Here is a 143,819-nt window from a genome sequence, read left to right as displayed (position 1 = left end):
CCATCTCATCTATTCACTTGAAACTCACCTCCACCAATTTTCCTTCATGGAGATTACAGATCTTGTCTCTATTGCGTGCCTATAATCTGGTTGGATACATAGATGGCAAACATACTTGTCCTGCATCCCCCGTATCTACTTCCTCTCCAGAAGAAATCAAAGCTTACCATACCTGGAGCAGTCAAGATCAATTTATTTTATTGGCCCTTGTAGGTTCCATTGATGGCAGCATACTGCCTCTCATCGGCGATGTTAAGTCGAGTGCAGCTGTGTGGCAGAAAGCCCACCAACTCTATGCCAATACTTCGCGATCTCGCGTTCTTCAACTGAAATCTCAGTTGTCTCGCTGTCAAAAGGGTGAAAAATCCATCACTGACTATATGCAGGATGTGAAACGGCTAGCTGATGAACTGGCCTTGATTGATAAACCTATCTCTTCTGATGATTTAACCTTATATATTTTGGATGGACTCACCGAAGATTACTTTGGAATGGTGGGTTCTATCCGTACGCGAGAAACTCCTTTCTCCTTTGAAGAACTTCAAGATGTGCTTGTTGCACAAGAAGGCTACATGGTTCGCCTCCAACAAACTCAATCTCAGAACTTGGCTACTGCCAATTTTCATCAAAGGATCAATAATTCCAATTCAGGCCGTAACAATCGTAACTGGCAGGGTAATCGTGGTAATCAGCCTTGGCGTGGTTCTCGTCCACCAACTCACAGGGGTGGCCGTGGCCGTGGCCAGCACCGACTTACATGTCAACTTTGTGATATCCCAGGTCACTCTGCAAATCAGTGCAGAAAATTCAAAATTTATGCTCACCAACCATCAGCTTCCAACTATAATGCTCCTGCTGCAAATTATGCACAGTCCTCTATACCACCTCATGTTGTTCAACATCCACAATCATGGCTACTGGACTCTGGAGCCAGCCATCATATGACATCAACTTCTCAAAATCTATCCACTCACTCTGAATATGATGGAACTGATGAGGTTCAAATCGGGGATGGTACAGGTTTGCATATCTCACATATAGGCACCACAAAATTCCACACACACACACGACCTTTACATATTAAACATGTGTTATGTGTTCCTTCCATTCATAAGAATCTTATTTCTGTCCATGAATTAACTAAGCATACCAACATCTCTATTGAATTTTTTCCCTTCCATTGTTTACTTAAGGATCGCAGTACGGGACAGGTTATGGCGTCCGGTAGCTGTCGCAATGGACTCTATCATTTTAACCCTCAAGCTGGTACATGTTTTGCTGCTTCCGTTACTTCCGCGCCTCAAAGAACCTCAACTGATCACATAGGATGGCATCACCGATTAGGCCATCCCTCATCTAAAATGCTTTCTCTTGTTTTGAAAAGCAATAGTTTACCTATTATTGTGTCTCCCACTACTGCACCTAATTTATGTCGTTCTTGTTCAATAAATAAAATGCACAAGTTGCCTTTTGGAACTTCATCTATTATTAGTAATGCTCCATTACATGTGATTTATAGTGATGTATGGGGACCATCTCCCATAAAATCAATTGATGGATATTCTTACTATGTTATTTTCGTGGATCATTTCACTAGTTATACTTGGCTTTTTCCTTTGAATGCTAAATCTGAAGTTTTTTCTGTCTTTGTTCAGTTTAAAAGTCTTGTTGAGAAGCAGTTTCAATGCTCAATTCGCTCTCTATATACAGACAATGGGGGAGAGTATGTTAAAATGAAGAGTTATCTTCTCCAAATGGGCATCAGCTGGTTCCAAACTCCTCCATATACCCCTCAACACACGGCTCTGGCTGAAAGAAAGCATAGGCACCTTGCTGAAACAGCAAGGACATTATTACATACAGCTCATCTACCTTTCAGTTTCTGGTCCTATGCATTCCAGACAGCAGTCTACTTGATAAATCGACTACCTTTAGTCAACACCTCTCCAGCCACACCTTTTCAACTTCTTTTTCACACCACTCCAAATTATCATAAACTCCGTGTATTTGGTTGTTGTTGTTTTCCATGGTTAAGACCATATACCCAACACAAACTTGAACCTCGATCGAAACCTTGCATTCTTGTAGGTTACTCCACTTCTCAGAGTTCCTATAAATGTCTTGACCCCACTACTAACCGAGTCTATTTATCCAGACATGTATTATTTCATGAAAACGTGTTTCCTTACTCCACTATAGTCTCTCCATCATCCACCTTTTCTTGTGTCCCTACATCTAACACCCACCCTGCCCCTCAACTCATAGTCTTAGCTCCTACACCTCCTCTTTCTTGCCAGACTCCTAGCGTCCCACTCCCTGAGCCTATCATTCTTGGTTCCGTAACTACCCCACAATCTACACCTACTACTTCCACACCAACTCCTTCAGTATCTCTCCCTAACCCTAGCATTTCCACTACTGCGAATACCACCAACTCTACATCACATCAACAACCAGCCCTGCCCCCTATTGTTTCTGCCACTCCTCCCATCGCTTCTGACTCTGGCCCTCATCCCCTACGTATGACCACCAGATCCATGAACAAAATATTCAAGCCCAAAAATTTGAATCTTACCACCCTCCATCCTATGCCTGATTCCATTGAACCCAGGACTGTTCGTCAAGCGCTTAAGCAACCACATTGGTTATCTGCCATGCAACACGAATACCAAGCTCTTCTTCAACATAATACCTGGTCATTAGGGACTTGCTTGAACGTGCCGATATGACTGGAGCCAAGGCCGTCAACACTCCCTTACCTGTGCCCTTCCGGACAAAATCCACAGATGGAAAACCCTTATCTGATCCCACACTCTATCGACATCTTGTTGGCAGTCTACAATATCTAAATCTCACAAGGCCAGATATCTCATTCTCCGTCAATAGATTAGCTCAATATATGAGTCGACCCACTGATCTTCACTGGACTCTCCTCAAAAGACTTCTACGCTACATCAAAGGAACTTTCAACCTGGGCATCACCATCAAACCGACCTCCCCTCTTGCCTTACATGCCTACTCTGATTCCGATTGGGGCGGACATCCTGATGATCACTCTTCCACCACAGCCTACCTCGTTTTCCTCGGATCCTCTCTCATCTCATGGAAATCTCAAAAACAGAGAGCGATCGCGCGCTCCTCCACCGAAGCTGAGTACCGCTCCTTAGCTTCTACTGCTTGTGAAGTTATATGGCTTACACATCTTCTTAAGGAATTGCACTGTCCTATTCCAACTGTTCCCACACTTTACTGTGATAACCAAGGGGCAACCAGTCTTAGTCTGAATCCCGTTCTCCATTCCAGGATGAAGCATATCGCCGTCGATTTATCTTTTGTCCGCTCCCTCGTCAACAACGGCACCTTAAAAGTTCAGAAAATATCTACCATTGATCAACTGGCTGACCTATTGACAAAATCTCTACTTCGAACCCGGTTTACAAGTCTACGGTCCAAGATTGGTGTGTTAAGAGAACCCACCATCTTGAAGGAGGGTAATAAGGAGAAAGCCCAGCCCAATCTCAATCAAATTCAAGTCCATTAGTATGAGGCCCATTCAAGTCTATAATTAGTTTTATACTTTCATGTTTTTCAAATGAGTTCCGTGTCTCAACGGATCTCTGTAAAAAGGCTTATGATCTGTCAGTAGTTGTCAGAGAGTAGCCGTTACTCTGCTGTCATCCTTGTATAAATATTTGCATTTCTATCTGTGTAAAGAAAGGAAAATAACATCAACAAAATCTTTTACGTCATGCCCTGGATGGTCTTCAATATCAGACGGTTCTGCTGGTTTGGCCTCCTCCTCGCAGCAAACCCGACCCTTTTTCCGTTACAGCACAGGGTACAAACAGGGACAGCGCGGAGCGAGCGTGGGATGAATTAGGGTCGGTCGGATTCTAGGGCCACCCCTTTTTCCGTTACAGCATAGGGTACAAACAGGGACAGCGCGGAGCGAGCGTGAGATGAATTCGGGTCGGTCGGATTCTAGGGCCACCCGGACAAGCCCGCACCGCATTTCTTGAACAAATTAATGAGTAGGGATTGAAAGTTCAAGAAGAAGAGTGCGTTTCGAGGAGAGGCGATCGTATTGAACGCAGAACCATACGTGGCCCTTCCGTGTCCCGAAGATGGTGCAGATGACCATGGTCTTGGAGGTGCCGTTACGGTGGCAACGGTGAAGGTTTCAGAATCGGGATCCTCGTTCAGGTTCTGGGTTCTTGGGAGGCGTGTTCATTCTCTTCGGAGAGGTCATCGCGGAGGGAGGTGCTGAGGCGTTTCTTGGTAGTGGACCAGGCGATTGTAGCGGTGGCAGCAGTGGAGGAGAAGATGCAAGGGAGAATGAATCGACGGAGTGCGTCGATCTTGGTCATGATTGATAATTAACGGCGATTGAGAAAGATTGAGGAGGATGCGGAGACAGATTTGTGCTATTCGGCCGGGAAGGGAGAATGACAGTGTGTACTCGGTACTGTGTGTTTATTATGTGAAGAGGGGCGGGAATTAAAGTGATATGGCCGTTATGCCTTGCCATTTTTGACAGAGCAATGCTTTCCAGGTACACATGGAGCAAACCACTAACTGCCACGTGGCATAATGAAAATGGGCTTCTCATACAAATAGGTCGCACACGCCCAAGGGAATCTTCAGACCTAGGCTCAAGCAAGCCCAATTGCAAGGAATGAGCCTAACTCATTATTGGAAAACCGATTTATCAATGTGAGAATTATCCACCCTTATAAGTGAGACTTGAAGTCCATGATTTGCCGATGTGGGACATGGTCCCTGCATCAGCAGCTTCTGGGCCCCAACTCTTCAATTTTGTAAGTTTTTTGGACTTCATTGTGGATCTATCATCCATCCAAAAATGGTAAAGATGTCTGAATCTCATTTATCCTAGATGTTTAATTGGACGTATAGAATCCAAGTGAATTCATGAACTCTACATGAAATCATGTGCTTATGCACTTGGATTCGTGAACTCCATATGAAATCATGCGTACAACTCAACGATGAGATTACTAGGATAGTAACCGCTAAGTCCTTATCTGTTGGACAAAGTCCCACATCAGTTGGGTACATCAACAATATTCAGTTTATAAGGGGCAAGTCTTCCTCCCCTTAATAGGCCTTTTAGGGGGAAGGCCAAGGGCCCAACTTGATGACATGGTATTGAAGCCAGGGCCCAGACTGGTGTGCACTCGTCCTCGATAAGAAGTCCACTCGTTGGGCCTTGGGCAAAGATACCTGGTCCATTAGTGCGGGGCGGTGTTGGACAAAGTCCCACATCGGTTGGGTACAACAACAATATTCAATTTATAAGGGGCAAGCCTTCCTCCCCTTAATAGGCCCACTTACTTGGGCTTAAGGAGAAATAAAGTAGTGCGGGCCCGATGTCTCCACGGGAACCGGACAACCCAAAGCGGAAAATATTGTTGGTGTGTATAGGGGTGTGGATTTACAACATGGTATCGAAGCAATTCGATCCAGTTGGACATGACCTCTACTCCACTTGTTGGGTCTGGCATAACCCAACCCACAAGTGCGGGGAGTGTAAAAGTCCCACATCGAAAGATGTGGGCACTCATGCCTTATTTATAAGGCCAAGCCCACCTCTTACCACCAACAAGGCATTTTCCTAGACTCATGTGAGTTGGGCCTAAGGAGAAATAAAGCCTTACGGGCCCAATGTATCCACGGGAACTGCACAACCCAAAGCGTGTTGGCCTGTTGTCTCCACGGGAACCGGACAACCCAAAGCGGACAATATTGTTGGTGTGTATGGGGGGGGTGTGGATTTACAACATGGTATCGAAGCTGTAACAGCCCGACCCACTAAAGCCCAATCTCCCCACCAACCACTGAACTTGGCCCATACCAAGCCCAGCCTGGCAGTTCCCAACCTCTCCTGGCCCATACCAGAAAAGATTGGACAATAGTTTAAGGTCTGCAGCGTGTTATATTCTGCACCCAAGACTCGTCCCTGGCCGATGTGGTATTTCATCCAGAATAGTAACCCCCACACCTCGCCTCATATGACGCAGAGCAGGGCATTACAGTCCACCCCCCTTAGGAGCCCACGTCCCCGTGGGTCACGCCAGACACGGGCACCGCGCCCCGGTTAGACGTGAGGGACGAAACCCACATACCCACCAGGTCAGCTCCGATACCAACTGTAACAGCCCGACCCACTAAAGCCCAATCTCCCCACCAACCACTGAACTTGGCCCATACCAAGCCCAGCCTGGCAGTTCCCAACCTCTCCTGGCCCATACCAGAAAAGATTGGACAATAGTTTAAGGTCTGCAGCGTGTTATATTCTGCACCCAAGACTCGTCCCTGGCCGATGTGGTATTTCATCCAGAATAGTAACCCCCACACCTCGCCTCATATGACGCAGAGCAGGGCATTACAGAAGCAATTCGATCCAGTTGGACATGACCTCTACTCCACTTGTTGGGTCTGGCATAACCCAACCCACAAGTGCGGGGAGTGTAAAAGTCCCACATCGAAAGATGTGGGCACTCATGCCTTATTTATAAGGCCAAGCCCACCTCTTACCACCAACAAGGCATTTTCCTAGACTCATGTGAGTTGGGCCTAAGGAGAAATAAAGTCTTACGGGCCCGATGTCTCCACGGGAACTGCACAACCCAAAGCGTGTTGGCCTGTTGTCTCCACGGGAACCGGACAACCCAAAGCGGACAATATTGTTGGTGTGTATGGGGGGGTGTGGATTTACAACATGGTATCGAAGCAATTAGATCCAGTTAGATATGACCTCGACTCCACTTGTTAGGTCTGGCATAACCCAGCCCACAAGTGCGGGGGAGTGTAAAAGTCCCACATCGAAAGATGTGGACACTCATGCCTTATTTATAAGGACAAGCCCACCTCTTACCACCAACAAAGCCTTTTCCTAGGCTTATATGAGTTGGGTCTAGCCCAATTGCTTGGGCCTAAGGAGAAATAAAGCTGTGCGGACCCGATGTATCCAGGGAAACCGTACAACCCAAAGCGGACAATATTGTTGGTGTGTATGGGGTTGTGGATTTACAATATTATCACTACTGGGATTTATATGTACAAACAATTGTTATATGTATACGTTGATTGCCGAAAGAGGTCTCGTGTAATGTACACCGGAGTTCTCTCTTCATACCAGCAGCTGTAGGACTACTGTTTACGTCCACATAACAGAGAAGTAGCAAAGCAGAAGCAAGAGTGAAGAAACGCCCCTATAGTCAGAATAATAGTGGAAATATCATAATGCTTGCGCCATCTCAATCCCTTCCTCATCGTCTTTTGATCGATTTATGACCAAGAAACGAGATGCAAATACATTGAAGTAGACGAATGTGAGAGCTTGTATGCCAGCAATAATGTAAAAGTAGTTCTCAAGCCTATCCTGATTGAGGTCCTGACCACCCACCCACAATGCGTTGCCATTCTTTCCGGTCACTCTGTGAATGACATTGACAAGAGCCGAGTTCAGGTAGCTGGCAATGGACAAGCTGAGGAAGAATATCGCCCCGGAAAATGTCCTCATGCTCTCTGGCAATTGTTTCGTGAAGAATTCAAGCAATGCAACTGCAGCAAAGGCTTCGATCAAGCCCGATAAGGCGTACTGAGGCAGGAGATACGCAACACTTAGCGGTGACTCGAAGGATTTGTTTGCCAATGCTGTTTCTCGACGCTTCTTCTCAACGATTGCACCTACGATCATGCAAAGAATCCCCATTACAATGCCGGTGTTAATCCTCTGTCTCATTGTGAATCTTCTATCCTTTTTGGAGAATTTCTTCGTGTAAGGGATGAAAAGCCTCTCGTATATGAAGATCCAGATTGCAAGTGTGATCATTGATGATAAACCCATCCAACCTGGAGGAACCTTGAAATGGGAACCGATGGATTTGTTCATCTGAATCGCTTGGAGAACCCCGAATGTGCCCATCTGATCCATGCCTATCAAAAACCCAATTCCTGCTAACCAAACTGGCAACAATCCTATCACCAGCTTCAGTTTTTCCACTTGTTGCACACTACATAGCCTCCAATTATTCTTTGGCTTGCCATGGTCGTCCAATTCGCTCGGGTCTGTAATCACAGCTGCCTTTTCGAGGCACCGGAACTTGTGGGTGTGAGCTAGTTTTTGTAAATGTTGATCTGATTCTGGCACAGGAGGATCATACAACGAATACCCAGAAGCAGAATCAAGTGTCAAATTTCGCTTCCTGAAGGCAGCTACGATCGCTTTAGCTAAATCAACAAAATCACTCCCTTGGGGTTTGATCATTATATAAGTATGGCGACCGATCAAGAAAAGAGTGATGGAAATAACAAAGCAGAATGTTGGAATGGCGTAACCTACGACCCAGCTGACGCTTGTTTGAACGTAGACTACTACAGATAGAGCGATGACGAGAGCCACTGTGAATGAGAAGTACCACCAATTGAAAAAGCTGGCCATTTGAGCTATTCCCTTCTCTGTTCTGGTGTCAAACTGGTCAGCTCCAAAGGCAATGTTGCAAGGCCTTATACCTCCTGCTCCAATTGCTAGCAATGTAAGAGCCACGTAGAGGACGCCTAGTTGCCAATGTACAGGGTGTGGACATTGGAATTTATCGACGCAGGCCGATGGCCTCAGTTGAGGTATAGCTGCAGTTAAGGTCATGGTTCCCATTCCCTGTCAAAACAGAAACAAGTTTACAACATCCAATTCAATGATAATTAATACCAACACAAAACTGAATAATAATCCAAGGCACAAATCATTTAATTTTACCAGAAAAGATGCAATAGACCCAAAAAGAAGAGTGTGAAATCTTCCCAAATAACCATCTGATATGATAGCACCAGCTAACGATGTCAAGTTAGAGGAACCGACCCATAGACTATATACATTAACCAGTCGTACACCATCCATGTTGTATTTGGTTTTCAGATACACTGTCATATTGGCTATCAAACTCATCGAGGCCAACTTTTCGAAGGATTCGTTCCCTTCAGAAGAAGAAAAGGAAAATTAAAAACACAAGTAAACCCATTGCAGCTGATAAAAACATAATCAGAATTTGATAATCAATTCAGTATGATTATGAGGTGCAGTGCATGATGCAAATGGTTGAGGACTTCTGTCAAACACCTGGTGTCTGGTGATTTAGACACCAGGAATGCATTACCAAGGATGTATTTGATGGCTCTCCATCCTCCAATTTTCTTTTTCAGAGGGATAGTGGCAGGAAGAGTCGAAGAAGAAGAAGAAGAATGAACCATATCCACCATTGTTGTCTCTGTCTCAATGTTTTGCATTCTCTTTCCCCTCTTCTCCAGACCCTGTAAGATTGATATATATAAAAACAAACCTGTTTTGATTTGGTCATTCTTTCGTAGCTTCTATTTTTTTGGGCAGATTTTTGGGAGGTGGTTGAGGGTGGCCTGGTAACCCCTCCAACTCACCATATCTAATGATCCGGTGATGTTGCAACTGTTACACATATTTTGATTCATTTATTTTATTTAATTTTGTCACAAATAAATCAAATATTATGATCAAAATTCAAAAACGAAATAAAAGAAGGCATTGGCAAGATATCTACCACTAGATATGGTTAGTCATTAACAAATAACAACATCCATCATCACAAGAGAAACTTTCTACGAAATTCATCCATGAATTTTTTTTTCAATTAATTAATGTTAAAGGCATGAAAAAGAGAACTCTTGGAATGCAACTTTCTACCAACACCACTTCCAACGATGCAAGTAAAGCAGAGCTTTTGGATACTGGGAACCTTGTTCTCAAAGACCCAAATGGTAAAATTCTATGCCAAAGAGCTTTGATTTCGCCACAGGTACTCTCTGAAATTTTACCATTTGGGTCTTTGAGAACAAGTTCCCAGTATCCAAAAGCCTCGCCCATATTAAGGAACCATCAACATCTGTCAACACCATGGCACCATCTGAGAAGAGAACCTCTCGGACCCTTGCCATTTACAGGCCTGTCTCTGTTGTCAACCCCAACAACGGTCCTGTCAGTGGAGTCGGGGAACCAGACTGAGAACCAATAAGCATTTCCCCCAGCCTATGGAAGCCACAAGTGAAAGCTTTATCAGGTGATGTGAGGAGATCTGATTCATCCTCGACTGACACAGAGAAATTATGGGTATGAAACAGCAAAGAAAGAGACAAGAATGAAATGTCCAAATGTGAGAGTGAGATGTCTAAATCCTCTCCAGCACGTTCAGTTGTCGAAAATAAAGCGTTGAGAGATAATGGGCTTGGAGAGAGGAGTTTTGGAGTGTTTAGAGCATGTCCAACCCGAATCCTCATTTTTGGTCCACAGCTTCCTCTATTTTAATAAAAAAAAATTATTTTAGGGTACTCCTATTTTAATATCACTCCAATCACATTCTCTATTTCATCATCATCTCAAATATTCTAATATTTTTCAACATAACTACTTTCAATTATTTTTAACTACCGTCAACTTTAAACTACTTTTACAAATGTAACACATTTTTGACTAATATTAATATTGTCTTCATTTATACATTAATTTAAAAATGCGATTAATATATATATTTCTAAATAAATATTTTCTAATTAATTTAAACATTTTATACATCCTAAAGATTGACAAATCGATCCAAACACAGCAAATAAGACAAATCCATTGAAATGCTTAAAAGAACATCTAAAGTTCACTAACATCTATATGCCCACAATCTCACCTCCACTTCCAACTTCCTCAATTCCCTTTCCATACCGACCACAGTTCTTCTATACCCAACCTTTTTTTTTCCATTTATTTTGCCGTTTTTGTACGTCTCTCCATCCATCGATATCTCTATAGTTTTTTTTGCCTTCTCAGCCGAAATCGATAAGATTTAGATTGGGTGAAGCCTAGCTTCTCTCTTTCTTACCTCTACCAAAACAATAGATTTAGATCTGATTAAAAGTGTATATCTCACCTGGAATCATTAGAATGCAAGGAGAGTGAAATAGTTCACGCGATTGAGAAGGGAAATAGGAGAGAGAAATGAATAAAATTTTTTTGGGGGATGCAAAAAGCCTCTCCAGGTTTGAGGGAGAGAGAAAGCTCAATACCATTTTGAGGGATCTAGTGAGGTATCGATTGGAGCAATGGTTTTTCAAATTTTATCCCTCAAAATGACTTTTTCCCTACTTTGCTATACGCGTTGGACATGCTCTAAGCATATTATCCCTCACATGCTTATTAATTAAAGTGATAAAGTTCAAGGTTATATCTATCAAGAACAAAGTGGTAACTTAGCTCAAGGATCAACCAAACTTTGTCTTGTTGAATGGGTTTCACTACTCGTGTAAATCAACAAGTCTCAACTAATTGAAGAGTGATTATCATTGGTTACTACTCCAACAACCGATGCTTCAACAGAAGAAGATCTTTCCATTATTTTCATGTATAGCTACTCAATTTTAATTAAATTGTGTTTGTATAAATAAATGTATGACCTACTTGAGTGAGTTACGTTAGAATAATACAAACCCATTTTACCAGCTTATGTCCTAAGTTACAAGTTACAATTATTTGGTTTCTTCTTGGTATCGAAACTTTCTCCTCTTCATCCTCATTCATAAATCCAACGTCCCAACTAGTCAATTTTATCAAAAAAAAAAAAAAAATCAGTCACAAACAAATGGCCTTACCCAATCTTAACATCATTAACTTCATCACCCAACATTTAGATTCTTCATATTATCCAGTTTGGAGGGAACAAACTTTGGCTTTAGTAGAACGCCAAGCTCTTATTGAACATCTCACAACCGATGGTCCACCACCAACCATCTCCGTCACAAGCAAACGGTCAATGCAGATGGAAAAGAAACTGAGCCTGTTACCATGTTGGAAACCAATCCAAAGTTTGCAACTTGGAAAAAGGCAGATCGCATTCTTAGAGCATGGCTCATTGCGACTCTCACCAAAGAGCTCTTGACCTGGTACTAGGACTAGAAATTGCTCGCTCTGTTTGGATCTCTCTAAAGAATAATTATGCTCAGGATTCTCAGAAGAGAGAATTCTCACTGCGACATCAATTGTCATTCCTTCGTAAAGATGACAACACACCAACAACAGAACATGTCCGACTCTTTAAATCAATATGTGATAGTCTCGCAGCAATTGGGAAGCCAATCCCAGACAATGACAAAGTTTTTACCTCTTTACCAGTCTTGGACCTAGCTATAGACAATTTGCCACCACCATGATGAGGCCACCAAGACCGATATATTCAAAACTTGTCTCTCAACTTCAATGCCATAACCAATGGAATTCTTAGTTCCGGAGAACAATGTAAGTTCTTCTGACCCTTTTAATGGATCTAATAAATCCTTTGCTTTTGTTGGACAGAGACATCAAGGTAATTCCTATGGAGGTCGATCTGGTAACAACACTGGGAACATAAATAAGACCACGCACTTCACAAGTAATGGACGTGGATTTCAAGCCCAAGGGGGTCAGTCCAACCGTTCCCAGTTTGGATCCAACAATGGGAACCGCAAGTCTACCCCTCCTGGATGTAGATGTATGACTCCTACATAAAGAGAACTGTATCTCAATGAAGTTTGTTCCTATTGCAAAGGAACCGGTAACATTGCCAAAATTTGATGGTGGCTGCAATTGGCTCAGCAACGTCGCACTGAGGACCTCCCACAAGCACTTGCAGCATTAACTTTAGACAATACAGTTGCTGACATTGAATGGACCACTGACACTCGTGCATCAAATCACATGACAGGTAATTGTGATTTACTCACAAACATGCACAATTACTATGGTTTTGATTCAGTTTTCGTAGGAGATGGCACACCTTTATTCATCAAGGGAATAGGAAATGCTAGAATTAATGGAAAAAATGTCACATTGAACGTACCAGATGTCTTACATGTGCCAGCTCTTAAAAAAAAAAACTTGCTTCAGTAAGCCAATTAACTAACCAATATCCTTTGAATTTTGAACTTTTTGATGTTGGTTTTCATGTTAAGGAACGGGAAACGGGACAACAAATAATCACGGGCATGCGTAAGGGTGACTTGTATGTTCTTCCAAATCCACCAGAGGCCTATTTTTCACATCGATTTAAATCAGGGACAACTGATGTTTGGCACCAAAGATTAGGTGACCCCCAAGTGGGTACTTTGTTTATGCTTAAAAATAAAGGTTTCATCAATGTTTTAGGGTCGAATAAATCACTTTTATTGTGATGTATGGGGTCCTGCTCCTATCTTGTATTTGGGTAATTTTCGATACTATGCTTGTCTAGTTGATGATTATTCAAGATATACTTGGTTCATTCCCCTAAAATTGAAAGCTGATTTTTTTGATGCATATATATATATATTGCTTTTGAAAAATATATTGATCGACAATTCAACAAAAAAATAAAGGTTTTTCATTCGGATGGTGGTGGTGAATTTGTTAATAATAAATTGGGATCACATTTCATAGCTCAGGGTATTATTCATTGTCTCTCTTGTCCCTATACATCTAAACAATCAGGGATGCTGGAACGACGACATCGCATAATCAGGGAGCTTGGTATGACAATGCTTTTCCATAGTAGTCTACCATTAAATCTTTGGGTAGAAGCATTTAGTACTGCTACTTATTTGATAAATAGACTTCAATCCTCGGGAATAAATTTTGATACCATTCTTCAAGCTGCAAGGTATATGTAGGGGTCAACTTCAACCTTAGCAAATTATATGGGTTCTGTTCAACCCAATCCATATACAAATACAAACGAGCCCCGAAACCCAAAAACATAAAAGCCCAACAGAGGCTAGGGCCCAGAAGCCCAACAATAATCAGACCATAACTCACAGTCCAAAAAGGACTTGGTCTTAAAAATGCAGTACGAAGCCGATGCAAATAAGGCCGAACCAATAACTAAGGGACGAAGCCGAAGATAAGGCAGTTCCTCGTTAAATGGTAACAGCCGAAACTGCTGCTAACTACTGCAAACTACTACGAACTATTCCAAACTGCCGTAAACTCCTCCAAACTGCTATGAACTTCTCCAACTGCCACAACTGCTGGTAACAGCTCAAGAAAAGCATAAAAGGAGTTCATTAGGAGAATGGAGGGGGAGGCCGATTTTCTGACTTACTTTGTAATCACGAGTGAGAAATAAAATACTACCATATCATTCTGCACTGTGGACCTAGGCTAAAAGCCGAACCACGTAAAATCTCTCTGTTTTGTCTCATATTTTCCCACTTATCTTCTCCATAATTCGATTGTCGATAATTTACATCAACAATTTGGCGCGCCAGGAAGGGGAGATAGTCTTATCACAATGGCAAATGCAGAAGTTTCACGAGATGATGCTGTAAGCGAGAAGATGAAAGCTTGGATTCAACGCTTCGACGAACATGAAAGAAGGGTCCAACAGTTGGAGCAAGAAAACTTGACTGTTCGAAGAAAAAATCAAAAGCTACTTGATCTTATGAATCAACCTTCAAGTCCACACGTAACCAGAACCATCCCTGCAAGTACTGTCCCAAGTACTTATGTTCAACTCAATGATGGACAAACAACGCAAATTCCCAACACAAGCATTCCCTTGCCAGGATTTGTGCATCAGACAGAACCATCATTGGCATCAATATCAACTTAGTTTCTGAGGCCAACGGCACAATCCATGACACCACTGTTTCCTATACCAACGTCATCTTCGGCTATCCCAACAATTGGTGCTTGGTCAATCATAACTACAACATTGCCAGAAATTGCAACGCAGCGAAGTGTTGACAAAAGACTGGAAGAAATGGAGTCAGCCTTCTTCAGGATACCAAGCACGCCACCACCTATAAAGAAAAATCATACTTTCCTCAAATCTCCATTTGTTCATGCCATTGCCATGGAAGAGCTCCCAAAGAAATTCATCATACCACATATTAAACCTTATGATGGTACCACTGATCCAGAAGATCATGTGGATCAGTATAGTCAACGATTGACTCTGGTATCATACCCATTCAACAAGCATGAAGCATGCATGTGCCGAGGATTTAGTTCAACCTTGGTGGGACCTCCTTTGAAGTGGTATCTTAATCTTCCAGAAGGGCAAATTGCTTCATTCGCACAATTGGCCGATGCATTTGTCGAACAATTTGCAAGCAGTAGGAAAATAATTCCAACATCAGATGATCTATATCGACTGTGACAGAAGCAAGGAGAATCTCTACGGTCATTCTTGACAAGATTCAATAAAGAAAAACTGGAGATTCCATGATGCTTAGATGAAATTGCAATCAATGCATTTCGCATGGCTCTTCTTCCTGGAAGCAAATTTTACGGAAAGCTTACCCGTTATCCATGTAAGTCATTTCAAGAAGTTCAGGCAAGAGCAAGTGTTCAAATTAAATGGGAAGAAGATGAGGGAAGACTTCCAGAGCGACTAATAGAGCAGCCGAAGAAATCTGAGCAAAAGCAAATAGGTTAAGAGGCTCCGCGATATCCTCACAAATATCCTAAACTGATCGATTTCAAGAAGAAACCTCGATCTCCTGAATACAATTTGGTAATTCCACCAAATGAAGTCTTATCAGTGCTGAAGAAAATAGGAGATGCTGTTCAATGGCCCGACAAATTACGTATACCGCTAGATCAACGGGATACTTCCAAATGGTGTAAGTTTCACAACGATTACGGGCATACAACAGATGACTGTTTTACCCTAAAAAAAGAAGTAATCCAATTGCTAAGTTATCTTCGGGATTTACTATCCGAAAGAGGAAAAGCGGTGATTTCCAGAGCTGAAAGACGAGAAGAGGAACAGAAGCCACCTCTTCTAGAGAAGACAATTAACGTAATATTCAGTGGATCGGAGATTGGCGAAATTACACACTCATCGGCAAAGAAACATGTCAAGCAGACAGAAAATTTTGAGGTATGGAATGATAAGCCGATGGTACAATTCACGAGACAAGTTATCAGCTTCACAGACGATGAGATGACGAAGCTACTCAATCCGCATGATGATGCCCTGGTAATAACTTTGCAAATTGCCAATTGCGAAGTTAAAAGAATCATGATTGACGATGGCAGCTCAGTAAATTTACTGTTCATGTCCACACTCCAAGCAATGAGACTTTCAGAAGCCGATATAATCAGAGGTCCTATACCACTCATTGGCTTTAGCGGAGAACAGCAATTCACCATCAGCTCTATTCCATTGCAAGTATATGCAAAAGGAATAAATCTCTAGGTTCGATTTAATGTATTAGATTGTCAATCTCCAAATAATGCGATACTTGGACGACCTTGGATTCATGCAATAAGGGCTGTGCCATCAACTTATCATCAAGTGATACAATTCCCAACAAGAGATGGAATCCAAGAAATATATGGGGATCAATTCAGGCAAGGAGTTGCTATGAACAAGCATTGAAAGGAAAAACCAAAGCTTTATAGCAATTACAACAAAGGCCGATTCTGAGCAATCAAGAAGAACCGGCTAATAAGGAGATAGAAGAAATCATCATTCATCTTGATTATCCAGATCAGAAGATTCAGATTGGAGCCAACTTGGATCATCAACTTCGAAAAAATTTGATCCGATTCCTGTAAAATCATAAACATACTTTCGCTTGGACGCATACAGATATGATTGGAATTGATCCGAATATCATCACTCATCAGTTGCAGGTCGATGATAATTTCCTTCCAGTGAGGCAGAAGAGACGAAGGTTCGCTCCAGAAAGAAATAAAGTCATCAATGAGGATGTTCGAAAGCTGCTAGATATTGGATTCGTTCGAGAAGTTCAATACCCATAATGGCTTGCAAATGTGGTTGTGGTAAAAAAGAAGAATGGAAAGTGGAGAGTCTGTATCGACTTCACAGATCTGAATAAAGCTTGTCCAAAAGATTCTTTTCCACTTCCTCATATCGATATACTTGTGGATGCAACAACAGGGCATGAACTACTCAGCTTTATGGATGCATTCTCCGGATATAATCAAATCTTGATGCACCCAGAAGATCAAGAGAAAACTACATTCATAACCGAACGTGGTACGTATTGTTATAAAGTAATGCCATTTGGATTGAAAAACGCAGGAGCGATATATCAACGGCTGGTCAATCGCATGTTCGCAAGTCTACTTGGAAAAACGGTGGAGGTATACATCGATGATATGTTAGTAAAGACTCTGAAGGCCGAAGATCATGTTGAACACCTCAAACAAGCATTTGAAATTCTTGATGCTCATCAGTTGAAGTTAAACCCTCTCAAGTGCGTTTTCGGGGTCAAAGTAGGAAAATTCTTGGGATTCATTGTTACACAAAGAGGTATTGAAGCAGATCCTGATCAAATCCAAGCGATACTTAATATTCCTTCTCCCACAAAAATACGAGACGTACAACGACTGGCGGGAAAGATTGCAGCACTAAACAGATTCATCTCCAAATCATCTGTTCACGGCTTTGAGGAAATCAGCTAGCTTCGAATGGACAGATGAATGCGAGACGACATTAAAGAAATTGAAAGGATATTTGACCAATCCTCCAATTCTTGCGAAGCCAAAAATCGGTGAGATACTCTATCTTTATTGAGCAATTTCTGAATTTGCAATTAGTGCAGTACTGCTAAGAGAAGAGAACAACCGGCAGCATCCAATATATTATGTTAGTCGAAGTTTGCTAGAAGCTGAAACAAGGTATCCTTTAATGGAAAAGCTTGTTTTAGCACTTATCACTGCAGCAAAGAAGCTTCGTCCTTATTTTCAAAGTCATCCTATCACGGTGGTAACGAGCTTCCCGATCAAAACGATACTCCATAAACCAGAATTGTCTGGACGATTAACAAAGTGGGCAATTGAGTTGACCGAACATGATATCGTGTATCAACCTCGAACAGCAATCAAAGCTCAAATTCTGGCAGACTTCATTGCTGAATTCAGTCCGGGAATGATGGATAATGCTCACAAAGAATTGAGTCAAAACAAAGAAGATAATGAAGCTATTTGGCAATTATTTGTTGATGGTTCGAGTAATGCAAAGGGAAGTGGCTTAGGTATCATTTTAATCTCACCTCAAGGAGATCAATTCCCTCAAGCTGTACATTGCGGATTTCACGCCACAAACAATGAAGCAGAATATGAAGCTTTGATTGAGGGACTGAAACTAGCAAAAGAAGCAAAAGTTCGACGTATCCACGTAACTTCGGATTCTCAATTGATTGTGAACCAGTTGAATGGAGAATATCAAGCAAAAGATGAGAGAATGAACGATTATCTGGAGTTAGTACAACAGTTGCAACTTGAATTCAAAGAATTCCAAATTAATCAAGTTCCAAGAGAAGAAAATCAGCAAGCGGATGCATTGGTGAACTTAGGATCATCAATCTCGGTGCAAGCGACTCAAAATATCCCACTGATCTATTTAGAGTCACCTGCAATAAACAAAAATTCCATGATAGAGCAGTCATTTGCTATCACTGAAGACGATGATGTCTGGAGAACACCATTCATACAATATCTGCAGGATAATGTGTCACCACAAGATAAGAATGAGGCTAGAGCACTACAACGAAAAAGCATCACGTTACACAATAGTTAATGGCATTCTTTACAAAAGATCATACCAAGGAGTTTTGCTACGGTCTTTATCTCAAGAAGAAGCACAGTATGCCTTAGCAGAATTACATGAAGGTGTCTGCGGAAACCATTCAGGTGGTCGAAGCTTAGCCAGTAAAATAATGCGAATTGGTTATTATTGGCCTATGCTCCGCGGTGATGCAGCGGAATATGTGGCTAGATGTGATAAATGTCAAAGATTTTCACAAATTCCACATCAACCACCAACGGAGCTGGTCCCAATTTCATCGGCATGGCCTTTCATGAGATGGGGAATGGATATCGTCGGAAAGCTTCCTCCAGCATCGGGACAAAGAGTGTTCTCATTGATTTTAACATATTACTTCACAAAATGGGTGGAAGCTGAAGCTTATAAACAAGTCCGGGACAAAGAAGTTAAAAGCTTCATCTGAAGAAACATTATTTACAGATTTGGAGTTCCTTATGAAATCATTTGTGATAATGGACCCCAGTTCATAAGCCATAAACTTCAAGATTTCTGTAATACGTGGAAGATAAAGCTTTGCTTCGCATCACCAAGGCGTCCACAATCAAATGGCTAAGCGGAAGCTACAAACAATACGATAGTCAACACTTTGAAGAAGAGACTAGAAAACGTAAAGGGAGCCTGGGCAGACGAACTCCCATGAGTTCTGTGGTCATATCGAACAACAGTGAGAACTTCAACAGGTGAAACTCCAATTTCTTTAACTTATGGAACTAAAGCAGTGCTACAAGTTGAAGTTGGCCTTCCAACAGCACGATTTGAATGGAAGAAAGATGAGGAGAATAACATCGTCCTCACCGAAGAATTAGATATGCTCGAGGAATGACGAAACAACTCATCTGTTAGAACAGCAGTCTACAAGCATCGAATCGTAAAATATTACAAGAAGATAGTTAACTCAAGAGCCTTCCATATTGGTGACTGGGTTTTACGAAAAGTTTTCCAAAATACACAGCAATTGAATTCCGAAAAATTGGGGGCCACATGGGAAGGATGTTGGGTCTAAATTAACCTTACTAGCAAGTGTACTAGTCGGAGACTACAGCACAATGATAAGCAAGAGTCGAATCCACAGGGACGGAGTTATGTCTAATCCAAATGTATACTTGTATGTATGTATGGACAATGCAAACAAAAGTAAAGTTCAACTCAAGATTGTTTGGTTTGGTAATTAAACTAAAGACAAGAAAATAGTAAAGTGTCTTTGGTATTTTCCTGGAATAAGGATGCAAATTATGCTAATGCAAACTATCACTAATGCGACTAATAAGAATGAGATGAGTTAATGAATATGAAATGAACACCAAGGCTTCGGAATCCCCCTTGGGAAATGACTTGCAATGAGACAAATTCACACACATATTTGCTAATTCGGGCATAACGAATCCGTACCTAAGTCGGTTTTAGCGCACTTAAGCCAAATCTCCCTAAAATCGATTACTAGTAATCTTATTGGTCTAGGTCGGATATTCCTAAATACATTCTAGCCATCTTATTGGTCTAAACATGCAAAGGAATTCATGAAGTTCCATGGAGATTAGGATTCATATAAATTGTCACCTAATTAAAGGGAGACACATTCATAATCAAGAGTTTCAAGAAGCACAATCTACTTGACATATTACCGTCTAAGTAAATCCTTCAAACAATTTCATCCAAAAACCTAAAGTGTTGGCCAAACACAACAAGCATGAAGAAATTGCAATCAAACATAGAAACACAAGATTTATACCCAAATCAACTCATATATATATAAATCAAGTCATACACAAAGTCATCAAACCCAAGGCTTCATCCTAGCCTTGGTAAAAGTGGTTTAGTTACACATAGAGAGAGAAAAACACATAGAGAGAAAAGAGTGGCATGAATAAACCCCAAATGTTGAGATAATCCAAGTTGGGTTGAAGAATTCCTCTTCCAAGCTCCAAGAATCCCTTTTCCCCTCGGTTTTTGCTCTCCAGAAAGTCCGTTCGAAGTCCAAAAGTTCTCTGCGGCTAGGGCAAATCACGAATTAAAACTTGCCCAAAAGTTGTTTTGTGCGCCTAGGAGTGTTGAATTCACGCCTAGACATACGCCTAGGCTCAATCCTAGGCGTGGTACATACTTTAAGTTATCTTCACATCAATGCTCGCTGGACTGGGCGGAAAAAAATGATTCTGGGCGTGCACAAATAGTGCGCCTAGGCGCGCCACGCCTAGGCGCACGCCTAGGCACACTTCTTCACCAAAATCTCCAGATCTGTCCTAGGAATCTTCAAATGACCATAACTTCTCCATATGATCTCCGATTTACATGATTTTAGAGGCTACGGAAAGCTTGAGATGTCTAGTTTCCAATTCCTTTTACTTCGCTCGATTCCAATAACGTGACAGAAAGTTATGACTATTTTAACACACGAAGATCGGTGGACATCCAAACCGCAATCAACCTATCAAAATACAAATCAACACATAAATACACTTATTATTTATCAAAAAGAAGCTTAAGAGGGGGAGATTTCTACCAAAAACAATAGGTATTATCATACCTATCAAAGGACTATACAGAGTCACATATGTCATCGGCAATGGTGCTTATAGATTGCAAACCAGAGAAGGAAAGACACTTAACAACAGCAGGAATGCAAAACATCTCAGGTTATATTTTTTCTAACAAAAAAAATAAATTTATTTACAATAATAATATATGTTTATTATAGGGATCTGGATGATGAACCACTGAAATGTATATATTTTCTCAATCGAGTTGAATATATACATATATATGCTCAGCATATATAAGTGTCTGACAGACCGCATCACATCACCCCCATCGTCCTGTACTTGATTATTGCAGGATCTATTAGCATATTGAATAAGATATCAAAGTTTGGACGAAGGTCAAAGCGACGAAGACTGATGTCCTCCAATTTCCCAAAAGGTCATGTATACTTAACCCTTAATTTATTTTAAGATCATTACTTGCATCATAATTAAAATCTTAAACATATAGTTAAAGTTATGAACTTCAATTGATAAGAAACATAAAGAAGTTACGATTGTGTTTAGGGTTACAAAGATAAAGGGAAGATACAAGATAAAAAATAATAACAAATATAAGCCTAAATATCGTCTTCGGCTTCAGAGGTGGAAGTTTACGTTGGATCAATGACTTTGAATTCTTCATATTCTTTGATCATTCGATCAACTTCTTCCTCATTCAAAGTCCCGGCTTTATATTGCATCATCACCTCCCCCAAGGCCTTGATTCTTTCCTTTCCAACAGCGAGAGCACATTCTCCCTTGTAAAAATCAGCATCTTCCTTTGATTCTGTCAATTCATCTGATAGCTGATTTGCTTTCTCAATAGAGGCACGTAATTCAATTTCGCAATCTTTCAATTTAGAGTCAACTTCTTGTAGATCCTTCAATTTGATTTCGTTTTCTTCAAATTTGACTTTGAAAGATGAAAGTTGCTCTTTCGTAGCTTTCTGCTGCTGTATTATGTTGGACAATTGTCTGCCCTGATCTGTGAAATCAGTCTTCAAAGCAATATGCCTTCTGTCCAATTTATCGAACTTATCTTCAACTTTCTTTAAAGCTTCAGTAGCAGCATTCTTCGTTTTTCCAATTGCGCTTCAGCCTCCATCCTTAACTTTTTCTCTTGCTCTTCGGCCTCCGAAAATGTTTTAATATCGGCCTGTAGTAATCCGCTGGAAAGACGAAGACTCTTTACTTCCTCACTTAACTTTTCGTCTTCTTTATCAATGTAAAGCTAAACTGACAAAGCCTGAAAGAAGAAGACGAAGGTTACTTTTAATTTAATATAGAAATACAAATAAATTGAGTTTTGAAAATACCTGAAAAGCATGAGAGATGCTATAAAGGGAAGCATCTTCAAGAGTCAATTTAGGAGGGGTGAAACTGAGGGGATAAGCCAGTTTATGTAAGTTAGGAAATAATTCAGCAGGCCTCAAATAAAGAGGGATATTAGGGATTGACATCTCGAAGCTCCTTGCCAGAAGATTAGATGTCAACACCCGATAATCTCAACTCTTTCTCAAGCAAAGCTCTCAGAGGTGAAACTGGGTTAACAGGATTTTTTCCTTCTCTTCTCACGGTCTCCTCTATCACCTCGTCATCAGGAACTTGAATGATGTCGTCAGCCTCCTTACTTAATCCTGCACTTTCGTCTACCAAAGAAGGAGACGATAGCATGGGTTTCTTCCTCCTTATAAGTGTAGAGTCATCATCAACATTGCTCTCAGGAACCTCAGGAGGCTCAATTACTTCAGTAATTGTTCCTAGCTCGCTGTGAAGTCTCAAGCTAGACTCATGTTTTCTCTTCGCCTTTTCTCCTTAGAGCTTCTTTGGACTTTCTTCTTTTCAGCAATCTCCTTAAGAGTCAAAGGAACGATTACTCTTGGAGCCATATGAGGTTCTGTGAAAAATCGAAAAGAAATTGTTAGAAACAAGAAACAAAATCAAAATCATAAATATTTTCTTAACTTACTTTCAAAAAGATACTTTGAAAAGACGAATTTCCAATCTCTCTCAGGACGAGGAATTGTCTTTAGAAATAATTGACAATTCCTTTGAGCTTCTTTAGTGACGGTTATCTTGGGAGATTTCCCTGCCATAAAAAGATAAATATTCATAAAAGAATAAGGTGAAGATAAAAGAAAATTTAAATGGATTATACCTTGAATTTTCCAAGAACTAGGGATAACCTCATCATCTCCCAGAAGAGTTTCCTTCCTTACCAAGAAATGATCTTCTGCCAGTTATGATCACTAGAAGTAGTCCTAGCAATCAAATTTTCCTTATCCTTCTTTGATAACATAAATCTACCTACATCCTTCTTATTTTCTTGCCAAGAATAGGCAGCAAGAAATTCATGAAGGCCAAAAGAAAGATTGAATCTCATACTTAAAGCTTCTAAAGATAGCAAAATACGCCAAGAATTAGGCATCAGTTGACAAGGGGCGACTCCAAAAAATCTTAACACAGACTTAACTAAAGGTCCCAAAGGAAACCTTAATCCACACCTTAATGTTATAGCATATACCACAGTCCACCCTGGAAATTCATAAGAGGCTGATTCGCTGGAACTAGGAATTCGCATCTCTATTTCCTATGGAATTCTGAATTCAACCCTAATATTATCTAAATCCTCTTCCGTTAATGCAGAAGCAGGATCCTTGTCTACCATAACCTCTTCCTCAAAAACTTTTTGAGTCTTACTTTTTGAACGGGTGGTTGGTAAAAAGCTAACCTTAAATGGACTAATCATCCTTTGACCCAATACTCCTTCAGATTCAGAGTAAGATGAAACCCTAAGACTAGTGGATTGATCTTCTAGTTCTTTTTAAGGTATATCACCTTCAGGAAACTTATCCTGAGAATCTATGATAGCCGGACTTTCACTCGAAATGATCGAGGGACAGAAATTAGATTCGGCCCTTTCATTTTCTCTCTCAAACCTATCGATAAATTCTTCAGAAGAACCAAGCCAAGCCATAATCGAAAACTCGAAAAAGAAGAAGTCGAGAAATGTATCGAAAGTCGAATAGTGTTCTGGAAGTTTTAAGATAGTGGGTGGTTACAATAAACCCATTAAAAAAACCCCAAGGACTAAATAGTAAATTCAAAATTCAAAAGTTAAAACTCCTCGGAAATCGTTCTTCTACGAACTAATCAGAGCCGTTTGATCAAAAGTAACTTCTCGATAAGTGGCGAAAAAGGCGGCGCAACATTATCATATCTCCTTAAAAGACTAGTTAGAATCGAAATACGATTCAACTTCTAAAGTTGCGTTTTTTTCCTATAAATATACTGAAGAAAAACCAAAGAAACATCACTTCCTAAACAAAAAACCCTTTATAGTCATGAGTTCCTCCAAGCTTCCCCTTGAGCCAGAATATCAAAAAATAATGTCCAAACCACCAACCAAGTCAGATGAAGGACCATCTGAAGTGGCAGAGGAATTTCAACAATTGAAGCTATACCCCGACGGGTATGATCCTTATCAACACGTCTCCGATCTGCAAGATTTGTTGATACGTTTGGATAAAGATCTCCATGAAGCAGAGAGGAGGATAATGGAGCTTACCCGAGCCTACAAATTGGCTGGGAGGTCACTTTATCGGCTTCGAGACATGTCAGAAAATGCTGCTATGGAAGATGATCCTGAAAAGCTGCGACAAGCTTTACAAAACATCAATCTTTTTATGAAGAATAATTTGGTTAGAATGCATCATGCCTTATGGCCAAGACCTTAAAAGCTTGAGCAGTTTATATAATAACTTTTTATAAATACCACTTCATGTTTATTCAATTTCTGTCGAAGATAAAGCTCTTAGATGAACCAAGAATCTCCTCGTTAGATTCCAAATATTCAATTTCTCTCAAAGATAAAACCTTTAGATGAAGCAAAAATCTCCCCATTAAAAGGCGAAGCTTTGTTAGAGGAAGACGAAGCTTTATTATAAGAAGACGAAGCTTTATCATAGGAAGACGAAGCTTTCCAGAGTTCCAAAAATAATTCAACTCCAATAAATTAGCATCAATTTTGATCAATTAACCCTCGAGCAAACCAAAAGATATTCCAACTCCTCGAGAAAAAAGGTGGATTAATGTCACAACTGTCCATCTCCCCATTATCTATCACAACTTTCAAAGAAAAAGTAACTTCCTTTCCATTCGTATAAATATGCGAAAATAGGAATTAGTAGAGATCAATATTTTCCTTGAGAAATCTTCAACAATGGATGCTCCTAACTTTCCACCTGCGAAGAAATCTAGAATCGACGAAGGTTCTACTTCTAAAGAGAACGAAGACGGAAATGATCCCAGATTCAATCTCTCTCCTATAAGAGAAGAAGTATACGAAGATGATCACCAGAAAACCATTGAATCTCTACAAGAAGCTTTGGTGGAAACCAAAAGGAGACTTAAGAAAGCAACCGACAAAGTTCAAGACTACAAAAGACAACTTATGGTTTCAAAGTATGCCATACAAGGTGTTCGATATATGTCATGGGGTAGACAAGCAAGTACTTATGATCCAGATAAATTGCACGAAGCAATCATTGAAATCACAGTACAGCTTGGATCTGTGGTAGATGGGATAGACAGTGTTCTTTACACCCTAGATTAAAATTCCTGTCTATTTTCCTTTTTTAATTTTATTTCCATGAAATTCCACTTCATTCACTATTAATATAAATGGCGGGATATTTGAATAGTTTATTTCGAAATTCAATTCCAAAATACGAAGAGACGCCATAATCTTTAAAAAACGGTGCAACCGTTTAGCTTCCCCACATTCTTTAGCAATAACTGCTTCTTGGAACGTAAGTCTTTCGTCCTTAAATACACGATAAGACGGAAGGAGAAGACATTCCTTCTTCCTTCCAAAAATCTCTTGGCACTTAGCAAAATGTGTTCTTCTGATTCAACTCCTGCAAAAAGAGCATTGGAAGAAAAAGAGAATCCCATTCCTTCAAAACGAGCAAGGAACGAAGATCCATCATCTTCAAAAAGGGCAGCGACCAAAAGAGAAGGTTCCACATCTCGAAACAACGACGAACTAGATGACGATTCAGTCGTTGAAATATTTGCAGTATCTGAAGAATTATACGAGGAAAATCCTCAAAACTCCATTGAAGGTTTAAAAGGACTTCTCGAGGAGGCCGAAAGAAATCTTCAGAACGAGTATGAACGAAACCAATCTTATATGGACGTACTTCGAGCTGCGAGAGACGCATTGAACAGGGTTCGTGACAATGCTTGGGGCCATTCTTGGAATCAAAACGTTTATCGATTACAAGAATCTCTTTTAGACCTTGCAGCCCATGTTGGGAATGCAATAAATATCATAAATGATGTTATTCGCACTTCGGCTCGTTACGAGCCGCACTATTGCATGTTTATTTCCATATATGAAGCATTTATGTTTTATCTTAACAAAGATATTTTCGTTGTTACTCTCATTGCTCTAAAATTACAATTGTACGTAGAAGAATTTCAACAGTCAAAGATGCAAAAACTGCAAACAGAGATGATGAGACGAAGAGCTCTGAAGAAGACGCAACCCCAAACAACATATTTTTAAGTTTAATCAAACTTAAAAATAGGGGGCAAAGTGTAGGGGTCAACTTCAACCTCAGCAAATTATATGGGTCCTGTTCAACCCAATCCATATACAAATACAAACGGGCCCCGAAGCCCAAAAAACAGAAAAGCCCAACAGAGGCTAGGGCCCAGAAGCCCAACAACATAAAAGCCCAACAGAGTTAGGGTCCAGAAGCCCAACAACAATCAGACCATAACTCACAATCCAAAAAGGACTTGGTCTTAAAAAGGCAGTACGAAGCCGATGCAAATAAGGCCGAACCAATAACTAAGGGACGAAGCCGAAGATAAGGCAGTTCCTCGTTAAATGGTAACAACCGAAACTGCTGCAAACTACTGTAAACTGCTGCAAACTACTGCGAACTACTCCAAACTGCCGTAAACTCCTCCAAACTGCTATGAACTTCTCCAACTGCTGGTAACTGCTCAAGAAAAGCATAAAAGAAGTTCATTAGGAGAATGGAGGGGGAGGCCGATTTTCTGACTTACTTTGTAATCACGAGTGAGAAATAAAATACTACCATATCATTCTGCACCGTGGACTTAGGCTAAAAGCCGAACCACGTAAAATCTCTTTGTTTTGTCTCATATTTTCCCACTTATCTTCTCCACAATTCGATTGTTGATAATTTACATCAACAGTATACACCCTGATTATAGCTTTTTGTGGGTCTTTGGCTCCAAATGTTTCCCATTTACATGGGATAAAAGACAAAATAAATTTGATCCTAAAAGTATCCTTTGTGTCAACATAAAGGGTGCAAATGCTATCATCCTCCAAGTAGGAAGATACGCATCTCTCGGCATGTTATATTCGACGAACTGAGCTTCCCCTATAAAGAACGACATCTAACTGGACCAGCTCCATCTCCTGATCAGGTAAACTCAATTTTAGATTGTTGGCTTACTAATTTTGATGACATGACACATGAAGCCGTGGTCCACAAGAACAGCAGCTCACTGGACCCACGGGACTACCCACTGGCTTTCATTCTCCTCACGCTACCGCACCAATCATGGCAGCACCAACCATGGGAAGCAGCTTCTCACGCCATCAACCACCTCCAGCTGAGCATGACTTGGCTCTGGACAGTAGGAGTGCAGCTGCGTCTGACATGTCACTGGACAGCAGCATTTCCCGTGGCCATCAGGATGCTGCTGCCAACTCTTCCATTCCAACACCAACTGCCATTGCAGCGGTCAATACCCCTCTTTCATCACCGGCTGCTGTCTCTCTTCCATCCTCAAAGTCTTATTTAACTCCGCTGGAGCCGTACGTGGGGGACACATTTGATTTTTCCCATGCAGACACAACACATGTGACCATATCTGAGAACTCAGCTGAACTAGGGATGCCTTTTTTGTCTTACTCTTTACCTGAACCCGTGAATATTGACTTGAATTCTACTAATCCTTCTTCCATGCAGGTCACCACCACACCAGCATCTACATCGGTATTACCAATGGATCAACCTCTCCATTCGATGGTGACCCGTGCAAAAGATGGCATATTCAAACTAAATCTCAAATATGCACTACATGTCACGACTCGGGATATCCCTAAGGAACCACATTCAGTTCGTTCAACTCGGAGCCATGAGGGTTGGAAAGCAGCCACGTTGGAAGAACTCAAGGCTCTGCATACTAATACCACCTGGACATTGGTACCGCATATATGCATGTTATTGGCTCTAAATGGGTGTATAAGGTAAAGTTTAAATCTATGGCTCTCTGGATCGGCTAAAAGCTCGTTTAGTGGTCAAAGGGTATCATCAACTTGACAGAATTGACTACATTGAAACATTCTCACCAGCTATTAAACCGGGCACAATTCGCATGGTAATAACAGTTCGTTCAACTCGGAGCCATGGCGGAGTGAGTAGTACCTTTCGTTTCATAGGACATTAGGATGTGGTCCTAAAACTCAATAGTGTGGGAAATTTACCACCTAGCGAACATAAGGTTAGTGGAAAGGGTGCCGCTATTCGCATACGAGTTTCGACTCACGACACACACATTTTTTAATACAATTATATTAAATTAAATTTTCTAACCCTAGAATGATCATCATATCCCTCTTTCTCCAATTTCAACCTCTTTGCAGCCTTCAGGCCCTTCACTATCTTGAAGGAAAATTTTGAATCCGTATATGAACCTGATGAAATCAAGCGTAAATAAGTTTTAGAACTGAGAGTGAAGCTTCTAGTGTGATGATTATGACAACCATGGTTGTTTAAGATCTGGAATCAAAGGAAGAAGAAGATAAAGTCAATCTTTTATTTTTTTTCTTTATTCTACCTATACCAAAAAAATTTAATTAAATAATAAAGAGAGAAAGAGGAACAGATGGAAAGAGAGGAAAAAAATTTAATTGGTAGTAATTTTAGGATTTTTATAGTTATATAATTAGTATGTATGAAAAGATTTTTTAGGAAATTCAATATGTGTATTAAAAGATAATTAGGATGTATTAAGTAATGGTGTGGATTGAGTCGAAACTCGTGTGCGAATAACAACTCCCTAGTGGGAATCAAGTTCGAGTTTCCCGTACGTGGCCACAATAATATGACTTTTAGGTTCCGTTTGAATGAGCGGATAAGACTCCGTATAGTATAAAATTATCATTTAATGAACTTATCGGGTGTTTGGATGATTTTTAAAATACTCAGGATAATATTACCTTATACAAAAGTGTTTCTTATACGATGCCGGCCGTATAATATTAAAACATCTCCAACTCGTTTTTATTTTATACGGAACGCTTAGTATAAGAAATAACATGTCAAATGATAAAAAAGACCTTCACTCTCATTTTAATTGGGGGGTAATCCAGACATATTACCACAAATCTTATACTATACAAGCCTAATATCAAATGATTTTCAAAACCGGATATGATTAAATTATACATCAACTTATACGAGCATTAAATTATACATTGAACAAGAAAATAATATTATCCTGTAAAGAGTTCCAAAAAGAGTCTTGAGTGCAAATTGTTTGGGCCAAAATCTACACATGTTATAAATCAACAAAGCCCATAGACTATACAATCAAACCCAACAGACCCACAACATAAGCTATTATCTCAACAAGGACCACAAGTCAAGTAGTCAGCAAAGGCCCAGGGCCTCTGCCACCCATCTATGGGCTCATGGCCCATGGAGCTCCTTCACCAACCCACTGTCTAACAAAGGTCCAATGCCTGCAAGACTCCACCACATTAAAGGAATGCAACTTTTAGAGGTATCTTACTTTTTCTCCCTAAACCCTCTCAATTCTCACTATAAATCTCTCAATCGCATATCTGACTTGATCATTAAAATTTTCTCATCGACACTATACTCATGTCAAACTTCAAAATATGCTCTTAGTGTGATCTTTGCGGGATTAATTTTTAGCCTTGTACGACACGACTTGATTATCGAAATAACAACAAACAATCAAGTTGAACTCCACAAGTGGAACCGATTGTAAACATTAGCTCGCAACTACAGTATGCCTATCGAAGGAAGACAAATATGAAATAATGAACAACATTTTCTATTTCACAGGATTGAGAATAAATAATTCAATGCTAGCAAACGTCCCGATGCCCCATCACTCCAAAGAATAACTGTACAAACAAATAATTTTATACAAAAATCGTTTTCTAACGAGGGCATTGTTGATCCTCACACTTTGAGAATAGCCAACCTTTGAGACTTTGAATGACCATGCCTATTATTAAGGATATCGATGTACGATCTGAGCCTATACCGATCTGAATTTGTGAGAGAGAACGGAGGGTTCAGAATTAGGGATGGCGCTTCCACCAGAAGGAATGATAACAGCCGCACTGCCTTTGAATACGACAAAGCTGCAGTTTCCATGTTGCCCATGAGTTCATCAACCTGCCAATGAAGAGTATATAATGGCCCGTAAGTATCACTAGACACGTTTAATTCAATTAACATTTCCAACATTAATCTCATTTGACAATTCCCACAACAATTAATTATATACTACAAAGCAGATTTAAGGAGAATACTCACCCCTCCGTTTCTGCCGAGAGCAAGGGCAGATTGAAATATCATCTCCATCGCATCAGGCATCTCTGTATTTCCTGCAATTGTGATGGCAAAATTCAACTTTAGAGTCTTATATAACATACAAGAAGATTAGGAGTTGTACTCATTGTCTCATTTCTTATTTCAGTTTATGGAAAATAGAAGTCTTCCAATGGTAGGGATCTAGGAGACATCATAAGTCCTAACAGGTTTGAGGCTTCATATCTACTAGGTAAGATCATATTTGAGTCTTTGACTGAACGAAGCACTTCAGTGGCAAATATGCCATATACCAATAACAAACTATAGGCTTTCAACTTCCTTCTTTTTAACCGTATTGCTTTGATTCAAGTTTAACTTTCACAACATGTGGAAAAAAAGAAGAAGAAAACAAAACAAAAGAAAACAACTAGACTCAATTTATCTCCGTAAATGTGCATTTTATCAAAGCAGTAAAAGGTCACATACAAGCAAGAAACAAGCAGCAAGTAAAGGAATCATCTATTATCAGGGCAAAGAATAAGGAACTGATTAGAAAAGAGAATTGCTCCAGATTAGCAGAAAAGATAAAATATCAGAAAGCCCTACCAGGCTCAATGGCCATCGCGAGTTTCTCAGCATGCTCAACTTCCTTTAGGAATTCCCTTTCAATCTGGGAAGAAATATTCTCTGGCCTTTGAGAATTGAAAACACCAAGACAATCTTCAGCATCAGGAGAACCATGCTTCTTGCTGCTGTTCCTCCTCAATCTTGTACTTCCTTGACTTGGACTTCCTTCCATAGCTGAGGCAGCCTGCGTATGGCAAATATGGAGAGCTTGCTTCCAAATCGCAAGTATCACAAGCTGGATTGAGATTGCTTCTAGTTGCCTACATGACTCTACCTAGACAAACACAGGCTATTAATTTAAATGGAAATAAGTACTAGTTTGATAAACTTCTCATGGAAAAGTAGTTTTTTCTTCTTTCTTTTTTTATTTTTGACCAAACCCCGCTGGTGCAATAAACTGGTAGTTTCAATTGTGCAACATGGGATAAATTTTCCTTGATGATCTACATCGAACTAGAAGTCTAGAACTATTACCAGAACCTACATTCGATTCAACATTTGTCCTATTGATACTCCAAACAAATCCAACACAAGTCCAGCTACTTCAGAAGATAATAAGTTATTTCCAAATGGTATGCGTCATTAGTGAACAGAGTAGTGTACATTGAGAAATTGCATTATCAAAATATAGAGAACACCAAGATTTGGGTTAAGACTTTGCCTGATCAGTTTTGTTGAACCAACAAACTACAAAATTGCGATTCTATGACTGCGTGAGAAAATAATGAGAGAGAGAAAAAAAAAGGTGGGGAGAGACCATTTATAGTAAATAGTAAGGTAGTGATGCTCTTTCAGCCCCCTAAGACTTTTGTGGACAACGCTTTACTGAAAAATAGAACGATTGTGAAAGACTAACCTTTTCATGAACTAATTCTGTGATGGCAAAAGCGAACTGCCGCAATGACTTAACCCTTGTCATGCTGTGAGTTGATGGTTGCACCAAAGTATATCCTATGTCCATGGATCCTTGAGAAGTCCCAGCAGCAGAGCTCTGACTTTCTAAACTTCCAACACAATATGTGTTATTGTTCATGGCACCAATGATTGGCATGGGCACACTAGGTGAAGTATTTCTGTTAAAAGATGTCATGGGAGGACCATCTAATGCAGATTTCATATGGCTTGGCCTGGAAGCAGTTGCCAAAGTAGAAGACAAATCCATAGGGGATCCAGAAACAAGAACATAATCTTGATCAATCGACTCTAGTGAATCCACTACTGTAGAAGCTATGCGAGTAAGACAGTGAAAAAAAATTGGTAAGCAATGTTTTCTACCATGATAACACCACTGAAAAAAGTAGTTGTCGCAAGCTTGGATTCTTGTTACCTCTTGACCTTGCTGGCCTTTGGTCCATCACTTTTGGATGTTCGTTTAAGTTCTCATCTGAAAATAAGTCAAGTCTACAACGAGGCTTCCCCAATTTATTTATGGCACTGCCATATCTGGAAGTAAAGTCCACGTTATTCAAGACATTAGATGTTGCTTCCCTTCTGTCAGCTTGTATATCAGGAGAGAAACTGCAAGTAGATTTCATCGAGGATCTCCTCTTGAAATAGGAAGGACTCCCCTCAGGACCACTAGAGTCATCATCTAGAAAGAAAGGCAAGCAGTCTTCCTGAGAACTTTCCTCTGTGTTCCGCAATGGACTGCTTTCAGAAGAAGGAATATCGTCCATTGATCTCGAAGACCACCTACTCCAGCACCAAAAATTACCATTCAAAATATTTATATACACATCAAGATCACATAGACTGAATTACTGCCTCATCTACCTAGACATGTTATCTGGCTGCCTTGAAGAAAGGAACTGATGACTGAAAAATTCCTCAAATGTTAATCGTTCCACTGTAGACCAGCACAAAAAGAATATCAGAGAAAGACAGGAGACCTCAATATGAATCACTAAATTCTCAAGAAATGCTAATTCCAGAAACAGAAAGATAAAATGCATATTAATTAGTTTTATGCTTAACAAGTTCTGGTTCTACTAGTAGAAAAAATAAAATGCATGTACCTTTTTTGCACATCTTTGGAAAAGTTATCAAATCAAAGAACGCACTTATAACCCGATCGTTATTTCACACAAAAGGTGATTAAAGCCATCCACATGTACCACATATTTCCACAAGTGATGGTACACATATGAAACCATTCTTTATCTCCCAACAAAAATAAATATGCAGCAATTCACCTAGCAATCATAGGAATTAACAATTTCAATCTACACTACAAATAATACCTGGATTACGGCGCAGCAATTTCTGGCACAAGTCTTTGCACTCACTGCTTAAATCCTTATCAACTGGAGGGAAATGTAATTCAGTTGATTTTACAATATTTTGAAGTAACTGCACAACATATGAAAGTTACAAGTTAAGCACTGTCTATGATCTACTTCCAAACTATGAGCGTTGATTGCCTGAAGTACCAGGTTCCGGACAAATAATAAACCACTAAAAATTATGACAGAAGCAAAGATAGTTAAACCTGTATTTGATTATTTCCTGTAAATGGGGTTTTCCCAGTTACAAGCTGGAATAAAATGGCACCAACGCTCCAGAGATCTGCCTGCGTATTCAATTCAAGTTTAATTTGACAAAATACACGTAAAATATTCGCCAGTGCTTCACACGTGAATCAAGAGAACATCACCTTTGCATCATACTTCTGAAGTTGCATTATTTCTGGAGCCATATAAAGAGGCGAGCCACACAATGTTTCCGCCAAGCGATTACGTTGCAAGGATCTGTAACCGAGAAATTCTAAACTTCTAACTTTGGCATACAAGTGAAAATTTCTAGAGAAATCCACCATTTATGATACCATAAAATGTACAGAAAACCCTGAAAAGATATTAGATGGGTGGAGTTACTGGTATAAATAAAAAGGGAAAGTTGGCTTGATTAGAGATCCACAATCCTGAAAATGGATTTAAGGGGGGGGGGGGGGGGGGGGGGTTCACAAAGAAAAGGGAGCATAATCAGGAGAAAGAAGGCTAACAATTGGGAATACCATCGGCAAAAAACTATAAAAGTGAGAGTAGTTTTTTTCGTACTGCAGTCAGACTGCACTTTAGTTATCACATACACTCGTTCACACATATCAAAAGTTAGTTTGAATCTTAAAAACCACTTCATTGTCATATTATCGCATTGAAAATTAGATTGCTAACATTCTAAAAAATTTATTAGTGATCCGCTGAGTAAAAGTATGCAATGATGAATAATTCTAACTAATTGGTCTAATGTGAGCTATTGAAGACAGAAAGGGATTACTAGCACATTTAATCCAAGTGGGAAAGATGATAATTTACCTTGCAAAACCAAAATCTGCAATTTTCAAAACGGCACTTTCTTCGTTTGTTGATAGGAGCAGGTTCTGTAAACAATAGATAATGTATGAAACAAAGAAATCCTCTCCAAAAGAACACACCAATACATATGAAGAAAACATTGTTTGTCATCACTAACAATCTCCTCAATATACGAAAATACTTCTCCACAGATATGGCATTCGATTAGCCTTTTAATGTTAACCATACACTCAACCAAAAAAAGTCATCGGATGAACAAATTTGAATAAATGTTCAGCTGTAAACGTGTGACCACATTCATACATCATCATCATCATCTCAACCTTAGTTCCCCATTATTTGAGATCGGCTACATGAATGCACTATAGAAACCAAGTTGTGTGTCAGCTACCCAAATTCTCTTTCTACACTGTCCAGTAATACAATATAGTCATTTTTTCCCCGGCAATGTCTTTTCCAGTCCCTTTCTTTATCTTCTTCACACCTCCTACTTGAATGTTTTCTACTTTTTGCTCAAAACTATCACATATCAATTTTCTACATGCCCACACCATCTTTAGATTATTTTACCTCATATTAGTACTGTGCCCATATATGGCATGGATAATTTTGAGAAGATTTCATTCTAGCTACTGCGACATAGATAAACATAATTTTGAATTGGACTTCAAAACCAAACCTGTGGCTTAAGATCTCGGTGTATAATATTATTTTCACGGATAATTTGCAAACCAGCAGCTGTAAGATAAAAAACAGAAATTTAACATGTCTAATTCATCAGTCTTGTAGGAATAGACCAAAATAAGAGAGGAAACAACCAAAAGTACTTTGAGACATGCCTAGTTGTTGCATGAAGTTCTTCGCAATTGCTTCTGGAACTCGGCCATGGCGTTGTATATACATCGAAAGGTCACCCCCTCTGCAATACTCCAATACAAGATGCAGCTTTCCAGGAATCTAAATGACATGGAACACAGCACAACACACAAAGATTACTAGTACAAACTACAAAAGAGAAGCACGTATTCATGACATCTCTTTGGAACATACAGGAGAAGAATGCTACACCTGATGCAATGGAATATAATATGATACATATGTTTTAAATTTCATATATCAGGGAACGAATGCTTTAAGAGTGATTCTTACCATTGATAACAGATTACATCATCCATCATCATTATGAATACTGAAAACCCCACATCAGCCAACAATAACGAAAAATCTAACAAAAGACTTCTGATCTCACTACATTCACTAGGACAAATAATAACACGGGTAACTGCAAATTCTTGCAACTGTACTTCAAAGTTGTGGAAGCTATGAATATGCTTCCAAGAGTTATCTTTTCCCATTTTGGAAAGTATAAGCTTGACTGCCCCTAGTTGGATAAAAGGTAGAGTTCTTAAGAATTGAAACATCAACACCCAAACACCTCAAACTTCCAATCAAATTGTTACAAATTATTTAGAACCAAAGAAAGCCTTCTAGTATCGGTTCTATATAGTTCATGAATCTATCCGTGGCTCTGGCATAGAAGCAAAGATAAGAAGACTACATCGCTGTAAAGCATCAGTCAACGTGCTCGAGTCCTTGAAGACTACATGTGTCATTATGACGCAACCTTATGTAGTAATTTATATGCTATTTTCCACTAAACATCGTCATAAGACGAGATTTCCAACAGAACTTCGCTAGAGATAGATACAAAACGTACAGTTCCGTTTCCAAAACTTCTTTGTTTTCTCGGCAACCAAACATCACTCCAACCAAATTAAATAAACAGAAACGCTAAAATTTACACGAACCTCAATAATATCGTGCAGGCGAATGATATTGGGATGGTTAATCCTCTTCAATATAAAGATCTCCGACATAAGACTCTCCTGCAATTTCTTGTTCAATCGACTCGTGGCGATCTCCTTAATCGCAACTTCGGCTCCATGGACCCGGTGCCTAGCGAGCCACACCACCGAGAATGAACCCGACCCGATTTGCCGGCCTACCAGGTAGTCTCCAACGACCCTGTCCCTCCCTCCGGTTGCTTGAGCCATTCAAAAACCCTAGGTTCCCGACTCGGAAACAGCTCCAACGATCGGATATAAGACTATTATCTTACACACAGTAGGATGGATCTCTTTTGGAAGATTCGACCTAGTAACAGTATGAATCGTATAGGATGAATCGTGATAAATGATCTGTGTGAGAGAAAGGACAGAGAGGTTGGATTAATGGAGGTTAAATTAAAGAATAAAAGAGATTAAGGGTGCGTTTGGTGTAAGAATTTGAGGGATAATTTATTACCTGTGTAAATGTTACAAGGGTAATAATAATTATGGAGAATAAGTGTTACCCTTATTTGGTAAAGAAGGGTAAAATTTACCAAGTATTCATTACTCTTGTTTGTTACGACTATACATTACTGGTGTAATAGCATTATCCTTGTTTGTTATTATTGTAGTGAACCAAACTAGAAAAAAGTGAGATTATGTTTTTTATTGTTACGACTATCATGTACCAAAATTTTAAAAATATAGATACATATGCATATATATACACACAGCCAGACATATATATATAATAACAATTGTTAACAATTTCAACAAAATAATCTGGTAACATTCAAATCCATGACAAAGACGTAACACAAGAGTAGAGGTCATCATTTGCCCCGTGGGCCTAGGTCCGAGCTCGGACTTGCCCGACCCCTTGGGCGGGCATGGGCTCCATTTTTTGGGTCAGCCCAACCCGAAGCCAGACACCTCAGGCCAATTTTGGCTCAGCCCGAGCCCGACCCAAGCTCGACATTATTTATTTTTATATATATCTAATATGTATATATTTATATTTATATTTATATTTATATTATATATATATAAAATATGTATGTATATATATAATACGCACACATACACAGACAGTGCATATGTATATATTTATATGTGTGTGTATATGTATATGTGTGTATATATATATATACATATATATGTATGTATATACACAGACAGTGCATATGTATATATTTATATGTGTGTGTATATGTATATGTGTGTATATATATATATACATATATATATGTATATATATACACAGATAGTGCATATGTATATGTATATGTATATATATATGTGTGTGTGTGTATGTATATGTGTATATATATATATGTATATGTATATATATGTATATATATACACAGACAGTGCATATGTGTGTATGTGTATATATATATGTGTGTGTGTATATATATGTGTATATACACAGACAGTGCATATGTATGTGTATATATATGTGTATATACACACAGACAGTGCATATGTAAGTGTGTGTATATATGTGTGTGTCAGTGTGTATATATATATATATGCATATATATATACATATATATAATATATAATATATATGTGTATATATAATTTATGGGCTTTTAAAATTTTTTAGTTAAAGGGGTAATAGGTTGAAGTAAAACTTCTCATTACTTTTTATTACCCATGTCCTCCACTAGTAAACTTTATGTGTAAAAAATAAGCTCAATTACTAAAATTTATTACAGGAGTAAAAGTTATACTGACATAATAAACACAAGTAAACTTAAAATTTAATTACCCTTGTAACTATTACACCCCAATACCCTCGTACCAAACGCACCATAAATTGTGATTTGGATTAATCATGGGATTAAAATATTGTTAAATTATGGAATTGGTGATGTAATCGAGAACTAGTTGCATTGTTGATTTGATTTACGTTTCAGTGTTTGAGTAGAGAGAGAAAGGGGCAAAGGGAAAGTTAACGTGTAAATGAGGTGCATGATGTCTTGTGGATGTGCACGGTTTGTAGCTTTGTAGTTGTACTTCTACCAGAGACGTCTTGTCATGACTCATGGTCCAAGGTGAACTTTGACTTTGTGGCTGCTAAAGAAGGAGGCGGCCCATCAGCCGGCTAAATGGGCTCCAATGGGCCATTTTGGCCAACTGAACTGCATGTATTTTTGAAAGGGACAACGCCGAGTTGGTATCTATTAATGTATTTTTAGATATTTAGGTCTAACAAAAAAAAATACATTAACATAAAAATACTCGGAATGATCATTTACTTTTATATCACAACCTCTTTCTTATCTTTATTTTCTTTTTTTCTTCTTGGTCTCTCTTTCTTTTTGGTCTCGCTTCTCTTTCTTCTTCTTTCCTTCTTTCTCTTTCTTCTTCTTCTCCTCTCTCTCTATCTATTTTTTCGCAATTTAAAGTTTAAAAAACTTTAGATCTATTGTTTATATTCTTCTTTACTTTTATTTTGGTGTAAATGTTGCGTACATGATTTTCGTTCAGGATTTCCTTGAATTTATAAGTGTTAGATCTAAAATAATTAATCTGTCAAGTTCTGCAAAATCATTCAGACATGTTAGTGTTATTGTTTCATAATAAACAAAACTCTTATCATATTTTTTATTGGGGCAAATGACCTTAAAAAAATACTAAATCTATAATATATGGTTCTGTATTACAACGTCAATACATTAACATAATAATGTAGGCCAACATTAATCTAATATTGATTTTTGCAACAGTAACATAAAAACAATAACATGAAAGAAAATGTCTCAAATTCAAATTCAGAAGATTACAGCGACGGTTCGCTACATCACCACCTCCGTTAGACTCCCCTCACTAAGACGAACAAAACACAGTTAGATTTTGTCCAAAATGGCCATTGAAAAGGGAGACCCAAAGTTGGTACGTTTTGCTCAAGTTATGTTACTGTTTCAAACAGTAACATACGATTTCAGATCTGTAATAATATTGAAACAGTAACATTTTTCTCAAATTTGTATGATCTCAGATCTCAAATTTTCAATGGCCGTTTTGAAAGAACCTGGTTGGGCATTGTAATTATCAATGAGGGGAGTCTAATGGTGGTGGTGACGTAGCAAACCGTCGTCGGAATCGTTTAGATTTGAGACATTTTCTTTTATGAAATATCAACATGAACATGTCTGAATGATTTGACAGATTATTTCCAGAATCAACACTCATAAGACTCAAGAAAATCATGTATCCAACATCTACACCTAATTGAAAACAAGAATAATAGAAACAACAGATATAAAGTCTTTTAAGCTTTAAATATTGAAGAAACAAATCTAGAGAGGAAAAGTAATCACTTGTGCATATATTTTTCAAATCCAACAGAAATGAATAAGAAATGATGAAGAAGAAGAAATAAAGAAAGAAAAAGACGAAAGAGATTGGAGGAAAAAGAAAGAGAAGAAAGAGATTTGTGGAAGACATGACATAGGTAGAGAGGTAAATTATTATTGCATTGGTACTTTATGTCCATGTCTCTTTTTATTAGACCTTAATGTCTAAAAATATATTAATGAGTACTGACTTGGCATTTTCCCCTGATTTTACATCCAACTAAGCTGTTTTGGTCCTACTTAAGTCTACCTTTTCCTATTCATTTTACTTTCATAGGGTCCGTTGGGGCACAATACTTGATAGCATCAGTATACCAAACAACAATTTTCAGTGCAAAAATTTCAAGATCATTTTTGAACAATTTTATAACATTTTTCAAATTGTTGTATATGAAACAATTATGGGACAATTTTCGCACACATACCTATTTTATCTTTGACTTTAGATTGGAGTGACAATAATACCTTTCATCCCTCTCCACTTTGCAGAACTCATCTCGCTTCCTCCTCCATGACCTCGACATCTCCTCCCAAATCTCCTCCACCTCCCAAACTCTGGTGCAGGCGAAAATAATCAGGGGTCATTCTTGGGTCATATCTCCACTTGCAATCTTGATTGTGGAGATCACGTATGTTCTTTCTCTAAGTGTAAGTCTCCCTAAGACGTATCCTCACTGTGAGGATTTTTGTTCTCTTACACAGTGTGGTGGTTTTCGGCACAACAATCAAGGACGCTTCACCGACCTTTGATGTCATCTCTAATGACTGGTTCACAAAAAAGAAGAAACAAGTGTTTATAGGTAGTGCGATCAAAATAATGTTTGATGGGTCATGTCCATATAAAAAACTTGAGTTGGCGGTATGGTTGGTTTATCACGCTAGTGTCACGCACCAGAGGTTCACGGTTTGAACCCGGGTCCCGGGCTCAGGCTTAGACAGACTGCTATTAATTTTATATTTATTTTATTTATTTCGTTAAGGTTTTTATCTATTGGCTTGGGAAATCGTCTTTCGACGGAATCGAAACGGGAAATTCCTCAAGCCAAGTCAAAATTCCATATCTTCATCTCGAACACGACCTCGATTCCCTCTTCAACTTCTCAACATCAATTTCGCAGTCGTTTGTGTAGAAATCAACTGCTAGGGTTTCGCAGAACCGCCAAGAATAACGACATATGGATTGGGGTAACGTGACCGCGGAGGATCTAATCGATGCGCTCCGTGAAGTTGACTGGTCATCGCCGCCCCGCCCTCTCCCTGAGTTCTTTTCCAGGTTCACGGTTCCTAGATCCTACGCCAAATGGAACAGCCGCCTCAAATGCAATCTATACTAGTACGTTCCTCTCTCTTCGTTTATACTTTGCAATTTGATCACGCTCTTTGTTTAATCTCATGTTCAGTTCTCTCAAGATCATCTCATTAGAAATGCAGTCTTCGCGATTGCGTAGTGTCGTTTCGATTACGCAATTTTCTTTCTGAATCGGTTATTGATTATCGTTTTCATGATCCGTTTAGTTGCTGAGGAAGTGAAAGGTAACTGAGGTTTACTCAATGAGGAGTATGCGAATAGATACGTAGTTTATTAATCCAATAAAGATTAAAAAAAAAGGTGGATTAAGAACAGGTGATCTTCAATGAGGATTATTTCAGTGGAGGGTGGCCTTTGGGCTTATATTTGTGTTCTTTGTCTTCTTTTTTGGTGAATAAATGTGCTGTGCTAATTACTTAATTTTCTTCTGCATTGAGAGGGGATGGTTGTGTTAAGGATTATTAGGTTTTGAATATTGAATTTCTTCCTGTCCATAGACTTCTCAGGGATCAGAAGTGCATATGGTCATCAGCCTACTAGTATTATACTATTATCTCGAATCTTTTCCCCCTAAATCAGTTTATATATGTTGAAAGTCTCATCATCTCCTCCACTTTAGTTTCTTAATTCTTATGTCTTTCTAGTAAGGGAGAGTAGGTGATTGTTCAATTTTTGCTTTCTTTATCTCAGCCATTCGAGAGAAGATTGAAGTAATTAATTACTCAAAAACCTTTAAATATACTGTTATTTCTTCATTCATAGCTGCTTATCTGATAATTTAAGTGTTTTTCCAGTTACAGGACAAACTACTTCATTATGATCATTCTCATCCTTGGTTAGTGAAAAGAGCTGATTTCATCTTTGACTCTTTGTTGTGTGTGTTTCCGTGTTTAACTTATACTGGCTCTACAGGTTTGGGTTTCCTTAGGAGGCCTCTTGCTATAGTGGCTGCTCTTTTAACAGCTCTTAGCATTGCATTTCTGAATGACAGGTAAGCATCTTAAACCTGGTTTTGCTCTTTGGTGGTGGCAGGAATTCCAGAAGTTACAGAAACGCCCCTTTTCCTAGCTGCAATGTACTTCATTTTGAGTATTGTTCTCCATGATCTCTTGCTACCATAGAAGAGGTCCTACCACATTTGAATCAGATCTGTTCTTTGAACTGACTGCCTAGTTTCCCAAACTTTTCCAAAAATAGAATCTCTTTATCAGTTTTGTAAAAGCATATATAGATTTTCATTTACGAAATCTGAAGTACTGAACAGATAAGTAGCTGGGAAATTTGTATTACGGATCAAGCTGGGATGTTCCTTTTGAGATAGCTGAGTTTGGTTTAAATTTGTATTGTGATTTATAAGATGCAAATTCAATCCTATAACATGCTGATGCTGCCAATTAATTTAGCTGGTGTTTGATGCCACGAAGGGCTCATTATGATTATTTTTCAAACTTTTGTCATAGTTGCTACCGTTTCTTCTCTAACCTATTGTTGCTGAGGCATTTTTCTACAGCTTTGCAGGTACTTTCAGTGAGAAGGTTACAAGAACTGTCAGGCAGTTTTCTCCACATTTAGCAGCAAAAATGAGGCCACCTCTTACGTGAGTTCATTTTGTATTTTTGTTACTCCCGTGCTTTCAAACATCAGCATTTGTTTCTTTATTATTGCTTTCCTCATTGACAGGCCTGTCATTCGTGGACGTCCATCAGCAAAAAGAGCAATTCATATATGTGGTCGTCCTCGTTGGGTGTTTGTCCTGATATTTTCTGCTGGTATTCAGACTTAAGCAGCTTTATGTTGGATATTTCAATTTGTGGTCAGAATTTGTATTAGATTTTCATTTTGATTGTTTTCCCTCTTGTTTTGCAGTGAGTTTTTTCCTTTGGTATGTTTCCTGTGGTCTCATTACTGTTTCTTGGGCACTTGCCGTTGGCCTACTTGGTAAGTTTTGTGCTTGTATGCTTTACTGAATTTTTCATAGCATTTCCTCTATTATTGATTTGATGAATTTATTCTCTCTTTCTCAGGCACTATTATCCATGCAAGCTTTAGAACGCCTAATCTGAAAGCACGTCTAAACACATTCCGGGAGGAATTTCGAGCAGTTTGGCGTAATTACAGTGAGCTGTAGGATTGGCCGACTCGGAGTTTGTAGGATGTCAGTAATTTGCTCTGTTCTTTTTTGTTTTTGGTTTTAAATTTACACCCTGCTTCCTTTACTTTCTGTTGATCATCATCGAATTCTTGTTTTGTCGATATGCAATTATGCATGTGGATTTTTCATCACCATTGTTGCATTTTTTGGTTTCTAGAAAGTAAACAGTAAACACAAGCTTTTATTGGCGTCATTGGGAATGTCTAGCGGTTCTCAGTATTTTCATTTTTTTTTTTAAATTTTGATATTTCTGTCAAGTTACGCAATATTATTCTCTTTTACAAGTAACCGAAATCATGGAGCTCGAGTCGAGTGGCACGCAACAGGGTTTTGATGGGTCATAGATTTGAGTCTTGCCTGAAGAAAACATGCTTGAGATGGCAACTTTTCTTTTTGCTATCACTTAGTATTATAAGGCAGTTGACTGTGATTCTTACTGTCTGATGGGCAATGAAGTATTGAGTGGCTTGGATGAATGATCTTCAAACATCCTGTTAAAATTATATCACTCCCAGCTGAGGGGAATATTTTTGTTTTTAGGAACTCCCTTAGCCAACTCATGAACAAAATAGGGTTGTTTGAGAGCTGGACTTGAGATTCTCCTACTATGGCTCTGCCCAAGCTTGTGGCTTGTATATGACTATGTTTTAGCTTACTGGAAAATTCTGCATAAACTCATCAGTTTTAGATGGTCCCTTAATTTCGTTTTCTTTCTGGCTTAGAAGTGGAGATTTCTTTTTTCTTACAATTGTGCAAGTGGTTTTTAATTGTGCAAGTGGTTTTTCTTACATATAAGGAATGCAAGTTTTTCACTGAACATAATGTTTTGTTTAGGTGCAATGCATTTGGTCAGTATGCCACTATGCCTCAGTTTGAAATGTCCAAGTGAATAGAATGCCTTCTTTTTTTTTTTCCCCTGATTGCACTGGTTCGGTAAGGATATTGCTTATGACATCTTTGTCATGATCTGATTACCATTATTATTTAGAAGGGGAAATTTCTTTTTCTTGCAATTGTGCTAGTGGTTTTTAATTAGTTTTCAACTATAGTTGATTTGAATGGGTCTAGCATCAGATGCACATATGGAATGCAAGTTTTTCACCGAACAAAAAATGTTTTGTTTAGGTGCAATGCATTTGCAGTGTGTTATAGCCTCAGTTTGAGATGTGCAAGTGAATGGATTATCGCCTTCTTTTTTTTCTTGATTGCACTGGTTCGGTAAGGATATTGCTTATGACATCTTTTGTCATAGTATGATTTACACTATTGTTTTTATTGCTGATGGTGTTATTGTGAGATCTCTTTCCTCTGCCTCTGATACTATGTTGTTGTAATCTTTGCTATATTTTGGGATCTTTTTTATTCTTTTTGTCTACTTGTTAGCTGGTACAATAATTATATAATCGTTTATTATTTCAAAATCTAAATCTGGTCCATTCTTGTCTATTTCTCTATTTAAAACAGTCATCTTAAGTTTTTGGGTGTTAGATGAGTAATTTAATTGATATAGTGTTTAAGTACATTCACTTGTTGATATCTTTTAAAATAATATTGGGTTGGTTAATGAAGTATTTTAATATCTTTCATGAGTTTGGAAGTTTATGTTAGAGAAATTATGGCATGTAGAAATTTTTATTTCTTTGCTGTCATACTATATATATTTCTCTGCCAAGTTTGATTGTGATAACATCAATTTTTTCCTGGGTTGTGTAGGGTTGTTTTCTTGATGGTGAAAAGCTCATTTAGGTGGTCGGTCTGAAGTTCGGTTCTGCTACCGCTTCTGTTGCTAGGAAATAATTCCATATGGCTGGACTTGAATTTTCAGGTGAAGGCTGGCCAATCTTTGCAGTTCATCTAGAGGGTGTAAATTTTCTGAGCCCCTTGTTCTGTAAAGAATTGTTTGATACTATAAACCCACATATTGGAGAACACTCGTCTTAATTTACCATGAGAACAGGAAGAGAAAAAGAACTGTAAGAGGATCTATTAAACAGTAAATTCAAACGTTTTTAAAGTTCTCTAGCCAGTTGACTAATCCTCTAGGGGCCTCTGTTTGTTTTGTTGCTCCTTGAATTAGTTTGTCTTGCATGATTTCTATGTAAGAATTTCTTGCTTGCTTGCGTTATTGTGAATGGTCTTTCCGAGTGTTTGGTATTAGGAATGGTAATCAGTCCGAGTGCGTGGCATCCTTTCCTGCTCCCTATCAATTTATATTTTGACTGTGGGATATCCCAGTTTGGAGCTGCAAGCAGGTTGAACTGAATTGCAGATTTTGTGACATGATTGTAATGCTGGAACAGTAAATATGTTTGTTTGTTGCTCGTTTATGATAGAGGAAGAAGAAATTTCTTTACAGCTGCTCCAAGTAAAGTTGAGACTTGAAAGAAAATGATATTGAGTAGCGCCTTGTGTATGTGGTTCAAACCACAATAGGGGATGCGCTCAGGGATGGTTAACCAGACATCCTTCTTGGAGGTGGAAGATCTTGCACTCATTAATGGAAAAGAATGAAATCGATGAAAGTTATTTTTTATGTTCTTCTGTGTGCCGAGTATTCCTCTTCTTTTAACACAAGGATTATGATCCCTCAAATACATCTGTGGTTAACCCTAGCTGAGTTTTCCTTCTTCCTTGAGTTGTCAAGGGAATGAAAAACAATAAGTTTATACGTGAAAGGTTTCATGTGGCCTTGAATGATGTCTATACGTGACTTTATATTGATAAAAAAGAGTGCAAAAGACTTCTTTGCCTTGCCTAATCGGCCACCTTCGCTGTTAAATTCACAGGCTGGTCCATGCTGTTTTGGTCTCCTGATGGATTCTTGATCAACAAGTAAATGAAGAACAAGAAGGATTGAGATAAATCTCAGTTTTTGTGTTTATATTCTTGGCTGCCTTACAATGAGAATGGTTGGCTCATATATAGCCATAAGCCTTTCTACTAAATGATAATGTAAACGTAATAATAATACTCCTTAAGTCAGGCCATGCAAATAGGCCTTGATTATTGAATTTAAATGCAGGTAAACTATAGCCATTAATTGTGAATATCCTCCATGAATGCTTCCGATCTCATCAGTCTTGATTTGCTTCCATAACTCCGGCAGTTAGTCCCCTTTCCATAGTTGTCGCATCTTGCATGGAATTCTCCATAACTACAGCATGACCCGTCTGTCCACGTGGCGTCTTGAACTGCTGCCTACGTGCACGATTGTAGGCATTCTTCAGTGTTCTTCCTTGGTCTTCATCATCTCCTTGAAGCTCATATGCACCGTTATATTCTAGAGTATCCTCTAAGTAATATTCTAGAGTATTCTCTAAGTAATAGTAATTAATAAGTAGTATCATTGATTAACCTATCTTGATGAGGAAAAGCAAAAAAACTAAGTGGTGCGGCCGTTCAAAGATGATGAGAAAATATTGGAGAAGGGAGAAGGGAGAAGTAGGAGCCGCAGCAGGAGGAAATCAAGATGGAGCATTACATGAAGTGGGTGCAAGCTTTGGCCACAGCATGGTTTCTCATGATGTTATTAGGTCTCATGTGTTGCTGTCTTACCGCCAATCCTCGCCGGAATGGAGATAGCGGTAGCTGCGCCTGTGATGGTGGAGGTTATGCTGGTGTTTGATGATATTTTCTGATATTAATTCATTCCATGAAAATCAAATAAGTTTTCTATTTTTATTAGAATTTTATGAAATTGATTAGTGGGATTAATTAGCATTTCTCTTCAGGTGACTATATTAATGAATTATTCTCCAATTACATTCTTTGAAATATATGTTATGACTTTGAAATGGGAAAGGCATGTGGTGGTTGAATCAGACGAACCATTCTCGTTTGGACCGGCCAAAGAATTCCTATTGATTTATTTGCACCCATAACTTAACTAAGTATATCCCCAGAAACTCAAACAAACCTTCATCTAATCATCTATAAACAACCCACTTTGACCATACTATTTGTCCCAAATCTTTTCCCTCCTCATTCTCTCCTTCTCTTCTTCCCTTTCCTAAACCCTAATCCCTCTCCGGTTCACGGCACCATCACCACCCAAATGGGTATTATTTGCTGCCTTGCTCAACTCTCCACATTCAAGGGCTATTAGCTGCCATACCTTGGAATAACCTTCTTCAATGTAATCATTTGTTGCTCATCAATATTTTTCGAAATTCCAGAGACATCGTAGAAACTCGAACACATTGCAAGAATATCTCTGCTGCTCCTTTCCAGTAAACATTGATTGTGCAGTCAAAGCAGACCAAGGGACAACATCCCTCTATGCATAATCAACAAAGAGTGCAATATAGAAGGGATTGAGAATTAGCGTTCAAGGGTGCAGATGGTGTTTTTGTGAAAAAACACAAGTAGGAGTGAACTCATAATTATTATGTTTTTAACTGAATTTTATTTAGATTGGGATGTATTTAATTAACCGAGGGGTACAAATGGTCCTCATAATTCCTATTACGATTGTTATGGGCTGTCGAAGGGCCTTGGGCTGTGTTGGGTTGGGCCAAGCGGGCTAACCCCATGTCATGCAATATAACTGACCCATCTAAGCCCGATTGCCCCAATGGGAACCGTTATAGGCCCAAATGTAGTCTCCTAAAGGAGTTTTCAAGTGGTTTTTTTAATTATGGCTTTAAGTTTTTAACGAGAACCTAAGACTCCTAAGACTTGATATCACTAAAATAACATTATTTTTGCTAATCATATTATATTTGATTTTATCTTTATGCTGTTCCTAAGAATCCTAAGACTTGATATCACTAAAATAACATTATTTTTACTAATCATATTATATTTGATTTTATCTTTATGCCGTTCGGTCAATTCAATCGTATAATTGTCATGATTCCGTGACAGTGTTTAAAACACTGATTTCTCATCTATTGAACTATTTCAAATAATGAAATAGATCTCATATATCTCCAGTATTTCAGCATATGATGACTAATTGTGTCTTATTTATAGGAATCATAATCTCGGACTAATAAAGTAAGTTCTCTTGTTGGTATGCCATTAGTTGACCACAATTTAATTAAATTCCAAATCTAGCTAGAGACAGAAAATGAAAAATATTCCCGGCCGGCATCGTAGGCCCAAATCAAATTAAAATAATTTATGAAGCCCAAATCAAATTAAATTAGTTAAATAGATAAAATGTAAGATAAAACCAAATAAAATCAAATTCAAAATAAAATAAAAATAAAATGAAAGAGATAATCTTTGATTAAGTGATTTCACTACAATACCCTTAAGGCCAAGGGTACATAAAGTAAATTCCACTTCTCCCTTTGCTTATAAATATCAAGCTCATTTGAAAGGAAAAGAAAAAAACAAGGAGAGATAAACTATCTAAAACTCTCTCAAATTTCCTTCAAGTTCAAGTTCTCTAAATCTGGAATTCTTAAAATTCTTTAAAGTCTCAAGTCCAAGTCAAGTCCCAGAAGTGAAAAGTTCAAGTTCTCTAAATCCGAAATTCTTAGAATTCCTTCAAATCTCAAGTCCAAGTCAAGTCTCGGAACTGAAAAGTCTATGTTCTTCAAGTCCCAAATTCGAGTCCAGCAATTAAATCCAACAGGAATTTATTACAAATTCGTAGAATTTGTTTGAAGTGTTCAACTAAAAATCAGAGGATTCCGTATTCGGGTGGAATACGTCAAGAGAAGAGATCAAGTCCAGTTTGATTTACATATTTGTAATTTGTACCAGGTTCTAAGTGTATTTAATTTACAATGAGAAATTTGTTGTGTACAAATTTCTGGCACGCTCGGTGGGAGACTCTTCTCCTCCCATCTTTCAGTGAAATTTATTAAATTCAGTCTAAGTCAAAACTGTGAAAGCCATGATTCCTTCAAAGGAGATTGATGTCACTGATGACGTCTCTCACGCAACTCGTACTCGAGTTAAAGTCGGAGAATCACAATTGATTTCTCATCTTAATAAATTCTCAAAAAATGATCAAAAGAAGTCTCATGTGAGTAAATCTAAATCCCATAAATCAAAAGAGACGGAATATGTATATTCCAGCTTATCGGGTGATGAATCGGAGTCCAAATCAAAGCTGAAACAAAAGAGGCAGAATATGTATATTCCAGCTCATCGGGTGATGAATTTGAGTCCAAATCTCATTCCGTGAAGTTGACATCACGGAAGTGGGGTGATTACACCTCTTCTTCAGAGCCTGAATCCGAATCCAAATCTCCCAAGTCAAAAGGAATGGAATATGTATATTCCAACTCCTCATATGAGGAATCCACATCACGTAAGTGAGATAATTACATCCCAACATCGGAATCAGAGATTCCTGTACCGATTATGATGACTGAGGCAACAAGTTTCGAAGATCAGGTGAAACAAATGAATGTCACCATTGATCAATTGACAAAGTCCTTAGAAGAGAATGTCAAATAAATTGTTGCACTCATAAACCGATTGGATTCCCTAAGACCAATCATGGAACCGAGCCATGAAACCTTTGTTTCACTAGAAGGTAAAGCTCCAGAAAGTTCAAATTCTCTTAAAGCTCAACAAAAGCAAGAAGAGCAAGATCGCGTGACAGCACAAAATGCTCTCTGCAATTCCACCAACTTATATGTTGCTTCACTCTCTGTTAATTAACTCCAAAACATGATTGCTGACACCATCCGAGCTTAGTATGGTGGAGCCCCACACTCATCTCTAGTGTACGCAAAACCATATAGCCGTCGGATTAATGAAATCCGCATGCCATGGGGTTATCAACCCCCTAAGTTCCAACAATTTAATGGGAAGGGCAACCCAAAGCAACATGTTGCTTATTTCATCGAAACTTGCAATAATGCTGGTACATTTGGAGATTCCATGGTGAAACAATTCGTGCGTTCCCTAAAAGGAGCTGCATTTGAATGGTATACTGACCTTCCAGCTGGCTTCATTGAAGGTTAGGATAAACTTGAGCGCGAGTTTCTAACTCGCTTTTATAGCACCCGACGGACAGTTAGCCTCCCGAAACTCGCAAGAATGAGGCAGAATAAAGAAGAAATTGTGGTCGAATATATTGAACGCTGGAGAAACCTTGTCCTAAATTGCAAGGAACGTATAAGCGAAAGTTCCTCCATCGATATGTGTGTTCAAGGAATGCATTGGGGGGTTACTATACAATCTTCAAGCTAATATGCAACCCGAGCCCATAACTTGGAAATCCAAATAGCAAGGCATGGAAGCTATTTGCCAAGTGACCCGCGTGAAAAAAGAGAATTAAAGAAAGAGGTGAAGAAGGATTCAAAGCCTTCACAGACTAAAGAATCCATGGCTGTTACTACCGACCCAGTTAAGATTTCTACACAGAAATCTAAATTCGAGTCCAAGACTTGTAAGGATCAAACTCAAATCAAGGAGCAACCAACCTTGAAACAAATGCAAGAGAAAGAATACCCATTTGCAGATTCTGAAGTGTCTGGAATTCTAGACCAATTACTTGAACAAAAGCTCATAGAGCTTCCCACTTCAAAGCGGTCGGAGGAAATTGGCCAAAATGATAATCCTAAGTACTGCAAGTATCATCAGATCTTTAGTCATCTGATTGAGAAATGTTTTGTCTTGAAGGACATAATCATGCGGTTGAATAGGGAAAACAAGATCGATCTTGATCTTACTGACAATGCTGAAGTTAATTGCGGAATAGCGGCTTTTGGGTCATTTGATCCCATTCCAATATCAATGGAAGCTCAAACGATGCCCTCGTCCCTAACTAACGAGGAATCATCAAATATAGAACTGGCTGATGAGCTTCCTGAAGGAGCTGTAAGAGTCCAGTTCATTGTAGATGGAGAAGCCACCGTTGTCTATGCATATCCCGAAATGCCAAGACCACAAGCTTCAAATAGGCCAACGTTATATGAAATTATGACGGATGATCTGGATGTGTGGGATTCGTCACCAGAAATGTATGATTTGTCCTCTGAAAGTGAAGACGAAGGTTGGATAGAGGTGAAAAGTAAAAAACAATGCCCATCACCAATTCGGTTTCTTCCAAGTCAAATACCTATTCCGAATAAGGAGTTTGGAAGAAGAGAAAATAAGAAATCTTGACCTAAGAATCAATTAAGAAGAAATCGAAGAAAGACACATGTTGATGTTGAGACCAAAATCACTCATTCAACTCCCCGAAAAGAAGTAACTCTTAAGGAATAATTTCCGAAAGAATAATTTCTAGATGAACATATGACATCATATGTGATCACTGCAATAGACTCTAAAGAGTCACATGAAGAAAGAGATGATTCGAAGAGGGAAGCCTCAGGCATTGAGAAGAAAGGAGTTGTTACTTCACTCCAAGAAATTTCCTCAGACATGAACATCTCAGAAGTCCTTGAACTCCCAATAGATACTTGTTTGGCGCTAGTTCAAACACTACTCTATCCGAAAGAATATAAAGGGAAAATATTTTTCCAAATTAGAAAAGTTAGTCCCGTTGATTGTATGACAACAATTACTTTTACAGATGATGACTTACAGCTTGGGACAATACTTCATAACAGACCACTTTATGTTAGCGGACTTATTCGAGAACACAAAATATCTCGAATCCTCATTGATTGTGGATCTGCTGTAAATATTATGCTGACTCATACAATGAGAAAGATTAAAATCTCAGTGAATGAGCTTTCTAAAAGCAAACTTACAATCCAAGGTCTCAATAAAAAAGGATAACATGTCATTGGCATAGTCCGATTAAAGATTGGGATGAATGACTTGATATCATCAGCTTTATTTCATGTAATTGACTCCAAGACATCCTATGAATTACTTCTGGGACGTGTCTGGTTACATGAGAATGGAGTAATTCCCTCAACATGGCACCAATGCTTCAAGTACATCGGTGGCAATGGGATGGAGTCATCCTCTCCAGCTTTTCTTTTCCTATGAGAAAGTGTAGATGCAATATTCTCAATAAGTTTAAAATCAGCACGTTCACTACTCTCCAAAACAGTAGTAGAAACGTTAAGCAATATGGGAGCCACTGTGGTGTCCCACTAGTTCTCATACTTCCGATCAATTTGATCGCACATGTTAGTACAGGGCCCGGAATATAAAATTCCGCCTTACTCCCTACTCTCGTTAGAGATAACCAACAATTGTAAAGGGTACTCGGATTCAATTCAAAAGAATGTATATTCGAAGACCCAGGATCGATTTGTTTAAATCCATGTTGTCTCGAAAATCGGTGTGGACTATACGCTTCCAATGTGTATGATGACCCCTAACGACATGGTAATAGCCAGGTCAAATACTCAACATAAATTCTTGAATCTCTTCTGACAGGCCTCCAACATCTGTTTGGTCACCAACTTGTTTCGGAGGATGATTCGCAACCCACTTAAAGTTTTTTGAGTCTATGTCTCCACGAAGAAGTTTCCTACAGTCTATCATGTTAGGCTCCCAAAACTGATAGACATTTAAAACTCCAGAATATCTCCTAAGTGTAGGGATGCCCAAAAGATGTGTCAATGATATCAAATATACCGTGAGGAAAATGCAATGCTACCCAGTCATAAAGAAAGTGTCCTGAAAATGATTGAGTAATTCTTCCAAGATCTTTTCTAGCAGAAGAAAAAGTCTGTGTAAGACCTTTATAAATACTCGCTAAAACAGGTGGAAACAAACTGTATCTTACACCTACAGCAATCCGGGAAGCAACTTTAAAAGTTGTAGGTCTTAAGTGGTCATCGCTTGATGGAAGAACAAATCGACAAAGCCAAATAGAGAGATATGAAGCTATCTCCGGCTCATCAATCTTTGTAGTAGATAATGCAAGATCTAACTCCAGTAAACATTTTAGATCTTTGATGTCTTCTAAAGACACACTTTGGTTCGAAATGACTATGAACCTCCACACTTTTGTTGTTGTTCCACTTTTTAGAAATTCATACTTTCCCAACTTTGATAATTTCTTATATTTTGAGTCTCTTCGAGGATTGGGTTTTTTGGAAACCCTATCAAGCCAAAAATTGATGCAGTCTGCATGCTTGATTCGATCAATATCCTTCTCTCCGGCTATATGCTGAAAAGCCTTAAAGAGAAAAAGACAAGAATCCGGAAGAGATTCTCCATCAGTGAGCTCCTTAAAACTCGGAATGACCTCTTCATAATAATCACCAAGTATAGACAATCCAGAAATATCTCGAATTTCCCAAAGAGAAATGCCAATTTCTCCATGCCTCGTCATAAAGGTATTGGTTTCAGGACACCATACTTCACATAAAGCCCGATATGCTGAAGGGGGACAATGATATTCCATCGTTACTGCTTTGATTGCTAATGATAAATCCTCCAAACCTAAGGAGTCTAGCAACCCGTCTGGACCACTCCCAAAATCCATTAAGATATGAAATCTCTTCTCTGTGGTTCAAAGATGTCCCCCATCTAATAAATTTGTTTCTAATATTCTCGGCAATCAAAGGTCGTGGGATAAAGTCATCCTCATTATGATGTGGTGCAATACACAAGTAAGGTAGGCCTGGACGACGGGCATCCGTAGATGCCAATTCCTTGGATATGCTAATCAAAGACATATTCAAACCTTGAAATTGATTAACGCTGGAGTTAGCAAAACGGCTAGTCATTGCACTGTTGACGTGAAATTTAAGATGACCCTGCATGCTTGTAGAAGAGTGAAGTCCAACAAAAGCCATCGGAAAACGAATTGTTTTCCCTTTAAGTTTGGGATTACTAGATTTTATAATTTATTGTGGATTAGAGTTTGAGTTACTCTCAAAATCCGTCTTCGGGGCTGAACGAGGTTTGTAGGAAGCCATATCTACATTAAAAAAAAATCAGCCGTTGAAGGAAATCTGAAAAAAAAAAATAATTATATGACGTCATCGCGCGATAAAATTTTGAACGTTCATATAAACTGATGATATGAAATTTAAATCTTAAGGAATAGACCATGATAGACTATCCTTAAGAAAGAATATATATATGTATATGTATATGTATATATGTATTCATAGGCATAGTGCAGCATCACATGCACAAAAGTCAAATTTCGTTGCTTTAAAACAAAACATATATATCATATATATATATGAGATGTAATAAAGTAATAGGAAAGCACGGGACTGGTGATGAAAAAAAGTGAAGTTGATATATAACAAAAGAAAGAATGTACCTTTTATGCGTGATGTGTGAAAGAAGGAGTATACCTGCTCTATGGTATACGTTGGCTTTATATAAGCCTCATTTCATTCGAATCTCCTTTATCAAGTAGGATTAGTTACAAGTTACCAAATACAAATCAAATTGTGATTAGATAAAACAAATTTTATTAGATAATTCAAGACTTAAATTATCTAGTATTTGATAACTTAAGTCTTGAGGGGGCATTTGACATTTGTAAACATAAAAAATTACAGTCCAATTAAATAAAAATAGTTGGCTTTAAATGGGCTCTAAATTAAAATAATTTATGAAGCCCAAATCAAATTAAGTTAGTTAAATTGATAAAATCTAAGATAAATTCAAATAAAATAAAAATAAAATCAAAGAGATAATCTTTGATTAAGTGATTTCTCTACAATACCCTTAATGTCAAGGGTTAAGGCCAAGGGTACATCAAGTAAATTTCACTTCTCCCTTTACCTATAAATACCAAGCTCATTTGAGAGAGGGGGAAAAAAACAGAAATTTGAACACAACAAATTTCTCAGTGTAAATTAAAATACACTTAGAACTTGGTACAAATTACAAATATGTAATCAAAGTGGACTTGATATCTTCTTTTGACGTATTCCACCCAAATATGGAATCCTCTAATTTTTAGTTGAACACTTCAAACAAATTCTACGAATTTGTTATAAACCCCAGTTGGATTTAATTGCTGGACTTGAATTTGAGACTTGAAGAACTTAGACTTTTCAGTTCCGAGACTTGACTTGGACTTGAAACTTGAAGGAATTCTAAGAATTCCGGATTTAGAGAACTTGAACTTTTCACTTCAGGGACTTGACTTAGACTTGAGACTTGAAAGAATTATAAGAATTCTGGATTTAGAGAACTTGAACTTGAAGGAAATTTGAGAGAGTCTTTAGATAGTTTCTCTCTCCTCTTTTTTTTTCTTCTCTTCCTTCCAAATGAGCTTGGTATTTATAGGCAAATGGAGAAGTGAAATTTACTTATGTACCCTTGGCCTTAACCCTTGACATTAAGGGTATTGTAATGAAATCACTTAATCAAAGATTATCTCTTTGATTTGATTTTATTTTTATTTTATTTGAATTTGATTTGATTTGAATTTATCCTAGATTTTATCCATTGAACTAATTTAATTTGATTTGAGCTTCATAAATTATTTTAATTTAGAGCCCATTTAAAGCCCACTATTTTTATTTAATTGGTCTGTAATTTTTTATGTCTACAAATGCCCCCTCAAGACTTAAGTTATCAAAGACTAGATAATTTAAGTCTTGAATTATCTAATCAAATTTATTTTATCTAATCACAATTTGACTTGTATTTGGTAACTTGTAACTGATCCTACTTGATATAGGAGATTAGAATGAAATTAGGCTTATAAAAAGTCAACGTATATCATAAAGCAGGTATACTCATTCTTTCACACATCACGCATAAAAGGTACAGTCTTTCTTTTGTTATATGTCAACTTCACTTCTTCTTTTTTCATCGCCAATACCGTGCTTCCCTATTGCTTAATTGCATCTCATATATATATGATATATATTTTGTTTTAAAGCAACGAAATTTGACTTTTGTACATATGATTCTGATTCTGCACCATGCCTATGAATACATACACACACACACACACACACACACACACATATATATATATTATTTCTTAAGGATAGTCTATCATAGTCTATTCCTTAAGATCTAAATTTCATATCATCAGTTTATATAAACGTCTAAAACTTTATCGAGCGATGACGTCATATAAAAATAAAAATAAAATCAAAGAGATTTGTACACAACAAATTTCTCAGTGTAAATTAAAATACACTTAGAACTTGATACAAATTACGAATTTGTAAATCAAAGTGGACTTGATCTTTCTTTTGACGTATTCCACCCGGATACGGAATCCTCTGATTTTTAGTTGAACACTTCAAACAAATTCTATGAATTTGTTATAAACCTCAGTTGAATTTAATTGTTGGATTTGAATTTGAGACTGGAAGAACTTAGACTTTTCAGTTCCGAGACTTGACTTGGACTTGAAATTTGAAGGAATTCTAAGAATTCCAAATTTAGAGAACTTGAACTTTTCACTTCCAGAACTTGACTTAGACTTGAGACTTGAAGGAATTTTAAGAATTTCGGATTTAGAGAACTTGAACTTGAAGGCAATTTGAGAAAGTCTCTAGATAATTTATCTCTCCTTTTTGTTTCCCCTTCTTTTCCTTTCATAGACAAAGGGAAAAGTGAAATTTACTTGATGTACCTTTGGCTTTAACCCTTGACATTAAGGATATTGTAGTAAAATCACTTAATCAAAGATTATCTCTTTGATTTTATTTTTATTTTATTTGAATTTGATTTTATTTGAATTTATCTTAGATTTTATCCGTTGAACTGATTTAATTTGATTTGGACTTCATAAATTATTTTAATTTAGAGCCCATTTAAAGCACACTATTTTTATTTAATTGGATTGCAATTTTTTATGTCTACAACTCTATAATAGCTCAGTTGACGAGCTGGGTCGCATTGTATTCTCGAACCCCGAATTCGAACCCCAACCATCCCCTTGTTCACAAAAAAAAAAGAAAACCTTGTTATCAGTCCCTTACAAACAAAGGAACCTTGTTATTAGTCAAACAAATGAAGTCAGGTGGGCATTAAAAAAAAAGTTCCCTATAAAATGGAATTTTAAGCTTGTGGACCACCAATTAAAGAATCTTCTCAACCATAAGATGACATCTATATTACATATTTTACAGATAGTGACTTCATTAACACTAAAAAATAACACTTCGTGCACAAGACTCCCACAATGGGTGAGAGTCCGGGACAAGCAAGATGTATGTAGACCTTAAGAGATGATTTTCAGGAATTGAACCTGTGACCTCTAGGTTACATTGCCTTAAAAAAAATATAAACTTCCAGATATTTTATGTTCTTTACAGTTTACTTACTGATATATGGTATGGTATAATTGTATATATAAGACTGTCCGTCCTCAACGTTTCTCACGCTTCACAGATGAAAGGTACTTCCATTGCATTATTAGCTCGTGGCTCTGTGTTTGCTGTGGTTCTAATAGTGATATATCTCTGCAAACTATGTGATGGAAACAGAGAAAAGATTGACATCGAAGGCAGGGACGCTAAGGATGAGAAGGCAGGCAATTCAGCCAGAACTGGTGAAAACAATGGCAAAGAAGATGACAGTAGCAGCAGCAGCTGGAGTGGTGGGTGAAATCCAGCTTTATCAGCCTTTCTGCATCTAATTAATAATATGCTGCATATGATACATATGTTTTGTTATCTTCGTTTATGCCGGTCTCCATGTGTACATATATATACAGGGACCTATTTATGTGAAGCAAAGTTATCTCCTTTCTTTTGTCAAAGTAAAGTAACTGCCTTCTACTTCTAGCTTGTGAAGAGTCATTGTTCGCTTTAATGGGCACTGTTGGTCTGTTACTATTTGAATCCACCTTCTTCAGGTCTAACAGATTCATCATCTTTATTCATATGACATCTAAACCAGTTCATACTAGCATCTTTGATTCCTTCAGGAGCCCTACCATTCTCCAATTCCTTCAATAACTCTCCATTAAATGCCAGGTACGATAATAAGGGGCTACTAAGAAAAACGTGTAGGATAACAAGGGGCCCTTGAACTAATCAAATTAAGAATTGTATATTTCAATTCTTCATAAGAAATATAGGGTTTATTTTTCCAGTCGGCTCCTAGAACTAATCAAATTAGCAAAGCAAGTTAAATGGCTGCTGGTAAGAACTTAACAAACCTTGAAAACTGATGAAGAGCTACATCAAAATTGCAAGAGGTGATCATATCGAACTGGATGCGTGCAAGTTGTTGGTTGACGAATCTTTCCATTTTGATGGACAAGTTGGATGACTATGTACCAAAGCTACGATCTCCTGCATCTCCAAGTCCAGGAATGATGAACCTGAAAATCATCAATTAACATTAGACTCATATCGGATGTCCAAAGGGCAAACTTATATGGTGTCGTTCTCGGTTATCAGAAAAAAAATAAATAAAAAATGAAAGAAGCATGTTAAGCACCTATTAGTCTATACATATTATAGACTGATAATAATGATTATGAAGCATTACCCTTCTTCATTTACGGTGGGATCAATGATTCCAGTGTACACATGAAGCCTGGAGATGAAAAAACCAGAAGATACTAAAACATTTAAGAAATATTCAAGTTCCAACAATTAACAATGACATTTGATTGACAAATATTATTACCCAGGAAACTTCTCACTGAGCTTCTGAAGGGCAGGAGGAGCAGCTACAGCCGATATCTGTCATACAGCAGTTATGTACTTATGTTCAGTCGTGCACAGATTAAAGAAATAACCGAAACCGACCAGAGCGTGCAAATCACAAAAGTAACCATATGCAAGGTGCCTACTTGAAGAGTGAACAACACTTCATGTTTAACAGGTTTGAGTGAAAAATGCTTACCACTTTAATTTGCTTGTTATCAACCCCACATTCCTTTATGAGGTTAAGTGCTGCCACTATTGTGCCACCTGCACTTAACGACCAAAAATAATATCAAACTTGCACAGACTCAGTACTACTGAGTCAAGTAGAGCTAGAACTACAAATGCCAACAAAGGAAGTAATTTAAAAACATCACCTTGTGGCTTCGCACTATTGCACATACACATGTGAATCGCACTAACTATCCTGAGGTTAACATTGTTGCACATACACGTAAAAACATAGAGTTGTGCAGTAATGCAATGAACATGCAAGCGAAAAGCGAGGCATAGAAAGCAAGATTGAGATTTTTCTTCAGATTGGGGAAGAGGGGTGGAGAGATATCTCATGCTGTGATGGACATCAAAAGTTCAGCGCATGACATTCTCTTAATCATTCACACAACAAAATTTGAATGCCAGAAAATTTCTGTCATCCAAAGTTTAAAGTTTATTGTTTGTTGTGGCCTTTAATAAGAGAAAGAAAAAGACCAGAAACAAATTCTAAAGGCTGAAATATATCCCCATCGGACAGAGTTAGACATGTATGTTAAGACAGCAAAGCATCTTTAGCTAGAAAGAGACAGACACCTCCATTTATGGCACTATTGTGGCCTCTTATTTATTTTCTAGATACAAACTTACAAATGGTAGTAGAAACATATTTCCTTATATGCAAGATTGTACAACAATAAGGCACGTTACTTATAGTACCTACACAAAGAGAGGTATACGTAGTTGACCATTCAATGCTGATGGAAAGTCAAATAGTCAACACAAAACACAGAAAAGTTGAATCTCCAACCTAATAAAGGATAAACGGAGAACTATTAAGTTATGAGAATAAAACCAAACGTGTCTTCATTTAGAGGAGAAATCTCTAAACTAGAAGTTGACATCCATGATATTTATAGAGTGTTACTGTTACCTGTTGCCAACATAGGATCCACCACAATCACTCGAGACTCTTCCAGAAATTTATCAGGTAAACTGAAAATACATTGCAGAATATAAGGGAGTTGCATCAAGACTTATGCAAATAAGAAAAAAAATTCAGGATGGATAGAACTTAAAATAAACGCCGAAAAGAATGGCATGAAGCATAATACAAGAATCAAAGTTCTTGTCTAAGAGCGTGACTAGGCGTCTAGCTGCACTTAAACTAAAATTGTGATTTTACAAGGAATGAGGAAATTCTGATTAAAAATGTCTAAAGTAAAATTCTTACTTGTTCAAATATACTGTTGGCTGAAGCGTCTCCTCATCTCTGCTTAGTCCTTAATATGCAAAAAAAAGAAAAGAAACATAACTAACCCAATGCATCACCAGAATGAAGAAGAAGAAGAGGACAAAGAGTGCTCGGTTGGGGTCTTTTTGGATGGTTGGCTATCTGTTCTTAAACTTTGGTTGAGTGGATCTTGTTCCAATATCTTTGATAGTCTCAGATCTTGCCAATGTAATTTTGGTTCGCTCTTGGGTTGCACTTGCACATTTGCACCCCCTGGTGCCGTTAATAAAACCTTTTCGATTCCAAAAAAAGAAAAAGAAAAAGAAGAAAAGACATGAAATTTTAATTTTAGATAGAATGACAGAAAAAATAGTCAACCTCAAATCTAGTTGAAGCAAGAAAATATCTTGTTAGGGGGAAGGGATATTGCAATTAGCACCTATGACTGCTATTGCAATTTGCAAGTATGAGGAACTCTTACTGCTCATTCTGTTTCCTTTTCACCCTGCATTACATTCCTTGGAAGATAGATTTCATGGCGAAATCCTTACCCAGATGATATGTTTTTGTTGCTGGAAAGATTGATGATGCATTTTCTGCCAAAGCAAGGCCAGCTCTCAAGATTGGAACAACCTGCAAAACTAGAAAAACAAAATATCAGTTAATGGGTTTCAATCGTTTGATTAGGATGACAATAGATTGTCATTAAAGCTTATTTAGCCAGGTTAGCATAGTCTGACAAAACAAGAACCGCTGTAGATATGCATCACATTAAATGTATGGAAATTTTAAAAAATACTAAGAAGGCGGACCAAAAGTAACTTTTATGGAAGCTTTATAGACTTGATATTTAATCATACATACATCACTATTTAATAAAAAAACAATAGGAGAGAAAAAATAAGAAAGAAAAACATATAATATCATTTACTCACCGCTACAGGCTCCCTAGGGTCAATAAATTCAACAGAAGCAACACCCATTGGTGATTGGATCTCTCCTGTGACAGTAGGCTGGTAGTAGTAAAAGCACAAAAATGTGAGCACTTACTATCAGTTATAAGATTTAAGCAAAAATTAGAATAACATAATCTTCCAGGATAATAAAAGTGACATGCTTTCACAGCAGGATTTTGTTGGCAATTAAAAGGCCCACCAAAAAGGAACCATTTAGCTGAAAAGAACAAATATCTTTCTTGAGAAGATGGAGAAGCTCACCAGCCAATCCCTCGATGCCTCATACATAAGCAACCTGCCCAACTCAGCCATTGCATTCCCTATGAGAATTCAGTATAGGCATGAGATACATTATAATATTAGAAACAAATCCTACAAAGTTTCATAAACTTTACAAACCACTAATCAAACTATCTTCTTTAAAGGTTTCTTAAAGCATATTGAGGTATTCATAAACTTTAATACAAATGGAAAGAGCGACGGAAATGAAGATGTTCATCGTTTAGAAGTGCTACAAAATACATGGTTCAACAGAGCAATAAGACTTAAAAAAAAAGATAAAACATCTTCTGTGAAGATGCTACCACTTCTGTGCTGATGCTGCTCGTTTCATTCGGTTACATTTCAACATAATGATTTAGGATTAAAAAAAACTGCAGAATATACTTAACTATACCAGTACTAGCACCCTAAAAACTACCATTACATAGCAGCGGAGACACAATATGTCAAACCAAGCATAACACTATTGCACAGATTTTCTGTGCTTCGGCAGGATAAAACAAATGCATGTGCCACAATAATTTCTTATTTCTGATTAATTGGATTCAATTCCCAATACAAACCCATCTTTGAGAATGGCAAACCCTGCGTGGAATCAGGAAAACATAATTACAATGTAGTAAACATATAAAGGGTCAAACTTACTGTAAATCGGACAAGGAGTTTGTTCATTCCTCAAAACTGAAACCCAGTGCTTGATCAACGGATGTGGAGGCACAAAAACCTTCAAATTTTGCAAAAAAAAAAAAACACATTCATTTGGTTCGATCATCAAACCACACCAATTTATGCGAACAATCCAACGTATATTCAGAACAGAGAGATGAAGTGAACTCACGAGCATTCTGTCCTCTGAGACGGGTTTCTCTTCAGTGGCCACGTGAGACCTCACAGGAACAATGCTACGGCGCCTACTACTCAAACACCATATCTAACGAAGCACAAAAAGACGATAACATTAACAAAAAAAGCAGAGGAGAGAGTGTGTGGTGGTGCTTTCCTTCTGTTTTTTTCTTGAAATCATGTTTACCTTTTTGGGAAGCAAAGGTGAAGAGGAGAGAAGGAGATGATTATGTAAGAGAAGAGACGGCCTAGGGTTTCGTAGCTGACATTTGGGAGTGAAACGCGGCGTATCGGACGGACATCGGACGGAGAAATAAGCGCGGCAAGCCATGCATCCGATCCCAATCTCGGCGAACCAGGGAGAGAAGATATGTTGGGTTCACGAGAGGCGCACATTTGGTGCGATGACAGTAAGGTTCGGTGAGGCCCACTGACTTCTTCTCGACGATCGACCTTTACCCAATTGGGCTTAAAAATGTCGCGAAGGTCCGGTGAGGCCCATGGACTTCTCTACTGGAGGGAGGCCCATGGGCTTCTACTTAACCTCCTGCCTGATTATCCAAACAATTATTTGGGTTTGTGTTGTTCAAGTTTTTGGATTTTAGTTACTTGGGAAGAAGAAGGAAAGAAAAAGGGCGAGTGGCAGTGGCACTCTATTTTATACTATCACATTTTTTAAGAACTGTACAACAACATTCTTTGAGAAATGTTGAAATGCAGAGTACAGGCCGAGATGCCATGATCATGGCATCATCTGATTAGTCAAAGGAGACACCTTTCTTTCAAGCGTTGACACGTGTTGAAGTAACATGAAAAAAAGTGTGTTTCGCCACATTGGGCAGTATTGCTTGACTTTGTTTCTCCCGTGGCCATGATGATTGAGAGATATCCCTCGCAAACGCGAGGTTATATACTTCTATCATAAGTAATAAGACTATGGTCAGTTTTAGGTTATGTCGTATAAGTGTGTAACATGTTTACGACATATTTATATATCCAGGTCTAGGGATTACCATTTGACTCGCAAGCTTAGGCCCGACCTGACCCCTTAACAAGCTTGGGCTCCATTTTTAGGGTCGGGCCCGGCCCGAGCCTGACCCAAACCCGACATTATTTTTATATATATATATAATATGTATATATTTACATATATACATACATACATATACATACACATACACAAACAGTGCACTGTGCACTGTCTATATATATATATATATATATATATATATATATATATATATGGAGGAATTCTCATATAAGGGTCTAAAGTAAGAGTGTAAAATAAGGGTCAGTTTTTAATGGTGTGGATGAGTGTGATGACATGTGGGGCCCATTACTTTGTATCCCACATGTTTCAAATCAATGGTGTAAACATACACCCTTATTTTACATCCTTACTTTAGACCGTTATGTGAGAATTCCTCTATATATATATATATAATATATATATATATATATATGTGTATATATATATATTATTGCAATGTATGTGTATATATATACATAATACGTATATATTACACATATGCATATATATAATACATTTTCCTCAAATAATACATATATAAATATTATACAATAAAAAATTCGGGCCTTGCCCGAGGCCCGACCCAAAAGCCCGAGCCTGGCCCGAAGCCAGATCCTCAAAGTAGGGCCCAGGCCTCATATATTCGAGCCAACTCGGCCCAATGCCAAGCCCTATTCAGATCTTAACTCAGATTGAATTTCAGATGTACCTAATTGACCGAACTCATTGTGGTTTGAAGCTGGATAAGTAAATTGGACAATAAACTAATCTGGGTTAGGGTCTAGATAAGTAAATTGGTTGTGTTTGGACCCGGACCCACTTTTTAAACTGGACAGATTATTTTGTTTGGATCCATATTTCCAACGTATAACTTATATTCAAACTTGATTTAATCCGAGTGTAAAATATTCGGTTATCCAAACCTGACATAATTTTGACACCTCTAAATAAGACCATTACCATATAGACAATAGAAAGACTGTGGTCTATATATATATATATATAATGGCGCAGCCGAACCGCCTCGTAAAACCAGTGGTACTGGAGTCACATGCTGCCTTCAAACACCACGCTCCACAATGTCTTTTTCTCGAATGAATTCTTCTTACTTTAGTGGATCCTAATGACCCGAGCTTTCGTCCGCAAGTCCAACTGTCCAAGGGTGTCGTTGTCAAGCTGACTTTTGTTTTGTCCATAAGAAAAATATGATTCTGATTTATATACAAATGATGACTCCAATTTGCTTTTCTTTTTAACTTGTATGCTATTATATGTGCTTTTTAAAGTGTTTTCTAGGGCTGAGACTGGGTCGGTTTTATAAATCATTATCGGTAAACCGATCCATTATCGGCCGTCTGATAATCAACCATCAACCAACCCACATAGTCAGGTCGATAATATCACCCGACCCAGAAATAGATGGGTTGGTTGATGGTTTTTAAAATACCGTATCATCGGTTGGCCGATAATTATCGGCCAATCGACTATTTTAAAGAAAATAAAAAAATAATACTAATAATTGTAGTTTTGTTATTGTTACCGGCCATTATCGGCCAACCGATCCATTATCGACCGGCCGATAATCTACCATCAACCGATCCGAAAATGTCGGTTGCCAAGCGTCCCATAAAAGTCAGGCAGATAATGGTTTTCACATTTGACCGAAATCGGTTGGTCGGGTCGGTTGCATTATTGGCCGATAATCAACCGACCCGACCCAATCTCAGCCCTAGTGTTTTCTGTAAGAATTTGGATCTCCTCAAATTTAAAATTATGAATGATTTGATTAGTGTATGTTCCGGTATTATTTGGTTTTTCTTTCTTTATAGATTATTTGATATCCTATGATCAATCAATGAATTTATTGGTCTTTGCTATGGCATTATTTTTTCTTTAAATTCAAGAGACATTGCAGTTATAGACCGTATTAAAAAATGTAAACATTCCCACTTGCATGCACAACAATTATATCTTAAAATGTTTATAGGTGATATGTTTTTAGTACACGTACATGGGGTGACAAAAAGTCGATTTTCAGTTGGATAACATCACATGTTTACGAAATATGTACATGTCCGGACCCTAACTCAAATTGTATTTTGGACATACTTAATTGATTAAATCCGGATTGGTTTAAATTCAGACAATAACCTCATCCGAGTTAAGGTATGAACAAGTAAACCAAATAAGATTTATGCATTTGTACCATAACTAAGTTTTAAACTGAACAAGAATTTTTTGTTCGTCCTAGATTTCAGACATATAAGTTATGTCCAAACTTAATTTAGTCCGGATTGGACAAATTCAGTCATCTGGACAGAGATTCAACATTTTTACCAATTTTTTTTTTTTTATGTCTCTTCTCCCTTTAAGATTTGTACAACTATCCTTATTGGCTCACTATGTTATTATCAAGAACACACTATTAGTTTTAATTTTTTTCTCCTTATCAGGAACACACTCTCCAAGACGTCAATCAAAGGTGCAAAAATCACCAGCTCCAGCCTCATGGATCCCCGCTCTATGTGGCCGACCATCCTGCTCCATGCGTCTAACCAAGCCTGCTCCATACATCCAACCAAATCCGCTCTATTTGGCTGACTATGTTCGCTCCATGCGAAATGCTGACCATGACCTGAGAAAGCAGGTTCCTAGACTCAACCCAAGGAGGGAAGACTTCACTCAGAAACTTCCTAAGCATCAAATCCAGTGTGCATTCAAATCCAAAGGGTTTAAATTCAAACTGGGTAAGATCCAGAGAAATCACTACAATTCAAATTTCAAATCTCAAACAACGATATCAAATGAAAACTCTGGAATAAGAAAATCCCAACTAATATACTCCACACCACTATATAAGGAGCATCAGACAAAGGCGAAGTCTTACCTCACATGAAACTGCCAAAGAAGTATAAACCAAACAGGAGGTTTGACCTCTAACCAAAGATTAGGTTTTACCTCGCATGAAATTACCAAAGAGGTATCAAATAGTTATACAAAATAGAATTAATTGGATTAATCCTATTTTGTCCGTTACACAAATAGTTACACAAAATAGGATTAATTGGATGTCCGGACAGTTGAATCGAGGGGCAAAAAGGTCAAAGAATCTTGAAGCTACAGCCCAAAAATGGAAATTTACACAAACTGTCCGGACACCTTATAATCCGTCTGGACAGTTGGATCCAGAAGCTTTAATTGTCCAAACAAATTTCTCAATCGTCCGAATAGTTTCCCGATTTCTGCACTTCGAGAATAGATAATTCAACTGGGTTTTTGGGTATTTCTAAAATGTAACACAAGGGAGAAAGCTTTGTAAGGGTAGATAGGTAATTACACTTGTAAAAAGAGGAGAAAACCCTAAGATTTGGGTTTTTGCCTCATTCATACACTCTTGAACATCTAGCCTCCATTGTAGTTTCTATCTTTCTCTGTAGATTTTGTCAAGCTTCTCGGGATTTTGATTGTAAACATTGATTTTCTTCTATAAAATTGGTTGTTTTCTTTATTATGTTGAGTGGCTAATTTCCCTTTCTAGTTTCTAGTCCTGAACGGTGGGTGCAAGGTTTCAATTGCTCAAGGTATGTCTAAAGAGTCGTAACTTCGATCTCTCTCTTTCTATTTTGTGATAGTTGTGTATTTGGGTGCATGAGAATATCACATTTATTGTGTTTTTGGATTGTATAATCTAGGGATTCAATTAATATGCTTGATTAGGAATTATTAATGCCCAATGCATGATTTCCCTAATTGATTGAGTTTTTATTGCATAGCTATTGGTTGTGTGTATTGATGATGGGATTTTGTGGAAATTATGAAATATGCATGGTAGAGTTATGGTCAATTGGTCTTTGAGTGTGAAACTAGGGTGCTAGCAAAGCCGAGCCCTAAGGGAGAATATTTATCCATAAGAGTAGGTGTCTACCACTTTGCTTTCATCGTAGACCAAGAGGCTCGATGACCTCCATGTAGGAATTGAAGTCTTCATGCCCAATTTCCTTTGCATATGCATAGTTAATAGTATCGCACAATGCATTGTGTATGGTTGTGCGTGTTTGCAATTATACCTTGAGCATGAGAAGTGAGCATCCACCGAGACGGATTAGGGACTACGTTTTTAATTAATTGTTTCAAATCAAATCTTGTTTAATTTTGGTTACAAATTGCATATGCTAGCGAGTCATTCGGCCACCTTTCTTACTTGTCTTTATTTTGATATTCGTTGCGTTTAGTAGTGTTAGCGAGTTGTTTGCATACCATTCACCACCATATTTGCATTCCTTCCTTGTGGATACGATGCCGGACTCATTGGTTTTATTATATGCCGATACCCTACACTTGGGGTAAGTACACACACTTTTGTGTCGATCACATACCAAGCCGAGTTCATACCTCGCATAGACTTACCAAGCGTGCCGAAGTGGCATCACTAATAATAGACGAGGTTTGACCTCGCATAAATCTACCAAAGAGGCATCACCCGAAGTCGATGACTAACCTCGCATAGACTTTCCAGAAAGGCACGAAAAGATCTTACCTTACATGAAAATGATATGCCAAAGAGGCATCACTGAGACGAGGATTTACCTCCCATAAACATGAATTGCCAAAGAGGCATGAGACAATACGAGGTCTCACTCTCGCATCATTCCATGCCGATGTGAGGACTTACCTCGCACAGATATACCGAAGAGGCGTCATTTCAAGCCAAGCCCTAGCCTTGCTTAGACTTGCCAAAAAGGCGTCATTCCAATCCGAGGTCTAGCCTCGCATAGACTTCAAAAAGGGCATCAACCATAACGAGGTCTTGCCTCACAGGAAAGTAATATGCTAAAGAGGCATCACCACGACGAGGACTTAACTCTTGCATGAAAATTTATGCCAAAGAAGCATCATTCTAAAGCCAAGACTAACCTCAGATAAAACTCGTCAAAGTTACATCATTTCTAAGGTGAGGTCATACCCACACAGACATACTGAATCATTCCAAGCCGAGGACTTATATTGCATGAGCTGTCAAAGAGACACATTTCAAGGACATACCTCGTATGACATAGCTGAAGAGGCATAGCCTAAAGAGGCAAAAATTGTCAGGTAATGAAATACTTGAAGGCAAGGAAATGCAAGACAAGGAAAGGAAGAAGCTAATCTCCCAATCCGACTAAAAGATAAAGACAACCTATTCAAGACATGGGAAGAATCATAGCAAAGAACAAGCTCAACCTTTATCTAGAAAAGAAAAAGACAGACTAAAGGCTTGAGGCATTTGTGGATGAGAAAAATGACTCATGCCAAGTCAGTATGACAGGTGGCAAGAAAGCTACTTACTATAGCTTCAAAGAAGTCGTGCTAAGAATAAAAGTTCGGAGATGATAACTCTCAGCTCCTAGGGAATATCTCAAACTAAAGTCCAAAGACGTTCAAATATCAAGAGATCGGGATAAGGAGATTTGATCCTACCATGATAATCTAGGGACGATAATATCAAACGCCTTCATCTCCTCACCTTGTCAACCCCTATATAAAGGAGGTTGAGGTTGAGCCAAGGTACGCTACACACTTTCTCTGATTCATGCATTATAATTTGCAATCACTAATATTATTAAAACTCAATGAGTTTGAGCGTCGGAGTATCCCCAGGCCACGACCAGTCGCCCTCTCTCTTTGTTCTTATAGGATTCACGGAGGTTTGTCGCTGTGTCAGTCATCTCAACAGCTGACGTGTGGGAGCCTTGTGCACGGAAGGTGTATACCTTTTTTACAACTTTAGTTAGAATGTAGGGTTACTCGAGTATCTGGGCTTCAAGAAGTTTTCCCTCTACCTTATATTTTCCCCATTTTAGGTTGTTCTTGATTTTTTTTCTTCTTTTCAGTTTGCATCCTGCGCCTGTGAACCATTTTCTCACATCCCTCTATAATGTTGGCCTGATATATAATTCCAATTTCGATATTGACAGTGCTGCAGTATTCCATAATTCAAGTACACGGTTCTATGATGGAGCAAGATTTGGACTTGGTGAAGAGGCATGTGAAACTGCAAGAATACTGGTATTAACACTGAAATTGATTATTTAACTTTCTGATGTACTCTATTGGATGGTTGAACAGGTAGGGATTAGCACAAGCAGGATTCATGCTCGAGGTCCTGTGGGTGTTGAAGGATTGTTGACAACAAAATGGTATGGAAGTTGTGGAAGCTTGTTCTATTTTCTGGTTACTATTGAATTGATCGATGTGTGTGTCATGATTCGTATATCTATTGCTTTTATTTAGATTCCATTTTCAATATTGTTAACATTTGCTTAGTGAATCTGCACAATAGATCTCAAAGCTGTCCCAGAAAGATATGAATCATGCAGTTTGGTATCTGAAAATGTTTCTGTCCTTTTCCTTTTCCCTTTCTTTATTTGGGGAGTATATATCTATTGCATTAACTGCCCTAAATCACTGGTGATATTCGATCTTCTGAATTACACAAAGTCGATTTTATTGATAATGTCATGATACATTGATGTTGAAGATTTGTTAACTGAATGCCTTGGCTCAACTTTTCCTTTAGTTAATTTTGATTCTTTTTTCTATTTATTATGGAAAATTTGTACAGGCGAACATGTGGCCCAGTGGTTGAGTTGTCGAAGTACAACCTAGAGGTCACATGTTCAATTATTTGAAACAGTATCTCCACATAATATGTGGAGGTAAGGTCTGCGTACATCTTGATAGTCCCCAACCCCGTCCACTGCATAATATTTGTTGTGCTTATTGTTATGAATGACACTGGATTAGTTAGTGAAGTCCTCCAACCCGTAAATGTATTTTGATTTTGCATAGATTAGTTTGTTGTCTGAGAATACAAAACTATGTATTAAGCTTTTACACCTCACACAGGTTGTCTAATGTCTATATAGTTGATTTGATCATGGCAATCGCTTGCTCTTTGTTTCATATGCAGGATTTTGAGAGGAAATGGACAGGCGGTAGATGGTGATCACGGGGTCAGTTGCACTCCCAAAAATCTACCGTTGGTGTGATGACTGTGCTGTGGCCACATACACTTTTCCAGTTTCTTACTTTCATAATCATTATTATTTGTCATTGAACAATTACACATTTGCTCTTGAGGTTTTTGTGCACTAGACTTGCGTTACTTGTTGCCCCATATTTTGCTTGACTTGGTGATGCACGGGGCAAAATATCCTGTCAGAAGTTTCACATTCTCTTGCATAATTAAATTTTATTTTGAAGAATTTGAGTAATACATTTTATGCATACATGCCAGTTTGAAAGTGGACCAAAGAAAAGGGTCTTGAAATGTTGAAACCTTAAAATTAGCATGAAACCATGTAGTTGTTATGCTGGAGGTGTTCGCAGACAGGAATCGAATAGCCAATTTCAAAAGTTTTTTTGGAAATCATAGGATTGTTTGTGCAGCATGAACGGTAACTCCAAATTAGAGTGCAGTAACCAAGTTGCAGATGAATCTGGTCAGCTTTAACTGTCTTCAACGGGCTCGCCATGATGTGGCTCGATCAAGGCAAATATGTACCGACTGTTCTGGAAATCAACATAGGATTTTGCCTCTGCACAACTGTTATGCAGATAGTCATACAGATTCAAAGAGAATGTGGGAGAGGGATTGGCAAACTTAGTTATCTTCTCATATCTCATATTTCACCGTTCTTGAAGGCTTTTTATAGGGACTGCAGGTTACATGGACAGCAAAATCGCCCCGAAGAAACCGTTACTGCACAACGAAAAGGCAAGAAATTAACAAGTTTAACTGGCATTGTTGGGTCCTTAAGTGTGATAGTAAGCATGAGTGTGAGCTTTTAGAAGTGCAGATATCGGAGAACTTGGGAAAATGCTAAGGAGGAATACACCAATCAAGCAAGCTTATGTTTTCCTTGATCCTAGAATACCCCAGAGAAGAGCAACTTAACGCTTTTCAGCAATCTCAATAAGTGATGGTTCCTTCAAAATCTCTCCCTTAATCCAAGACCCTTGTGATCCCAGCGGTGAATATGCCTAACCAAAATCCTGCACATTATGTATGTTGACGATGAAAAATCAAGAATAAAAACTTCATTGAACTCGAGTTAGTTACTCTACTGATCGAGAGGTGGACAGCCACTGATTTGCAGGATTTGTGAAGTGCTGGTTACTGCCATACAGGGTGACACTCTACTTGATTTCTTGTAGGAGGCACTTTTGCATATGTGAGTAGGTCTTGTAGCTTCTTTGTTCAGAAGTTGCTTACCCCAATTGTCATTGCTTGACCTGATGCATACAAGCCCCCCATGGCTGTCCATGTTTCAGCAAGACGCAAGGAAGCCATGATTTCAGGACCCACCAGCTTGAACTGGGCATTGTTCGAAATGGCCAATGTATCTGCAACACAAGGTCATTATCTATACTCTATAACATTCATAGTGTTGCTAAAAAAAACTCAAAAACTCTCCTTTCAAAAATTGAAGTGCAGAAGCATACAAGGTACAAGTCAATGTAGTCTAGTTGCAGGTCTTCTAAACTTTTTGTTAGTGCCTTTGATGCATCTTCTGGTGCATGATCGTTGCAGCTGTAAATGTTATAACTTAAAGCAAGCAATTCTTCTATAATTGATTGATGCAGATTGAATTTTTTTGGTAAATTCAATCGATGCAAAACCGATACCAGAACTTAGATAGTTGTAACATTAAGCAGAAATGATGTTAAATTCTAGTTTATCTTTCGTGGATTTGCAACAAAGGGGATTTGACACTAAAAATCTCTTCATTTTTGTCCACTAGGAACTTCTTCAAGGGTCTCTACACTTGGGTAAGAACTCTATATCCTTATAATTGAGTTTTGATTAGGATTAGTGAAAATTGAGTTCTATAATTCTTGACCCAATTTGAGAGTTTTGTTAAATTGGTGCTAGGCTTTATAAAATATAAATTAAACCTTAATATGTTATTTGTTTCAATAGGTTGGCTCATTGGATAATGCTGACAGCTTATTGCTTAATTTTGGTGTTGGATTTTAACTTGTTGCATAAAGAGGTAGGAAAAGTTATCCTCTCTTTGAGAATCTTTGTATTCCTTGTGTTGAATCGTTGTAGGAACATTATAAATGCTTAAATTCCTTTGTTCCTACAATTATTGACTTGTTGATAAATATTTGTAATGGATTATTTTCTATGGGTATTTGTTACATCTCATTATCTTCTGTCTTCCTTCATGGACACACATGTTGTTGTTGTGGTCTAGACCATTGTTGTGACTTTAGATCATCTTACATCCATCATGTGTTACAAATAAATTTTCGTAACAAATAATTTTGCATAAAATATTTATTTGCATCAAAATCTTTTTAATGCATTAAAGAGGAAATTACTATTTTATTGGTTTTAAATTAAAATCCTTTATGCAAAACTCCTTCTTACGAAAATTCATTTGTAAAACATGATGGGTGCAAGATGGTATAGGAACACAACAATAGCCTAGACTAGAACAACATTTCCACAACATGTCCATGGAGGAAGATAAAAAATAATGTAATCCAACAAATACCCGTGGATAACAACCCAAGACAAAGATTTATCAACAAACCAATAATTGTAGGAATAAAGAAATATAAAAATTTATGAGTTTCCTATAATGATTCAACACAAAGCATACAAAGATTCGTAAAGAGGGGAGAAATTTTCTTACCTCTTTGTGCACAAGCTAAAATCCACATCAATTTTAAGCAATAAGCTCTCAACACTATCCAATGAGTCAACATATTGAAAAAAATAACATATTGAGGACATAATTTATAAAGCCTAGCACCAATTTAATAAAACCCCAAATTGTGTCAAGAAACCTAAAATTCAATCTTCACTAATCCTAACCAAAACTCAATTACAAGGTTACAGAGTTCTTACCTAAATATAGAGACCTTTGAAGAAGTTCGAACAAAAATAAAAGAATTTTTGGTGCCAAATCCCTTGTTGCAAAGCCAAACAAGATCAAAGTAAGATGTTCAAATCTTTTGCTTTAAGAAGTAAGAGAAAGAAATCATATAAGTGAATGGTCTTGGCTTATGGTAGTAGCTGGCCGGCGTCTCTAGGGTGGTAGATAGATGCTCACTGCCGTGGAGGGAGTCCGTGTTTATTTTGCTGGTTCTCGAGAGAGCACGAAAACGAGAGGACCAAAAAAATGAATAAATAAAAGAGAGGCTTGTGTTTGTGGGTTCACGTGAAATGATTTTTTTTCCAATGTACCATCCTTACAGCACTTATTTCCCACTCTAGCATCCTATTGAGAATAATTCTCAATCTACCATCCCGAGCCTATGTGGCTCTGACACAATTATTTTGTAACATTTTTAAATCTATAAATAAATGTTAGAGACAAACTTGACATATATGTCAGCTTTTAAATGAACTTGGACAAAAGCTTCTGACGAGTGGATGCACGTGAATGAAAAGGCTAATTAAAAAAATGGAAATTAAATAAAGTTGGACAAGAGATACTACATGCACATGAAATAAAGTTAGACAAGATATCAGATACCACATGAACTTTTTTTATTAGTTCTTGACATTGTTAGACAAGAGATATTGTATGCACGTGAAAGAAACCTCTTCTCCCCTTGCACCTCTCTCCACCTGCCGACAACACACTTGCCATCTTTCTCCTCTAACTATTACTTGTGATTTGAAAGGAATATGGATCCCTGGGCTAGCACAATGAACTTAAATGTAATTCCGAAATTGATATCAGAAGAGGATATATGTGCTCTCAGCGCTGACACTTTCAGCCACAATGATCTTCGATCCGATGATTCTGAAGAAGAGGACAAAATCTTGGAGAATGATGATGATGATGATGATGATGCTTATGTTGACTATCTTGGCCAGCAGACTCAGTTTCATGGTAATATGGATGCAAGGACTTCAACATTCTCACAGTTTTAGAGCAGTATGGACGCAGGGCCTTCTGTGTACTCTCAATTTCATGTTTGTATGGGAACCGAGACATTCGCTCACTTTATGGAGCCTCTAGCTCTAGAATTTATAGATGTTAGTTGGGCCAACCAAGCTGTGGATAGTCAGTGGGTGGAACAACAAGTTCAACTCCAAAATACAAATGGAAACTTGTATGTCGGAGCACAATTTGCATCGAAGGCAAAGCTGATTTATGCAGTGAGCCAGTGAAGATGTACCACATTGAAGCACATGTGCAATACAAAGTAACACACTTTGATCCTGGTCGTCTTATTTTGAAGTGTAGAAAATGAGGTGGCTGCAACTGGAAACTGACTGCATCGATGCCTGATGGGCATGATTTCATTAGGATTACGAGACTACAATCAATGCGTACTTGTTCGAATCCTATTGTTCTAGATCCTAATTTGCGAAGGAATAAGAAAGGCCGACCTCAGTCCACTTGCCTTCACAATGAGATGGATGCTAGGGATGGTGCTCGCAGACCCCATCGTTGTGGTCTTTGTCACACTGTAGGACACACTAGGAGGTCCTGCCCTAATAGGAATTAGTGAATGTTTGTTCTGTCCTAATTATTAATATAATAAATTATTTCAATTGTTGTATTTCGTTATGGTTTATAATATAGTTAATGGGTTTTGTTGCTTTGATTTTTTTTAATTAAAATGTTCATGCTCATTGTACAATCCATGCAGACGCGTAGGATCATCACGTTGAGATTTCACATTGTTTGTGCATGCTCGTTTCATTTTATTTAATTAGCTTTTTCATTCACGTGCATGGTCAAATATTTTCATTTTTTTAATTAGCCTTTTCATTCACGCGCATCCACTCATCAGAATTTTTTGTCCAAGTTCATTTAAAAGCTGACATGTATGTCAAGTCTGTCTCTAACATTTATTTGTAGATTTAAAAAATCTTACAAAATAATTGTGTCAATGCCACATAGGCTCGGGATGGTAGATTGTGAATTATTCTCAACTGGATGCTAAAGTGGGAAATAAGTGTTGTACGGATGGTACATTGGAAAAAAAATCACGTGAAACCCACATCTGATTTGTTTTTTTTTTTAAATCAGATTTATTTCATTAAAATTTCAATCTGATTTTATTTATTTATTTATTTTCAAAAAATATCAGTCTCCAATTTCTCACGTCACCAATAGATTAGGGGTGGTAAAAAATCAATTCAGGGTCGATTTCGGATCGGATAACATCACGTGTTTAGGAAATATTTACATATTTAGACCCTAATTCGAATTGGATTTTGGACGTACTTAATTGACTAAACCCAGATTGATTTAAATCCAGACAAGTAAACCGAATAATAACTTAATTCGAGTTAGGGTCTGGACAAGATTTTTGTGTTTGGATCTGGATTCGATTTTAAACCCGTCAAAATTTTTGTGTTTAGACCTAGATTTCATGTATAACTTATTTCGAAAGTTGGTTTAATCCGGGTAGACAAATTTGGTCATTCGGACTGGACAGAGTTTTGTCATCCCGATGAGAATCTCACATCGAAAGATGGTGGATTTAGAGTCTAACTTATAAGGGAGGACAAACCTCTTATTCTCAAACTAAGTTTTCAATAGAGAATTAGTTTCAAACTTGTGATGTTAGATTTGGATTCTCATCCCATGTCATGGGTATTCATCACACCCCTACCTTCATTAGTCATTACAAGAGCCAAAATTCAGATAATGAAAAATGTAATTAAACCCATTAAAACAAAGAGAAGATTACCTCTTTTTCGTTACCATAGATGCTAGCACAGTCAATATGCGGTGCCTATAACCAGCCTGCATAATAATCAGAATAACATGGTCTTTGTGACAAATTGTCATTGAAAAAAAAAACCCCAAAAACTGAAAAGAAAATAAAAACAGAATGATTTAAGTTTATAACATGAAGAGAGAATTACCTTGACCGCGGCGATCACAGCTTCACCAACGACACCTGTGGAGGAGCTTGGGTTTCCAAGGTACCAAGACAAATATCTTAGCGCCTGTGCTGAGATCAAAATACAAAGGCTAGCTCATTGCTATTGTCCTTCTCCATATCTAATTTAACAAACCTATCAAATTCAGTAGGTATATGTTGATAAAAAAAAAATCACCTATAAGTAAATGAAAGCGGACCTGTTAACTTCCTGGGTTGGGAAGAACTGTTGGAGCCAATTCAGTACTGCGCGGTTAGATCACTTCTTTTCAAGAAAAGGTAATGCTTGTTGAGTATTTTGGTTTGACAAAGCTTTAAACTCAAAAAGACATGCACTTCAAATATGCTTTTAGTTATGTTATGTGACATTATCACAACATGATACTTTTTATTATAAAAAGAGGGATGGAAGAATTCGAACTCGAGGCCTTTATAAGATACCGCACACATAAATGTCATTTGGGTTGCTCATTATTGTTCACTTTATTGTTGTTTTAGTTGTTTTTATAATGATAAACTGTTTCTTATTCTAGTTATTATGTCATATACATAATTGAATTCATTCACTAAATATACTTGAGCTGGTAACCAGTTTTGAATCACATAGGTAATAGAATTCTCCCCCCTCTTGTTATTTAGAAAGAAAAATAAACTTGACTGCAATCTTTATTCCCGCACACCAAATCCCCCAGTCCCCAGCAATACAACCACTGCAACCGCAAATCTACATTTTCCAGGAAAAGAAAAAAGATTTTGACGCCAGCTGAACTCGTATAAATAAACAAGGGGTAAAAAACGTCAATAGAGACAAATAAGAGATTACTTTGGACTACAAACATGTCCAACACATCACTTTGCTCTAAAATACATCAATCCGTCTACCATGATTATTACGGATTCATGGATTTCATCTCCCCATACCTCATACAAGTTCAAACCAAATAATAAAAACACATGAAAAGTAAAATAATTCAGTAGAAAAATCCGACTTCGAGTCTCCAACATCCATTTGTCAAATCAAAAATATGCATGCTCTATTTTGCAAGCCAAATCACTTTTCAATGAAATTCTTGAGGTTTTTCAACCATTGCTTATACTCTTTGTCATCTTTATTCTGCATGTACGAAAACAAGTAGTTGGTTGTGCTGGGTTTGATCCCTCTGACCTCAAGATACCTGTGTAAACTCTTTTGCAATTGCTCATCCAAATCACTGCAAAAGGAAGGAGGTTAAATGAATGAAACAAAAGAAAACAAAAAAGATGGATTCTCTAATTTCATATATCAAGAAAAACTTACTTGAAATCAGGCCCTTCATATGCAAGCTCATCTTCAGAATGTTCTGGCTGCTTAATTGACAAGCTGTCAATTGTGATCTCATCGACAAAAGCAGTGACGCCAAATTCCAGAGAGGTACCATTTCCTTTTGAAATGTTCACAACCAATGGAATACTAGTTGGGTTCTCAGCATCCTCATCACCACCAGCCTCATCACCACCATCATCAGTCTCAGTAGGCATGTCAACTTCAACTGTTATGTTTTCGCCTTCATAATTTCTTTTTAGTAGTATAGTTCTTTCTCCGGGTTGGTCTTCGATTTCAAAAGGGAAATCAACTGGGATATCCTCCAGCTGTTTAAATATGATCAAAGGGCAGCCCGTAGCCAGGCAAATTAGAACTCCATAAAATTTCCAGCAGATATTATCTCTAAATTAAGATAATGATATTAATGAGTTAGCTTTTTTATAGGATAAAATCACTTGCCCAGAATCGATGTCATTGTTAGATATACAAACTAGAAACCCCAAAAACAAGTCATAAAAGAAATGAAAGGATAGCGAGAAAAAGCAAAAGCAATGCAAAAAAATTGCATTAATCCTAACAATTTTGCTCATAAATTAAACAATATGTATCGTACCCAAATGTTCAGTTCAAGTAAATAGTACAAAGGACATTCAGGTCCAAGTAAATTAGTAAATATTACGAAGAACATTTGATCAAAAATTAACAGCCAGCCATTGTACACCAATATACCAAACTTTATGTAATTGGGAACTAAAATTGACACGAGAGAAAAAATTGTGATAGGTGCAACCGTGCAACACAATGCACATCTACCAAAGAAAAACCACACAAACAAAAAGAAAATCTAAGTTGGCACCTCCATAGATTTTTCACATTAATATACAAGTAATGCTTGCACCTCTAGCCAAAAAACAAAGAGATACCAGAAACCTTCTTTTTATCTCTTTTTCTATTTAATTGTGTAAATTAAGGAAAGAAAGCATCGGTCCATTCACTACCCCTAGACCTCTATGTCTCTCTATTTCATGAATGGAAATGCTGTGAGAATGCAATGATGATTCCCAGGACACAGGCTGATTACTTTAAAGGAAATGGAACGTAATAAGAATTTGGAATAAGCAGTTTGCTAAGACAACTCTATACTAAGCTAAATACAATGCAAGTCAACAAAAATGAAAAATTTCATCCAAGAAAGTCACTCCAAACTCCAAATAATGGGAGCCCCAATCAGGAATATGAGAGGAATAATCCTTAGACCACCAAAGAGACCAAAACACAAAAAGTATACATTTTTCGAATGATCAAGAGATTATACAACAAATCCAAAAGGTAATCCAACTTCTTTCTCGTAGGTAAAGAGGGAAATTTCTTTCGAAAAAATCATTCCAAAAACATATCTTAAATCTAAAATCTGCAGACCATGTCAGAGTTGTCAGAAATAACATATCAATCAAAAAGTAATTCTATTTGAATTGCTGTCTTATCAATTTGTTCTTCCAATTTTATTTCATTATATTTAATTTATCTATCAGGAGTCCATCGCACACAAGTGGGAATATTTTCAGAGAAATTAAATATATTTATCATGCAATCAATCTGGGGAGCACTTGCAGAGCACAAGGGACAAAAAACTAAAATCAAAGACTAACCTCCCCATCTTCGGCGCATTCAATCTCTGATTCAAGGACTCGAAGAAACCTCTCCTCGGAGCTCGGTTTTGTGGCGCTGGCAGTAGAGAATTCCAGAAATCGGACAAAGCCTCGCCGACAGACCTCGCGGTCAAGACTGCCCTTGCTATTGCTGAGAACAGCGGAAATTGCACGGTGGTAGGTTCTCGGAGACCCGACGGTGCGCACAGCAAGAGGAACCACCGATGAGCAGACTCTACGAAGCACAGAATTCAGGGCCATTTTCTCTGGTATGTAGATGCTTCGAGTATTGGGGGCTTGGCGTAGGGTTTAGGGTTTATTCTTCGTAAACCTAAAGCCATTCTTGGGACTCTATATACTCTCAAAGTGGTGACTTCTGGGCTTAGGAACGGGCCTGATGAAATCTAGGCCGATCCATTTTAGGAGAACTAGTTGGGGACGGATACTTATGGGCTTGGTAAGGCCTAATGCGATCTAGGCTGAATGGCTGATCCACTTAACTACAGTTTTGTATGGGCTTGAAGTAGGTTATGGGCCATGAAGTCAAGTTGGAATACTTTACTTTCCCATAAAATGGGGCCCATTTTTTGCCCCAGACCCGCTTTGTCATGTAGCGAGGCGGGCCTAATGGGCCGACTCAAATTTCAAAAATGTTATTCCAATTTACCAGATTTAACAATCATCTGACCAAACCATAAGTTTTACGGCGTGACTATTGGTACCCCTCTTTTTTGCTATATAAACCCCCATTGACATTGACAAATGACAATTGATTTGATATGATATAAAATCTGACAATTTTCTTGTCTAAATTGTTGCTGACTACGACTACTCCCCCTTCTTATTGTTGACTCCGACTACTACCACTTTTTTGTAGTCCCCCTTCTTATTGTTGACTCCGACTACTACCACTTTTTTCTTGATTTTCATTTTAAGATTTTTTTTATGTTTTTTTTTATTTTTTACTTCTGAGCTATCTAATTCTCAAAAATTTAATGAATTATAAATGGAATATGTCCAATCATAACCACCAAGTAACGGGATCATTTGGAAGAGGTTTTTTACTAGGATTTATACTACTTGCTAGTATAAATGTTAGTTACCATCCAAACACTATTGTTGGTCACATATGCCGAGACATTCTCATCAACATTTTATACTACTTTTACAATGCTACTTATATGAAACATTTGCATGAGAATTGTCTATTTTGTCCCCATTAAATCTACTTATTCCCATTATACCCCTGTGATTGTCAATTATTAATTAATTATGTTAGATAAATTAATTATTTTTATTTTATTTTAATTAATTATTTTTATTTTATAAATTAATTTTTATTTTTAAGTACGTTTATATGTCTATATTACAACTAAAATGTATGTTACCCCTGCACGTAATTTATAAAATATGCTACATATCACAAATGTTAACAGTAAAAGTTCAACCAAACACCTACCCAACATTCAAGCAACATATCTGTTATTAAAATTATCCAGCATTTCTGCTGGCATATCTGCTACTTTACAAATGTTCTAGCAAACTAGCCCAACATTTCAATACTCAAACAAATGAGGTAAATTATAACACTGTGATTTCAAGAGGAAATATAAATCGTCTACACTTAAATAAATGCTTCTAGTAGTTTTGTGTACGACATAACCCATGCAGCTGCGCAATCTTATCTGTACTTAAACCATTGAACCATAATGGGAGACATTGGGTAACCGTTTGTCAAGATAACTTGGACAAAGTGATTATTGTTAACAAAACCGATAGTGATATAAAAAATTATATTAAATTTTTTATCATTACATTTTATTTCATATGAGATTATACTTAAGGTGTATTTTTAATTGGCACCCCAATATTTAGTAAATACACCCAAAATTTTGTTGATATATGTGCCGATACTGTCTTGGTCTGTTGCCTTTGTTTTATTTTTATAACCACAAGCATAAAAATGTTTCAATATACACATAAAACAAAAGAAGAAAATACAAAAGTACCCTAACACAAATAAAACAAACCCAACACAAGTCTTTAAACAAAATAAAGTATTAAACAATGAAACACCCATGTCATGCTCCCCCAGTTGAAGAAGACTCGAGGACGAGTCTGGAACCAACTTCGTCCACATAGTATGGAGATAAGTCAGAGATATTGAAGGTGGCCGAAACATCATAGTCTCCAGGAAGTTCGAGTTTATAAGCATTCTCTCCCACTCGTTGTAATACTTTGGAGGGACCATCTGCTCGTGGCATCAGTTTCTTATATCTTCCAGCGGGAAAGCACTCTTTGCGAAGATGAATCCAAACTAAATCCCCCTCTTTGAAAGAGGCGGGTTGTTAGCAGCCACGCGATACTTCTCATTCTGCTTCACAATCTTGTCATGGATTTGCTGATGTAGTTTTTTTATGGCTTGAACGCGCTCTTCAGCATCAGCGCTAAACTGTTTTGTAATTGGAAGAGGGATCAAATCCAGAGTGCTCATTGGATTGAGGCCATAAACAACTTCAAAAGGACTGTGGCCAGTGGTTTGACTTTGAGATCGATTGTAGGCGAACTCTGCTGGAGCCAACATGAAATCCCATTAACGTATATTGTTACCAACAAGACTCCTAAGCATGTTTCCCAAACTTCGATTAACTACCTCCGTCTGATCATCCGTTTGTGGATGATGGGACGTGCTGAATAGCAATTGAGTTCCCAGCTTCTTCCACAAAGTGCGCCAAAAATGGCTCATGAACTTTGTGTCCCTATCAGAGACTATGGTTCTTGGGACTCCATGAAGTCGAACAGTTTCACGAAAATACAAATCAGTCACCAATGAAGCATCTGCAGTTTTGTTGCAAGGAATAAAGTGAGCCATTTTTGAGAACCGATCGACAACCACCATGATTGAATCCTTGTTCCGTTGCATTCGTGGCAGGCCCAATACAAAGTCAATACTCACCGCCTCCCATGGCACAGTTGCGATTGGCAAAGGAATATATAGCCCCTTGTTTTGCCCATGACTCTTGGCATTATGACAAATTTTACAGCGCTCTAGGTGTCTCATAACATCACGATCCATCCGGGACCAATAAAATTGATCCTTCACCAACGCAAGAGTCTTATCTCACCCAAAATGTCCTGCCAGCCCACCTGCATGAGCTTCATCAATAATTGCACTCCGTAATGAACATTGAGGAATACACAACCTGTTTCCCTTAAAGAGGAAGCCATCCTGCAAAATAAAATGCTTAAAAGGTCCTATAGAACACATAGACAAAATGTGACTAAAGTTGGAATCAGTTGGATAAAGCTCTTTGATGATTTCAAAACCTACAATCTTCACGTGCAAGGAAGTGAGCAAGGAGTGTCTCCTACTAAGAGCATCCGCAACCGTATTGAGCACACCCGATTTATGTTTGATAGTGAAGGAATAAGCTTGTAGTAATTCTACCCAACGTGCATGACGTCTATTAAGCTTATGTTGGCCATTGATAAACCTCAAAGCTTCATGGTCAAAAATAATACAAAATCTTTCGACAGCAAGTAATGATTCCAGTGTTCCAACGTGCGCACAATAGCATAGAACTCCTTGTCATAAGTGGAGTACCGTTTGCGAACATCATTAAGCTTCTCACTAAAGTAGGCAATAGGCCTTCCTTCTTGGCTAAGGATAGCGCCAATTCCCACGTTGGAGGCATCACAGTCAACCTGAAATACTAATTCAAAATTTGGTAGTGCAAGAACAGGGGCTTCAGTCACCTTTTTCCTAAGAACATCAAAACTTTTTTGGGCATCATCGGTCCACCTGAACACTCCCCCTTTTAAGCAGTCAATGATAGGGGCAGCAATAGTACTGAAGTTGCGAATAAATCGACAATAAAGAGAAGATAATCCGTGAAAACCACGAATCTCATGAATAGACTTCGGAATAGGCCAGCTTATTATTGCATCTATTTTACTGGAATCCATCTGGATCCCTTTGCTAGACACCACATATCCCAAAAAGACTACACTGTCCGTGCAAAAATGGCACTTCTTTCGATTAGCATACAGCTGCTGTTCTTGGAGGTTCTCAAAAACCCGACAAAGGTGAGATATATGTTCTTCCATGTGATTGCTGTACACCAAAATATCGTCGAAATATACCACCACAAACAGCCCAATAAAAGGTTTAAAGATGTGATTCATGAGCCTCATAAACGTACTAGGGGCATTAGATAAACCAAACGGCATTACCATCCATTCATAAAGGCCATCCAGGGTTTTGAAAGCAGTCTTCCATTCATCTCCAGGCCTCATTCTGATATGATGATAACCATAGCGAAGATCAATCTTAGAGAACGCCGTAGCACCATGTAGTTGACCAAGGAGATCGTCCAAGTGTGGGATAGGAAAACGGTATTTAATAGTGATTTTATTGACAGCTCTACTATCCACGCACATTCGCCAAGAGCCATCCTTTTTAGGAACAAGGAGAGCGGGTACGACACATGGACTCATGCTCTCCTTAACTAACCCTTTTTGAAGCAATTCATCAACTTGCCTTTGTAACTCAGCTTGCTCACTAGGATTCATCCGATATGCTGCGTTGTTTGGGAGACTTGCTCCAGGCATAAGATCAATACAATGTTGTATGTCTCTCATAGGAGGTAGCCCGGGTGGGATTTCTTCTAGCATGACATCCAGAAACAGTTCCAACAGTGGTTCTATTGCTGGTGGCACAACATTTATCTGCTTATTCTCCTCCAGAATTACCAAAGCATAGGGCTCAACCAGCTCCATAATAGCCGTTTCCACTTCAGATTTTGACAACAAGTTACTTCCCTCCCCTGTAATAGGTTTAGGAGATTCATCCATCCTTGTAGGTCCCAACACTACCCTCACTCCCTCTTTTACAAAAGAGTAAGTATTAGCATAACCATCGTGAATTACCCTTCTGTCATATTGCCACGGACGACCAAGTAGCAGGTGGCAAGCATCCATCGGGATGGCATCACATAGAATTTTATCTGAGTACTTCTTCCCAATGGAAAACTCAACAAGACAACGTTTCTGGACCTTCACCTCATTACCTTTGAGAAGCCACGAGAGATTATAGGGCCGGGGATGATTTTCAGTTTTTAATTGTAGTTTCTCCGCCATTTTGGTTGCTACTACATTTTCACAACTCCCGCCATCAATGATAACATCACATACCTTGCCTTGGGGCAGTGCATCTGGTATGAAAGATGTTATTTCTCAGCCAATTTTTATCATCAACATGAGCAGCATTCAAACTCCTGCGAACAACCAGAGACTCCCCCTGATCAGTATAAATAATTTCATCATCATCTTCTTTCCCTTCATTGTATATTGGATCACCCAGTTCCTCTTCCCCCCTATCCAACACTTCTTCAACGAAAGACACAATTTTGCGATTGGGACAATCAGAAGCAATATGCCCAATGCCCTGACACTTATAACATCGGTGACCAGTAGGAGGGGTGGTACGATTAAGTGGTGCATTCAAACTTTCTGGCTTGGTGACATGTGGGGGTGGTGGTGCCTTTGTGGAAATTTCCGATTTGGGTAACGATCTCGAAGTAGTACCCTCCCATTTTGAGCCTCCATCACGGTTCGTCGTCCGCCAATTGCCCCTGCGTGACTCCTTCAACTGTTTTTCAACCTTTAATGCGGGCTTGCACACATCATTGAAAGTTCAGTAGGGCTGTAGTTGAATAATATCACAAATTTCAGTACGTAGTCCCCCCAAATAGCGAGCAATAGTCTGTTCTTCAGGCTCTACCACATCACATCGCATCATCAAATACCCAAATTCAGCCGTGTATTCAGTAACAAATAAGTCTTTTTGCTTGAAACTATGAAGCTTGAGAAATGTATCTTGACGGTAGTTGTTTGGAAGAAATTTTCTTTTAAGCAACTTCTTCATTTTCTCTCACGTTTCAATTGGACTCTTCCCTTCTCGAAGCCTCTATTTTTTGAGCTGTTCCCACCAAATTGAGGCATACTTGCGAAGCCGAATGGCCTCAATTTTTACTTTTTGCGGTTCCGCAATAGTTTTGTAGTCAAGAATTCGCTCCATCGTGTGTAGCCAGTCAATGAATTCATCAGGTTGAGCCCTCCCATCGAATTCTAGAACTTCAATTTTGACATTGAAAACTTCTTGCTGGGGCTCGAAATGTCTTCTATTTGGATCGGGACTGGGTTCACGATGAAAGGGGTTGAGCATCTCCCTTTCGTCGGTCGATTCATTGATCTCTGATCCGTGATGCGAAGGATCATTCTACATGGTTGGTATCTCGCCAACTCTTGCTGAAGTTGATGTACCTGCATCCTTAGGTCTTCATTCTCCACATCGTGAAGTTCACGCTCACAGTTGGGTCTCTCTGGTTCCTGACCTCGACGACCACCTCGGCAACCACGAGTTGCCATCACTCTCAACCTGAATCCTCTGATACCACTTGACACCGAAACTATGGAAAAGAGAACCAACCTGTGCAATCTCTGTAGAAACCTTCTTGAATTAGATCTGTAAACCCAATACAACAACCCACAACCAGCTATTCAAGGCACGATCAACTCAAGAAAAGAACTACTCAAGAGATAAAACCAACAAGCACAAAGCCTGTGGATAGCCAACGGCGAATATACCAAGATAATCAAAATCAATCTCTGCCTACTACAACCAGACTAAGGGTTTTAAGAGACACACCAAAAGAAGAAAATACAAAAGTACCCTAACACAAATAAAACAAACCCAACACAAGTCTTTAAACAAAATAAAGTATTAAACAATGAAACACCCGTGTCATCTAGTTTGGATGTTCTTGTTCTATGTGCAAAGCCTATCATGAGAATGCAAGAACTGCTTAAAGTTGCGAAAGATATGAGAATTTCATGTGAACATGAATGTGCCTTCTTGACGCATCTTGCTGGTTAAAAGCTTTTATATTGCAAACTTTATATGGTATTTGAAGTTTTCCATGGAGGATTCTCATGAAAAATTTCAGTTCTACGTTGTTAATAGGACATAATTTGGAGTTGGGTCATGCAGGCTTTCAAAGATGACATGGGGGGATTGGTTGTCTTTTCTTCTGAAAATGCTGAAGTATCTAACCTTTCATCAAGAACTTATGTTCAGCTTCAAACCTGGAAACAACATCTTCCATTTCTTGTGTTCTGACAAATCATTATCATTAATAATGAAAGAAATAGCGTGTTTACTGTTAACGTAGTGATTGAACTTAATTTTGTCAAAATCTCACTGATCATTTTGAATTGGTTTCAGCTGTAGCTCTAGATTTCATTTAGGAATTCAAATGTTATACTCAGAGATGCAATATGCCATTATTTATCTGTTTGTTTATTTTGAGCTATTGAGATGTATTTATTTGTTTGCTCTTTGTTTCTCTGTGCAGCTATTTAATTGCCTCAATGGGGCTTCAATTGCTGTGGAGCTTAGGACTCGCCTGTCTTGATGTTTATGCTTTGAGGGGAAAGAGAGACCTTCAAAGTCCTGTTCTAGTTAGCCTGTTTGTTGTGGGAGATTGGGTAATAGTTTGTACTTGGCCTCTTCACTTGTTTCCTTTACTTTCTGGCAATGACTTATGGACCTATAAATCATATGCTTGAACATAGATGTTTTTTTTTTTTTTCCCTTTCTATATTTCCATACTCATCATATTCTTGTACTATCACTATATTGTTCCATAATTCTTCTTATCATCTACATGATATGGATAAAAGAATACTTGTTTGATTTTCCTGCTTTCTGTGGCTAAACTTAATCAACCATTTGCATAATGTGACAGTTTGAAATCTTGCAGGTTACATCTATATTATCACTTGCAGCTGCATGCTCTTCAGCTGGAGTTGCAGTTCTGTATGCAAAAGACTTACATGTTTGCGGGAAGCAATTGCATCTGTCCTGTAGTAGGTTTGACATTTCCATACTTTTGGCTTTCACCACTTGGGTTCTCATTGCAATATCTTCTCACGTGATGTTCTGGATCCTAGCCTCAGTATAGATGACTCAAGGTTTCGTCTGTTCAATACACCAATTATACATTACTTGTATCTTTTTTTGTTGCCTGTAATTTTTTTTCCTTCTTTGAATTTTCACCTTACCCGACTGTTGTGGCTAATTTTCTAACAATTATTTTGTTAATTGAAAAAAGTTTTGCTTCGTCATATTTTTTCGTTGTTATTGTCGGTTCCATTGAAATGGAATGTACTTGCTTTCATGTCAGTTAATCATTCTCGGTTCCATTGAAATGGAATGCACTTGCTTTCATGTCAGTTCATCATTCATTGACTAGCAGAAGGATCGATGCCTTACCTATGTTTAAACAGATATTGGATTGTCCCAAGCATTAAGCTAACCTATAGATTTAAATCCCCATGATATTGCATTCTTGGTGCAACAGAGGTGTCTGAAGGATGGACTGCTTATAACTTTGTTTTGGTGCAGGAGGTTGCATGTTCATTGATCCTGATAATACTTTTTTAGCGATCATCCCATGAAGAAGGGAAACATGCTTGTTTACACTTTATTATTTGCCTCTTTCAGTGTTGTTTCTTCTCATCTGCTGTTTGCACTGTGAAGAGTGTGTAAAGAAATATATACTTGACCTCTTCATTCACAGATGAAAGAAATAAAGAAAGGCAGTGCTGGGACTTGTATTGTTGCACAAGGCCAATTGATCATCATCATTAAAACCTTACACCGAACGATATTGAGGTCTTAGTACATGGCATAGAAATAATGTGATTATGTTATCTACTTATTTGGGACTCTATTTGGAATCATAGATCCAAAATGTAAAAAAACCGAGTAGCTTAGTTGGATGTAGACTTTGGACTGCGTAGGTAGGATTGATTGTGCTAGTGGTTTTCTGATGTCTTGATCACTTGAGTAGTTTTTTCTTTCTTTGTGAATAATGGATCTATGACTTATTTTCTTTCCAAATCTTCCTTACATTTCTCTTCATGTCTGCAATCTGCATAGTTTACTTCTTCTCCTGCTGCAAAGTCATTGATTGGAATTCTTGTCATGAAGAGATGTCTGGAAATCGTTGAAATGAGGAGGCACTCTATTTTATATCGAATGTTTTGCTGCTGTCTTTCGCTATATTGGAATCATTTGGAAAGGAAGAAAAAGACAAGGCACTAACTTTTTTAAAGTTTATTTCACTTTTACTTCTTAGTTGCCTTAGAGATTTCACTGTTATTGTTAACATTGGGGATAAAATGTGCATTTTTTCCTCTGCTGAAATTTTTTTTGAGTCAGTCTTCCTATGTTTCAATTAACTAGATGATAATCTAGTTCCTGTGAAATTGCACAATCTCTAGATCCCAAAAAATTTAGCAAGAGCAGCCCAAAACCATTATGATGAAACTATCCCACAGAGATTACAGCTAGGCAGGATGATGTTCAGATCATTAGATGATAGTTTAGCCAGTTTCTGCAGGCTGACATCAAGTGATAGATCGGTTAGAAACTGTAGATAGTATCTTTGGAGAGGCCATTATACTGAAGTTGAAGGATAAATTTACCGTTCACAAGGAGCCATTGATCATTCCCTAAATAAGAAAGCCGACCATTCAGGGCTTTGAGAGTATTTGTTGTTTAGACTCAGAAATCTCCTGTGCAGTAAGAGTACTAATAACATATTCGATCTCATCAGAAACTTCTTTCATCGACGGCCTATTCTGCCTCTTGTCATCCACACAAGCACCTGCCAGATATCCCAATGCCTTAATTGTCTCCAGTTCATATTTAGTGGCTTCCTCTTTAAGCACTGGATCAACCACGTCCATTAACCTCTCTTCCCCCATTATCTTTTTTATATAAACCACCAAGTTCACATACTCTTCTTCTCTGTTGAAATCAATTGCCTTGTTTGAAGTCAGCAGCTCCAGCAATACAACTCCAAAACTATAAACATCACTTTTATCAGTCAGCTGAAAGTTTCGATAGTATTCAGGGTCAAGATAACCAAGCGTCCCCTGAGCACCAGTAAATATATGGCTGTCATTGGTTTCAGTTCTCTCAACCAACCTAGACAGACCAAAATCAGAAACTTTGGCATTGAGCTTTTCATCAAGCAATATGTTGCTTGACTTAACATCGCGATGGTAAATGGGTGGGAGTGCTGCAGAGTGAAGATAGGCCAGACCCTCAGCAGTCTGGTGGGCGATGTGAAGCCGCAGTTGCCAGGTGAGTGGTGTCCTCTTGCCAGAATGGTGGCTATGGAGATGATCAAAAAGGGTACCGTTTGGGATGTAGTCATAAATCATGATAGGCTGCTCAAGGTCCACGCAACAGCCAAGAAGTCTCACCAGGCTGCGATGGTTCACCTGGCAGAGAATACGCACCTCATTGAGTACCTGATCAGTCCCCTTTGTGTTCCCAAGCTTTGCACGCTTGACTGCTGTTACTGTTCCATCATCAAGTATGCCCTTAAAGACCTCACCGAACCCACCTGATCCGATGAGGTTATCTTTCGAGAAATTGTTGGTTGCTTTAATTATCTCCTTTCCAGTGAAAATCCTGGCTGACTTGCCACTGTACTTGGCATTTAGTATCTCTTTCCTCTCCTTGATTAGATTCTTTTGTGCTTCTTTCTTCATTCTATGATTGTTGCTGAAGAGTAGAGTCCCACTTATGATAAGTAGGACTCCAACCGCCCCAACTGCTGCACCTGTGAAAATTGGAAGCAAATGAGAGGCACAGCGATTGCACTGCTACTCTTTAAAAATGTTCTTAAGGAAGTAGCATACACCAACAGCATAAAGACCACATAACCCTGAGAAAGTTGAATGTGCCCATTTCTGCTTCTCTTTTTTTGCTGCTGACCTTATGTGGCTTGGCACCTAGGAAGCACGGACACTCCTGCTGACATCCAATGCAAGTGTCGGACACTCTTTGGACACGACACTTGCATGACACTTGCTCGACACATGTCGGACACTTTAGTATTAGTATCTTATCTTTATAAATAACTCTTGTGACCATAAATATCTTGTGTGTTGATAACATGTACTATATATTTGTGTCACTACTTCCCAACCATGTATCCATATATAATTGAGTGTATAAATTTAAATATATTTATTAAATATTTATTTGCCATATTCTTGACCTGTCGTGACCTTATAATTTTGAGAATTGCCGTGTCGGTGTATCTGTGCAGTGTCATGTCCGTGCTTCCTAGCTTGGCACAAATCCAAGTATGCAACAAAGTTTGGACCATTGAAAACCATCTGAAAGTAAAAGGCAAATTCTGGATGATTGGTTCACTTACCTGCAAATAGTGCAGATTTTTTCTTCTTCTTCTTCCGAGTTTTGCAAGCGTTTCCACCAACGCACGCTGCTTCTACACAAGAAAAAAAGAAGCAGCAAAAGTTGTCAGTATTCCTTAGGACAATGTTGGTCCTAAGAATAAGAAGGAAATCTCTCTCCCCCCTTTCCTTCAGTGTTGTTATTAATAGCAGTATATGTACAAAGCTCATATATATGAAACGAAAATATCTGTTTTCTTTAAAGCCCAACATGGATGATCCTAACTTAGATTCCAGTACTGAAGAAGGGAAAACATGTACAATTTTTTTTAATTGAGGTGGTTTACTCACTCTGGCACACTCCATTGACAGGATCCCATTTAAAACCAGCATTGCAGAAGCACCTATTCTGCCAGGTACTCACCGGATCAGCCAAACATGTTGAGAACAACAAGTCTTTGCAATCCAGAGGGGTTTTGCAGACTGGCTCCCTTGGCAGCGCCCATTGTATCTCTAGCCCGGGCTCTGGCCACTTCTTCACTAGCCCTGCATTGATGTCCTTGTAAAGAAAGCTCTGATATGCTGCACACCCTCCACCTTGAACCCTAATCACGTAGGCGGTCTGTGATCCGCCAGTGTTGAAGGCACAACACAAAGGTGCAGCCTTGCATACTGGCGCATTCTCTCTGATGTAGTCATGACAGATGCTAGTGATTGAACAATTTAGGGGAACTTGCCAGTGCAACATTGCATCTGTACAGTTCAGCAACAGAATGGTGTTGCTGCTTGTGATGTTAAAAGGGAGATTGTCGTCAAGCTGGATTCCTTGGCTATGATAATCAGTAGTGACACACGCATTGCCTGCAAGGCTTGCAGGCCGGATAATGATCCGTTGTGTAAACAGGTTGATGGATGTGATCGTGTACGATGATCCGCCAAGTGTATCCAGCCATAATGTGCCTGCAGTGCACCGGATTTTATAGGATTGGTCGCCGCAGTCTTGTCCAGTGCTCAGTGGGTATGGCACAGGAATTCGACCACAGTTTCCACAGCGTCGTAAAGCCATTGTGCACCTTGTGGATGATGAAATTATTGCTACTGTAAGGATCAGTAACAACTTAGGCAGATTCTTTTCCATTGAAAGACCCAGATGGAATAGAAGTGCAAATGATAAAAGAGTAGCGAAACCAGTGTTATATAGCAGTGCACACTCCTATGTATTCTACTGATGATGAGAAAGTAAAATTCATATATGCAATGGCTTAAACCAGTGTTGTTGGCATTCGCATACGTTAGGCTGGGTAAGGACCCATTTTATCTTGCAAATTGCAATAATGGAAACACTCACGAAACTTGAACTCACGACCTCCCACTTGCATTAAGAATTATTGCGGTCAAGTTCATCATCTTAGCCGACGACCCGTTGTTTCATCAACTTAGTGAATTAAACATATATTTACATTGCGAACAGCCAAGTACTATAGGTTTCCTCAACATGTGCTGGGATTTCCCATGATAGATTTGTGTGTTCATTGTTCCTAATTAGAGATTCGATTAATTGTTAATGCCTTATGGTCGGCTTTAAGTGGCCTCTCGGTGATCCTCGGCAACATAACATGGATTTGAAATGTTGATATGCATTGCATGGAGTATCTTTTGTTTTTAGAATCCCGACTTTGCAAGTTGGAAGTTAGCCTTTCTCGAGACTATTTTCATTGGTGGCATACTCTGCGTCGACAGCACGCACAAGCTTCCTATCATATCGGAAAACACAATAATTCCTTCAATTTACTGGTTGGGTCTTTCAGAGAAGGAGCCGTTATCTTCCAAGGCAAATCCCCATAGAACTCTTAGCCTCCTACGGTGAAAGCCACGACGTTTTCTTTTATGATTCTTGAAGATTACATATTTGCTGCTTTTGAAATTTGAAGTGCTCCAATGGTTGCCAAGGAATCTTAGACAGGAGCAACTATAATGGTAAAATTTTGTTGAGACGACAAAATATACGGGGAGAGTGTTTTATTAATATGGTTGGGTCAATAAAATGTATTGGTACAAATGTACAATAATGTAGATTTGTTGGCTTTATTTTTGGTGTAATAAAGGTGACGCCCAGTATTGATTTTGGTATAAAATGTGAGTGTGTGTGCTGTGGAACCCATAAATAGACCCAACCAAAGTCCCCTCCTCACTCCATGTCACAATAAAAAGATAATCAAAATGTCATTGTTGTATCCACCCATTCCTTTATGCCCCATCAAATATTACTTTTTGAGCATCCATGCCAAACCCAGGGGACGTTCGATGCTTATCATCCGGTAATAACGTCCGATACTTATTTCAGCCGTTGGATTTTAAAACTTAAATCCAATGATGGATCTCACTTATCCCAAATGGGGTGCAAATTTCTCAAATCACAAGACACAAGCTTGTTGACCAGATCTCCTCTCAAGCTTTTTTCAGAGATATTTCCTCCCAAATCACATCTTCTTAGACCTGTTTGATACTTCTCTCTCTATGTTCTTGACTAGATATCTTCTATCAAACTTGTTGCAGAGAATACCAAATCGGTGGAGCAGGAAGACGCTGTCTCCGTCAACGGCAACGCCTCCGTCAAAGACACTTCCTTTGCTGCCTCGTCTCCCTCTCTTGTTTTCTGACACCGGTAGCCTTGATAATCTGGTCTTGCATGCTGTATTTGATTTTGGGTTATTGATCATCTGGTGTTGAATGATGTGCAATAATCTGCCCTCTTGATTTCATATTTGAGTATTTTCTCAATAGCCTCTATTGTGCTTTAAACATTGGGGTTGTTAAATTGAGAGAAAATTTTCAATCTGCCTCTCCGTTTCACTAATATTGATTCTCATTCTCCCCTCAAATCATTAGCTTTTGTAAAAAAAGTCTCCATAAGCATACAACTCACTTGGGTCAAGTCTTCATTTTTGCTCTAACAACCAGGTAACACAAAGCTTTCTAGAAATATCAGAGACCAACCATGAATAGAAATAAAAGGGAGCCAAGCATAAGAATCAGTCGACTATGATGATGAGATTGCCTCAGTCGATTAAGAGCGTGAGAGATGAGAAGTGATTTTGGGTTATTTGCCCTAAATAATTAAATTTGGGATAAGTAAGATCAGCCGTTGGATCCAAGTTTTAAAATCCAACAGTTGATATAATTACCAAACGTTAGTATCGGTTGATAAGCACCGGACGTCCCCCCGAATCCACCTAAAATACTACCATTGCAATTGCTCCTAGTTGCGCCTTCAAACTGCAAGACTCTCAACAGATACACATTAGAGTAGCTTTAGTCATACTCCAAATTTTACTTAACACATCCTTGTTAACAGTGCCCCTGAAATTTTGAAATATTTATAAATACATAAAAATATACAAAATCTCATACATTTGGGAAATGCACATTATGACGGAGGCCCATACTGTTGTCCAGAGTCCAAGCCCATCAGAGGTGTTAGACTACTGTAGAGACTAGAGACCAAGGCCCAAGGCCCCAAGACAACCTAAGTTGTGTAAGTTAGAATTGACCAATCACAAGCGTTTGAAGGTTTCTCCAGCGTTGACCGAGTCTTGTATGTGGATATTACGTCACACCTGCGCCATTAAAGCCAGTTTCTTTCTATTAGCATATTTCATCTACAATCTACAAGCGTACAGGAACGTATCCATTAATACCCAATTGACGTGGACGTCACTGATGAGGAGTTACTAAACAATTGGGAGTGGAGAAAGTCCAAGAAGATGGAAAAGTAGTGGTAGTGGGTTTTTGTAACTCTGGATTATTAGTTGTATTTTGGGCCTTGGCCTTTTTGCTGTCTGTGTTGGGTTTTGGTATGTTTATATGCTTGTCTTTCAGTTTGTGGTGGAACAGTTGTTTATTTTTTAATCAAAATCCTAGAGCTCTAGAGAGTTCTTTCTCTGTTTGCGTCTCTTGATCCGATTGGAACTTGAGTTATCATCTCGTTGTGCTGTGGATTACGTCAGTTTGGCATCGGAGCAGGTTTGTCCTTCGAGGATGGCCCAGACTAACGCTGGAAATGGTGAAGTTCAACAGTTGCGTGAGGTTGTGGCAGCCCTCTCTGCTCGCGTGGAGCAACTTATGGGTATGATGCAAGGTGGAGCTGGTGGAGCTGGATGTACTGTTGAAGGAGCTGGTGGTAATGGTGCTGTTAATCTTCCTCAGCCGACCAATCGTGGTGGTGAAGCTCTTGTACCACACCGACGGCAGCAGGCTAATGAGGTTGTGGACTCCTCATCAGATGAAGAATTGGACAACTTTGAGTTAGCCATCGGTGATATTGGACAACAGCAAGCCCCAGGTAACAATAACTACAGTGATTTTCGCTTAAAAGCTGACATTCCCTACTTTGATGGGTTTGTAAATATAGAGGGGTTTATAGACTGGTTAGCTGAAGTGGAGCGCTACTTTGATTTTGCCTCTATTCCAGAGGATAAGAAAGTGAAGTATGTAGCCATCCGGCTGAAGGGTGGTGTCTCAGCTTGGTGGGATCGTTTGCAGGAGACTCGTCGTCGCGAGGGAAAGGATAAAATTCGAACTTGGAGTAAGATGAAACGTATGCTTAAGAGCAGATTTCTTCCCCCTGAGTTTGAGCAATACTTATTTCATCAATATCAGCATTGTAGGCAGAATGAGAGGTCTGTTGGTGAGTATACCGCTGAATTTTATCGGTTGGCGGAAAGAACCAACCTTCCAAAACCTGAATCTTGTCAAGTTGTTCTACGGTTGAGAGATGCAGTTAATCTTGCTTTGAAGGCCGAAGCTTTGCTATAGCTGGAACGTTGCCACTATTCTAAACGGCATCCTGAGGATTATAGCAAATCTCCATTTGACAAGGGGTCTCACTTTGATAAAACTATTTCTGAACCCAATGGTAGTGAAGGGCGATTTGAGAAGACTGGAGGCTCTAAAGTTGGCGATGGTAAATTTGGTGCCAAGACCCCTGTAAAGGAGTCTTCCAAGGCCAGCAATCCTTATTCATGGCCTTTCCCACCAAAGTGTTTTAAGTGTGGAAAGCCTGGGCATCGTTCCAATGAATGTCGATCTAAATCTGTCCAATTTGTTGTAGCTGATGGAGAATGTGTTGATGATGATAAGGAGGGAGATATTGTTTGTAGCTCAGATGGGGAAGAAATTGATCAAGATTATGAAGAAGGGGGCCAATCTTATTTAATTCAAAAGGTATTTCTGTCTGAGAAGAAGGAGAATGATTCCCAGCGTCACAAATTGTTTCGGACCAGATGCACCATATTGGGGCATCATTTTGATGTTGTCATTGATAATGGGAGTCAAGAGAATCTTATTGACAAAAATGTTGTCCAGAAATTAAAGTTGTTTGTTGAGAAGCGTCCAGAGCCTTATGCGGTGAAATGGATTAAACCTCTAGAGAAGGTTCGTGTTACAGAACGGTGTCTTGTTCCTTTATCTATTGGGAGATACAGTGATGAAGTTTACTGTGATATCCTTGATATGGATGCTTGCCATGTGATATTAGGGCGACCTTGGCAATTTGATACAGATGCGCACCATGCCGGTAAAGAGTCTATAGGTTGAGTAAAGATGGCAAGAAATATACTTTACTTCCACTTGGCAGTGGAGTTCCTAATTCCTCAAAATTGCAGAAATCCACCTTCTTATCAATTTGCTCTTCTGTACAAGACTTAGAGAGGGATTTCAGGCAATCCAAGCAGCTCTTTGCGGTAGTAGTGAAAGGGGATCACTCAAGTAGTCCACAGCTTGTCTCATCTCTTCCTGGGAAAATTCAAGACTTGTTATCCGACTTTAAGGAACTGATCTCTGATGAAATTCCTTCAGGTTTGCCTCCTATGAGGAATATTCAACATCAAATAGACCTCATTCTAGGGGCTAGTTTGCCTAATGTCCCTCATTATAGACTGAGTCCCAAAGAACACGAGATTCTTCGGGAGAAAATTCAAGAGTTGTTGGATAAAGGGCAAATCCGAGAGAGCTTGAGCCCTTGTTCAGTGGCTGCTTTGTTAGTACCTAAGAAGAATGGAACTTACAGGTTGTGCATTGACAGTCGTCCTATAAATAGAATTACGGTGGGGTATAAATTTCCCATCCCACGGCTGGATGACATGTTGGACCAGCTACTTGGGGCTGTTGTTTTTACAAAATTGGACCTTACCAGTGGGTACTATCAGATCAGAATTAAGCCTGGAGACGAGTGGAAGACAGCTTTTAAAACCAAAGAGGGGTTGTTCGAGTGGTTGGTGATGCCTTTTGGGCTTTGCAATGCCACAAGCACCTTCATGAGGGTAATGAATCAGGTATTAAAACCCTTTCTTGGAAGATTTGTGGTTGTTTATTTTGATGACATTCTCATTTATAGTAAATCTGTTGAGGAGCATTTGATACATTTAAGGGAAGTGTTTAGCACTTTAAGGAAGTAGAAGCTCTTTATTAATTCAAAAAAAATGCACTTTTATGGTGGATCGTTTGGTTTTTCTTGGCTATGTCATTAGTGCAGATGGGATTCATGTTGATGAAGAAAAAGTGCGTGCAATTTGTGAATGGCCTACACCAAAATCAATTAGAGAAGTTCGAAGTTTTCACTGTCTTGCCTCTTTTTATAGGCGTTTTATTAAGCATTTTAGCACCATAGCTGGTCCCTTAACTGATTGTTTAAAGAAAGGGTCCTTTCAATGGACTAAGGAGGCTGAACATAGTTTCCTTTTGTTGAAAGAACAGCTCACTTCAGCACCTGTTTTGGCTCTTCCTAATTTTGAAAGATTATTTGTAGTTGAATGTGATGCCTCCGGCGTGGGGATTGGTGTTGTTTTATCTCAAGAGAAGAGGCCTGTTGCATTTTTTAGTGAAAAGCTTAATGAAACTCGATTAAAATGGTCCACATATAACAAGGAGCTGTACTCGGTAGTGAGGGCTTTGAAGTTTTGGGAACCTTATTTGGTGGGGAAAGAGTTTGTTTTATATACAGACCATGAAGCCTTGAAATTCCTTAGAAGCCAGAAACAAATTACAGATAAGATGCATGCTCGGTGGTCAACCTATTTGGAGAAATTCTCATTCAAATTGGTGCATCAATCAGGTTCTGCTAATATTGTAGCTGATGCTCTCAGCCGCCGTGTGTCTTTATTGGCTGCTTTGAGTTCTGAAATTGTGGGGTTTGATTACCTTAAGGAACTTTATCAAGAGGACTCTGATTTTGGGAGCATATGGACAGCTTGTCAATTGAATCAACCAGCTGAAGATTTTCACATTCTAAATGGTTTTCTAATGAAGGGGAACCAGCTGTGTATCCCTCATGGTTCTCTAAGGGAGAAGCTAGTCAAAGACCTGCATGGAGGGAATTTGGCAGGTCATTTGGGCATTGACAAAACGCTGGCAGCTGTTAAAGAGAGGTATTATTGGCCTAAACAGAAACGGGATGTCACTAAAATTGTACAGAGATGCTATGTTTGTCAAGTTGCAAAGGGAAAATCACAAAATACTGGCTTGTATATGCCTCTTCCAATTCCTGAATCCATATGGGAGGACCTTTCCATGGACTTCGTGCTTGGATTGCCTCGGACACAACGTGGTGTAGACTCAGTTTTTCTTGTTGTTGATAGGTTCTCAAAAATGGCCCGTTTTCTCCCTTGCAAAAAGACTTCAGATGCCTCTAATATTGCAAAGCTTTTCTTTAAGGTGGTTGTGAAACTTCATGGAGTGCCCAAGTCCATTGTTTCAGATCGTGATAGCAAATTCTTGAGCCATTTTTGGCGTTATCTTTGGAGCTTGTATAATTGTCCCTTGAAGATGAGCACCACTGCCCACCCACAAACAGATGGGCAGACTGAAGCGGTGAACCGCACTCTTGGTAATATTATCCGGTGCATTTGCAGCTCAAGACCTCGCCACTGGGATTTTGCTCTAACACAAGCAGAGTTTGCTTATAATAGCGCGAAACATCGCATCACTGGGCAATCTCCTTTCTCTGTGGTATTTCGTAAAGTTCCTAATCATACTTTAGATTTGTTACACATTCCAGGAGTCAATGTAGCTGCCAAAAAGCTTGCTGAAGATCACGCTAATGTTATTGCTGATGTGCGGCAGAAGCTTATTGCTGGGGCTGAAAATTATAAGAAGCAAGCTGATCAACATAGAAGGTACCAGTCTTTTAATGAAGGAGATCAAGTCATGGTTCATTTACGCAAAGAGTGTCTACCTGCGGGGAGTTCTGGAAAGCTTCAACCTAAATCTTATGGGCCATACATAGTTCTGAAACGGATCAATCCTAATGCTTATGTGATTGATCTCCCTCCTTCTATGGCCATCTCTTCTACTTTTAATGTCTCTGATTTAGCTCCATTTTATCCTAAAGAACCTTTGTACCCAGCTGTTGATTCCCCCACGAGTTCCAACCCTTCAGAGGGGGAAGAGGATGACGTGGACGTCACTGATGAGGAGTTACTAAACAATTGGGAGTGGAGAAAGTCCAAGAAGATGGAAAAGTAGTGGTAGTGGGTTTTTGTAACTCTGGATTATTAGTTGTATTTTGGGCACAGCTAATTTAATGGTGATACCGTTGTCTCTCTCACCCATTGTCGCCTGTTCAGCGAATGATAGAAACTTCCCAACCCTAATTTTAATTCAATGAATGAATAATTAAACATGGGTGGACTAGTTCTATGCTTTTTGCTATTTGCTACCTAACCTAATCCTTTTGTCATCCTCATTTCGTTTACCCTGTTTTAGGATAAAACTATAATACTACTAATGTGCTTATTCCTAATATATTCAACCTACCTTTTGCATTATTCCTTTTTATCACTATTTTAGGGTCACTTCAAAGGTATCAATTTCATAAAATTTTCCATTAAATGACGGTAGTTAAGTAAAAAATTTGTAGAATAACTTCTCAAACACTCTTAATCCTCTTGAATTTAGAGTTGCAAAGTTGCTTTCTTATCAAAATCAAGTAGAAATTTTGATAGCAATGTTACATCAGGAAATTACCTTTTTTGGTTTTACTTCCATTGACCTAATGGCATGCTAAGGCCTTATCTTGCTGGTTCGGAACCTATTAGAATTTCCAATCAATATTTTATATTTTAAGTTGTCCGGTTCTCGTGGATACATCGAGTTAACACGGATTTGTCTTCTTAGGAAATCTCCATCACAATAGTACTCTTACAGAAGCACGCTTCCTTCGGGAAAACGCATTGTTAACGGTTAGAAACTAGAATTATCTCTATATATGTTAACAGAAACCCTGGGTGAAACCTCTGCCTCCCAGTATTTTTTGCAAGAAAACATTACCATAGAATTTGACCATTCAAAAGCTGCTAAAACTTTTTCAATCAAGTTAATTTAACCAACAAGAAACAGAACCTTGATTTAATAGCAAACGTAGTTAGGCACTTCGGCGATCAAACACATTACATTCATTATATACACATTTCATAGTAGCGAGACAGAGCATGTGGCACCTTTGGTTTTCCACACGCTTAATCCTGTTCTAATAATACCTTCACCTTTCAGTTTCCCACTGATGGTAAAGCTAAAGCGCGAAGCCCCCTTTGGTTTCTCACACGCTCATCACCACAAGCTTGACACAAAAGAAACAAAAGAAATAAAACTGACTTTACACACAAATGCCACAACGACCCACAAAGTATGAGCTTCCATAGATGCTGTTCTATTGATACATACAATCATGTGGCAACTCGACGGGCAGATAAACGACGAGCCGGAGATTGAACGCCGGTTGAAACAACAATCTGAGAGGTGGTAGAAGTAGAATTGGGCCCATAATCGGATCGGAAAAGTTGTAAATCCGAATTCTGGAATCGACCCGAATCGCCTGGGAGTCGGACGTAGTAGGAGGCGGAAGGGGACTCGGTGAGCCATGAATTTAAAAGCCCATCTTTGCCATTCCTATGTTGTACTATGGCTCTGTACACGAAAGGAATAAGACCCTCCATCTGTTTGATGTCTGTCCTCTGAGAGCTAGCGAATAGAGAGAAGACTTTAGTTGGTTGTGAATGAAGAGAGAGGGTGTTGGGATTGGTTTAAAAGAGAGGGACGGGGGGAGGGGAGGGGATTGGTGACGTTGCGTAATGGGTTGGACTCCAGCCTCCAGGTATTCACACTAAGCAAGCACAATGGTAAAATTTGTTGAACCAATAAAAATGTATTGGATTTTGTACTTTGTTGATGTGACTGTATTAGAAAACGTGTTTTGTTGATGTGATTGTATTGAGATTTTATGTTTTGATGTAGTTTTGTTGGGGATAACATGGAAACATGAAATGTTGTTGTCGTTCATGTTGGATGGAAAGGAATAATGTATAGAAATTTATATTTTGTTGATGTAACTATATTGGAATACGTGTTTGATTTGAATTTTTATGTAATAAATGTGAGATTTTTATTAACTCATCAAAAATGTCCTATAGCATTTACTTTAAGCCAGCTACCACCCGAATTGTACCAAAAGATACTTCAGTGCAAACCCGCACGCAGGAAGACCTTGAAAAATGTACAAATGAAAGCTATATCTAAACTGCAGGCATTACTTATCTTCATTTACAGCTAACAAGATCTTAAGTATTATCTTCCATTTTGATTGATTTATTCCACGCGGGCATGATTGGTCTGAGTATGTGATTCATTGTTTATATATATATAAAATTCATTGTTTGTTAGAATGTTGTTTTAGAGTGATGGAGCTGGTGGCTTATTTTTGATGCGCCCATTGTATTAGGATCATCAGAATGAATACAATAATTATCTTTTAAATGATTTGTTTGTCAAAGAAACTCTTATGCATCAAGAAAATATAAGCTTTTTTTATTTTTTATTTTTGTGGATAAAATTTAATAATAGTAATCAGCAAACAAGGAATGTTTTTTCAACCTCTTTATGCTTATCTTCATTAGTATTAGTGTCACATCGGTGCCTTTCAAAATCAGATGACTGTGTAAATATTAAAATAAAAGAAAAATTAGGAGTTAAAAAAAACAAGTATACGTGCATGTAGACATAGGATGAGGGGTGTCACGACACACAAGTCACAACCGCCTACATACCTTAAATTTGAACTTCTAGACCCCCATATCGTATAAAACCAATTTATTGGGTGATAGCTTAATTGATGAATTTCTCTGAGTCAAATCATATAAATTCAAGAGGTCGTGAATTATGGGAACCAAAGACCACTCATCACCTCTCAAGAATGAGATCCACAAAAGATCGTTAGGGATTCACTCGCACAAATCTCATCGCAATCAAGCGCAATCAATAATTCGAAATTCATATAAAAGAGGAACTCTACTCAAGTGAATCTCTCTCACTTTTTAACTATTCAGTAATCTCAGTAGACTTTTTGCCTCCCGATCTAACTTGAGCGACAGAGCATCTCCTTAGTGACACCTTAAGGACCCCAAAGCTCACGTTTTTACTTGCACAGAGACAAAACATAAAACTTCATGATCTCTATTATGATCAACTGAGATGCCTGTAGAACTTAGCAGTCGAGGAGTCGATATGATTTTGCACGTCAGTAGGCTCATATTAGATGTCAAAGGATAAACCCTTACGATATCGTTATGGATTACCAAATAAAAAAAGGATAAGTATATTAATTTGATTTTTTTTATAAAAAAAATGGGAGTTTGCGTTGACATGTGAGTTGTAGCAATTAAGTTAAATACGTTGCTGGCATCAGCTATACACCAACTCCATTTGTCTAAATTGGTAGATGAAGTCATCGTTTGCATCATCAGATCATCGGCGGTCACAAATAAATCTCGCCGTCCTTGTCTTCATCCACTGATTGAATCATCGGACGGTCAGATATTGATCACGGAGTCCTTATCGTAAGGCAATAATATTTTTAGCTTCAAAGCTGAGATCGATGGCTTCCCATGTCCCAAAGTAAAAGCAAAAGCTACTTACTTGTGCTTGTGGTTAGGTGAAGGAGCGGAGCAAGCTGTTGTCACACTGTCACGGTCCAACTATGTATCATTCGTCATTTAGACTTCCAAACGTATCTGTTTATGACAAAATATAAAAAAAATAAATTGGATAAATTCTGTGCAAACTGCTGCCATCATGACCCACAAGCCATTTGTAAGTGCTCAATCTACAATTAAAAAAAAAAGAAAGTGTTCAATCTACAATTGAGGAAAACTTGACACTGGGGGATACCGGTCAAAAAGGTTTTGATGATCAAAGCAATGAATTGGAAAGTCGAAAGATGTGTTGTGAATGCACGTGAGAGGATATGACCGCGGTTAAAGGCAACGTTTAGTAAGAAAGGTTTGATAATGAGTTAGGAAGGCGTTTATTTCAATGAGGGTTCTCGTATATAGAGAGTTTGAGTATTTTTACAATAGTGTCAAATTTACGTCTTTCATAAAGAAGGCAAACTATTTATAGTTTATGTAAAGCAAAGTGAATGACGTAATTGCCATGAGAAGGCGAGTTACGAGGATGATTTGGAGGGAAAAAATGATTTGCAAGTGGCATGTGTCAGAAAAGAAGCCTGATGTGATTGGTTAGTATGAAATAAGTCCGTAATTACGGCTTGTCCCTTGAGATTGGACGGGTGCAAGTCCCAAAATAAACTTTGAAATATATGATTGGGCAGAAAATATCGAAGGTTGGCTTGTGATTGGTTAGACCTGAGATTGAGACCAAGATTAGAGGTCAGAACAAATGATGAGGGTGAGACGAGGGAAGCATGTAAAGTAATGATGTGACAGAAGTGGCCTCTCTTTGTTAGGAAGCCCATGGACTCGCATGATGGGCCGTATTCTTGCATACAAATATTGGGTCATGGGCCCATTAGTCAAAATAATTAACTGGACTTGGTAAAGTGGGCGAGGACAAGTTTTGGCCACTACACCATTCAACTATTTTTTTTTAATTAATATACATTTACTGATAGTGTGAAGTTAAAAGTAATTGTTGGACACAATAGTGACCACAATATGAATAATTAATTTATTGAATTTTTAAACTTCCATTCTATTAATTCATGATGTGTTTGGTTTAAAATGACTACAACAACCACAAGATCCATGCTTTTAGGTCCAACTGAAATTCTTTTAACAGTTGACTAGATTGTCCATGTTTATAGTTCGGGAAGTTTTGGTTACACCCGAAATTTTGTTAAGCATACACTGAATTTGTTGACTTTGCTTTGACTTTTTTTTTTTAAGACCTTAGCTCCTCACACCCCACCTCCTCATTATCTATTTCTTCTTCCTCACATTTATTCACTGTCGACAATGGTGTCATTGTCATCTGAGTACCAATCCGATAATCACTATCACCAAATTGAAGCCCAAGCCACCACGAACTAAACTTGACCAATCCCAATGAGTTTTGTCCATCGTAATTGTCGAAATCATATTCGAAAATCTATGGCTGCCGCGAGGAAAGTCGTCCAATCTGGAAAATCTGACCACTCTTGGAGCAAACCGACACCACCTTTGGACTCCTCGTGGCAATGCGTTTTCATTCCACCCATTTTCTGGCCAAGACACTTGCTGAAAATTGACGACCCAAGTTTGATCCAAAACAAGGCATTTTTGGACGATTTGGTCTCGAATACCGACTCTGGAATAATTACGAGGCTTAATTTCACGTTTCCTTCAAGCTGCAACTTAAGAATGACCCCAACAGCGACGACATAGCCAGCAATGCTAGTTTTGATTTTGGGGTGCATTTGTAAGATTTCTCAGATTTATGAACTTTTGATGTATTTATAAAAATTTAGACTTTTTAACGGTTGACCTTAACAAGGGGTGTATTTAATAAATTTTGGGGTTTGAGTAAAGCTCCCCTTATAGTTCTAACTAGTGCAATTCCCACGCTATGCACGGTAAACTTTTCAAAATAATAGTTTTACGTTAACGTTTTTCATGTATATAATTATATAACATTTATATTCATAATAATTGTAATTATAGACATTAGTATTATATACTTAGTAAGTACTTGATTACGATAATAAAAAACTGTTATGGAATTCCAACAATCCATTTTGATTAAATGTATCATGTATTGTGTATTAAATGTCACAATAAATATTACCATTAAGCTTGCTAAGTACCCACAATAAAATGCAATGAACAATGGTTAAATGCAAATTAAAATTCATAGTTATGCACTATATAACTGTTATGACAAAAAGTAAACTTATAATTTTTGTCAAATATCATCATTTTTTGAACACTATAATCGAAAATAAAACTCAATAAATAATTCATATGCATAAACAATTCAATAGTATAGAATATAGAAAGAAAAAAATTTCATCGTGAGCTTAGTAATTAACCCAACCTATAGGATAAATTCTTTGATTCTTCAACTTCGATGAAATCAAAAAGTTCCTAAACTATTTCATTTGGTTTGGATGAAATCTAATTGGATTCAAATATTTATTCTTTTTGATTGATTTCTTTCAAAAAAAATGAATGATCAAAACCTAGATTACTAAAAATTTAGAGAAAAAAAAATATGAGATGGATTTGAAACCTTCAAATGGGCATCAGTGTTGTCCCTATCGGTGGAAACTTGAGTTGATTCGACAACAAATCCAACCTCATTTTGAACTCGTGGGATCAGCTCCTCTAAATCCCTCTAAAAATAACAAAAAATTACAAATCTCATATCCATATAATATCCAACACAAACAAAAAAAAAATGAAAATAGAGATGAGAACAATTAAAAAGAAAATTATGATAATCACCTCCTAAGGAGACCTTGTCAAGATATATGGAGAGAATGATCAATTTGTAACATTTTAGACAATTTAACAGTCTTTTAATAGGTAAATTAATTATCACATTAAATTCAAAAGGTCACAAATACACACAACTAAACAATTTTTAAAAATAAAATAAAATAATATATTAACTTTCACAAAACTAAGAATGCCACGTGTCTTGTTATGATGTTATAACAATACTGCATCAGAGAATCTCACTAAAATTTCTCTCAGCTTCAATATTACATCTATGTAATAGATAGATAATAAACCCATCTTAGGCCCATTCTTGTGTTGGGTTCATAAACCCTAAGCACTGGAGTGAATAAAAATCCATCAGATTATTTTCCTTTTAGATTTAACAATATTTTTTTCTCCATTAATAAGGTATCCAAGGGTTGTGAATTAAACACATTGAAGGGAATCATGAGTAGCTCAGATGACACTCATGTGTGTGGTATCTCATAGAGGTCTTGAGTTCGAGCCTCCCTCTTCCCCTGTATTCAAAATGAAACATATTAAAACCTGATCAGGAAATGCACTGCAAAGACAACTAAGCAGTATTGAACTGCTCTCTCTTTTTGGTCTGGTCTGTAGTTCCTTCAGTTTCACTTCACATCTGTGTCCCTCGATCTCCTCTCCTTTATGACACTCAAGTCCTTCTCTATAGCCTGAATATTGGTCCCAATTCTTACATAACACATTCAATAACAATATAACATTGTTCCCTCTTTGAGAAGATATCTACTTGTTCATTATTCTGATTAGATCATCCTTTTTTTTTTTAAAGATTGTATCATCTTATAGTCCATATTCACATTGTTATTATACCTGCTCAAATACTATTTTTCGATAATTTATAAATTTTCTATTTGATAACAACTATATCAGAATCTCTATTTTAAATCTCTATAGAATTAAAATATTTTTTTTCTTATTTTATTATTATTTGTGTATATTATTTGATTTCAACTAAAAATTAAAATATTTACAAAATATATTCTAGTTTTATATATTAATTTTATAAAATAATTAATATTAATTATAAATAAAAATATATTAGTAAAAAAATTAATTAATAATAAACTAAAAATATTTATTAATTTATAATAAACTAAAAAACAAATATTCTCAACGACTATATTTTAAAAGTAAAGATTTTTTACGGTTATATTTGAAAAATAAATATTTGAAAAGCAAATATTCCCAACGGTTATATTTAAAAAGTAATGATTCCCAAATCTAAACATATAAATAGAGGCAACTTCATTGTGTAGCTTACACCAATTGCTTTTTTCATTCTTACTCTCCAATATCAACTATATTACATTTGCTACCATCATTCCCACAATAAATGGGTTCATTTTTAACAAAATGGTTTCAAGAAATTATTTTTGACTCTCCCTCCGATGAAGAGATGCCTATATTCGAAGTGGAGAAATAGAGTTTGGAGAGGATGAGGGTCTCGGCATCACGTACTCCACGATTGTACATCGATCGTGGCTTTCTTGAAGGCCACAAATGATTTTTCAATGATTATTTTGCTAAGAAACCAGTTTATCCTCATGATCGAATCAAAAGAAGATTTCTAATGGGACGTGATTTATTTCTTCGCATCCATTATGTAGCGGAGGCTCATGAACCTTCTTTTCAGTAAAAAAAATGGATGCGACTGGAAAGTTGTGGTTATCTTCACTTTAGAAGATTAAGGTTGCGTTATGAATGCCTACCATATGGTGTCTCTACCGACTTTTTAGATGAGTATGTGCAGACTGCAGAGAGCATGACAATATTATCTATGAAGAAATTTGTGAAAATAATGATATGTTTTTTTTTAAACAAATACTTGAGATCTCCAAATAGTGATGCTATTGCGAGATTGTTGGCTATCGGTGAAGTTGGGCTTCCCCAAAATGTTAGGGAGTATCGATTACATGCATTGGAAATGGAAGAACTATCCAACTGTTTGGAAAGGGTAGTTTACTCGTCATATTCACAAACCACCACTTATATTAGAAGCTTCGCATCATATGACCTATGGATTTGTATGCATTCTTTGGATTATCAGGTTCACATAATGACATTAATGTATTGGATCATTCATTTGTGTTTGTATATCTAACTCAAGGATCTTCCCACCAATGAACTATTATGTCAATGGTCTCCATTACGTAATGGATTAATATCACACTAATGGTATATACCCGTCTTGGGCGACTTTTATCAAGACAATCCCTATACCATAGACAAAGAAGGCTACTCATTTGAAAAGGATGCAGGAATCTTGTTGAAAGGATGTTGAGCATCCTTTCGATGTTCTTCAAGTGAGGTTTGCAGTAGTGCATGGGACAACTCAATACTTCAAAGGTTCAACACTTCATGATATAATGTTGACATGCATAATATTGCCTAGTATGATTGTTGAAGATGAACGATATTTACACGTTCAACCAGACAATGGAGACCTACATGATTAGGCTGAAGATGGTCCTTCTACAACAGTACTGGAGCACTTACGAATGAATCTTCCATGTGTGTAAGTTTATAATTTGTACTTATTTTATTATTAATTTGTTATATTATTTGATTTTAAGTAAAAAATTTAATTGTTTACAAAATACAATATAGTTTATATTTTATTTTTTAAAAAATAATTAATAATAATAAATAATAAAATATATTAATAAATAATAAATTTAAAGTAACCAATATATGTCCCATTAAGTGAAAACAAATGCATGCTATATATGTATTTGTCATTAAATGTTGGCGGGTGCATCTAATTATTTTATTGCACCAAATAATGGATGGTCAGAATTTCTCAGACTCACATACCGATCAATGTTTATTCTATTTTCACTTACATACCGATCAATGGTCATTGCAAAAAGGAGGTTTTTCATTAGCCATAGAAGCTTAAAATCCAGAGAAAAATAGAAGTTTTAGTGGGTGGAAGTCGTTAATCTTTTCAATGCTTTTAGGTCAGCAAAAATCTTCGGTTGTTTAGAACAAGATCTAGGAGCCCGGTTGATAACAGCTTTTACATCGTTGGTGAAAAATATGACAAAAAATCAAGATTTACCAAACACAAAAATAAGACATGTTTATTAACGCTTGCGTTAAATAAGGTGAACAGTATTTAATAGGGTATTGATAACAGGTGTCTTACGAACATTTGTTAAAGATGAAATATAGCATATCACAGTATGTCATGTGTGATAAACAACAAGAAGAAGAAGGAAAATGGTTGAATAGAGCAACTCCTGAACATTTGGCAATCTTAGATGTGTCGATATCAATGGTGACTCATTATTTCGATGAACCATTTTTCCAGACAAAAGATTGAATTGCCGAATCGGAAAAATTGAGTGCTATCGTATAGCTTTGTATCGGTTAAGTCCGTCCAAGTGGAAGGCGATGATGAAAAGAGCTTTTTTTATGTTATGTGAAATTGATGAAAACCCGATATTTAAAGGTCAGTAATGTTAGAATTGTCGGCTTTGAATTCATTCCATTCCTATCCTATTTACAGTTCCTCTTTCATTTTCTTACCAGTTCACTAAGGATGGTTATCGAGTTGCCTATGGAGTCAGGTTTGAACCATTTCTCACCTGATTTTTTAAACTTATAATACATATATTTATTTGTTTCAGATTTCGATGCATTTTTTTTTTCCATTTTATCTAGTGTCAACATTTTCCTTTCGAGGTCACATCAATGACATCCTACAAATAAAATTTGTTTATAGGGAGGTTGGCATTTTGGCACAACTAGATCAATATTATAATAACATTTGCTAAGTATTTGTCATCTTAACGCCAAACTATAGTGGACCACAAGACAATGATTATATCATATAATACATAATAATAATAGTCATAGAGAAAAATATATGATAGATATAATGCATAATAAAAATTGAAGTTGTTCACACGTTACCATCTATGCATTGTCTATTTTTTGTGATGAATCGTCACTTCCAAGTTTCAATTTTGAATTTCTGAAAAGGTGAATATGATACTGTTGGAAATTCATACCCAAACACTATAAGAATATTGTCCGTTCTAGGCTAAAGATCCGCACGAATTTGTTTTTTATGAGTGGTCGGCAACTCGCCATTTATTTTTAGGCCCAAAAACTACATAAAAGTGCTAAAACTAAATTTATATATATACTAGTCGGTGAGATTATGTCAATTCAATGTGAGATATAATCTTGACAGATACTCAATTCAACTAATCCGCATTACTTCATCTTTTGTCGATTTCGTCCCTCCATACCCAAAAAGAGACGTTGATAATTCCACAAGATAATTATATATGTAAGAATTATGAATTCTTATTCTATGGTCTATTTTTTCTTATGTAATTAATCTAACTAATCGACATAAATAATTTTTTTTAAAACAAATGCAGCAAAAACCTTTGAAAAAAAATAGAATGTTATATTATATTCAATATGTACAACTAACCAACCAAATATACATTGTATGCCACTAGATAAAGTCACTTTCAAAGATATATTTATTAGAATGGACCTCTTCTATGTTTAATTTTCCATAAAAAAAAATATCTACAAGAATAAAGTCAACTAGCAACTTTGTCCTTTTTCGTTTTGCGGCCACGTGACAAATAAACTTACATTTTCAAATTCATTAAGAACCAGTCTAGGACTCAACATATGTTCCAAATCAGTTATGAATTTTGTTTTTAAAGGGAGAGTTTATAGAATAGGGAGGGGATTTAAACCCCTGACCTCATGATGGGCATCATTCATGAATTTATTCGGAATTTTATTTAGACATTATAATTAAATTATTTTATTCAGAAAACCACATAGCTCTTAGGGGTCATGGGCATGGGAGCTTATTGTTGTTGTTAGGGGTGTAAACGATCGATTGCGATCGTTATTTTTTTTATATGAATTTAACCGATTAATCGAGTAGTTATAAGGAATTTTTTTGAGTTTTTTTTTCAAGAATAACACATTTTAAATATTTAAATACCAAAATAACATAATTTTATTTTTTAATTACCAAAATAATTATTCTAGTTGTTTAGTTTTAACCATTCACAAATTGTTACTAGCAATTAGTTGAGTTAATAATTATATAAAATATAAAAATATTAAATATATAATATTAATTACTAATAATTTATTTATAGAACTTAGAATTCTAATTTTCTTAATATTTTATCATAGGATAAAATTTTATATTTATTATTATCTTCACGATGATTTCTTAGTTTGCTAAATAATCATTGTAATTATCAATATTGCTATTTAATTTTGGGGGTTTCTTTTTTAAATCATAGGATAAATGTTAGGAAATGAATTGAATAAAAAATACAAATGATATAAGAGATTTAGTTGACTGAAATTAAATTAAAAATCTTAATCTTATCTAATTGGTTGTTAATTTAAATATAAATTTTAAAAAAAGAATGAATAGAAAAATAAAAAAAAATAGTAGTCTTGTTGAAATGCGCTACTCCCAGTCGTCATGTGTTACTGGGAGCAACGCATTATGCCATATTGTTAATTATAAAGAAAATTACGTTATTTTGATATTTAAATATTTAAAAGGTGTTATTCTAGAAAATAAAAGTCAATTTTTTTAATGAAAATAACTGTGGAATCGGGATTCGATTTCTATCATTTATAGAAGGAAAATGTTAATGGGTGTCCTTAAAACACTAGATAAGGATAAAAAAGTACAATGAAATTTAAAAAAGACATGTATTTTAAATTTTACAAAAAAGGCGCAAGAGTGTTTATTATTCATGGTGTGTACTGTGATATGTTCTAGTGAACTTTTAACAAGTGTTCTTAACGCATCCGTTAACACTACCATTTTTAAACACCTCTCGGGAGTTTGGAACACATGGTGTGTACTGTGATATATTATAGTCAATTTTTAACAAGTGTCTTTAGAGCACCCGCTAACACTATCATTTTTTAACACCCGTATGGGGTTTGGGCTAATTTGTGGGACCCGGAATCTTACTGATTATTAATTATGGCTTTAGACATTTTTGAGATCCGGGGGAAAGAGATGGAGAGTAACGTGACCACTGACCAGTCAACGGTGGCGGGGGATTATATACCGTTTAACCTTAGATGAATAAGAGCAGGCATTCGATTGTGTTGGCCTGTCTTGGCTAATTATCTCGCTTCGTGTCTCCATCTATTTCTACAGAAACAAACAGAAAGTCATGAAATCGGAAGAGTTTGAATCATCGCAACTGAATGATTCTTCTTCTTTTCATTCCAACACAGGTAAAATTAGTAATAATAAAATCACGAGCGTCGATATTTTCATCCGGTTTTCTCACTGTCCTGTTTGGTCGCCGAGAAAAATATGTATCTATCTGTTATAGTAGTCGAGTTTTATTTGATTTTCTTGAATAACGCCGCTGTTCGTTAATTTGTGTCGGTGTTTTTCCCTCTTTTTTTTGGGCAGCATAATTGATCGTCTTCCGGTTGTACTTCTTTGCGTTGGATTTCGTTATTGGCTTCTTTTACGCTGCAGGAGTTATTTGCATATCTTCCTCTCGTTGTGCTGGTTTTGCTTCTGATATCGTTATCGCAATCGTGCTGATCTTCGGCAGCTTATTTAAAGCGACAGAAGTGACTCGCCGATCGAGTTCCAGTTGTGTTTGTTTCCTGCTGATTTCGTCACTGTTGCTATTGTACTAGTCTTTCTGTAGCTTCTTTTAAGCAGCAGAAGTGACTTGCAAATTGCGTTCATAGGAATTGAGTTACCGTTCTTCTCTCTGTTATCACACGAGGAAAAAAGAGAGAAAAAAAAGTGAGAGTTTCAAAGTTAGGACTTAAGATACTCTTTATCAACTAAGTTAAACGGTATCTTCTAGAAAAAGGTTTGATAAATGGAGCTGAGCATGATATTTTTCATCGTTTAAGTCTTGTAGTTGTTACCACAGATCCTATTACCTTCTGATACTAGGCTGTATAGAGGGGTTTTACTAGAGATGGAACCTGTTCTTCTCAATTCAAGGGGGCCTCCGATAAAACCGAGAGAAAGATTACGGATAAATCAAGCAGGGAGAGTTTCATATCGTGGCAGCTAGTGAAGTGTTGGTTTATTATTTGATCAGCTTTTTATAGTCATTTGTTTTTGCGTCTTGAAGTCAAATAGATGGAAACTACTGCTCTGATGCAATTTTTGAGGAGTTTCTGCGACAACTCATGTTGGAAATTTGCTGTTTTCTGGAAAGTGAGGCTTGGAAGTCCAATGTAAGTTTTTTCCAATCTGAATTTTGTTAGTGTGTAATATAGGCTTTATATGCTAAGCTTTTGTCTGTAAACTGAACTTGTTGGTCTATAATTGACAGTTGCTGTTGATTCACTTGATTGCATGCATTGTAGAGAGGATACAGTAACCAATATAAAGGTTCATACCAGATATAAATTTGATGCCTCAAATTAGATAATGGTAGTTACATTTTGTTAAACATGATCCTTAAGCAGCATCAAGTGAAGGGTATTATTCATAGAACATGATCTTTAACTTGTATGAGTTGTCAGTCTTCATTGTTTAATTGCGGCAACATAGTGATGCTCAACGTAATTTTTTGATACAAAACTCAATGTATGCCTTTGGAAGATTTTTTTTTTACAATGGTACTTGTTCGAAAGTGGTACCTTATAAATCTCTTTCTTATTTAATGGATATTACATCACACTATTCTGCTTTTCATCCTAATATCTATTGTATTTAATTCAAATCATTTCTTAATATTATTAGGGATAATCAGGTTCCTAAGTATCCTGTATTCCTATTAAGAAGAGTGATTTACATTATATCATATGTCCCTATTAAGAAGAATCATTTACATAATACTTAGACTGATACTCGAAGAATGAGGACATTATGTGGTTTAAGGTGACAAATGCTTTGTGTTTATCACAGTGACTGAAAAATAACTTTCCTGAAAGGTAGCCTTTTCTCTGTGTTTTATGTAGTATATCATCATCATCATCAAAACCTTTATCCCAAAAGTTTGTGGTTGGCTACAAGAGTTTATGAGAACATCAACGGAATCAAAGAAAATTATTAGTTCATGTATATATGTGTATAAAAATTATAAATGATGTCAACTATGATACTTAGTTTTGTTATTATTTCAGGATTTTGAACTGGGAAGTTGGATATGTGCATCACCTGAGACCCATAGAATCTATGGAAATTATTGCAAAGAACATATTTGGCAACACGATGGATGATACGTTTTTGCCACAGTGTGAAGCAAGCATGTATGATGGTAGGTCTGGGGAACATCCCATCAATCTAGTGGTGGCTGATATGTCACGTCTTCAATATGCCTGGGGCGAGGGGTATGATTTTGTGCTTTGACACTTTTACCTACTATCGTCCTTTTAAAATGTTTTGCACTTCAATGGGAATCGGTATTATTCATAACTTAATCCTTGATTTTTCATGATCTGAGATCTTGAGTTAGGCCTTAAGAATGAGAAGTTGAAGGAACCTTTTTTTTTGGTTTTGAAAAAGGTTTCCTGTTACATACTTCAGAAATGTATTGCTGTATTTCTATGTTCTAAAGCTTGGAAATGGTCCAAGTCACTCATCAATCATGGAAAGATAGTTAAACCAATCTGGCTAGATTGAGGTATTTGGACAATTTGATTTAGCTCAACTTACTGGTACATTACACTATTTGTAAATTAGCAAGAGTATACCTTTTGCTACTTTGAGTAGTATGAGTGATATGTTATCCTCATTTCTTTCTTGATCTCTTAACACATCATATTAGTACAAAGTTATTATGTTGACCTGTGTTACTCATTGAGGCTAATGGGTGTTATTTTCTTATATCAACCCTTATGCTATTTAAGTGAGGACAAAGTAGTAGATTTCAAGTTTCTTTTAGTTTAACCACCTTTTTCTACTGTGTATTTTATAATAAGAGGCCATTCCCTCGGCTTTTAAGATGTCAGGTTACTTTTATGCAAGTAATTGAAAGACGTCGAAAAGAAATGGTTGCTCATGTTAAATGTCTAAAATTTGGCAGAGTTGTTGGTGAAGTTGCTTGTACTGGGTGTCATTGCTGGGTTACTATTGAGGATATTTTGACTTGTGTAGCCATGGGATACAAGGTTAGTTTTATCATATAAAGAAGTTAATATTGTTCTGAAAATGTGAAACAGAGTACCTCAGTATGTTATTGTTTCATTTTTTCAGTGTCCAGAGGAGTGGCTGCTTCAGTTTGCAGCAGGTATCAAGGTAAGTTACAATGAATGAGTTTTCACCTTTATAAGCTCTATACATAGAATGTGTTTGTGAGGGTTTGCAGCATCCATAGGCCCGTGCGAGGAACACTTTTTCCTAATCATGTTCCATACAGATATAATATTTATATTTTATATGATAATTTTGCAGACTATTTTGCTGGTACCTTTGCTTCCACATGGAGTTCTGCAGCTTGGCTCATTGGAAGAGGTGTGTGCTCTTATTGGTTTTGGGCGCCATATTTTGGAACCACTGATTCATGATGTCTGAATTCTCGTAATCTTGTCCATAAATTATGTTATGTGTAGTATAAAAACACGGGGGAGATGTTCCAAAATTTGGGACGTAGGAGTTTTTCAATTTCCCCCTAGATTGAGTACATTGCATAGACTCCTATGCCACGAGGATCAGCATATTATTCATTGTGTGTTTGGTTTCTTGTTTGCACTTTAGTGTATGAATACATTTTACTCAGTCATCTGAGATGTGGCCTTGTTTTGCTGTCAAGATCTCAGGTTACAGAGGATCTGGAAGTAATTAACTACCTCAAAAGTAGAATCAGTATACTGAAGAGTGATCACGAAGATTTTTTACCTTTTACCTTAAAGAGAGAGACTGAACTTTGGTCATCATCTCCATCAACATCTATCTCCATGGAGAATTCAAATATACCATCAACTATGCCCATTAGTCTGCCTAAGTCGGGAGATTTGGCAAAAGTCAACAGTTTCAGGACAAATGGTAGCGAACTGTCAACTTTATATGAAGTTGAGCCACTGTTAAGTACAGAAGATACGCCTCAGCCATTGGGAGAACATCCAGAGATCATAAAACATGCACGCAGAAGTGAGATCAATGTCGAACTAGTTAGGTTTAGTGAAAGGCCAACTTCACCTAGTCGATCAAAAAATTTAAGTCAGCTGGGGATCTCACAGGCTGAGCTATTTGGATTTTCTTGTCTGGGAGAAGAACTGAAGGCACATTCTGACTTCAGTGACTTCGGCAACAAAGTGATTGAGGGATCCTTTTCCTCAACTCAAATTATGAATGCTTACCCTGAAGATTCGGCATCTGAAGCCAGAGATGCTAATATTTCTGATAATAAAATCATGAATAACTTTTTTAGCTTTCCCGGTCATGGAGAATTACACAAAGCTCTTGGACCGCTTGTCGAGAGACAGAATGGTGCCAAATTGTCGGACTCATCTTTCTCCTGTGAGAATACAGGGAGCAACCCTAGCATGTTCGGTGATGTTATTGAGCCCTCGTGGTTTTTAAGTGAAGATGATGCAGAACGACTGCTGGAAGGTGTGGTTGCTGATTTGTTTGGCATTTTAGATGATACTTCTCCTGGATCTGACAGTTTCAAATCTAAAGCGATGTCAAAACAATTTGCTGCTCCCCCTCAACTGGAGAGAAACTTGGAGTCAGGAGGCTTGATGAGCGATGACATAGAACCAAGAAGCCTTTCATCTTCTGCCACTGGAGGAAATGCTGCCTTTGGTTCATCTTCAGCATCAATGAAGAGCATGGTGAGCACCCTGATTGAGGAGCAAAAGAGCAAGGTGCACGGTTGCATGCATTCCAGGAAGGGACAAAAAACATCCAACCTTAACAAAAGGCAGGGCAGAGTTGGTGATAACCACAGGCCAAGACCCCGAGACAGACAGATGACCCAGGATCGGGTCAAGGAGCTACGCAGGCTTGTACCAAATGGTGCAAAGGTGAGTGTGTTTTTGAGATTAGTATTTTTTATTGTCTTGTAGTTTCTTTCCCATGTGCTTCTTGCGGTGTCCAATTAACTTGTTTGTCTTCCATTGTAAACAGTGCAGCATCGATAGCCTCTTTGATCGAACCATAAAACATATGCTGTTTTTGAGGTGCATGACTGAGCAGGCTGAGAAGTTAAAGCAATGGAGGCATCAGGAGGTACATGAACTCAAACCACGCCTTTTGATTCAAATAAGTATTGATACAGAACAATACATTTAAATCTGAGATAATCTTCTATAAAGGTTTTAAATAATGTATCAAAAGACTTTCCTCTCATTAGACACTAAGAACGCATGCCATCAGCAGTGAGACTTGGTGACTCGTTGGCTGTTGGATCAGACTCATACCCACGTAACCCAATCCGATGATGTAAAATAAAACAGAATTTAAAGCTAAAAAACAAACCTCAAAATCCAAACTCATCCATGAGTTCATCTTTCTACCACCATTTTGGTTACAATACATTGATCTGCTTAGAACTGGTTTGTAGACTCTGATCTAACAGCTTAAATTTTTTTTGATGAGTCTGCCGCAGGGGCTTCACTGCGTAACCCTGCGCCCATCTGGAGCGCAACCCCCCTCTTTAAATTCAACTTATGTGCACCACCGTAAATTCCTTTTACTCCTTGAATTTGTTATTCTTGTCGAATCAGTCTTCTGAAGTAGGAGACCTGCCCATCACATCTAGAGTTAAAAGGATCAACAGTTTAATAAAACCAGGTAACCCAGGCATCAGTCGTGAAGTTGGTGGTTATTGAATAATAGGTAATCACTTGGGTTTGGGGTTTAGTTTATTGAATAATAGTATATGCAGTAAATGATGATAGTATTCTAATGGAAAGATGAGAAAATTATCAGAGTCTGCCTTGAACCAAGTGTTGCAGAGCATAAATGATGATAGTATTCTAATGGAAAGATGAGAAAATGTATCAGTCATTTGTTGAAGTGGATTATTGATGACTGGTCTTTCATGTACGCCACTTCTTTTGAATTGTCATTAATACAATTTCCCGAAGACTTTCTTTAGTTTACTGCCATTATGTACAAAGGCACCAGATTCACCATCTTTTCCTATACCGCACAAAACATGTACAGCTATCATTAAGACAGCAAGTAAACTAAACCACCTCCAAGACCATAGCTAGTGAAAGTCACTACTATTTTTCATGTTACTATACTGCAAATGGAAAGTGGTATCTAAACTGATGTGCAAAACAGGAAGCTGCTCGCAAAAATTTGAGATCACGCGATGCTGCCAACACTGCTGGCAATGGGAGAAGCTGGGCTGTTGAATTGGGAAGTGAAGTTCAAAGAAACCCCATAGTTATTGAAGACCTTCCATACCCTGGGCACATGCTTATTGAGGTCTGTTGATTGCAGCAGTCAAAACCCAAACTACACAACGCACACCAAAAGCTTGTTTTTTATTTTTTTATTTTTTTTGAAAATATAATGTGCTGACATCCACTGCAGATGCTGTGTGACGACCACAGTTTCTTCCTCAAAATCTCCCAGGTGATCTGTGATTCGCGACTTAAGATCTTGAAAGGTGTCATGGAATGTCATTCGACGAATACATGGGCGCTATTCATTGTTGAGGTATAGATCACTTTGGAACATTTCTTTATCATATTTAACAATTTACATCGTTTCGAAAGCTAATAACAGATGATATAAAATCTATTGTACTCAGGCTTCGAAGGGCTTCCACAGAATGGACATTTTCTGGCCTCTGATGCATCTCTTGCACCACAAAAGAAATCTATCGAGTTGGATGTAATTGTTTGCTTTCACACGGTTGAACACACTATCTAGGCTTTATATAGTCTCCACCTTTTTAGGAGTACTGTTGTAATGTATATGTATATCTTATCTACTTGATCTAATTCTATTGCACAACATTTTACCTTAAATATAAGAAAAACTAAATTACCTACCTCCTGGGCTAATGGGTACTTGGTTATGTTGGCATTTACTGTTAGAAGGTTAAATACAGAGATTTACACATTCTAGGCCCTGCCTGAACAAAAGGGGGCTGTATAGTCTCTTCCTCGTCAAAGTTGTCACTCTCTTCCTCATCCAATGAGATACTTGTTAATGCAGGTAGATCAACAAAGGAAAGTAATAACAAATCAAATCAACGTTTGATGAAAAGAGTAACACTGGAATCTACAAGGAATTCTAAAGAAAACTCTCTTGGTTTCAATATGTTTGATTAAATGATAAATAATGATCATTGGGGTTGGCTACAACCTTTATGGGAGTTAAAACATAAAATTGTAAAAATACCGTGAAAAAAAAAAAACCCCCGTTTGTACTAAAAATGATTTCAACTAATTGGTAAAACTGATAATTAACTGCAACTTCAGTAGCATCAATATTCTTGCAATCTTGCCTAATTTATTCCTATATCACTTGTTCCATCCCCAACAGTATAATTGGTCATCCTCTTCAAAACCATAAATGGAGCACCGGCGTCAATATAACAACTCACTAATGCTCATAATTGGCAAAATCTCATGCCCTATTTCTTGTATGCAACTTTCAACTAAGTTTTTAGCAACTCATTTCCATATATTCAAATTAATGAATTAACTATGTTACAACTTAGAACTTCGATGATCGGTTTAAATGGAGTACAATAGACAACAGTGAAGTTTTGTAACGACGTGTCAAAAGAGTCTGTGAAATTACCAAACTATCCTCAACTGTCTCAAATCCTTTACTCAATCCCAATCAACGTAAAATAAACTAGCAATGGTAAAAAAAAAAAGACAAGAAGCCTAAATATGTTTCTACGAAATCTAATAGAACTTAGTATCCATGTACATCACACTGCTCGGTACTAGTATCCCTCAATGAACTCACCTAAAAGTGGGAAAGAAAGAAGGGTGAGCTATAAAGCTCAGTAGGAATAAATATCCGATAAGTACTCAGATATCTATGAGGAGGCAAGTACCCAAGTGAGCAAATATCAAAACAAATAAAACAATACCTATGGTAAATTAAATCGAACAAATAAGCGAGCAAATAAAATATAAATTAAATATAGCGATACAAGAAACAAACTAGCGAAACAAATACCGACAAACTAGAGTAGAAAATAATCTGAGTGAACAAACTGCAAGACAATAAATACTACAAATGCGTAGAACATTGACGGATCGAGTTTAACACAAGAGGGGGGGTGAATTGTGTCCCCAAATTCCAATTGGAATCCCTTTTTCAATTTAAACAAATTAATGGCAATTAACAAGTAGCACACAAATTTGGACTCTAATGATTTTCCTAATCAATATTCAATCCAATGCAAGATGTGATACAATATAGTGAATGACCAAATATCAAATAATCAAGAATTGCACAAAACAGATTTTCAAGCAACACACTGCACACAGATTTTTCAACTCAGATTTTACCTATCAAATGATGTCAAAATGCAACGAAATTTTATATGCAATGTCACAACACCTTAATAAACACTATATCAAAATTTCAGATCAAAATTCAAAGTTTAAGGCAGTCTGCTAATCTCGGACAGATTAGGGTTTTGAAAATCCTGCAGTTTGAAACAAGTAGTAAATATAAACAAATAAACAAAGAAATCAACACAGCTATTTATAGTAGTTCGGAGACCCTTCTCCTACGTCTACTACCTAGATTCACCAACCTAGGATTTTCCCAACTCCACTAAGGTGTGGTTTTAAGAGACCCACAAAACTCCTTACACCAAGGGTTTCTAAGAACTCCCTCAAACTTCAATGTTTACAATTTCCCCTAACAAAGGGAATTTCTCAATGGGATTTTCAGCCAAGGTTCTCACAGGTTACCTCAAAGGTATTTGGTATGGAACTCTCAAGATTACAGCAACACTCTCAAAGATAGGATTTTAAGAACAAGAGAGGTTTAGATTGTAAGTAAACAAAGCCTAAAGGATATAGGAACTTCCCTTTTGCAAAAGCAAGAGTAGTGAGAAGTCATTGATTGTAGAGGCTTGTATTGGAGAAGATTGTTGTAGCAAATAGCAAGAAAGCTTGATGATTGATGAACTTGATAGCAAGAGGTTTCTCTCAAGGATAATTTTTCAATTTGCTTCTCCAAGTTGTATGAAAGGGAAGATCTTCTTTTAAAGGCAATTCTCTCCTATGCTTGTAGCCATTGGATCAAACTTCAAGAGTTGATCTCTACCATCCATTGCAGCTCCTAATCTTGGTCATTGATGATTTGAGCAAACAAATCTCCACCATAGAGCATATAGACGTTGCACATGCTCCTTTTTTTAAGTCAAAAATTGCAAGCAAGAAAGTTGTCTTATGCACAACCATTTGATCAATGTATGTCTTCAAATCTTGACCATTCAAACTCTCTTTAATTCTCAGCCATGGATGTAGATTGTACTATGTCATCTTGTCCCTTCATTTTGAATCAAAGACTTCAAAAGTGATCCCTTAGTCAAGGATCTTGTTTGATTGCACCAACATAACTTTCTTGATAGCACATGTCTTGAGTGAAAATGTCAAGGATCTTGTTTGATTGCACCAACCTAACTTTCTTGGTAGCACATGTCTTGAGTGAAAATGTCAAACAAGAATATATCACTAATGATAGAGAGGACAAGGTTTGTCCCACATGTTTGAAAAGAGTTGTATCTCCATGAAGACCACAACCAATAGCCTCAATGTTTGATTCATTCAACTTGATAAAGTGCCTTAGTGGAAAGTTAGCAAATATAGGATTTTTCATAGTTTCCTAGAGCTCCAAGCTCATTCTTAGAAACTGGACTTCGACCACTCTTGAACATACTGAATTCTGAGCCATATGAGACCACAATGATGATTAACCTACAAGGAAATAGGAGGTAGAACTCCCCAATTGCATGTAAGCTCAAAGAGCTTCATATAGAGCGCATAGGTTAATTATATTAGAAAAACAACCCAGAAAATTCCATATTACTGCATGATAAATCATTTTATATGTATTAGAATGTCCATGTAAAATTTCATAACAATCGGAAATCGTTTGGTCACTCAACCAAGCAATTTGATCACTAATAGTGAAACCGATAAATTTTAAGTGTAAATTCAAAGTCATTTTGCAAACTCAGTGTAAATGGCCTTTTCTCTTGAACTTTACTAAATCAAATATGTTCATAGTGATGAAACTAAGATGCACACGAAATTTCATTTAAATCGGAGTTCATTTGGTTCACCACGTTCACAAAGAACACATATGCACAAAATTAGGTAAAACCTAGTTTTGGCGGAATTTAAGCATATGACCAAATATATATGTGATGCACTTAATTTCTCATGATTATAGTCCTAGAACATATATTAAGCCTTCATGTGCATGTGGTTCAAGTTTCAAGTCATTTCGACCTAAGTTGGTTAAGATATAATAATTGGAAAATTAATGCTCTAACTTAGTTCATGTATGTTTGTTTTCAAACCTTAATTTCCAGCACTATCTCAAAAATATATAGTCATTTAAATTCAATTCATATAAATCAAATATTGCTTTAATGTTTCATTATCATTTATAAATGATTTAATATCATCAAAATTAGACATATAGGACCATAGGTCCAACAATCTCCCCCTTTTTGATGATTACAAAACATGCATGATATAAATGTCTATTTGATTGTAATTGAATTTAATATCAATTCAAAGTGCATTAAAAAGTTTAATGATATCAATTTAAAACAATTTTGAAACTCATATACAACTTTAGTTAAGTAAGCTTAGCTCCCCCTTACTTTAACATCTATTCTCTCCCAATCATGGCATATACACTCCCCCTTAAGTTATGCCTATATATGCATTTTGGCAAATGATTTTAATGCAATTTATCATCATGTCTCTCCCCCTTTTTGTAATAATTCAAAAAGTGGAGAACTAAGGGGTTGATGCAAGTTTTGTAAAAGATTTATAAGCATTTTTGAGATTTTATCACAAAAGTGATTTAAGACCATAAACATTCTTCAAATAATATCAAAACTAGTTCTCATCAACAAATAATCATGGCTACACACCAATTGAACTAATAGAACCTAAGTGACCTAATTTGGAGCCTATCACATTAAGTGACCCATGGCCTCCTAATGACACTAGGTTACTCCCCCTTCAATCATGCATACCAATTTATACATTTAGCTTATAAGCACATATCACCAAGAAAATATAATAAGCATTCAAGTTCAATCTTGGGATATCAATCAAACAAGGATATGCATTCAAGTAATATGTACTCAAGGTGCTTCACACAAACCCAATGCATTTCTTAGTTTTATGAATCTATCCTTAGCTAAAGGTTTAGTGAACAAATCGGCAATATTATGTTCCCCTTCTACATGTTCAAGCACAATGCTCTTTTTAGCAACATGATCTCTAATGAAATGATGTCTAATGTCTATATGCTTAGCTTTACCATGATATCTAGGATTCTTAGACAAATGTATGGCACTTATGTTATCACAAAGAATTGGAATGTTTGAAAATTCCATATTAAAATCAAGCATTTGTTGTTTAATCCAAAGCAATTGGCAAGTACAACTACCAATAGCCATATATTCGGCTTCGGTAGTGCTCAAAGCAACACATGTTTGCTTCTTGGAGAACCAAGATATGAGCATATTTCCTAGGTATTGACAAGTACCACTAGTACTTTTCCTATTTATTTTGCAACCCGCAAAGTCGGCATCTACAAATGAATGCAAGTCAAATGAAGATTTCTTATCATACCACAACCCTAGGGAAGGTGTGTCCTTTAAGTACCTAAGAATCTTCTTTATGGCCATGAGATGTGTTTGCTTAGGATTAGATTGAAATCTTGCACACATGCAAACACTAAACATAATATCGGGCCTAGATGCGGTCAAGTAAAGTAAACTACCAATCATTGACCTATATCTCTTTTGATCAACATCATTACCATCTAGGTCGGGTTCTAATTTGGTTCCCACTCCCATAGGTGTGGATGAACCTTTAGAAATATCCATGCCAAACCTTTTTAATATCTCATTTGTATACTTAGTTTGACTAATGTGAGTGCCAAGTGGGGTTTGTTTAATTTGTAAACCTAGAAAGTAAGTCAATTCACCCATCATACTCATTTCAAATTCATTCTTCATGCATAATGCAAAATCTTCACACATAGATTCTAATGTAGCACCAAACACAATATCATCAACATATATTTGCACAATTAGCATATCAAGACCTTTGTATTTAATAAACAAAGTATCATCAATACTACCACATTGAAAACCATTTTCAAGCAAGAACTTAGACAATCTTTCATACCAAGCTCTAGGAGCTTGTTTTAAACCATATAAAGCCTTGTCTAGTTTGTAAACATGGTTTAGAAATTTCTTACTTTCAAATCCGGGAGGTTGTTTAACATAAACTTCCTCATTTATCACACCATTTAAAAATGCACTTTTCACATCCATTTGAAAAAGTTTGATATTTTTGTAACATGCAAATGCAAGCAATAATCTAATAGCCTCTAACCTTGCAACCGGTGCAAAGGTTTCATCAAAATCAATACCCTCTTCTTGGCAATATCCTTGGGCCACTAATCTAGCTTTGTTCCTAGTTACATTACCATTTTCATCCATCTTATTCCTATAGACCCATTTTGTTCCTATAATGGTGTGGTCTTTAGGTTTAGGACAAAGAGTCCAAACCTTACTTCTCTCAAATTGTTCTAACTCCTCTTGCATGGCATACACCCAATCATCATCATGCAAAGCATCACGTACATTTTTAGGCTCTACTAAAGAAAGCATGGCAAAAGAGTTTAAAGGATTAGAATTAACCGTAGAGTCCCTTTTGGCTCTTAGTTGCCTTCCTTGATGCAAGTCTCCAATAATTAGTTCTTTTGGATGAGACTTCATCACCTTGTATTTGTGAACACCCGGTTGTTCCATAGCATTTTCAGCTTCTTTTGGTTCTTCATTTCCCTCGGGTTCACCTTCACTTTCTTCATTTGGTGGTGTTTCTTCATTTGAGATATTCATCTCCCTTAAGTTCTCCACCAAAGGGACATCATCTTCATCTTCTTCTAGCAATTGTACTCCATGTGTACCTTCATTTTTGTGCTTCAAAGGATGTTCCAAACCTGAAAATTTATTTTCTACACGCACATTTGGAGCAAGTGTGGTCATATCATCGAATTTAACATTTACACTTTCTTCCACAATTTTAGTTCTAGAGTTAAATACTCTATATGCTTTAGATGATGATGAATATCCTAAAAATATTCCAATGTCACTCTTTGCATCAAATTTATCCAAATTGTCTTTGGTATTTAAAGTAAAACATTTAGCACCAAAAACCTTAAAGTAATCTACTTTAGGTTTCTTGCCATACAAGAGTTCATAAGGAGTTTTCTTTAATCCTTTTCTAATGCTAAGTCTATTACTCACATAACATGCATTACTAGTAGCTTCGGCCCAAAAATATTTAGGAAGATTATATTCTAAAAGCATGGTTCTTCCTAGTTCTTGTAAAGTTATATTCTTCCTTTCTACAACCCCATTTTGTTGAGGTGTCCTAGGAGCACTAAACTCGTGTTTAATACCAAAAGAAGCACACAAAGAATCAAAATTAGCATTTTCAAATTCACCTCCATGGTCACTTCTAATTTTTTGAAACTTTTAAGTTATGCTCATTTTGCAATCTTCTAAGTAAGTTTTCAAAAGCATGCAATGCATCACTTTTATGCACAAGAAACAAACACCATGTAAATCTAGTATAATCATCCACAATAACAAATGCATAGTATTTTCCACCTAGACTCCTAACTCTACTAGGACCAAATAAATCCATATGTAACAATTCTAGAGACCTAGAAGTACTAATATCAAGTTTAGGCTTAAAAGACTCTTTAGTTTGTTTACCCCTAACACAAACATCACAAACATGCTCAACATTGAAATTTAACTTAGGCAATCCTCTAATAAGTTCATTGGCACACAACTTTTTCAATGTAGACATTCCGATATGACCTAATCTTCTATGCCAATGCAAAGCATCATCATTCTTAGCAAGCAAGCAAGATATTTAGAATTTTTCATAGCATCAAAATGCATTACATACATATCACCACTTCTACTTCCTAATTTCACAACATTACCATAAACATCAAACACATAACATTTATCATTTTTGAAAAGAATATCAAAGCCTTTATCGGCTAAATGACTAACACTCAATAAATTAAAAGATAAATTTTCAACCAATCTTACTTCACTAAGGGAGAAAGAAGAGTTACCTATGGATCCCAAGCCTAGGATCTTACCTTTGACCTTGTCTCCAAAGGTCACAAATCCTCCATTCTTATTTGCTTCAAAGGATGTGAATAATGAAGCATCTCCCGTCATGTGTCTAGAACAACCACTATCCAAATACCATTTGCATGATTCGGATTTGGATTTTAAGCACACCTAGATAAACACATGTTTAATATACCTTAGGTATCCAAACTTTGGATCCTTTGGGGTTAGTAGCAATAAAGGCATATGCATCAATTTTGAAAGTTCTCATCACATATGCTTTCTTTTCAAAGTCATTCAACCCTTTAGGCACCCAAACCTTCTTCACATAAACTTTTCTCTTCCTAGGTGTAGTTCCCTTAGGAACATTAGCCTTACCCTTGGGGTAGGTACCATTTTTGTTCACATTGACCGTGGCCTCCCTAGCCTCTAGGGTGTCCTTAAGTTTCATAGGATCATATCCTAATCCACTCTTGTCAAGATAATGTCTTTGAGATGCAAGAAGTTCATCCAATTTAGAAGAACTCATAGAAAATTTTGAAAATTGTTTTTCAAGCATATTGTATTTCTCATTGGCCATATCAAGCTCTTTTTGTAGAGAAGAAGAGTTAGGCATAATAATGCACTCATGATCATCCCATGTATCCAACTCACCTTCTAGCTCATGAATCCTAGCATGCAAAACATCTAAGTCATGTGAATTGCTAGATGATGCAATGTTACTAGAATTAACACATGTTTTCAATTGTTTTTTTTAAATCCTCATTTTCTTGAACTAATGCATCAAGTGAAAAACATACATCATCATATTTAGATTTCAAATCACAACACTCATTTAGATGCATTTTTTTTACTTTAGAAAGTCTACTAACTTCTTTCTTAGCATGCTTGTGTTTATGCATCAATTTCTCATAAGCAATATAAAGTTCATCATAAACACAAGAGAGCTCATCATAAGAAGGTTTAGAAGATGTTACCATCTCATCCGAACTTGATGAGGACACTTCCTCTTCCTCATTTGCCATGAGACACAAGTTGGCTTGGAGTTCCTCTTCACTATCACTTGAAGATGATGATGAAGAATCATCCCAAGTGGCCTTGAATGCCTTCTTCTCCTTCTTCCCTTTGTCCTTCTTCTTCTCTTTCTCTCTATATTCCTTATGCTTCTTCTTTTGAAGTTTAGGGCAATCGGCCATAAAGTGACCTACTTTGCCACACTTAAAGCAAGTACTCTTTTCTTTCTCTATCTCCTCTCTCTTTTCTTTAAAAGCCTTTCTATTCTTGAATCCTCCACGTTTGTTCATCTTCAAGAACTTCTTGAAATGCTTAGCTAATAGGGCTGCCCCTATTTCACTATCATCATCACTAGAATCCGAACTAGTGTCACTATTGATCCTAAGAGCTAAGCCATTTTTCTTAGGTGGTGCATCTTCCTCATCTAATCTTGACATCTCCAACTCATGTGTCATTAGACTTCCTATTAATTCCTCTATCTTAAGCTTCCTAAGGTCTTTAGCCTCTTTAATGGCTACTACCTTATCTTTACAAATCCTAGGTAAACTCCTAGGTAAACTCCTAAGGATCTTTTGGACCTTATCAACTTCCTCATATGGTTTGTTCAAAGCTTCTAATTCATTACATATGCAAGTAAGTCTAGAAAACATCTCCCTAATGCTCTCACCCTTCTTCATTCTAAAGGTCTCAAACTCGGTGACTAGCATGTTTATCTTAGAGTCCTTCACTTGACTTGTTCCTTCATGCTTCAACTCTAACATATCCCAAATCTCCTTTGCACTCTTACATTGAGCTATGTAATCAAATTCACTCCTAATAAGTGCAATGTGCAAAGTGTTGATTGCCTTATTATTTAGGCTAAGTAATCTCTTATCTTCCTTAGTAAACTCACTCTTTTCCTTATCTACCATCTCATCACCCAAAAGTTTCCTAGGAACATAAGGACCATTCTCTACAACTTCCCACAAATCATAATCAATGGAATTTATAAAAAATTTCATCCTATTTTTCCAAAAACCGTATTGCAAGCCATTGAAAAATGGTGGTCTATTCATGGATAGGCCTTCGGCCTCACCATAAGAATTAATATTTGCCATAAATATGCCAAATAGGATATAACTCCTAGTTTTAGCTAACCTGCTCCGATACCAATTGACGGATCGAGTTTAACACAAGAGGGGGGGTGAATTGTGTCCCCAAATTCCAATTGGAATCCCTTTTTCAATTTAAACAAATTAATGACAATTAACAAAGAAACCTCCACTAATGCAATTATCAACCTCAAGCAAATTATCAACACACAAGGGCAGAAAATCAGTTTTAATGCATGGTCTTGCAATGACCAAAATAGTTTAGGAAACAATTAAACACTTAGTCAATTAACATGCAAACAATGCAATGAACAAAAATTGACACAACGATTTATAGTAGTTCGGAGACCCTTCTCCTACGTCTACTACCTAGGTTCACCAACCTAGGATTTTCAACCTCCACTAAGGATGTGGTTTTCTCAAGAGCTCCACAAAACTCACAAGGGTTTTTAGGTCACCCTTGAAACTGAAGATTTCAAGACAATCTTCAAACTTTACAACCAAGGGTTTCTAAGAACTCCCTCAAACTTCAATGTTTGTAATATGCCCTAACAAAGGGACTTTAAGTGAAGAACTTTCAATAACAACAATCACACACTCACGGGTAGGATTTTCAAGTAGGTAAGGTGAGGTGATTTTGGGAGAAATAACACCTTGAGCTCAAGTGAAAGCACCCTCTCTTTGCAGCAGCAAAATGGTGAGAAGGCCTTGAGTAGTGGCTCAAGAAGAAGCTGGGATTTTAGTAGACAATGGATGCTTGAATGTTTGAAAGCTTTGAACAAAGTTCTCTCTTGATTGCAAATGCTTCTCCAAGTTGTATGAAAGGGAAGATCCTCTTTTAAAGGCAATTCTCTCCTATGCTTGCAGCCATTGGATCAAACTTCAAGAGTTGATCTCTACCATCCATTGCAGCTCCTAATCTTGGTCATTGATGATTTGAGCAAACAAATCTCCACCATAGAGCATATAGACGTTGCACATGCTCCTTTTTTTAAGTCAAAAATTGCAAGCAAGAAAGTTGTCTTATGCACAACCATTTGATCAATGTATGTCTTCAAATCTTGACCATTCAAACTCTCTTTAATTCTCAGCCATGGATGTAGATTGTACTATGCCATCTTGTCCCTTCATTTTGAATCAAAGACTTCAAAAGTGATCCCTTAGTCAAGGATCTTGTTTGATTGCACCAACATAACTTTCTTGGTAGCACATGTCTTGAGTGAAAATGTCAAGGATCTTGTTTGATTGCACCAACCTAACTTTCTTGGTAGCACATGTCTTGAGTGAAAATGTCAAACAAGAATATATCACTAATGATAGAGAGGACAAGGTTTGTCCCACATGTTTGAAAAGAGTTGTATCTCCATGAAGACCACAACCAATAGCCTCAATGTTTGATTCATTCAACTTGATTAAGTGCCTTAGTGGAAAGTTGGCAAATATAGGATTTTTCATAGTTTCCTAGAGCTCCAAGCTCATTCTTAGAAACTGGACTTCGACCACTCTTGAACATACTGAATTCTGAGCCATATGAGACCACAATGATGATTAACCTACAAGGAAATAGGAGGTAGAACTCCCCAATTGCATGTAAGCTCAAAGAGCTTCATATAGAGCGCATAGGTTAATTATATTAGAAAAACAACCCAGAAAATTCATATTACTGCATGATAAATCATTTTATATGTATTAGAATGTCCATGTAAAATTTCATAACAATCGGAAATCGTTTGGTCACTCAACCAAGCAATTTGATCACTAATAGTGAAACCGATAAATTTTAAGTGTAAATTCAAAGTCATTTTACAAACTCAGTGTAAATGGCCTTTTCTCTTGAACTTTACTAAATCAAATATGTTCATAGTGATGAAACTAAGATGCACACGAAATTTCATTTAAATCGGAGTTCATTTGGTTCACCACGTTCACAAAGAACACATATGCACAAAATTAGGTAAAACCTAGTTTTGGCGGAATTTAAGCATATGACCAAATATATATGTGATGCACTTAATTTCTCATGATTATAGTCCTAGAACATATATTAAGCCTTCATGTGCATGTGGTTCAAGTTTCAAGTCATTTCGACCTAAGTTGGTTAAGATATGATAATTGGAAAATTAATGCTCTAACTTAGTTCATGTATGTTTGTTTTCAAACCTTAATTTCCAGCACTATCTCAAAAATATATAGTCATTTAAATTCAATTCATATAAATCAAATATTGCTTTAATGTTTCATTATCATTTATAAATGATTTAATATCATCAAAATTAGACATATAGGACCATAGGTCCAACAAACATGACTACCGAAATTAGAGGCAAAAAAATCCAACAATATCAAAGATAAAATGAGGCAGGAAAATGATTCAAATGATCATGCTGCACAAGCACTACTAGCAACGCATATAAGTCTACAAATATATATGCAATAATCAATCACAACAATATGTGCACACAGCAGTCTCGAAACACACATCGGAGGCTGTGACACCTATAATTCAACAACCAACCAGCAGCACATAGCAGTCTAGAAACACTCATTGAAGGTTGTGGGCTCAACTAACCAACAACCAATCAGCAGCCCACAACAGACCTGAAACACTTATCAGAGGCAGACCTGAAACATTTATCAGAGGCTGTGGCGCTCAAATACATCGTAGTGTTGAATCAAACAATACCTTGTATCATCATGCGGGTAGCAACAAAAAAGTGGGGAAACTAACCCCAAACAGTGATCATGTCTCAAGGTGGCGTGTAGAAACCATAGCAAACAACCAAACAACAACAACAAGGCCACAACAACCCAAGAATCCACAATCCAATAATCCACCAATAAACTCCATAATAATTCACAATCGCAAGCCACAATGATGCATGAATTTCTTAAAAAATTCCCATGCATATATACTATCATAAAACTGCTTGGATAATATGTATACTATGCAAGGTTTTTCTAAGACAAATTTTCATCCAAAACTGTGAACATTATTTTATTTTTATTAAATATAAATTTGTAAAAAATAAATAAGATTTTTCAAACGATTTATTTTGAAGGCAAACAGTTTTTGAAGTAAAATTTATTTATTTAAAACATTTGTAGCAATCCAAAGTCCCAAAACAATTAAATGCCTAGACTATATATAAGGAGAATCAATCAAATGCAATGAGCAAACTACGAGGATCACAAGATTGAAACCCACAATCGAATATCCAAGCAAACTAGCAATCAGATCCAAACAAAAAGAATTTCAAACGAATAAGAAATGTGGGTACTGGAAGTCCAAGGATCAAAACCCTACGACAAGTGAACAATAAACAATAATATGAATTTTAAAGCAAATAAATGATAGCTAGGAATTTAACGAGCAAACAATGACAACAAAACAAAATAATACACTGAAAAATAACTTAGGGCACAAGAGCCAAGAACACATGAAATTCCACTAGAGAAAATAAAGTCGACCACTAGAGGTCAAGAATGTGAGAACAAACATTATGCATCTATAGCGTCAAACAGGTCATCTACCACATTAAGTGTTTAACCTTATGTCACATGAGTAGAGTGACATGCAAAATTGTGACATGTGTGCTTTTTTTGTGCAGAAATATCTTTAATTATTCAAACAAATGTCAACTTTTTTCTCACATGACATCACATTCTTTTTTATTTTTTCTTTTTTTAACGAAAAGTTTAAAACATTTTCTCTCTCAAAATACATGTTAGAATCTGAAAAAAAAAATTATATATTCAGAATCAACGTGTAAAACTTTTTTCAACAAGATCCATTGTCAATATCTTTTACATAGTCATTCTTAATTACACCATTTTTGTTCTTAATTACACTGTTTTCGTAAACAATGTAATAAGATCTGAAACAATGTAATAACAATCTTGACTACTAAAAACAATATAATAACAATCTATAATACTAACAACAATAATGAAAATACGTTGTTGGTCAAATTAGGTCTTATAAGGTGAAATTTATACTAAATTAACATTTCCATGAAGCATAAATCATTATTTTCTGTATTCTTACTTAAATTACATTATTTTTTATTTGTATGGCATGAGAAATCTCATTGTTTATTTTTTAAACATTAAAATATTTGTATAGCGAGATAAATTTCATTATTTTATTATATTATTTTTGATCAATACATACCTTTATTACATTATTTCAGCCTCTTATTACGTTATTTCAACTTCTTATTAAATTGTTTGAGCCTTTTATTACATTGCTTTAGTATCTTAACCAGATTTCTATTACATTGCTTTTATAGGTGGCACAGATTATAATTATATTGTTCCATTGTACAAATATTATAAAATTACATTGTCGATCTCTGTCATAATGAGATCTTAAAGACCCATGACTGATATTTATTCAAATAAATAAAATGCACATATGATGAATAAATTTGAAACATATATTATTTTAACTGACCAAACTTAACTCTCAACATCCAAATCCAACCCAATATTCTTTTTTTGGGCTAACACGTGATTTAAGAATTGCTCGCTTCGTATCATCACAACACTCAAACCAAATAGAATACAAAAACAAAACTATGGACTACTCTTTTACACAGAGACTAGAAACAAAGACACCCCAAATCTAGCATCTAAATCAGAAAAGGAAGAGAGAAGACAGAGATAGAGAGGGCTGACTTGGGGGAGATGATAAAGAGAGAAAGAGACGAGGGGGGAAAATGTGGAGAGGGTGGAGAGAGAATGAGTAGATGGGATAGAGAAGGGTATTTGTGCCCTATCAAAATAAGAGTGAGAGATAGATTATGGAGATTTATGGACAAAAAAGTCCAGGTAAGTTTAGCATTTTCGTATATTGTTTTATCAACTGAATACAGAAATTAGGCAATGGACTGGGCACAATTAATAATCGGAAAATGACATATTATTACCTACTATAAGAAAGTTGGACACTTAGGTCAAAGAAAAAAACACTTTGCCATATAAGTATCTCTTTTCCACATAAGTACCTATTTTAAAAATTGAAAATTACATAATACCACATTTGTCCTTCTTCTTCGATAGGAATGGATATAAAAAAATACCTAGATTTAAGACACATATTCTCCATCTCCAACATTGTCACGTTTGCCTCCATTTCCACCACCGCCACTGCCCGCCTCCATCTCTGCCACCGCCACCGCCACCACCACCACCACCACCGTCGCTCCTCCACAATCATCTTCTTCATTTTTTATTATTCTTCTTCTTATTTTTATTAGTTTTCGTCTTTATCTTGTTAGATCTGAGATGCAATATGAGATTTGAGATCGTAATATGAGATCATACAAATCTGAGATCATATGTTACTGTTTCAATATTATTACATATCTGATATCGTATGTTACTGTTTTAATGTTACTGTTTGAAATAGTAACATTACTCAAGCAAAACATACCAGCTTCGAGTCTCCCTTTCCAATGGTCATTTTGGACAAAATATGGCTGGGCATTGTGCTTCTTAGTGAGGGGAGTCTAACGGCGGTGGTGATATAGCTAACCGTTGCTGAAATCGTCTAAATTTGAAACTTTTTCTTTTATGTTACTGTTTCAAACAGTAATTTCATCATGTTACTGTTGCAAAAATTAATATTAGTCTAATGCTGACCTACATTATCATGTTTATGTATTGACGTTGTAATGTAGAACCATGTACTATAGATTGAGTATTTTTTTACGGTCATTTGCCCAGTAAGAAATATAACAAGGGTTTTGTTTATTATGAAACAATAACATGAACATGTTTGAATGATTTTGCAGAACTTGACAGATTAATTATTTCAGATCTAGTACTCATAAACTTAAGGAAATCCTGAACAAAAATCATGTACCCAACATTTACACCTAAATAAAAGTCAGGAAGAATAGAAACAATAGATCTAAAGTTTTTTAAGCTTTAAATGGTGAAAATCATATCCAGCGAGAGATCTAGAGAGATCTAGAGAGATCTAGAGAGAGAGAGAGAGAGAGAGAGGGGGGGGGAGAAGAACAAGAACAAGAACAAGAAGAAAGAGAAAGAAACGAAGAAGAAGAAAGAGAAGAGAGAGAAAAATAAGAAAGAGGTACGGAGAAGAAAGAAAGTAAATAAAGAGAAGAAAAATGTTGGGGTATAAAGGTAAATGATCATCCCATAAGTACTTTTATGTCCATGTGTTTTTTTGTTAGACCTAAATGTCCAAAAATACACTAATGGGTACCGGCTTGGCATTGTCCCATTAATAACAAAAAGGGAGCTGATATTTACAAACGAGATTGGACTCAATACACACAATTACTTTATACACTCTTAATTGTTTTTAAATACACACATTAAGTTTCCTAAAAAACCCTTTCATACGTATTAATTATATAATATTTAATATCATAAACTACCTTTTCCCCCACTCATATTATCTCAACTTCCTTTAATAACCACTAAAAGATTTTTGATATTTAATTATTTATTTCAAAATAAAATATGTAGAGTGAGTTTAGAAAGAAGAGGAATCGACACAAAAGACTTGATATTATTGATTTATCATACACCAGTACAGACACCAATATATAAACTTGTGACATACAATTAATGGTGGAGTAGGTGAGACTTGTCTCCAAAGCTCTCTACACTTGATAGCTTTGAAATGCAAATAACATGGTTGAAACTAGGGGAAAAAACACCCACACAAGTGCAATGTTTTTTACTACGTACTTCATCAATAGAAGATAGGAGGGGAAAAGAGAATATCCTTTGTATAAAAATTTAATTAAAAGGATTAGGATTACAAAGTTAAATTAAATTTAATTGTATTGAGTAAAAAATATGGGTGCAAAAAGTATATAGGTTTTAAAGTAATTTCAAAAGTATATAGGTTTTAAAGTAATTTCATTTAAGGATAATTTGGTAAACTAAAATATTTAAAGAAAATATGTGTGCATTGAGTTCAAACTTGTGTGTAAATATCCGCACCCTAACAAAAATGACATGTAACCCATCAGTTTGATAGTCCATGGGAGCCCACCATGTTTATTCTATTGATTTAATCAATGAAATAGTTTTATTTCCACTCTTTTATCCCATAATTCATTATCCAAAATTTATTGTTTTAACATAGATTATATTGTTTCTTATAGCACAGTCTATAATTCATTATTTTAGTTCTGAATTCATTATTTTTGACAATTCCATTGAAGAAAATAATGGAATTAAGAAATTCCATTGAAAAAAACAATGAAATTAAGATTTATCCGATAAAATTCATCGACAATGAATCTTTTTAGAAAGAACTTTACGTGTTGATTCTGAATATGTAATTTTTTTTTAAAATCTAACATTTATTCTTGAAAGTTAAAACGCTTTAAAATTTCATTTAAATACTTGGGCTATCATGAGTTATCACTATATAAGCTACCTAACACTATTCCATTAATAATTCATTTCCCCACTTACCAGGCCTGATAGTGGCCCACTTTAGTTTTTGTCCAGGCCAATCACTCTATGAGGCCCAAAACAGCAATACTAGATAGGGGTGTCCATCGGGTCTCCAAACCCAGTCCAACCCGTTGACCCGGATTGACCTAGGGCTTATCGGGCTAACTCATTGACTTTCTGATTGGTCCAGGCCAAACCCGACCCAATAACAAATAAATAGGGTTGGGTCCCCGGTTATTAAAATTTACACTTCCAGATTATCGGGTCACCCAATAACCCTGTTCAAAATAAATTAAAAAATTAATTAATTTGAATAGGCTCAATATTCCTTGTAGTTTTAACTTTTAAAGTAGTTTTCTTTGCAATTATTTTCTAATTTTTATGATGTGGGATACTCAAAATCTCATATCTCTTGTGCTGCAAAGAGAAACATTGTCACGTATTTCGATGGAAGTATTACCAAGAAAGAAAGAAACCTTTTCACATTGTTTTTTGACTTTGTGATAACAAAAAAAAATGATTGATGGGTCATGGAAAATGTGTTTGTAATGGTGGGCCCATGAAGTAGTTTTATAAATGGTCTTGAAGAGATGTATAGGTATCCCAATCCCACATCATAGAAGTAGTATAGAGAAGCATTGGGTCCGATTTTCAAATTGGCGGGCAATAAGAAAGGAGAGTACTTGGGTTAAAAAGTACTTAAGACACAAGAAAAACATGGGCCGGATTTTCACCTCTAGTGGGCAGTGGCAGTGATATCAGTTCTGATGTCAAATTTGTCAATATCAAATGGGTCAAATGCATTGGGCTGGGTTTGTTTAGGGTACTGGGTAACCCGGAACCCAACCCAGAAAACCCGATAACCTGGTGACCAAAGGCCTAGTAACCCGATGATCCCTTAACAGGTTACCGAACGGGTCACTCTCTTATTAAAAAAATACCGGGTCGGGTCAAACCTTGTCTGATAATCCGGAATCCGACCCGGTGGACACCCCTAAATTACTAGATGAGCATATTACTGATCTATGAAGGACGTCTTCATCATGGGCTGGGCTGCAAATTTGAGCATAAGATAGTTGGGCCTTCAATTTTTTTCCCTATATCAAATTGGCGGGCAATAAGAAAGGAGAGTACTTGGGTTAAAAAGCTTTCGAATTCGAATTATATTGCCAAAATGCTGCCTATTAAAATAAAATAGGAATACTAGATGTGTGAGTGTATAATTAATCCCCAATAAATGGGGGTTAATTTATATTTCTATCCCTAAAATACAGCATTAGTGTTGGTTTGACATTGCTCAATTTATTCTTTTTTTTCCTGTTTCTTCTTATTTACGTTTACTTTATTTCTTACAAAAAAAAAGAGAGAGAATAAACTAGCAAAAAAAAAAAAATTGAAACAAAAAATGCAAGGGAGGACATCAGGTTTTTAGTTCCTGTGGATGCAAAAATCGGGTTTTCTTACCCTGACATTACAGTCTAACTGAGGAATTGTGCGCATTGGACCCTCCTTAGGCCTGTATGTATTTATTTTCGAAAATAATCTCACCTTCCCCACTCGAACTCATAACCTCTTTAGTTTGAGAAAGTGAGTATCCAACTAGACTAGATGATCACTTGAATACTTAGAGCGGACAATACCTAAATACAAAAATATGCATCACAATTCCCTACTTCCCATTCCCACCCTTAAATTATGCTCTAACTACTTGATTTGGATGGCACAAATTTTTTTCATAAATCAAGGTGTAATTGGTGAAATATACATTACGTTGAAATTGGCAATTCAGTAATATTTTATATTTATATCTACGAGTATTTATTCATATAGCTAGATATGGTGAATTGCCCTTGTTCCATTTCAAATCCATACATTCATTTTATTTTATATTCCAAAGATTTGAAAATCGTCCACCGAATCCACTCTTTCCGCTTTATCTATTCTACAAATTTAGAAGATTATAATTTCAAGGTATAAATAACTTTAATACAAAATTGCCTTCATTGATTTTTAATATTGAGACAAAGTTTGATAAATCAATATTTAATGGAATAAAAATCATATTCAATTTATTACCATAATAACTTGGATACGAGAACCAAAACGTTTGTTCTAAAGTTGAACCAATCGAATGTTGTTCTTTAATTACATTTTTAGGAAGTTAAATGCACAAACTTATTACATAGGTGGATTACCTATTCTAGCTTAGAGGATGTCCACTAACATCAATAATTTATTGATAATGGTCGTTCGTGCTCGGGTCCAAAATTTTCAAGTCTTTTTCACATTCAAGTATTTTTATTTGGGACAAAAAAAAATGAATTGAGGGTAGGCACTCGATCCAACTGGTGCACCATTTTGGTACATTAAAATTTTTTTAAAAATTCTAAAAAAATCATAAAGTATTACTAGTATTTAGCATGATGAATTCGACGATATATTTTTTGTTCCAATTAAAAATCAAATTCATCACGATCGAAAATCAAATGTTTTGAGTTTATATCCAACGGTCTGAAGTTGCCATGTCTTTTTTTTTAAATGTTGAATTTGATTTTTGTTTTGAACAAAAAGTATATCGTTGGATTCGACATGTTAAATACTACACATTTATAATTTTTTCAGAATTTTTAAAACTTTTTTGACTGCACCGATTGGGTAAAAACACTGGACCGACCCCGAATATGAAAAATATTGTTAGACTTATAAATCCGATCAAAACACGTTCATAATTTTTTAAAAATAAAAATACATTGAGGACACCAACTATAATTCATGTCTAAAAACGGCAATTAATTAATAGTAACAATCAATTAAAAAAAAGTATCTTTTTATCCACAGCCTAATTTTTTCAAAAATTCAATTTTGCCAAGTTGTTAAGGTACAATAATAAAATCACAAAATCAAAATTAACAAAACAAAGAAAAAAAATGTCCTTATAAGAAAATGAGAAGATCACGCGACGACCCCGATTTTCTCCATAGACTCTAAAAGCAGCAGGGTGTCTTACTCTCCTCTGTTCTTGTTTCCATCGCTTTGAAGAAGAAAACCATGTCTTCGTCTACCAAAGAAACTTACCTCCACGACCTCTTCAAACCCTGCAAATCCCTTCTTGTATTTCCGACACTCAAAGCCAGCGATTTTCTTTCACTGCTCATCAAAGCGGCTCTTGTTTTTTGCGCTGTCGCTTCAATCTCCTTCGTCCTATTCGTCGCTATCACTAGACACCCCAGATTCTTGCCTTGCCCTGAATGCAACAGAGTTATCCTCTCCGATCACCGTAAATTCGACCATGATAACATTTCCGACAGCCGGAAGTACTTCGACGGTCTTAACTTCGAAAAAACCAATATTTCCCATATTTTGTTTGGCATCGGCGGCTCCGCTAAGACTTGGCATAATCGACGGCTCTATAACGAGTTGTGGTGGAAGCCTAATGTGACACGTGGGTTTGTTTGGCTTGACGAGAAGCCTCCGGCGGATGAAACTTGGCCGGAGACTTCACCGCGGTACAGAGTATCTGCAGATACATCGAAATTCAAGTACACTTGCTCGTGGGGTTCACGGTCTGCGGTGCGGATTACTCGGATAGTGAAGGAAAGTTTCCAACTTGGATTACAAAACATTCGGTGGTTTGTAATGGGAGACGATGATACAGTGTTTTTCCTGGAAAATCTAATCACTGTTTTATCCAAATACGATCACAATCAGATGTATTATATTGGTGGGAATTCAGAGAGTGTTGAACAAGATGTGATTCATTCGTACACTATGGCTTACGGCGGTGGTGGGTTCGCGATTAGCTATCCGCTAGCGGCGGAGCTTGTTAAGATTTTGGACGGCTGCATTGATCGATACGCGTCGTTTTATGGGTCTGATCAGAAGATTCAAGCTTGTATCAGTGAAATCGGCGTTCCTCTCACCAAAGAAGTTGGTTTTCATCAGGTCTGTGAAATCATAAACGAATTGAAATTCAAGATTTTCCATTGTTAATTAACGATCTTGATTACAGGTTGATATACGAGGGAACCCGTACGGGCTACTAGCGGCTCATCCGGTGGCACCATTGGTTTCATTACATCACCTGGACTACGTGCAATCAATATCTCCAGAGAAGACCAAGATTGACGCTCTGAAAAAGCTTTTCACTGCATACGAAAAGGATCCGGGTCGGATCATCCAACATAGTTTCTGCTATGACTTGACCCGAAACTGGTCGGTTTCAGTATCTTGGGGTTACACTGTACAGCTGTACCCGTCTCTGGTGACTTCAAAGACGTTAGAAACAGCTTTCTTAACCTTTCAGTCATGGAGAAACTGGGCGACTCAGCCTTTCACGTTTAATACCCGACCCTATAGCCACGACCCGTGTGAGAGACCGATTTTTTATTTCTTGGATCGAGTAGAGGAAATCGGGGCGGGTCGGAGCTTGACAACGTACAGAATGTTCAACGACAGCAATGAAAAACATTGCGAGAGGGGAGACTACCGTCTACCATTAGCAGTTCTTCAATTCAATGTCTCCACTTCGACATTGAGTCCTAACTCTTGGAAACGGGTAAGAATTCTTGTTTTACAAATTATTTTTTTTTCAAACGGGGAGGAGATTCAAACCCTAATCATCAGGGTGATACACATCATTTTACCATTCCAACTAGTGATTCCGGAGTCTTTCTTTTACAACTCTGAAATCATCGTTTACTAAAAAAAATTCCAACAACAAACATTGTTCTATATCCGAAATCATTGCAACTATGGGGTTGGATTATATTAGAACCCAATTGTCCTTATACTGGTTTGGTGAATGTTAAAACGGTTTCATTTTTGTTGTGATTTGGTTGACCTATACATACACAAACACACAACAAAAGGAGACATTTGGCATAAAATGCAAATATATATTGTCCACCTCTTATCAGAATGGTCCACTGACGTAAAGTTCAAGGTTTCTTGGTTTGTTCTTCCTAATAAATTCTCAAAATGTAGTTAGTTATTAATGACCTAAATTTGAATAAACATTGAGTTTGAATATGTGGGTTAGTTACTTGGACTTTTTAATCTATGAGCTAGTAGGTTTAGTTCGGGACCTTTTTGTTTGGTCACACACTAATGAGATACCTTAATTTTCTGCAATCTCCAATACCCAAAATTTTTTTGCGTCATTCATGCATTAAATTAGACAAATTTTGAAATGTGCCTAACTCATTTGGACAATTGATCGAACACATTGCAGGCGCCACGAAGGCAGTGCTGCGAGATCAACAGTGGTGGAAAGGGGGTTCAAAGCGTGGTTCAGGTCAATATTAGAGGTTGTAATCGCTTTGAAAGCGTGACTCCTCCATAGAACATGGAAAGATAGATAAAATTTGCCATGAAAACAATTGTTGTTGAATGGATTTGCTTCAATGTGGGTATGGACATATGCTTTGTCCGTGGAAAGCAATGACTTGGGAGAAAGCAATTCAAAAGATTTCCTTACCGTCTATATTACTTGGCCCTTTGTTACTTCAGTTTTCAATAATTTTTTTTGGCCTTTTGATTTACATAGTAAATAAATAATCCAAAAAAGGTTCAAAATGAATGATATTTATGCTAAAATGAATTGAAGTCTATCTTTTGATCGAAGGGATAAATATCCAAAAAGTCCAAACAAGCTCCTCTATTTTTTTTGGATTAAAGAAGCTTCGTCTCAACCCTTATAGCATATCGACGTTAAAAATAGCTGACGTGCTAATTAATATATGACATAACTTTAATTTAAAGAAAAATTCAAATGAGGTTTAAATTCAACAGAAATAGGAGGCTATTGTTGTAAATAACAATTCTTGGGTATCCGCCACAAAATCCATTTATTTGGTGAAATTTAGTGTAATCCGGTATCGTTTAGTTTCTGAAGATATCTGGTGGAATATTGTATTGTACGGGGTTGTTCGACGACAATCGCTTTTGTGTTTTTATTTTTTAGTCTTATTGGTTGTAATCTATCCTTATGGTGGTTCGAGTGTCTACGGGTCTCATATTCTATTTCCCGTTCTGAGTTAATGAATATATTTCGGTTTCCATGACCTTTAAAAACAATGGTTCTTTTTTTTTATGATTAGTCTTTCCTTTCAATGTATCAGTTATATTAATTTATAATACATTTTATATAGCAATGATTTAAAGTTCCAAAACTTTTGTTAAAACCGTTTCAATGTGAAATAAGAATTTTTTTTGAGAAAGAGAGAAACGTTTGACACGGTAATAAGAAGGCCAAATATCATGGACACTCCCTGTGGTTGAGGCCATGTCTACATGCATCCCCTCGTTTTTGAATTTATAAGAATTGAACCCCTTACGCTTTATTTTTGTGTCATCGCAAGTCCTTCTGTCCTTTAACCATTATTTGACTAACGGTGATACAAAATGGTTTCGTTTTAACTTAATGAAATTGAAAAAGAACCCCAAATAAAATACTACTCACTCAAATATCAAAACCCTCTTTCACCCAAGACCAAAAGCCATATTAAACCTTATCCCCGAACACCATCTGATCTGCAATGCCGCTTTCACCAGCGCCGCTTCCACCAACGCCACTTTCACACAAAACTCTGGTGTACTTGCTCTCGGTTAGTAAACAACCTGCAAATAGTGTTTTATTTGCATAAGCAAGACTAAAATTCAATCAGGCATAATCGCACACCAGCTTCCCTACCACACCGGCCTACCCATGACCCACACTGAACCTTCACACAAGAAGCCATAACAATAGCATAAAAAGCACTAACAACCCATGACCCACACTGAAACAACATCATTCTCACAAAAAATAAACCATTTTTCTGAAAATTTTTACAAAAAACTCGTGTTCATATGAACTCACTCGTTTCGACTACGCCAAGGCCAGGGGATGCCAACAAAAGCAAATAATTGTCTATTCCAATAGGGTTGTTTTTTTTTTTGTTTAGCCCTAAAATTTAGTTCAAAATCATAAATATATAAAAACTCTTATAATCTCTTAATTATTGGTTTAGTCGGTCCGAGAAACAAAATCACTTGGGTGATACTTTAATGGCAAATCCCTCTGGCCAAACTGTATGCGATAGTACTAGGTAACCCATATAGTAGTAGACTAAGTCTCTTAAACGAAATCTTAAAACGTTTTAACTATCAAAATACATGTTAAATTTTTTAAAAATTACATATTCGAAATCAATGCATAAAACTCTTTTTAACAAGATCCATTGTTGATGAGTTTTATTGAATGGATTGAAATTCCATTATTTTTTTCAATTAAATTTCAAAAACAATGAATTCATACCTAAAACAATACATTCTAGACTTTGCTTTAAAAAATAATGGATTTTATATCAAAACAATAAATTTTAGACAATGAATTATAGGATAAAAGAATGGAATAAGACTATTCTATTGATTAAATAAATGGAATAACCTTGTTAGACTCTCATGGGCTACTAAACTGATGGGCTACAAGTCATTTTCGAACTGTATGGACTCGGAAGATCTTGTATTCGATTATCACGGAGAGCAATACCATTGTGCCCACGCGTTGGGGTTTCACCCAATTTATTATGTTGTCAAGTAAAAAACTTCGTTTCATGCGGGACAATTATGAAAAAGTTATTTAGAATTAGTTGTGCAACAATGTTGAAGAAAATTGATAGAAGAGATTGTTTTGTATTGGATAATGCTTGAGACCCCCAAAAGACCCTCATTTAATGTGGAGTGTTAGATGTGAAGTAGACTCTACATGTGTGTTTTTAATCAATGGTTATTTTAATGACACATAGATTTGAGGGACTTTTTTGAGGGTCATATTTTGGGGGTTTCTAACATTGTCCTTTTGTATTATTGTATTTACAACTAGAAAGTACAGACTTATGTAGGAGAGAATACAACAATCACGACTCACTCCTTAAGTTTAGGCCTTACTTATGGTAACAGCTAGTCCTATAGTTCAGGCATAACAAGAGCCTAATTATCTACAAGGAAACGATAATGTCAACTAGACGAAAGCTAATTTACAACAACTAATTAACACCAATTTAGGAATTTCCTTCAATAAATGAATAAATCTATACTTAATTAGTAGATCAATCAATAAATTATTACACCCTAAAATGGCTATATAATATATAGATAGATTGATCCAATTAACAAAATTCCTATAACCAGTTGGTCAACGTTCCATGATAGAATCTGAATGGTCTCTCCTTCCCTCTCTATGTGTTTTTCTCTAAAATATAACATGATGATAACTATATACACTCCGTATTTTACTAAGGGCCCGTTTCGTTTAATGTATAGCGATAGTAATTTTAATCCAATTGTGGTAATGTCATTACAAAGTAATCCTATAAAGGTGTTTGGTTTATAAAATGGAAATGTATTCCATTTTTAGTGTTTTCAAAAATTACCCTCCTATACATTTACATATATTAAAAACATTATTGAAAAAAATTCAAAACCTAATCCTGAAGCTGGCCCGGGCCCGATCCCAGCTTGACCCATGCTCGATCATGATTCTCAACCTGACCCATGCCTGATCCTGAATCTCGGTCCCGACCATGGCTTGATCCATGACCAGGCCAAAACTGGGCCTTGGCCAGACCCGGTCCCGATGCC

The 143,819-nt window shown here is 37.2% G+C and overlaps 12 protein-coding genes and 2 pseudogenes across 17 annotated transcripts; 6 read left to right on the top strand and 8 right to left on the bottom strand.

Moving 5' to 3' along the window:
* LOC119998380 overlaps positions 1-4,445 on the bottom strand; it is a 9,443-nt pseudogene extending 4,998 nt beyond the window's left edge.
* A 2,774-nt stretch (positions 4,446-7,219) lies between these two features.
* LOC119999042 (protein NRT1/ PTR FAMILY 2.8) lies at positions 7,220-10,181 on the bottom strand. The gene is made up of 3 exons (XM_038846536.1): positions 9,177-10,181; positions 8,780-8,997; positions 7,220-8,680 (listed from the first exon to the last, which is right to left on the bottom strand). The coding sequence occupies exons 1-3, from the start codon at positions 9,304-9,306 to the stop codon at positions 7,259-7,261; spliced, it is 1,770 nt and encodes a 589-aa protein (XP_038702464.1). The 5' UTR covers positions 9,307-10,181; the 3' UTR covers positions 7,220-7,258.
* A 5,124-nt stretch (positions 10,182-15,305) lies between these two features.
* LOC119998599 lies at positions 15,306-16,247 on the top strand. Its single transcript, XM_038845940.1, has 2 exons — positions 15,306-15,477; positions 15,589-16,247. Exons 1-2 carry the CDS (start codon positions 15,306-15,308, stop codon positions 16,245-16,247), a joined length of 831 nt encoding a protein of 276 aa, XP_038701868.1.
* A 13,989-nt stretch (positions 16,248-30,236) lies between these two features.
* On the bottom strand, positions 30,237-36,967 carry LOC119998672 (serine/threonine-protein kinase ATG1c-like). Of its 3 annotated transcripts, none has more exons than XM_038846034.1 (13): positions 36,518-36,967; positions 35,549-35,666; positions 35,389-35,447; positions 34,710-34,774; positions 34,049-34,142; positions 33,884-33,964; positions 33,636-33,744; positions 33,169-33,241; positions 32,723-33,087; positions 32,252-32,622; positions 31,375-31,669; positions 30,772-30,842; positions 30,237-30,630 (listed from the first exon to the last, which is right to left on the bottom strand). In XM_038846034.1, the coding sequence occupies exons 1-13, from the start codon at positions 36,761-36,763 to the stop codon at positions 30,412-30,414; spliced, it is 2,166 nt and encodes a 721-aa protein (XP_038701962.1). In that variant the 5' UTR covers positions 36,764-36,967; the 3' UTR covers positions 30,237-30,411. The 3 variants fall into 3 exon arrangements, with proteins under 3 accessions (XP_038701962.1, XP_038701964.1, XP_038701963.1); XM_038846036.1 differs by having other exon boundaries at positions 31,375-31,579; XM_038846035.1 differs by having other exon boundaries at positions 32,252-32,613.
* A 3,891-nt stretch (positions 36,968-40,858) lies between these two features.
* LOC119998674 (PRA1 family protein A1-like) lies at positions 40,859-45,489 on the top strand. The gene is made up of 8 exons (XM_038846038.1): positions 40,859-41,236; positions 42,007-42,047; positions 42,125-42,203; positions 42,723-42,809; positions 42,893-42,981; positions 43,079-43,150; positions 43,237-43,367; positions 45,078-45,489. Exons 1-7 carry the CDS (start codon positions 41,079-41,081, stop codon positions 43,338-43,340), a joined length of 630 nt encoding a protein of 209 aa, XP_038701966.1. The 5' UTR covers positions 40,859-41,078; the 3' UTR covers positions 43,341-43,367; positions 45,078-45,489.
* A 12,703-nt stretch (positions 45,490-58,192) lies between these two features.
* On the bottom strand, positions 58,193-62,810 carry LOC119998417 (uracil phosphoribosyltransferase-like). 3 transcript variants are annotated; one of them, XM_038845746.1, is made up of 12 exons: positions 62,556-62,808; positions 62,364-62,456; positions 62,171-62,249; positions 61,505-61,563; positions 61,223-61,300; positions 60,839-60,920; positions 60,288-60,336; positions 59,988-60,049; positions 59,040-59,107; positions 58,821-58,876; positions 58,680-58,727; positions 58,193-58,509 (listed from the first exon to the last, which is right to left on the bottom strand). In XM_038845746.1, exons 1-12 carry the CDS (start codon positions 62,697-62,699, stop codon positions 58,458-58,460), a joined length of 870 nt encoding a protein of 289 aa, XP_038701674.1. In that variant the 5' UTR covers positions 62,700-62,808; the 3' UTR covers positions 58,193-58,457. The 3 variants fall into 3 exon arrangements, 1 of the variants encoding a protein (XP_038701674.1); XR_005468235.1 differs by lacking the exon at positions 58,193-58,509 and having other exon boundaries at positions 58,685-58,727; positions 58,969-59,107; positions 62,556-62,810; XR_005468236.1 differs by lacking the exons at positions 58,193-58,509; positions 58,680-58,727; positions 58,821-58,876 and adding an exon at positions 59,218-59,864 and having other exon boundaries at positions 59,060-59,107; positions 62,556-62,810.
* Positions 62,811-70,889: 8,079 nt separating this feature from the next.
* On the bottom strand, positions 70,890-73,674 carry LOC119998597 (annotated as a pseudogene).
* Positions 73,675-77,096: 3,422 nt separating this feature from the next.
* Positions 77,097-79,591, bottom strand: LOC119998295 (uncharacterized protein At2g39795, mitochondrial-like). The gene is made up of 3 exons (XM_038845587.1): positions 79,260-79,591; positions 77,605-77,936; positions 77,097-77,518 (listed from the first exon to the last, which is right to left on the bottom strand). Exons 1-3 carry the CDS (start codon positions 79,518-79,520, stop codon positions 77,359-77,361), a joined length of 753 nt encoding a protein of 250 aa, XP_038701515.1. The 5' UTR covers positions 79,521-79,591; the 3' UTR covers positions 77,097-77,358.
* A 7,081-nt stretch (positions 79,592-86,672) lies between these two features.
* On the top strand, positions 86,673-88,224 carry LOC119998296 (CASP-like protein 5B2). The gene is made up of 3 exons (XM_038845588.1): positions 86,673-86,807; positions 87,083-87,192; positions 87,727-88,224. Exons 1-3 carry the CDS (start codon positions 86,691-86,693, stop codon positions 87,743-87,745), a joined length of 246 nt encoding a protein of 81 aa, XP_038701516.1. The 5' UTR covers positions 86,673-86,690; the 3' UTR covers positions 87,746-88,224.
* A 209-nt stretch (positions 88,225-88,433) lies between these two features.
* On the bottom strand, positions 88,434-91,800 carry LOC119998297 (wall-associated receptor kinase-like 20). 2 transcript variants are annotated; one of them, XM_038845591.1, is made up of 3 exons: positions 90,887-91,800; positions 90,201-90,210; positions 88,434-90,002 (listed from the first exon to the last, which is right to left on the bottom strand). In XM_038845591.1, exons 1-3 carry the CDS (start codon positions 91,675-91,677, stop codon positions 88,860-88,862), a joined length of 1,944 nt encoding a protein of 647 aa, XP_038701519.1. In that variant the 5' UTR covers positions 91,678-91,800; the 3' UTR covers positions 88,434-88,859. The 2 variants fall into 2 exon arrangements, with proteins under 2 accessions (XP_038701519.1, XP_038701518.1); XM_038845590.1 differs by lacking the exon at positions 90,201-90,210 and adding an exon at positions 90,563-90,634 and having other exon boundaries at positions 88,434-89,959; positions 90,891-91,800.
* A 2,168-nt stretch (positions 91,801-93,968) lies between these two features.
* LOC119998596 lies at positions 93,969-97,023 on the top strand. The gene is made up of 5 exons (XM_038845939.1): positions 93,969-94,013; positions 94,110-94,223; positions 94,461-95,294; positions 95,355-96,065; positions 96,203-97,023. Exons 1-5 carry the CDS (start codon positions 93,969-93,971, stop codon positions 96,992-96,994), a joined length of 2,496 nt encoding a protein of 831 aa, XP_038701867.1. The 3' UTR covers positions 96,995-97,023.
* A 2,890-nt stretch (positions 97,024-99,913) lies between these two features.
* LOC119998804 lies at positions 99,914-100,603 on the bottom strand. The gene has a single exon (XM_038846244.1). It carries the CDS (start codon positions 100,526-100,528, stop codon positions 100,259-100,261), a length of 270 nt encoding a protein of 89 aa, XP_038702172.1. The 5' UTR covers positions 100,529-100,603; the 3' UTR covers positions 99,914-100,258.
* A 10,766-nt stretch (positions 100,604-111,369) lies between these two features.
* On the top strand, positions 111,370-118,332 carry LOC119998695 (transcription factor bHLH157-like). Its single transcript, XM_038846067.1, has 11 exons — positions 111,370-111,604; positions 111,789-112,582; positions 113,477-113,683; positions 114,379-114,463; positions 114,549-114,590; positions 114,747-114,806; positions 115,112-116,320; positions 116,424-116,525; positions 117,588-117,734; positions 117,843-117,968; positions 118,063-118,332. The coding sequence occupies exons 2-11, from the start codon at positions 112,485-112,487 to the stop codon at positions 118,147-118,149; spliced, it is 2,163 nt and encodes a 720-aa protein (XP_038701995.1). The 5' UTR covers positions 111,370-111,604; positions 111,789-112,484; the 3' UTR covers positions 118,150-118,332.
* A 19,913-nt stretch (positions 118,333-138,245) lies between these two features.
* Positions 138,246-140,631, top strand: LOC119998595. Its single transcript, XM_038845938.1, has 3 exons — positions 138,246-139,139; positions 139,207-139,752; positions 140,428-140,631. Exons 1-3 carry the CDS (start codon positions 138,246-138,248, stop codon positions 140,536-140,538), a joined length of 1,551 nt encoding a protein of 516 aa, XP_038701866.1. The 3' UTR covers positions 140,539-140,631.
* Positions 140,632-143,819: the final 3,188 nt, after the last annotated feature.

The sequence above is a fragment of the Tripterygium wilfordii genome, chromosome 5 (assembly GCF_013401445.1).
Source record: "Tripterygium wilfordii isolate XIE 37 chromosome 5, ASM1340144v1, whole genome shotgun sequence".
In the NCBI taxonomy this organism is placed as follows: Eukaryota; Viridiplantae; Streptophyta; class Magnoliopsida; order Celastrales; family Celastraceae; genus Tripterygium; species Tripterygium wilfordii.
This window is presented reverse-complemented; position numbering and strand designations above follow the sequence as displayed.

Excerpts from the sequence above, each read along its gene's own strand:
- LOC119999042 (XM_038846536.1), bottom strand. The coding sequence starts at position 9,306 with ATGCAAAACATTGAGACAGAGACAACAATGGTGGATATGGTTCATTCT. Across the intron at positions 8,998-9,176 it reads AGCCATCAAATACATCCTTG|GGAACGAATCCTTCGAAAAG; the intron begins GTAATGCATTCC and ends CTTCTTCTGAAG. Across the intron at positions 8,681-8,779 it reads GGTCTATTGCATCTTTTCTG|GGAATGGGAACCATGACCTT; the intron begins GTAAAATTAAAT and ends CTGTTTTGACAG.
- LOC119998599 (XM_038845940.1), top strand. The coding sequence starts at position 15,306 with ATGGCTCTTCTTCCTGGAAGCAAATTTTACGGAAAGCTTACCCGTTAT. Across the intron at positions 15,478-15,588 it reads ATCTGAGCAAAAGCAAATAG|TGCTGAAGAAAATAGGAGAT; the intron begins GTTAAGAGGCTC and ends AAGTCTTATCAG.
- LOC119998672 (XM_038846034.1), bottom strand. The coding sequence starts at position 36,763 with ATGGCTCAAGCAACCGGAGGGAGGGACAGGGTCGTTGGAGACTACCTG. Across the intron at positions 35,667-36,517 it reads GCCTGCACGATATTATTGAG|ATTCCTGGAAAGCTGCATCT; the intron begins GTTCGTGTAAAT and ends CATGTCATTTAG. Across the intron at positions 33,965-34,048 it reads TTCAGAAGTATGATGCAAAG|GCAGATCTCTGGAGCGTTGG; the intron begins GTGATGTTCTCT and ends TTGAATACGCAG.
- LOC119998674 (XM_038846038.1), top strand. The coding sequence starts at position 41,079 with ATGGATTGGGGTAACGTGACCGCGGAGGATCTAATCGATGCGCTCCGT. Across the intron at positions 42,204-42,722 it reads ATTGCATTTCTGAATGACAG|CTTTGCAGGTACTTTCAGTG; the intron begins GTAAGCATCTTA and ends ATTTTTCTACAG. Across the intron at positions 42,982-43,078 it reads TGTCCTGATATTTTCTGCTG|TGAGTTTTTTCCTTTGGTAT; the intron begins GTATTCAGACTT and ends CTTGTTTTGCAG.
- LOC119998417 (XM_038845746.1), bottom strand. The coding sequence starts at position 62,699 with ATGGCTTGCCGCGCTTATTTCTCCGTCCGATGTCCGTCCGATACGCCG. Across the intron at positions 61,301-61,504 it reads AGGCATCGAGGGATTGGCTG|CCTACTGTCACAGGAGAGAT; the intron begins GTGAGCTTCTCC and ends TACTACTACCAG. Across the intron at positions 58,877-59,039 it reads ATAACAAGCAAATTAAAGTG|ATATCGGCTGTAGCTGCTCC; the intron begins GTAAGCATTTTT and ends GCTGTATGACAG.
- LOC119998295 (XM_038845587.1), bottom strand. The coding sequence starts at position 79,520 with ATGGCCCTGAATTCTGTGCTTCGTAGAGTCTGCTCATCGGTGGTTCCT. Across the intron at positions 77,937-79,259 it reads AATGCGCCGAAGATGGGGAG|CTGGAGGATATCCCAGTTGA; the intron begins GTTAGTCTTTGA and ends ATATTTAAACAG. Across the intron at positions 77,519-77,604 it reads TATGAAGGGCCTGATTTCAA|TGATTTGGATGAGCAATTGC; the intron begins GTAAGTTTTTCT and ends TTCCTTTTGCAG.
- LOC119998296 (XM_038845588.1), top strand. The coding sequence starts at position 86,691 with ATGGGGCTTCAATTGCTGTGGAGCTTAGGACTCGCCTGTCTTGATGTT. Across the intron at positions 86,808-87,082 it reads TGTTTGTTGTGGGAGATTGG|GTTACATCTATATTATCACT; the intron begins GTAATAGTTTGT and ends GAAATCTTGCAG.
- LOC119998297 (XM_038845590.1), bottom strand. The coding sequence starts at position 91,677 with ATGGAAAAGAATCTGCCTAAGTTGTTACTGATCCTTACAGTAGCAATA. Across the intron at positions 90,635-90,890 it reads TGTCAATGGAGTGTGCCAGA|AAGCAGCGTGCGTTGGTGGA; the intron begins GTGAGTAAACCA and ends TTTCTTGTGTAG. Across the intron at positions 89,960-90,562 it reads AAAATCTGCACTATTTGCAG|GTGCAGCAGTTGGGGCGGTT; the intron begins GTAAGTGAACCA and ends CAATTTTCACAG.
- LOC119998596 (XM_038845939.1), top strand. The coding sequence starts at position 93,969 with ATGACGGAGGCCCATACTGTTGTCCAGAGTCCAAGCCCATCAGAG. Across the intron at positions 95,295-95,354 it reads CAAAACCTGAATCTTGTCAA|CTGGAACGTTGCCACTATTC; the intron begins GTTGTTCTACGG and ends GCTTTGCTATAG. Across the intron at positions 96,066-96,202 it reads TTGATATGGATGCTTGCCAT|AAATCCACCTTCTTATCAAT; the intron begins GTGATATTAGGG and ends TCAAAATTGCAG.
- LOC119998804 (XM_038846244.1), bottom strand. The coding sequence starts at position 100,528 with ATGGAGGGTCTTATTCCTTTCGTGTACAGAGCCATAGTACAACATAGG.
- LOC119998695 (XM_038846067.1), top strand. The coding sequence starts at position 112,485 with ATGGAAACTACTGCTCTGATGCAATTTTTGAGGAGTTTCTGCGACAAC. Across the intron at positions 114,591-114,746 it reads AGTTTGCAGCAGGTATCAAG|ACTATTTTGCTGGTACCTTT; the intron begins GTAAGTTACAAT and ends ATAATTTTGCAG. Across the intron at positions 117,969-118,062 it reads GGGCGCTATTCATTGTTGAG|GCTTCGAAGGGCTTCCACAG; the intron begins GTATAGATCACT and ends TATTGTACTCAG.
- LOC119998595 (XM_038845938.1), top strand. The coding sequence starts at position 138,246 with ATGTCTTCGTCTACCAAAGAAACTTACCTCCACGACCTCTTCAAACCC. Across the intron at positions 139,140-139,206 it reads AAGAAGTTGGTTTTCATCAG|GTTGATATACGAGGGAACCC; the intron begins GTCTGTGAAATC and ends TCTTGATTACAG. Across the intron at positions 139,753-140,427 it reads GTCCTAACTCTTGGAAACGG|GCGCCACGAAGGCAGTGCTG; the intron begins GTAAGAATTCTT and ends AACACATTGCAG.